This window comes from Papilio xuthus, unplaced genomic scaffold (assembly GCF_000836235.2).
Source record: "Papilio xuthus unplaced genomic scaffold, Pxut_1.1 DF828258.1, whole genome shotgun sequence".
Taxonomy (NCBI): Eukaryota; Metazoa; Arthropoda; class Insecta; order Lepidoptera; family Papilionidae; genus Papilio; species Papilio xuthus.
The window spans coordinates 2,740,128-2,884,306 of NW_013530391.1; the positions used below are offsets into that span (position 1 = coordinate 2,740,128).

The following is a 144,179-nucleotide window of genomic DNA, read 5'->3' on the forward strand; positions in this document are numbered from 1 at the left end:
TCAGAATCAACTTGGAGAAGCTAGACGACATAGACGAGGCCGTGAACCTGGTGCAGGAGACGAAGTCGATACAGGGCGCCAAGATGGTCGCCGACTACTTCCAGAACAACGACGATCCCACGTCCGCGATAAAGTTCCTCGTAATGTCGCTCTGCTACGACGAGGCGTTCCAGCTCGCGAGGAAGAACGGGAAGCTGCAGTTGTACGGAGAGATATTGATACAGACCTCGCAGGCGAGGCCGGAGGACTTTAGAAGTCTGGCCCTGCACTTTGAGGGAGAGAAGAATCATCTGTTAGCGGGCAAGTTCTACTTCCACGCGGGCGAGTACGGCAAGGCGATGGCGCACCTATTGAAGACCGGAGGGACTGATCAAGAAGAAAGCGAAGGCATCAGTATCGCTATAGACGCGGCCGCAGCCAGCGACGACGAGAGATTGACCAGAAGGTAATATAATATGTAGGAATGTATTAGTTAATATCTCCAGGAATTACTAAATGGAAGCTCTCATTTCATAAGTACAAAACATTTAAATGTTACTTTTGCTAGTTAATCTTGAGTTTCTAAGTTTATTTTACTCTGTTTTCCTCATAGATTGATAGAATTTCTACTGGGAGAGACGGACGGTACGCCGCGAGATCCGCGCCATTTGTTCCGACTGTACATGGCCAAACGACAGTTTACCGAAGCGGCTAAAACTGCTGTAAGATCTTTTGTTTACTCCACCTCCATATAGTTATAATTTAGTCAGTCAACCTTTAATTCATTAATTACGTCAGTTGTTGCTTAATCACCAATAGTTACTTCTTTCAGTAATGAATGAATGAATGTGTCTGTGTGTGTGTCAGGTAATAATATCGGGCGCGGAGTGTCGCGCGGGGCGGTACCGCGAGGCGCGCGACGTGGCGCGGGGCGTGTGCGGCGCGCTGCGGGCACGCGGGGCCGCCGTGCCGCGCGACCTGCGCACCGCTCTCGCCATACTGCACTCCTACATACTGGTGATGTGTTACACCCTCTCACTCGTTTACATACACTCATGATACAATAATACAACTAACTCTTTCAAACATCATTTACGTAACTTAAAGCTACTGAAATAATCGAAATATCCCAAAAAAAAATATAAATCAATAAACTTGTTAAATTCTAGGTCCGTACGCACGTAAAGCGCGGCCGGCACGAGCTAGCGGCGCGGCTTCTGCTTCGTACCGCCAACGATGTCGCATTCTTCCCCACGCACCAACGTCAGTATTTAGTTTACTATTACGTTTATATCACGTGTGTTAACCATTATTGTTCGGCTGATTTTATATGAATTTTCAGATCAAGTGTCGATTTTGACATCAACTGTGATCGAGTGCAGTCGAGCGGGGCTCAAGCACCAGGCGCATCACTGGGCGCGCGTTCTCATGCAGCCTGAATACCGTTCCCAGGTTACCTGCTTGTATATACATAACAAATAAAAAAATCTTAGATATTTTCCACATTTCCTAATAATATTGTTTAACGTTTTATACAGATAGATCCGAAGTACGCAAAGAAGATAGAGTCAGCGGTGCGCCACGCCCCGCGCGAGGCCGCGCCCCCCGAGCCGGCGGCTGCGTGCGCGCAGTGCGGGGCCGCGCTCCCCGCCGCGGAGCTGCACTGCGCGCGCTGCGAGGCCGAGCTGCCCTTCTGCATCGCCACAGTATACTTCATTCTAATTTCAACCATTTTTTGTCCTCTATATAATTAAAATAATATTCGTATCGATATAAAACATCGATTACTGGCGAAACAGTATAAAATTAAATGTAAAATTGGTGGTCTCTTGTAAATTTTTTGCGTTGTCATTTTCGTAAAGTCTTTGTAATTGTTTGTCGCATAAATTATGAAAATGAAATAATTACGTAGTCGTGTTTCATTTCAGGGCATGCATATCGTGAAAGGAGACCTGACCGCGTGCCCCGAGTGCGACTTCCCGGCTATACATTCCGAGTTTGTTGAGTAAGTTGCTCTTGTTTAAATTAAATATTTATAACATTGATTATTTATATTTCCATCCTTATGTTTTCATAAAATTTCTAGATTGCTCCAAGAAGAGGGGAAATGTCCGATGTGCGGGGAAAGTGTTGACTTCAGACGACTTGTTAAAATCGACGACGTGTCTTTGTATCTCGATACAAAGGAATAAAATGGGAAACATTTCTGCCGTTTCACTAATATTGCTGTCTCTCTTTTGTCAAAGAGAAAGTATGAGATAACAATATGAAGAACTTCGACATATAAGTGTGCAGTCGCTGTCACCTCAACGTATCAACCGTCCATTAGTTGTTAAGAATGTTGCAGTTTAACTGTAGTTTAAATATGTGAAATTTGTATGTAATAAAGGTATATGTTGAACATGGTTTATTTTTGACAGATGTTATTGCTATTCCGACAGTTAGGCGCTTTAGTTTATCATTTTATCATGCTTTATTTGTTTGAATGTTATAGAAAACTTTATTACCAGTCTATGATTGCAGGAGAATAAATAAACAAAATTGAATTTTATTCTTTATTGTGACAGAAATATTATAATTACGTATAAGTTATAAAACATACTACTGTTTTTGTATTTTTTTACCATTTTATTATTAAACTACACATTTAGAGTATATAAAGGTTAAAAGTAAGTATATGAATACATCGAATTACTACAAAGTTGATTAATATTTGGGAAAAATAGGTATATTTTTAAGACGATCCATTCAACTCTATTAGAACGCGTCGACAAAATTATACAAAGATATGAGATACATTTAAATTCAGATAGAAAAAAATTTAAAGCCAAATTCGTCACTTCGCCGACGCTTGTTGTTTACTCAAGTCACATCAGTACAAAATCGTAACAGCTCTTTTACATCCTCTCCTCTCTTACCCTGAAGTGGTATTGACCTACTGAAGTGAACACCGATAATACGTTGAGAAAAATGGACATGTTACCCTATAGCTTATAGTTAACTGTTGAAGGGCTACATCGAGTGAGTGCGCACAGATTATGTGGGATACGCGTCTATAATAACATCCATATACGTATAGAAATGTAAGAAAGTATTCATATTCATCCACATATCCAGACTGTTAACTGCAGAAAAAGCAAATCAGCCCCGTCGAAAAAAAATCGATCTCCTTACAGACTCCCCCCTGCAAGAAGGAAAATATTATAATTAATTAATATTAAAAAATACCTTTGCACGGACAATCGAGGATATTCCTAACAAAAAACGGCGGGACGACGAAGTTGTCAATTCATACAAAAAAACGTCCTCGATCTCCGGATAACGCGGGCTTGAGTGTTTCAATATTCAAGTATTTTTGTAAGATTGAAGTTGCTGGCAATCGTATTTGTACTTATGTACAAATAAAGCGGGACAAGTTTGGAGTAAATTAATAATCCCCATCGTAAATGAATCAAATGTAAATAGATCGATAGAATAAAGTATGTGTATACTGACTGTTGCGGCGCACTTTGCGCACGAGGCCGGGCGTGGGCAGCGGCAGACAGATGGGGCACTGCGGGTTCTCGCAGTTCTTCCAGTGCCCGATGATCTGCCGCGAAGACACGCAGTACGTCTTCTTGCAGCTGGTACGGTTCTAAAATAATACAAGTCGGCGTAAACATTTCTCCTTCACGACTATGTTTGAAACCTGCATTTAGCTGAAGCTCTAGACTATGACTAGCCGCTAGGATGACAACTACAGGAAATCAAACTATTTGTAATCAAATAACTATGAAATATCGCACCTGGCAGACCGTGAGATGTCTGAGGATGTACTTGATCTCTTGGCAGCTGGGCACGTTGCAGTACCAGATGGCGTGTCGCAGGCGCGTCTCGTCGGCGCGGCACTCGTGCGCGTGGAGCAGCGTCGCCAGCTGCGCGCGGATCAGCCGCCGCCGCTCCTCCTCCTCCGCGCGCGTGCGCACCACCGCGTTCTGCATCGACTCATAGCATCAAGCCACCTCGAATACTGCGAGGCCGCACAATACCACATTAAGTACAGAATGAGTGGGTATCATCTTACAACGGGTGCGGGCTGCAGGCGGCGCGGACCGGGCGCGCCGGGCGGCGGGGACTCCTGCATGTCGCGGGGTGGCTCGCCCTCGCCCGCGAACAAGAACTCGTACTCCACAATATCGATGTCTTCGTAGTCGGCCGCCTCGGGCACGGAGCGATGCGCAGCCACCGCTGCAACTCGCGCCGCCTCGCGTGCCACGTCGCGGGCGCGCATCGTGGGCCGCAAGGTCCTGCGCGCCCTCCCCGGGTACCGCGGCATCGCGCCCGCCCGCGATGGCAGGGCCGCGAAGCGAATGGATGCCGCCACATCCTCATCCGACCGGCTGTCGTCGCTCTCCTCCGCCACGCCACCCTTCGCCATGCGCATCCGCTGTGACCATATCGTGTTTCGTTTTCATAACTTTTAAATAATTTAACTTAAAAGTAAATGTGGATTCAAACGCAAGTATATACGACATCCGCATAGCCAGCGAGCTCGACCCCGAAACATATTTTAACATTCGCTCAGCTTTAAAAACGCAAAAATGTCGAACAAATATTTCTATGTAGCATTGCTATTAATAATTCAAAGGTAAAACATACAAAAAAGAGCGCTCCCAGTTCATTGTAAGGTGAACACGCATTGTTACCATCGTAATTTTAATTTTAAATTAACCTTAACCGGCGAAAATCCGGTATCTATATAATTTACAACACAAATGTTTGCCTTCGCCACGGATTGCAGCGCCATGCCGGGGCGCGGGCGGGAACGCGAGTTGGAGCGCGAAGATCCGGGCAGCGCAGCCTCAAGCGCTTCTTCGATCTCCATTTTCTCCCGGCGCCCGATGCGCCACCTGCCGCCACCTCCACCTACGTAGTTCTGCATCATCTGTGAAAACAATTTACCACTATAATAATTGTGATCCATGTAAAATTATTTAAACTTTCGGAAGTAAAACATTTTTCTCGTCTGTTATAAAAATCACCAATATCTTAAAATCTCATTCAGATATAGATTAATAAAACTAAATTCCCGATCACTGTACTAGTCTCAAGAAGCAACAAATAACTAGATTGTCTTTGTCATGTAATTCATCAAATATTTACCAATTATTTTCGGAAGCTTCTCTGCGCAGGATTTTAGAAGCGCCCTGGGCGGTCAGGATGCGGGGAGGGAGCGGATTAATGAATCGATACCAAGCGTTAGCAAAACTCGTAATAAGAACAAACAAGAAACATTTACACAACAAAAATATCATTTCAACTGTAAGCACTAGATAAACAAAATATTGACAATATTATTCTTATTTTCTTTATTAGAGCATATCAATTTTCTATTCAAATGCAAATTGCACCTCTGCTCTTACAAAACATCTAGAATGCAATACGAAGGTAAAGCAAAGGTATTGAATTTTAGTGTTTACACTGGCTTAATTGAAATATCGATGTTATTGTAAAATTGCACTTAACATCGATATGTGCGACCACAAAGTTCGATTGTTTTATGTAATATTTTTTGATGAAACATTTCTGTCTTGTTTTAGAAAATATAGGAATGTTCATAAATTAAGCAACAACCCAATTGTTCACTTTCAATAAAGATACAAGTAGCATTTCGTAATTTAGTGTTACCATGTTTCTGTTAAAGATTTCCCTAGAATTCTGTTTTAATATTTATATATATCTACATTATTTATAAAAAAAAGTCACTGGTCATGAACGACTAAATCTAAAAAAAACACTAAAGTTTTAAGAAATTATTAGCTCTAAACTTCTCTGAGCTTAAATTTTACGAAAAATGGTTTGCCTGCCAACACGATATTTTAATTCTAGTCATGATTAAAGCACGAAAAATCAGGACGTCATAACCTAAAAATTTAAATTTATTTTCAATCTTTGACTTGCAACACATATCGTAACTCAATTCTCAAAGACACTTTGTATTGGCTACTTACAATTTGATGAATTGGAGTAGTTTATGGTAGAAGCGAAACACATCACTAGTGATGGACATCGACATGTTGAGTCGCGAGGTAAATCGATATTTCTAGCAGAAAGCGCCCGTCATTCCTGTGTTTTAGTGCGTATTGATCGGATTCTAATTGTAAATAATGTTGTCTCTCTTCCTCACGCGTGGTATAACATGTTGTATACTTATTTAAAAAGAAAATAGACGGCGCAAAAGTGATTTGTTCTTATGATTGTTTTTTTATTTAAGAAATTTTATGAGAACTTGAACGATTAGTAATTATTATACATATTCTACTCAGTTAACGTTCATTTTTATTAATGAATTTACGAGGGGATCATAAGATTACGTATGGTCTTAGGTTGACGAGCCACGGTAAAACGTAAATTAACGCCTTTCCCGTAGGCGCAGTTTCTAACTTTTACCGAATAATTGCGTTTATAATTTCTGAATTAATTCTTAGGGGTCACAAGCGTAGTCTCGCTTGTCCGGAGAACGGCGGCCTGTACTTGAAAACGTGAAAAAATTTGAATGATTTTTATTTGTTACGAGACTTACCACGCATATTTTTCCTAACTTTATCTGACAGTTATTGCTTTAATGTAAGGATTTGGGTATCGCAGTGGCAGTTTAAAAATAAAACATTAGAGTGATGAAACATTTATTTTTTCATTTGAAAGTATACCAAGTTGTAGTTACACGCCGATACTGAGATTCAAATGAAATATGAAACACAATAATTGTTTGTACAACACAAGAAAGCAGCTGCTCGCGTGTCGCTTGATTGCTTAATTTACATATCAAAATCGACGATTTAAAAACATACCAACAAAAATACATGCCATATTTGTTTTTACAATTTATACAGACATAATAAAAATAAATAAACACAATATAAATGCAGAGATAACAGTTATACATAATTGATCAAGCTAAATACAAAGCTGGAAATATTTTTGTAATATATATAATAATAAAATGAAAATTCAGCAATCAACACAACACTATAACGGCTCCAGTGTTGCCAGTAACCCTAAAGTCGTCGAATATTGCGCTAATATATTTACCACTACCTATCTATGCCTTAATTAGACAATACATTTATACAACTTAATTTAATGACAAGAAGATAACGTAATCGTAATACATCAATCATTGATAATAATAAAAATATTAAATTGTGCTAAGGAAACAGTGCGGGCGAGGGGCGAGGGGTGAGGGGCGAAGGTCGAGGAGGGCGTGGTTAAGTGCGGGCGAGGGGTGGGGGTAGGGGATGAACATCCATCCTCAACACAACGGATCGACTCGTGTTACACAAGATACACTTTGTAACATCATAGAATACTAATCGTAAAATTGTTAATTAGGATGTGCGTGGGAACATCGTTTTTAAACAACAAGTTTTCGTCAATTTTTAATCAATTTTATATCAGTAAATACTGTCCAACGAAATATAGGATAGAAGCTATTAAAATTGCATTAATATCAAACGGTTTCACAGATCTACCAAACATACCTTCTTAATAAATAATAAAATTCGATCCAATCCTTATGCATTTTATTCTGTTTATGTGTTTCTCAAAACATGAACTGCTATGTCAGTAGACAAAGTTTCACCTGGTACAAACAAATTATTCAATAAAATAATACAAATTGTGACACGCTTAATTACTTCAAATAGATAATTCTAACTTAATTTTAATTGCTATATCCCGAATGTATAAGCAGCTTTGTTTCATACTACGCGAGCATACAGAATGAAAAGAAAAAGTTTTCCTATTAGAATCTATTTTTTTGACCGAATACTAGACTACTGTCCATGAATTTACATGTCATATAAAAAAATGTTATTTCTAGACTTAGAATAAAATTTTGCAACTTCAAAATGCTTTAAAAATTCAATTACAAAATCTTCGAGCTTTTTTGAGCAAAAAAGCAATAAGATTTATTCTATGCTACAATTTCTTTTAAATATTGTTTTGCTACATTTTTTATAAATTAAGGTTTTAATAGAAAAACTTTTTAATTGAATATAAATGAAAATTATGCAATAACAATCAAATAGAACACCAATTATTTTTATAGCATTAAAATGATGAGAAAAAAAATCGACAATTCAATTCATTGTTGCACAACCCTATGACATTCAGATAAAAAAATATATATATTTATTTATGACTTGCCAGCTGCAACAACAAAGATATTTTTTCATCAAGAAATAATTACGAATCTTTTGAATTTAAAGAAATGTATTTTAATAAAAGGTTTGTGGAACAATAAATTGACCTGATGAAAATTACAATGTAATGGAACGGATGAAATATTTAAGCATTGCAACGTGAAGCGAGTCTGCCTTTACAAGGTTCCAACGAAGTGCGCGGGTCAAAAGAGTGGACCGACCACACATCGCATTGGACGAATTAAATAAACTAACTTAAGTTATTTCATTTCAACACATTTTAAAGATATATTTTATAAATACTGTGTTTATATCTTCATAAATAATATTTTTATAATATCGTTTCAGCTGGCCGGATGTATTTTTGTTTGCTCGCCTCTGGCCCACTCTTTTAACCTCTTCTCAAATAGCTCTCAAATATTTACAAATAGTATATTATATATAAAAATACTTTAAATTAATAGACACGATGGCACTCGGTTGCGTCGTAAAGTAATAGAAAAATCTAAAAATTGATTTCACAATGAAATCGATAATATTATATAAAATTTACGTTTGACACATCGGAGAAGATTCCATACACGAAACATAAAAAAAAAACAATCGATTATACAAGTACAGGGCGATGGGTTATCATGCATTGAAATAATTATTACCACTAGTCAGTAAGGGAATGTATAAAAATTACTTTCAACTATATCAAAATGTTAAATCCTCAACAATAAATACTATAAATCTTTGGTTTCATTTAGTCGATTGAATACAAAAAGTTCTCGATTATACAATTATTCGTTTCGCAAGAGAACGCGTGCGCAGCGCGCTCGTGTGAGGTCACGTAACACTACGGCTCGTAACAATAACATCTATCGGAACGCTCACGAGACGTCGGAGAAGTGCGATACTTTTACATTAGTGACGATAAATTTGGAATTGTTTTGGCACAACACACGACGTGAGCTCGACCGCGTGCCTTGCCTTCTGATATACACCACACTCTACTCTGTACAAGCTGTAGGTGAAAGGAAAAGCAAAGCTGATCGATTGTTGTACGCGAACCAGAAGATATTATTTATGTTCGGCATCAACATATTACATTTTAACAGTTTGTTGCTAATTTATGTCGTTGCAAAATAACAGGCCCATTTTGACAGCCGTGGCTATGAATGTATATTTTTTATTTTTTCCAAGCGGTTAAAATAGGTCTATCAAGTTTGGTTAAAGTTAAGGCTTCACATGGGGCTCTCAAACAGAGAGTTCTAGTTCAAGTAAGATTTCCGTATTTTATCGGAAAAACCAGTAGAACGTGCAGTTTAGACAGTTTATGCACAGGTAAAGAAAAAAGCAAAAATAATTCTGGCAATGGCGAGTTACAGAGAGTACCATGATAAAAAGAAAGACAGCTCGTCAGAGTACTGTGGTAACGTGGTGGAGGCCGAGGTCGCGCTCACCTCGCGTCACCTCATGCACAGAGTAGTTTATACAGAGAGAAACGATGTGATGAGTTAATGTAAATGTGCAAGCTTGGGCAGCGCGGCCACCACGCGCACGCGGTCGCTGAACTGCGGCGGCGGCGCGATCAGCGGCGCGGCGTCCGGCGCTCCCGCCGGCTCCTCGGGCGGCGGCGGCAGCTCCGCCAGCGACACCGCAGCCCGCGCCCGCCGCCCCGGCGCCTTGCCCACGTCCACGCCCAGCCGCTCGGCGGCGGACCGGCCCCGCCCCGCGCCTCCCGCTCCGCCCCCACCCACGCCTACACCGCCGCGGAGCAGCGCCGTGGCGCGCTTCCTCGTCAGCGAGTTATGTCGCTGCATGGGTGCGAGGCTCTCGGAGGAGCTGTGCACGGGCTCGGTGCTGATGACGTCGTTGGAGGACTTGACGGTGACGGAGGTGCAGAAGGAGACCTTGTCGCGGCGCGGGCGCGCCTGGGCCTCCTGGTCGGAGGACACGCCGGAGGAGGAGTTGTCACCGTCGTCGCGCTCGCCCACCTCGTCGCCGCACGACCGCGACGACTTCAGCCGCGTGCGGATCTTCTGGATCTCGTCCACGGAGAACGAGTGCTGCATCGAGCCCGAGCCGGAGCTGCTGCCGCTGAAACGGTCGATACGAAAATAAGTTCTAAGAAGAAAGAATAAGATCGGTGTTCAATTCGAAACAAACACAAAGCTACAAAACGAAAGACTCAAAAGATTTGCAGATGTGGGTGAAATTGCTATATCGAAGTAAAAACGACACAAGTTTATAATGGATGATTAGGTCCCCGAAGCGGATGCTCCCACACTCAACAAGACGGTCACGTTATCGCTCGCAGCTGACTGTACCTTGCGAATGTCATCCCTATTACTCTAACAGTACACCTCTCCCTCCGTCTCAAAGATAGTCACGTATTCTGTCAGCCTGGAAGTGAAATTATGACTATTTGTACCGCCTATTGCAATTTTGTTAAAGTAAAATTTATGGTAGTGTTTAAAGGGCGATGCAGCCGCAACACTGCGTGGTATGTATACCTGGCGTTGCTGTTGGCGCTGGTCTCTGCTCCGGTCTCCGCCGGCTTATCCGCGCCCTCCTCCTCCTCCTCCGATTCCGACATGCTGTAGTCTGGCTCGGGAATGGGAGGCGCGGGCGTTGAATTCTACGGACAAAAATTTGCCTATTATATCGACCAGTGTGATACTACCAAAACTGTAGAATAAAAGATATTGTATTATAATAGTCGAAAATCAGAATTTTTTAATGCAGTACTTGGTGTTGTCAAGACTCAATGAATCGGAGAAGCACAGAATATTATAAGACGAGAGGCAATACCTGTCGCACGAAGGGCTTGTGCAGGTTGAAAGGCTGCGCGTACTGGTGGGAGGCGTCGTCGGCGGACTGCGCGCGCCCCGCCCACGACCGCAGCGTGCCCTTGCGCGACTACACCATACATACTATGTTAGTAATGCCTAGCTTATTACTATTGTTCCAATTCTAAATTATGTGAGCTTATCTGCATTAAGAACGGTTTAATTTCTGTAACGATTATAATGCATGTGCTAACCTGCGTGTCTGTAGGCACGGCGGGGCGGTATGCGACGCGCGCCAGCTCCTGCGGCGAGGCGTAGAGCTTGGCGGCGGCGCTGGGCCGGAACGAGGAGGCGGGCGCTCCCGGGGGCGGGGGCGGGGCCTCCGCGGGGGGCGGCGCACGGCCCACTGCTGCGGGCAAGGTGTTTACTGGTTACTATGTTAACTGAATTCGGGGGCCCGTATGACGCTTAGGTGTCGTCCATTACTCATGAGCGGTTTTTGACTTCCAGACTTTTAACCTACCCCTTCCAAAGTAATATTACGTTTTTTAGCCAGCCCTATTCGTGACACGTCGTTTCGTAAATTTTTGCAATTTTGCTCTCCCTATTCAAACCTCACTTGATTAATGGATTACTAGAATTAGATATAAGAATATGGTGGAGCGGTTACCGTGCACGTCGTCACTGGAGCGCGTGCGCGCCGGCCGCGCCGCCAGCTCGGCCGCCAGATCCGGCGTCGAGTGAAAGTCTCGTCGTAGCGATCCAGACTTGCTCCACAGCTGTGGATGAAAAAAACACTTTTTTTATTATCACCTAAGAAACATCTGCGAATTATATGAAAATCCGCAAATTCATTAGAACGCTAGGAGTATTGTGAGGTGTACCTTAGCCCGACTTCTCTTCATGTCGGCGACGGAGGTGTAGACGCGCTGCGGGCGCGCGGGCGAGCCCTGCGGGGACGCGGTGCCGCCCTGGAACGCCGAGCGCGTCATCATGCCGCACCCCGCGTCGCTACACATATTAATCGCTTATTTATTAGTTGTTGAAGAGAAAAGAGATTACAATGTTATAACTAGATGTCAACGGTGTACACTAACGTGGTGTCGAGGTCTACGTCGGCGTCCGCTTGCCGCTGGAATAGCTCCTCGAGCTCGGCGGCGGTGATGCGGCCGGAGGCGGGGCGAGCGCGGATGGAGGCGGTGCGAGCCCCGCCCCCGGCCCCGCCTCCCGCCCCGCCCCCCACGGTGCTCGACATGCCCAGCACTGGAGTTCCGTCTGCACAAACATTAAATATTTAAAATCATTCTCTAATAGAAAAGCTTACTTTTTTGTTATTGATCTAGATGTAGTACTGATTGAGGTTATTTACTATTGCTGTTGGAGTGCAGCTGCACGGACTCCGCCGAGGAGGACTTGGCGGCGGCGCTGAGCGGCTCACACGTCTCTTCTTTCTCTCCACCATTTTCTATAAAAAGTGAGAAATCTATTACAAGATGTGTGCTATACAGTACATTGAAGTCGTCACTTGATTTTTCTGGCCTTCTATCCAGCTGACAAAGTAGGTAAAGTTACCTAATCCCGCCACCATGGACTTGGCGCGCGCGCGGCCCACACTGAGCGTGGTGCGCGGGTCGCGGCGCGGCGGGGCGGGCGCGGGGCTGCGACCTGCGCACACAATACACGTTATCAGTTAACTATAAGCAAGTTTAGACATTGAATAGGCATGAACAGTAGTTGTGACATAAGACGCACCCCCGGCGGCCTTGCGCGGCAGTGTGGCGGCGTAGGGGCGTGCGGCCGCGCTGAGCTGCGACTGCGAGCGACTGGTCGGCACCGCACACGCCCCGCCCTCCGCGCCCGCACCCCCGCCCCCTGCACCCGCACCTGACGACAACTCTATGTATACACAACTCCTTTACTGATACTACTTTAACAATATTTACTTAAACTTGTAACATGTTACGAGCTTGTTATTGTATGAAGGTAGGTAGGAAGGTTACCGTTGTTAGCGAGCGAGACGACGGTCATGGAGACGAGCGCGCCGGAGCTGCGGATGAGCTCCACCACGTGTTCGTGCGACGCCGCGGACACATCCTCGCCGTTTATCTGCAGTCATAAAATGTGATCACTTGTTCATTTGTTTACAATTGTTAGTAAAAGCGTCCACTTTCATGGCACGAATGTGCTGCAGTTTATGAATTTTGTATAAAAGTATATATATATATCGTTATATTATAAGAACAGGAAGATGATGATATGAGTGCGTTGTAATGTATTACCGCGATAAGGAAGTCGCCCTTGCGCAGTCCGGCGCGGTCAGCCACTCCGCCGGCGTCGACGTCGTCGAGGTACTGCAGCGCGGGGCAGCGCGCGGAGGGGCGCAGCTCCATGAGCGGCGAGCTGGCCTTGGCGCCGCGCAGCACGAACCCGAAGCCCCGCCGCGCGCGGTGCAGCACCACCGTGCGCGTCTCCATGTTGCCGTAACTAATAAACAATCATTACACGTGTTTCAATATTACCCCTTTGTGATCATTAATAAAACAACAATAGGTGTCAGGCAACAATCTTTTTTTATATTTTTACACAATTGAAACAATAAAACTGACGGCTTTCGATATACAGGTTGCGTGCAGAGCCATGTGGTGGTCCCGAGGGCGCAGTGCTGCGCGCAGTTGTATAGAAAGCCACGGAACGAGCTCGTCGCCACGCACATTGGTCGCGAATGCTCGCGCGGGCGACTACTTCGCGCGAATCGTGTTTGTAAACTACGTTATGTTTACAACATCGCATAATAATATTAACGTGAATCATTCACGAAATGTGTAACATTGTATCAAAATACGACTGTCGTAAGAGGCTAAGATTGTTGTTTGACTACCGAATAACAAACTCTCTCAGTAATGTATTCTGGTTCGACTCAATCGTCGACTTGTGTTTAAGTGAACTTTCAAAAGAAGATATCATTCGATTCTGTGTTCCAAATGACAAACGTTCAAAGTTGTTATTTCATTTACCCTGTTGGCCGCAAACAGACGTGAAAGCGAGTTATATTTTATTAATTTAATATTATTAATACTTCTTCTTTATCCGTGGTGCGGTGGCGCTGTAAGTCTTGCTGAGCGCCATATCGCGGCGCCCCGACACTCGCGAGTGGTGCATGGGCCCCGACGACAGCACCTGGAAAGTCAATATTATTTTAAATGCAGATAACCTTGTCATCGTTATGTATATATTTAACTCTTATCACCTAACTTAGTACGAGGCTATAAACATCCCTAAAGAATGTAAATATACTTATCATAAGACCCTCAAAACAATTTAAATTTTGCTCCATGCAAAAATACACATGAACAAAACGGCAAAAGGACACCTTGAACCCAAAATGATTCTACAATAACATACACGGCCCAGTTCAGAAAGACCTCATTAGAGTTTGTTGATTGATTTTCAAAAACAAAGTGACATAAAAGAAAGTGTTACCTGATGTAAATGCGCCGTATTCTGGCGCAAGCGCACCTCCTGGACGCAATGCGCGGGAAACATGCCGCTCGCGCCAGACCCTCGCACTGTGCCCTCCAGCATGCCGTCCTCTGTACACCCCGTTACTGTGGAAGTTATTTTGACCCTTAATAATGCACTTAGGACGAATACAAAATATCATACAATAGGCAAAAAAAGACATCAAACTATGGTGGGATTATTTTTGCACTTACATTAGATGCATCTGTAAATTCATTAGTTCTCTCCAGACAGTTAGTGACGTTATGTTACCACAAAATGATAACTTATGCAGTTAGGTGCTGAAGTATAGTCAAAAACGTTTGGAGGAATATCAATTAAATAGAAAAAAAAATACAACGTTTCTAATATTCCACCCAATTTTTTGACATCGACAGTGCCATGCATGATTATGTCTGTTAAGCGTTATAATGTTACACTCTGTTTATCTTTTACAGCTTTGTTTCATATATATTTTGTTTGCGCTATTACACCGTGTACTTTAGTTAGGTCAATCGAACCTTTTTGTTATATAATACGTTGCGTAGATCTATGTCGATGTGACAGGGGCTGGGGCAGGTGAGGCTGTGGCCGGGCTTTGCCTGATATGTTGGTATCGCGTTACCTTCGACGATGTCTCCCTGCGCGAGACGCAAATGTCCGGGCGCGGCGGGGTCGTGCGGCCGCAGACAGACGGCGGTGGCGCCGGGCGGCGGCGGCGGCGGCGCGCTGCCTGTGTCGGACGCGCTGGTGCCCACGCCACTCGACTCCGAGACCACGTCGCTGGCCTCCCCGCCGCTTTTATCTGCCGACAGCGCTACCCATCCTTCACCGCCCATCGGATCAACACTAACGACGACTACACGTCATAAAAGTGCTGATTTGTACCCTCCATTGTTTTAACGACTTAAAAATATTAGGATCATTTATTCGAATCCTTATTAATTTTACAAGTATACCGACATATAAAACCGATTTCATAAATTGAAGATCACTTCTTACCTTTGTATTAGAAGTAATTACAACAAAATATCGTTATTCTTGAGCTTTGAATAGAATAATAATACAAACTAACAATACCATTATAAATGTTTTATAGAGCTCAAAAGTGCTTGTGGTTTTGTAGGATAACACGACAATGGGAGTGGACTGGGTCGTAGCGTGTCACGTGAGCGTAACACAGTCGGAACTGAATGGTACTAGTACAATTCACAGTTCTAAGTAATCTTATCATGACAACATAATTCTAAGAATTCATTCAGGTTGGCGGGAAACTTAACAGTTTAGTATCGAAACGCATCCGAAAGGTATGGAAGCGATGAAGCGGATCGTGATAAACATGAAAACATCTAATCGAAACAAAACATAGAACATGCAACGGTATGACCTTGGGATGTATGAGAGTGCATGGTGATGGTTGTCACAGTGTCACCAAGAGGTCGCGCGGGTCCGGTCGTCCCGAGAGGTTACCTGTGAGGATACTGGCATCGTCCTCGTGACTGGGGTGGCTGGCGTCACTGATGCTGGAGGAGGCGGATGAGAAGGGTCTGTCAAGACTGCAGGGCGAGCTGGTCGAGATGGGCGGCCGCCGCAGCAGCGCGTCCAGCTCTGCGGGGATCCTGGTGGAGGAGGCCAGCGAGGTCCTGTCCCCCGCGCTCCACCAGCCGCCCCACGCCGCAGACCGCCGCTTCGGGTTGTAGCGCGGCGGACCGCGGAACGGCACTGAAAGAGTTTCGTTAGCCACCGAAAAACTAATAAAGTGCGATAACCAATCGTAACCTCATGTAAATTAAAATCGGGGTAAATTATCGAAATAAAATGATTGGAATTCGAATCAATTGTTAAGGAATCAACCAAGGGAAATCAGATAACCGTGCGACGAACAAAAACTTAAACCAAACCGTAACGTCAAAACATTAAACAATATTGAAATTAATTAATTTGTAATAAAATAAAACTGAATAATACAACACAGTATATGTGTGAGTTTGGTATTCGATGATTTTAACAATGTTTATTTGTGTTATTTATATCATAAACTTAATGTAGTAATATATATACAACCATCACCATTGTAGAAAACGATGGAATTAAGAGAGTCAGCTAAAAGTTAAGATATAGATAATGAATGAAGACATGCGATGTATGTTATGAATGTATGCTTTTAATAACATATATAAGATCTAATAAACATAAATATAATAGTAAATAATACTATTTCACTTTAAACATACTGTAATGCAAAAGCAGCTGCGTATACAAATAAAAATCTAGTATTGTAATACAATCTGTAGTAAAAACAATTAAATTTTATTTATATAAAGCGGCAGCAAAGCCATGCAGAATAATATGATAAGTAAAACTCACCGATTTCTTCGGTTTTGTAGTTCTTTATCACTTCTGCCAATTCTAAATTTCCAGCTATTACGGCTACCTGAAATTTAACAGAAAAATCGTTAATTTCACTTAATAATACTGTTTTGTTAGATTATAATATGAAAAAGTTTTTAATAAATGTAAGTACATGCAATCTACAAAATTTTACTAATCAAAACTCCCGACACTATGGGAAGTCTTAGTACTTTTGTCTTGCTTGACAACTAAAATTTTTGCAAAAAAATACAAAAGTGAGTAAGTAGCTTGCTTTAGAGCCAGACCTGATAAGGAGTTTGGTTGGCAAAGTTGAGGGACTCCTTGTCGCAGCCGCGGAAGAGCAGCTGCCGTGCGCAGGAGTCCTGTGCGTTGACGGCGCACACGTGGAGCGGCGTGTTGCCGGACGCGTTACGGCCGTTCATATCCGCGCCGTAGAACAGAAGGTGGTCGAGGTGTTGCACAAGACCGTTGCGACAAGCCTGTAAATATATTGCAGTATTATAAGATCCAAGTTTTTGGTAGTTTGTTTGTTTGTATGACGGGGTCAAATGGGCGGGAAAAGAAAACTTATCTACCTCTACTGCATTCCGTCGATAAATAATTAATGTTATGCGCATCGTCTCATACCAAAATACGAGCCATAAAAGTTGGTTGGTATTATACTGCTTTACATGGAATAGATATGGAAATCATGTGTTTAAGTACTTATTTTTTAATTTATGACTAGCCAGCTTTCCGCCGCTAATAGAGCTAGTGGAAAAGAGATCTTAAAATATATAATTTACCTGATGTACTTCTTGCCATCCTTGTAAATCCGTTGCCCCAATTGTTGCGTGATCATGCAGCAATGTTTCGCATAGTAAAGGATCCGTTTTATTCGTAACAGACAAATATAGTGGCGTTAGTCCCTTGCTATCTTTGTAATTAGGCGAAGCTCCGAGTTCGAGCAGGGTTTTGACTGCTTCTAGAGAGTTCTTCTCGACTGCCCGGTGCATAGCGGTGCTGCCATCTTTTGTTCGGTAGTCCAAAAGGGCTCCGCCATTGACGAGTGCTATAAGAACTTTGGCAGGAGACTTGATACCCGCTGCTACGGTTAGAGGCGTTTCTGTAATAAATGTAAAGATTTTTATGTTTTTATTTCCTGTATTATAATGAAATCAAATGTAAAGTTTCAATAGGCTAAAAAAGAAATAATAATTCTCTATGTTTATGAATGTTACCGTAACTAAGGTGTTTATTATTCCGCTTAATTTCAAGGTCCGCTCTACATTTATCGACAATTATCCACGGTCTTCTTACAACAGCGAGACGTTACAATACCGTACTTTGTGTATAATTTTTAATTTTTAACTGATTATAAACTGTTTGTGTTTAAAAATACGAACCATATTGCCTTGCAGAATAGCTTTGTTTAATGCGTAGCAGGTTGGTAATATCAAAACACATAGAACAATGGAAGATAAGCTATTGGTACATACATAATGGTACTTTATTAAAGCTACTATACCAAAACGGGCTGATAATGCTTTTAGTGTAATATTACGATATACTAAACAACAAACGTAACATCACGCTATTTGATAAATTAATTTTTTTTTCTTGTAATAATTGACTGTTCCTAGAGACGTATATTGGTAGCTAAACAAGGGAGTGAAGGGCTCTTAGTGTAGATTTAGTTGAAAATCGACACTTAAGGAAATACGGGAACCTCTTATCTATATATATATAGTCTAAGTGCGGCAGTTAGTCCTAGGCGGCTGAAACTATACCAGCTAATGCTTTGTTGGCGGAAAGTGTCGTAGAATTTCTTGTTTTTTTTTATATGTAAGAATTGTAGTACGACATACCTCCGGTATCCTGACAGTGGAAGTTGGGGTCTAGTCCCTTGGCGCAGGCTTTGGTGATTTTGTCGAGCTGCGCGTGCGCAACATGCTCGAGGAAGCGGCGCAGGTTGGCGCGCGAGTGCACCGTCTTCAGAGTCTTCTCGTCCAACTTCAACATCTTGTACACGCGACGTTTGTACTTTAACTGAAAATTTTAAACATTTTGTTGATTAATATGGTTATATTATAACAGCTGAATTATTTCGCCTTAAAGTGACCTTGAAAACGAAATGTGTTTGTAACGAATAAACTCAAAAACTAATTAGCCGATTACAAGAATTCAATTACGATGAAAGTTCTATATTATCCTTAAGTAACATAGTCTATATTTAATATTGTTATACAACGAATAAAACAAAAATGCTTATCTTTAGGATAGTGCGCTAGTTTTAAATTATGTAAGTATGATTAATGACCAAGAGACATATCATTAAATAACTACATCGTAATTAATGAATGCGATTTAAATTAAGTGGGTTTATTGTTTTTTTTATTTCAAGTCAGACGTTACCTCAAGATATCCAACAGGGCCGTTAAAGGGGTAATCGCCGAGGCGCCTCTCCTCGTCCAGGAACTTGCCCGCCTTGCCATTGACCGGCGGGCAGAACAGACCATAGTTGAAGCTCTCCTTTAGCTCCTGCAACAATTACACATTACAATTATAAAAACATTCCAAAAAAAGGTTTAATTAAACAGATAGTTTATAGAAAATGCATTATAATAATACACTAAAGATTGCAAGATTTACAAGTTATTGATGCTAAAGGTTTCAGAATTTTGGTACACTGCAATAAAAGACGTATAACCATTTATTACATAGAAGGCATGTGTCGTGAAGCACAATGAAGACCGGTACATATTACTTAGCTACTTATTTAAGAAAAAAAAACTATTACTTTTAATACACTATACTCGATCATAAACAATAGATTGCATCTGTAAGTTGTAGTAACCTTGAGACCTGCATCCCGCCGTCGTCTTCAATACCGCTGTAAATCTATCTGCTGTCTAGCCTCATTAAAATCACCGCTGATTCATCTATCAGTCTAGCAATTGATGGCTTTTGCCCGACTGACAAGAAGGATGTTTTTCACGGGTATGTACGAGTATGTCCATTTGTAATCTTGTAAAATCTTGACTGATTTATTAAAATGAAAAATCATTCGATTCGTATTCTTTTCCGGAACTTAATTAACATCAGTTTATGAATGCTTTTAGTAACATATTTCATGTCACACCGTGATAGGTATCGAAAAAGCATGTTTATTAACTTGTGATTACGTCTAATATTAAGTACAGGAATTTGTATAATTTTTATATATCCTAATAAATGATGGAATTTTAACGTTGTGATAATTGTGAAATAACGATCGTGTTATACTTGTAACAAATAATCAATATCGCACATGAATCAATGTAAAAACTACATTGTTGCTAAATGACAACGTATCAATCATTAAGCCATTGTTGGACTTGTGATGCGTGCCCCGTTTGAATTATTAAACAGTAAGTAAGCAAGTTAGTTAATCATTTATTTGTTTTGATTGAATTGTGTTGTATTGTGTGTGAATACAAGATTTATTAGTAACAAAGTTTTAACTAAGAAATATAGAAGTTGACGAATACGTTTAAGACGTTTAATTTGAGACATCAACGAAGATACGTTCATTTTTTTAATCAATCGATTATGTGGCAAATTTCTGCCAACAAGGCAAAACAAAGCGAAGTCTGTCTTGACGAACTAGGACATACCGCTTACCATTACCGCCATTTTCAAATAAAAATAGTAGGTACATACACACCCTCAGAGCAAGTAAACTTGCCCGTTCAAAAGCGGCATAAGCTCGGACTCATCGGGTCTTCAAGAAACGTACATCAATTAAACATTTGAGCTCTATCAAACGAATTCTTCCCAGTAGTTTGAAATGCTCTCGTTACTTTTAAAACTCGTTCCAACCGCATTCTTGTTCTGTTGCCGTATTTAATTTAACGGTACTTTGCGTAAAATTCATTTGTATTACAAACAGATTAAACAGATTTGGGTCAGTTTCCTTTTATGTAATTATAATCATTGTTGTCACATTAATTTGTTCCTAGAGCTCGATTTTAACAAGGCTATAAGGTGAATTTAAAGGTATAGAGTCGACTTTTTAATTCATTTTATAATAGAAATATGTTTAAATTAGCTACGCAAGTAGTTTTTTTTATATTTGCATACAAACTCGATTCACACAGAAATACATGAATATTTCAAACGATCTGATTCCTTTTATTTGTACCGATTCTGTCAAACTGGAAATGTCACATAGAAACATAATCCGTGACGATAATTATAATAAGAAGCGATTCGAACCGGTGACCCAATAATACGTCAGTCGCGTCGACGGCTCCATTGTATGCTAACACGTCGACTTTATCATTATTATGTTCTCCAGTGGAAACAAGAATGCCCACGTATGGCAACACTCTTGTATTATAATTACATTCCGAATCAATGCATCATACTATTGAACAGTTAATAGAACGTTGCCCCTTTGTGTCGTTTAATTTGAAGAAGGAAATCGAAAGTAATCGGACTGGCAACTTTCGTAGCGGTTCATTGATAGATTTGTAATTTTATATGGTCTTTATAATGTTTGTTTTAATTTAATAACTAGTTTGTAGCTGCGGTTGTGGGGACATTGAATTTATCATAACGACATTAAGAGCTTTTTATAGTTTTCATTTCTTAAACCAAAATAAGATAGACTTTACTTTTGATTATTGTATGACCAAAAAGAATAAGAATTCAATGTCACCTCACTCATTAGTCAAACTGTTTACGTTACATGAGATAGTAATGGACCACACGAAATAAAATACTTTTCTTCACATCAGCCAAAAAGATCGTAAGTGCGACAATGACAAACACGTCAGTAATTTGATTTGCAGCAATAGTTAACTGTTAACGGATAGGTTATAGGCCGGTCACCCATCCATCATTGTGGAGAAAGCGCGAGGCTTGTATTGAAAAATCTGTTTGTCACGCCGTACTGCTGGGCGACGGCGACGGCGTCCTACAATAATGTGAGCCGTGAAATTCGATACAAGTCAATCGAACATAACAATCATGTGTACGGTACTTTTATTTTGTATAAACTTAAAAAGACTTGTTATTATTATGTTTTTTTTTCTTGAATCCATGTATCAAGTTTAAAACATTTGCTTATATTATTTATGCGGTTATCTGAAATAACAAAATGTGTTATTTAGTTATAATACATATTTAAAATTCTTTTCAAAAATGTCTATAAAGATAGTTGTGTGCGAATGTTAGTATCCTTTGCGGTTTCGTAGAAAGTATGAGTCAAGTCCATTCTCTTTACTCTTTAATAAACAACAACTGGATTCCCAGACAATATCAGAGTATTTTTCTAAACTAGCGTGTTAGGCACTTTTATATTTGAGTCTTTGTGTTTTAATATGATATTGTTGAATTCTTCTATCGTTTACAATGAAAAGCAAAGAAACTGTCAAGGTTTTAGCAGTTACCTACACTAATGATGTAGCTATATCAAGGAGTATATTTGCGGGATTGTGTAATACAAAATCGCGGGTCGTTGATTCATTTATAAAATTCCTTAATCTGTATCAGTGTTAGGCAAGGTGAAGGATGACCGTAATCGGTAAGTATTGATAGATGTTAGATCGGATCGATTCGACATTGACAAACTGCCCCGGCTGTGAGAGATTCAACTCAATTTGGTTGTTGCAAACACTCCAGAGAATTCATTGACAAATTGTTGAATACAAAAAGTTTTTTGCAAATGTATTAGTGTTGGTATACATTTGCATAGTGTTGTTTTTTTTTTAAATATTAGCAGAATTTTTTTGTAAATTTACTAATATTTCTTTTACCATTCCAACTAAGCTTTTGGCTTGTGCTAGTTTGCCGACCCGTGGTCTCCACTCAAGAACTCGTCTACTCCAACGGTTATCGGTTCTTCGGGTTACATGGCCGGCCCATTGCCACTATAATTCATGAAGCTCAATTTAATGTACCTTTATATTCAGCATTTTGTGCATTTATAAAGTTATTTAAAAATAACACTATTAATCAACTATGCAGAATTCATCATACATGTACGTGACATATTAATACATAGAGTATATGCCACCGCCAGTAACGCGCACATCCTTATTTGCCAAGTTACCGGGAGACGGCCGATATTCAGCGTTAGGTTGTGGTACAAGTTAAAAGAGGCTAGTTGAAAAAGTATACTTATATTAAAATCAATACATCTGAGAGAGAGGTGAAACAGGGGGAAGTGAAAGAAAAAATTACAGTCTTGCAACTTATTAAGTATTTATTTGAAAAATTATTGCTATAAAAGTGATACTGGCTTCATTAGTTTTGGATAATATTTTTATGTGTATTTTATAAAATATGCTAACATCTTATATCTTGTTCCTCTCGACCTCGGAGGTTGGCTAATTAACTTTGAACGTCCCGCTCTCCAGGCGCGTCGCGATGGAAACTTTTAACTAAGCTATGTACTATGTTATCATGTATTTATATACAGAGTCGGTCCCTGTGAGCCTCTGAGGACGAAGTTTATACTATCCATTTACTGGGCTAGATTGATTACACGAAAAGTTAGGTTAACTTTGGTTATTGAAGCTTTAAATTATTATTGGTATTCATGGTCTTCATAAGTAAGTGCCTAATTGGGACTGGTCGAAGATATTTTTAGAAAAGTCTTTATCGATAATATTTCATTAAGTTTTTAAATTTGGAATCTGTTTTTACACATGAAATATAATAAAATCTTTGATAACCCATAGATGATTCCCTTTGAACGCATATCTTATAGGAAAAAATAGTAAAAAGTAAAGAATTAAAGTCTTTACAAATCCAAAACAGATATTAAATATTAAATTTCTATAATCTGTCATGCTGGATAGACATCATTAGTATTAAATGCGAGTATACAGGGTGGTCAAGAATGATTAAAAGCAAGTCGACATCTCCACAGGATTTAGCTGAATGATTGATGTGCCGATGTTGGTCAGTGCAGGCGCGGTGCGGTATCGTAATTTTGTGCTTTGATTTGTGAGAGTTGGGACATGGCTGTGGGTGGGCGATTACTTAATACACAGGTGTGGTGTTATGAAGACATTGAACATTGCTCTCTAATTAAAATTTCAATTGCAATGTAATTATTTTAATATTTACCGAATATTTAACAAGATTTTTTATGTTTTTGGTCCTGTCGATCGATGATTATGCCACTGTTTGACTACTTTCAAATTACTTTTCCAATCAAACATAATATTGCGTTATCTGTTAAAAAATGTACAAATATTTAAAAAAAATTAAGATTGTACGCGATTTTCTTTAAACTATTAGCTAAACTTTGCTGCTTGCGTGCGTTGTGCTGCTGTAAAGGTGGAAGTTAGCATTGTCGATCTGAACGCGCTGCACTAGGTCACAATGTCCGTAAGCGTGTAACAGTTACGATTTAAACAGCACGATATCTTGACCTCTATTTAGACAGCGTAATGCAATCACGACACTTATAGTTTCATAATTATATTTATTGGATTTCCAAAAGATAAATAAAAGACCTGCTGTGGCTTATTCATAGTCATAGACTTTTGGGTTATTTTACGACATAAATATAAAATTGTATGAACGGCAGCTACTGACATATTTATATAATAGCTCTTCCTCTATCTCAATTAGTTGAAGTGTAGGGTTGTTTATGGAATATTATACGAGTACACGTAAGAGGTAAAAATGTATCGATCGAGCGATAGTTCTATGCGTGGGTATATTAGGATGGTATTAGGTTTATAAAAGTACGCATGAGGAGGGATGAATGTTGCTTCAGGCGAGAGTATGCTGGACGGTAATTGGCAAGATGTATTGCGGAGCTTCGGTAATAAACGATAATCGGACCCCGGGGACACTCGTCCTCGTGTCGAGCGCCGCGCTTGTCGCACAGGGCTGTCGATATAAATATAACCATCCCACGAAAAGAATTCTATCTCTTATTACCTTTTCATCGGATCTCATTAGATGTGTTACTCTTTTTTCGTGTCTTATTGTTAATTTAGCTTTGTATGGGACAAATGCGGTTGGTATAAATTTATGCTTCACATTACGTTATAATATAGTACATGGAAATAAAAATTATTCAAGGTCTTGTATATACTGTATTATAACAATCCTATCATTTTATTAAGATAAATAACTTTCAAGTGTGACAACCCTGATTAAAAATGACTGCAATAAGTGCACTTAAATCGTGTAGTTGTGGAAATTTACTGACATATTCTTGGTGCATTTTATCATAAGGTGGTCTGTCTATTAACCACTTTTAGAAGATTGAATATTTCACAAGTAACCATTTATTGATAGTAAAAATACATACTACTGTATTTACGTATACTTACGTTGATGATAACGTAGAGGAATAACAAATCATTGTTGCTACACACGCGTACGCACACACGGGTGCCGACAGCCGATCCTGTGTTTAATCCCCGTACTCATTGTTACTGCAATACGGCATTGCGTAAGGTTCCAACCATTCATTCATTAGGATATAACATTTTCATGTGTAAAAGTATAAACCGGAAAAATTTTAAAGAATTTCGTTTGAAAAAAAAATGGATTATAACAATTTTAAAAACTTATTGTAACTTTACTATAGCCAATTTAGTATAGTGTTACTTTGTTATTATAAATATTGGAAAATATTATATATCTGTTCATTGAATGGATCCGGTTGTTTTAAACTGACTTAGACAGATGTAATGTGAGCCTGAGTGAGCCGTGGGAGGTTGGCAGAGGTAATACAAGCTGACAGGAGCCCCTCACCTCGCCGTCTATCGTCACGCTCTCGCTACACATGAGCCAATATCAAGCACACGAATATCGATATTAAATAATGAAATTACAACTAATATACTTCTGTTAACAAGAGATAGAAATTATTATCTATATCTACCTATATCCCTTCAAAGATATGGTCCAATCAGGACTGATCATCGTGACGATCTTTGCATTGAGCGACATGTGTGAGATGATGAAGATATAATAAGATAATGGATGTTCTATTGCAATTTCTTGTACTATCTGAAGCAGGATTTAACTTTATATATAAATATCATAAGTTAAAACACAAAGGGCACGTGAATAAAGAACACAGAAAACAGTATATCGTTATTTGAATTTATTTCAATGATAATCAATTACAATGTATTAAAGTAAAGATGCGCATCGTAAGTACGGCTTACTAGTGGCGATACAGTGCTCTGTTTGGCGATTAGCGAGGCTTAAATCGTGGCTTATCGCCAACTGCCTTATAAGACTCGGGTAAGATACACGAAAGGAGCTAGATAATTAATCACCTAATTTTAAAATCACTAGTCTGAACTAAGAAGTGAATTATATTGAAATTATCAGGGATTTATCTTTTAACTCTATAGCATTTTAAGTAGCATCTAAAACATAGCTTTTCATAACGAGATTAATAGTAAAAGTTGCAAAAGAAACACATTTATTGATTTAATTTTGATACTATCTTGGAACATTTCTATAACAGGCGCAACAAGAGAAACAAAACAAGGTTAGAAGTATGCAGACATAGAAGTAGGAAGTGTTCGTTCGACAAAAGGACAATCTAACGAAACGCCGGCGCCGGACGCGCTCGGATACATATCTTGCACTTACCATCGGCAACACGACGTATACAAAGCCACAATTAACTAATTAACATTTTATAAGAATAAATCAGACAAAATAATGACATTAATAAAAAATGATTGCAAATAAAACGTGGAATAAAATTTCTATGTGTGCTTGGAGTATGTATGTTTTACAATAAAATAAAGTTTGTATAAGTAATAATAATAAATGTAATAAAATTTATGCACGAAAAGCTTTCGAGTTCATTCGGTAGGGGCGCTGATATGGCTCGAGATTAGCTTGATTTGTGTCCAGTTGCTCCCGCCGATGTACTGCGCGCGGACTAAAAAGTAGGACCCTGGTAAACTACGATATTGCGAGCCGTCCAATAAAGTTCCAATCTTGATCGCTTGAACATCGTACTCGCGATCGTCTCTATATTCTAATCTTGGATTTAACTCTGCGGTTTATTTAATAGCATTCTATTGTAACGGACCATGTCTTGGATTGTTCTGCAATACATTCACTGCCTTATTGGTATGCTAATGTGCTGTGTTTATTGATTTTTTTGTTAAATAAAATATATTTCCTACCAATATAGTGGATCTTTAAATTATACTTGGGAAATTTAAGTTTTTGTATTTTATTAAAAAATACTGGTCGCCCGCAACTCCGTCCGCGCGGAATTAAAAAAAAACATAATTAGTAGCATATATGTTCTTCCAGAGTATGTTCTATATGTATGCCAAATTTCACCAAGATCCATTCAGCCGTTCTGAAGATACCTTCAAACAAACATCCATCCATCTAAACATTCGCTTGATTTTAAGTTACTGCTACCTTTTCACGTAGATTATTTTAACAAATAAGATAACAATTCTCTTAACACGCAGACAACAATGGAACATTTAATCGATTAATTGATTAAGAGGAATCGATAATGGACATGAGAATAAAAATCGATGTTTCCCAATACAGTCGCAGCACAAACGAAATATTACAACAGACGTGCTGAGATCATGGGACATCAATTATTCCATCAAGACCCATCAGACAGATCGAATTTTATTAACATCGATGAATGGTATAAATAAAAGAATCATGTTAGGCAACTGCTAATAAAAGTTTGTTGTCTACGTAGTTACTTAAAGCTTTGGCAAATCTACTCTTCCATATAGCAATAGAAAATTAAAATACTAATGAACTTATTACCAAAATAATTCATTTCTACTTTACGCTTTGTATACAAACATATCTTAGAAACCTTGTCTAATAAGAATTCGACCTAATCGAATGACTAATACCACAGTCATATGAAATATTCCGCGTCCAATAACTGGCCACTTTCTTCTTCGTTTATTGTTTCTGAGAAGTAATAAAGCCATTCCATTGCCGAATACGTGGGGATCAAGAATTACGATAAAGTTGGGGCTATTGATTTAATCACTAAACAGTGTATCGAGAAAGTCGAAACCTTTTGATATCCTATCTTTTATAGGTCAATAGTATTAGGTAAAAAAGATAATTAAATATAATTACTAACGTCAGTATACTTGACATCATTCTCAAGACTTGTTAATTTTAAAATATCAATGTTATTAGAAACACAGTAAACTGCTAGAGTTAATATAAAAATAATCTCGAGTAATCAAGTATAAAGGAACCACTCCAAAAATTTATATTTTTCTTAGTCAGTGTTAGTACTTAGTAAATATTTTGGTAAGTAAATTAAAATCAGTGTTTTTAAAAATCTCATCAAAATTGATTCGCAGTTATATCAACATTAATGTAAGACGCTAACTTAATATAATTATTACGAATAAATTCCTAATGAGGAAGTCTTTTACTATGCAATAAAATGGATAAGAACCAAATAGATGCTGTTGTATGGAAGACAAACTGCCTGTGCGATGTGTTGGAGTGCCGCCAAATGATAGATACATGACTAGAGGCGCTGATACATTTTAGTCTTGAAGCTTATTTATTGATTGCCGCATACTTCAAATGCCGACTTTATTGTGTAAAACAAATGATGATATAAAAAGAAAAGTATAGATGAATTGTGATTGATTTAAAAACCGTTGATTTATAATGAATATTAATTTACATATTTGCTAATGTCATGTGAATTGTATGGCCTGTTTTAAAATCTATACGAAAGATTTTTTTTTGTTAAAGATCAAGAATAGAATCAAATAGTTCTCAGATTTTGTTATGGAATTATACGTTTATGGTTCCCTTACTAAATAAATATGAGGTTTAAAACAACTAAAAGAGTTTAAATACAAAAGTACTATTACTTCTTTTCTAACATAAATAATTAAATGCTACCAATTTAAAATGGTACAAAATAGTTTAGAAAAGATATGGCCATAAAAGGTTAATTCTAATTTTGTCATAATTTTTGTTGATTCAAATGTGTTTCTAGCTTTAATGCAATCTGCATTAAAGGTATGCATATCAATTCAAGGACAATTTGGTTGCTTCATATTCGCAATACTAATGGAGGTGTCAATGTTTAGATTTATGTGTTTACTGTCTTCAGTAATAAATATCTCGTGCTAAAGCGAAATATCTTTATTCGTCTCAGTGTTGTATATCAAAAGTAATTGCTTTTCGTTGCGAAATAGATGAGTCTTAGCCTTAAGCTGTTGTTACTGGTTTTTATTTCTTATTATTACTTCTCCTTTGTGGAATGTTGGATATTTTTGTATGAATATAAACGAATTGTTTAGTGTGGAACCTAAATTACAATTTGAATGATGTAAAATATGAACCTAAGATTTTGTTTTTAGTTTATTTATTTATTTATTTTTATTTATTTATTTATTTAAAAACTGCATAGCATCATTACAGTATACAACCAATTTGACACTATACACACTTTACATAACAGTTTACACGATAACATATTTTATAATAACAGTAAATAACATATAACAATGATAAATAAAAAGAAAAAAAATACATATAATACAGTGCAAGAATATATAAACGCGTAACTAAACATCAATATTCAAACGGCTTCCACACATCTGTACGCAGCCTCTGTGAATTTCGACTCGCTGCAACTAAATAAATCTATATCTCTAGATATGATATTGAGAAGCCGTATAGCCCGCACTATAGAAGCATTTTCCAATAACTTCGTCCTAGCGGTGGGCTCGAGAAACAATGGCGGGCGGCGGCGCACCTGAACCACGCAGTCAGGGACACGCAGCCGCAGCGCTGCAAGCACGGCTGGCTGGCACACCGCGCCGCGCAGGACGCGCCATACGCCGCGCACGAGGGCCACGTCCCTACGCACTCGCAACGTGCTGTATCCGACCATGCCATTCACAAATAAACTCGGGTACATTAACGGGAAGCAAGGATAAACTCCGTACTGTTTGTAATACAGGAAACGCGTAAACTTATTTTGAATTCTTTCTACCATCAGTTATTTTTACAGTAAAGTAATTTGCCTCCGTCGGTAGCTCAGGGGTCAAGTACTTGACTTGCAATCTGCAGATCCTGGGTTCGAATCCCGCTTTGTACCAATGTGTTTTTCCATTTACGATTTACATATGTACATTTATCCGACGTTCTTACGGTGAAGGAAAACATCTTGACGCAACCTGCACATATCTGAGAAGAAATTCAAAGATATGTGTGAAATCAACCAACCCCCACTTTGCCAGCGTGGTTGACTATGGCCTAGTCACCCTTAACTTAGGGTAGGCTCCGAGCCCCTCGGTGGAGACGTATAGTAAGCTGATGATGATGAATTTGCCTCCAATTTATTTCTAGATTAGTACTTATAAAACGTAAAATTTATTACTACAAAAGATTTTTGAATGTGCTCGTATTATTATATTATTCACACTTATATTATCATGAAGATCCATCATGTCCTAAATGTGATAATGGATGTAAACCTGCGTACCCTGGGGATCGGATGGGAACGCGCGGGGCCGAATTCATCGCGTCTTCCTTCCGCTAGGGGGCGACACAGCGGCTCGATGTGGGGGCCATTTGTCACGCGAATATTTGTTGACGTCGTTCAAAGTGGCAGCATTCTACCCTTGAAATGTTCTTGTTTATTTACTAATTTTGACTTTGGTAACTTTCATTTTAGAGTAATGCATGAAATTCTATTAGAGTTACGACTTTGTTTTGTTGAAAATGTAGACGAATGGCGCCAACCTTCTATTTAAAAGGAAATTTATAATTAAGATCTGACATACAACTTCATGAATTAGTTAACTGTGAAATAAATTTAAGTAGTTTATTTTAAAAGACTAATTCCATAAAACTAGACACTAAAAATGTAATTGGCCTTTACTATTCAAACTGTTTGTATTATTATAAGTATAATTTACTTTTATAGGTTTCAAATCGCGGTACTTAAAAAAACATTTGCGTGGCTGAATATGCAACTGTCAATCTTAGTTAATATTTGCACAATCACGTACAAGTAGTTTTTAATTTGCAATCGTATTTTATTTGCGCAGTCGATCTGTCATCGCGCTGTGCAGTGCCGTGCTGGCTGACCGTGTTGGGACATCATTAATTACATTCTATCATCGCTATTTCAACACTTGGCTAGATAAAATCAATCATTCTAATACCTCAAGATGATTAATAAAAAATCTAGATAACTTTTGACTGCAATACGACCGAAAATTATTACTTATTCAGCTGGATGACAAACAGTGGGTCTTTGCCTCTGATACAAAAAAAATATTAAATTCAGATTCATTAACGCGGAATAAGCTATCACATACACGATTATATAGAAAAAAAATGACATCTTTGCCAGAATTAAATCTTTTTTATTTTATTTTAGTGTATACTTTTACGTGCATACGTTAAGTTACTGTAACATTTAAAATTAAATCTGCAAAATTAAACATTGATTTTCACGCAGAGCTCTTGTTAACTTAGGTTGCGTGAAAATTAAATGTAAGCGGCAGGATAAGTCAGGATAGTAGAACTGTATTACAACCCGACCTCGATGGCTAATGCGTGTAATATTTTAATTACGTTTAACATGAAAAATACTTTCCCAGTTTTAACAAAAATCATACCTACGTATATAATATATAGAAAACGGTATGGCATTTGTGGTGTTAACACGTTTTTCTTGACCTATTGCTGCTGATCTCGTTATGGGCAAATGCTTTTAATTATCTTTTTCATTGCTTTTACTTATAAATGAACTAATTTCAAGAAAAGTTCAATTTAAAGATTTAACACAAATTACCTGCAGAAAATTAATATCCGACATTAATATTAATAAACGGTAAATTTAATTTCACTCGCATTAGAATTAAAATGTTTTTTTTTTAGATCTCATTAGTGCCATGAAACTTAGGCCTAGATATTTGTAATGGGCGCCTCGATCGCAAATTAATTGTTTGTCCGCTTTACAACGCGGCCTAGATATGCTATCGGTATGCGAGGTGATGAATTAACACGGCAGTGTATCGCGCCACTGTCTTATCTGTCAATGTTTGTAGCTTAACGATAATTTATCGATTCAAAGCTCGATGTTAGTCGTTGCCATGGTGAAATAAAAACAAACATAATCAATTAATTCAAGTATGAAAGTGTATGACAGTATTTACATTTTTGATAAATTTATTACGTTAAGATTTATTTTATGTCAATTTATTTTAGTGGAGACCCACCTTTATAATTCCGTGTTAGGCACGATAAGGTTGTCCTAGCTTTCAATACAGCGCGTTTGTTCTATCAGAAGTATTAATAAGAGCGAATGGACTGAGATAAATTGGGCTAGCGTTGTGCCAGCCCTGACTTTCGTTCCAGCAACCGTTAACAATGGCTTATGTAAATTCATCATTACCATACGCGGCTTATCGCCCGCCGATACCATCTCATAGTGTTCCCGGTATTTATGTATTTGACACTTCAGGTGTAGAGTAAACCACTTACAGAAGCGACGTTAACACTCAGATAGTTTCTTGAATTTAAATAGGCTTTTGTGCGTTTTGGTTTCTGTAAGGAAGCTAGCAAATCTAGTAAAGAATCCACATGTGGTGTCTGTGTAGTAAATACGTTTCTGTAGGATAAAAAACTAAATATATGTATATATTTCAATCTTTTTATTTAGATTTTTGCAATTCATGAAAATTTCGTTGTATTCAGCGTTCAATTCCATATAAAGCGCACAATAAAATTATGCAAGCTCTCGCGATTATGAATGCCCAGGAAAATCCAGCTCCCATCTAAAATCTAGGGCTCAATCTCGACGACCTATTACGCCAGTTGTATCATCGGGCTGTAACCACTTTCACCTTTCTGCTTGTAAGTAGGTTTTAATGCTGCGCGCTCGATTCTAGCGTTGCTAATAACTGGATATACTGGCCGGTAAGAGTTGTATTTCGAGAATTTAAAAGTAAAACGATTTATACCTTGTTTAAATATAGAATGAGAATTGAAGTAACACTTTTTAGTTGTAATTTCACCACAGTTAAGTAGTGTAATTTACATGTAATTATTGAGACCGAATATTTGGAATAAAAGCTACCAAAGACGCTTGTGTGTGTTTCCTAATTCCCTCTAGAGTTGACTTAATCAAAGCTTTTTCAAACAGAAAGTTCGAAGTCAAATTCCAATTTGCAAAGCGCGGCAAACGTCAATCTGGCGATATTCGGTTTAATTGCGTCAAAATACGACTTAAAAGCGGTACTAAATTCCGAAGCTTAAAACAATGTTTCGCAGCTGAGTTACGAGGCCGGTCATTAGGCAGGAATAACGTAATAACAATAAAGCATTACACAGCCGCTGTAGGACTGTCCGGCTATACGTTTGTCCCCGCCGGCTGCTCAAAATATCCGAGTTGGATTACATGGCGGTACAACGAAACTGCAGATATTAATTACGCTAATCGCATCGATAGTTCTTTTGAAGTTCAATTTTCGTAATTACGACCTTTTTGCGAAGTGTCACTTGACGGTTGCTAGAATGAACTGTTTCGTTATAATTGAAAAATAAACCATTATCATGTAATTAAAGAACAATTTGTTGCAGTAAATTACGCGAACAAACAATTTTTTACGAACGAATTCGTCATTGTTACTCTCCAGTGAATTCGGAAGCTGATAAATTATACAACTATATTGCTTGTGATCGGATAAAATTATAGTTTCTGTTTAATTTTCTTTATGAAAATGTATATTTTGGAAACATAATTTAATTCTTTAAAAAATTAAAAATAAACGGAGACTGGGGCCTGGGATTGGTAGACAAACACGTTGTCATTTTTGAGACTTAATAACTTCTACTTTAGATGTCTTATTTTTTAGTAATATTGTAAATGCGTATGTTTAGGTGGATGGATGGATGTTTGTATGAAGGTATCTCCAGAACAGCTGAGCGGATTCTACAAAAATGCAGAAGATAGTCTGGAAGAACACATAGGCTTCTAATTAAGTTTCTTTTTTAATTCCGCGCGTATGGAGTCGCGGGCGATAGCTAGTTTTACGTACGATGCTACGATATTAGATTTTTCTCTAAAATCGTAGCTATATGAAACTAAATTCTTGAACAAAAGTTGCGGACAACAAAGTCTATTGATAGCATCAACCTATTGACCTGAAGCGTTCGAAGAATTCCTCCAATGCAACTTCGCAATACGTGATTCCATCAAAATAACTGATACGAACTGATTCGAACATATAAAAAAATCTAAATTTTTTTAAGAATGGGGTATCAAGCGATTATTTAAAAGAAATATGTCGATCTACGGTATTTGTTAGAAAGAAATTAATCGGTTGACTGAGTTCGGTATTACTGTAGCTGTTTTAATATCAATTTTCCGCCCCGGGGCTTGGATTTTCTTTGGAATTGACTTTATGACAATCGATTGCAGATTATTGACTGAATCGGAAATATTTCTTTAGCAAATAGATTATTTTGTTGGCACAATGTTAGTATAGCTAAAGCAATGATAGTCAAATAATCTGTGGTTATAAATAGTCAACATTTCTGGACAAAATTTATGTTCCATTCACTCTTAGAGTTTGTTTAGACAGACCAGGGTAGAGAGCAATTTTTTTTTATCGCAAATGAAATTGAGCTTTATATTATTTCATTAACAAGGTTTCATTTTACTTTGCATGTTTTTATTGCTATTGGACACTTCCAAAAATACTAACTAATAGTCACTTTTAAAAATTACACGACCTAAAAAGACTCAAAAAGTAAAATTGAACTTTGTTACAATTGAATAAATTCTAATTTTATGTGATAAAAATCTGCTCTACTTTCCTAGTCTTTGTGAATCATTAATGACCCTTATGGTGATGTTTTGTCAAATAAAATAATTTAATAATTAATTTATTCCAATTTAAGTTTGTTAAATTATCACTGCTATTGTTGACATCATTGAAAATAATTTTATGATAATCCACGCAACAAGTTTTTATCATTGCCAATATCGAATGTAAACTAGATAATATGTAAATTTGAATATCTCTAACCTGATCTGAAGCCTTGATTTTCTTTATATCTAGCATTCAGATAAAAATTTAATAAAGTTATATCATTTTTTGACAGTAATTTTAGACATAAAAATAAATATTAGTATTATTAATAAATTGTTTTAATTTTTCATGTCTTTCATTGAGACCTTAAATCTTATACCTCAAGGTCATATCCTCCTTAAAATTTAATACGAAAAATAATAAATAAATATAACGTATGTGTAATTAAAACTTACTTTCCTTGTAAACTATGATTGTAGAAGCTATCAGAGCGAACATTGATTAGAAAATCTAACTAAGGCTAATCTAAATAAGATATCACAACGGTCGACAGTTGGAGATTGCGAGTGTGGTCGCCAGAGGGCGTTCAGAGCAAACCACAGACTAACGAAGTATCATCGGAATGATAATGCCATCGGGAAGGCACGATGTCGTGACACTCGCCCAACGCTTACCTAGGTATACCATTAGACTTTTTATCTAGGATTTCTGTTAGTCGCCTTCATGTGATTTAATGAAATAACGACCACCAGAGCGTGACTGTGTTTTATTGTTTATAAATGATTAGTATTCGATATTACTTTGATAGAATTAAAAGCTAATAAAAATTAGTTTAACAGTGGTAGAGCGAGCTTTAACATCTTCGCACGCATTGACCCGGTACGCCCGGTGAAATGGCACGACCACACAGAAGAGGAAGCAATTCCGCGTTTCGTCTGATGAGTGTGCGTCTCGGAGGTCTAATTTAGTTCTGTTTCCCTCCCTACCCCTTTTTCTTATAAGGAAAGGATGGGAAGTAGAAGTGGACTTTCCGGATGAGAGGATGCATGGAAAGGGAAAATATTTTCTTTCTTTGCATCCTCTTCTCCATCGATTAAAGGTAAGCAACGCATATGCGGTTGCGTATGTCTATGGGCAACGGTCACTTCGCTATTTCAGCGATTTCGGGTGGCCTCTCGCTCGTTTGCCACCTTATGATATAAAAAAAAATAGTAATTATTAGAAAGAAATTGTGCTCATGATTCTCTTATATCACTTTACCATTATGCACTGATGATGAAAATTATTATATTGTAAACAAAGTTAAGTTCTAGGTTATCGTTATAAAAATACCTATTAATGATAGACTGATTTAATTTTATATTGAGTTGAATCTGACGAAAAAAGATTAAATTTTATTTGATCTCGTAAGATGTACGACATAAACTAGTTAACAATAGTAGGTAATGAAAGAGGGTGATATAAAAGTTTTTACAAGGGTGAGTGATGTGGGACGCGAGGCCTATTAGCCCGCGGAATTCGGGCGCTATTCAAGGTCCTCATTAGTCATACACGTGAGGCAGGATTTACAATTTCCACGTCTTATTTTCGAGCCCGTTTTCTTAGTTCTCGAGAATTATTGTAATGAATATCTTTCAATAAAGCCCATAGATTTGGCAATCTTAACTTCGTATTTTAAAGTCTGTTATACTAGACTGTCTGCTGCATTTAGATTTGTTTAGTACTTAAACTATACGTTAATGGAGATTTCTCATACTTAAACTATACTAAGGGTCGTAGTAACCCAATTAACGACTGGAACAACGAGTGCGGCAGTAAATTATAAGTAATTATTATTTCTTAATTGCAAAAGTATTTGGATTTATCAAACTGATCAAGGTTGACTGGGTTGAATGAACATAATACTTGTATGAAATATCGCAACAAAAAATGATTGACACTGATAGTAATTAAAAGTATGGAAGTTTGTAAGATGACGTGTGTTTTTTTTAAACAAGCGAATGGGAAAAAATATAACATCAGATAATAATACAATAAAAAAAACTCTTGTTCTAAGAACAAAAGTTTTTTTTGGTTTCCATACAATTATACATTATAATAACATTATTGTAAGTTGAATGATTTGATAATAGCAAGTTCTTAGTATATGGTAAGGTTCAGTGAACTTAATTTGCGACCGGGTTTTTTTTTTGAAGATTGTACTACACCAGCCTTTCATAGTTTCAAGTCAATAGTCAACCAACGTGTTTTCATTATGATGATAACGAAAAAGGAAAGAACAAAGGTTTCAAATCTATTTAAAGGCAAATATTCTTTAATTTCTACATTTTTAATCTATTTCAATTAACAATGAAATCAACAGTTTAATATGAAGTGGATTTCTTATAAGAGGCTCGCTATTTTATACAATGTAAGGTTCAGTAATAAAAATTCTCGAAACATAATAATGACGTAGGCGAAACAACAATTTGAACCGCCAAATATTATTAAAATTACTCTAGGATACTGCAAACCACTTATTACCAACATAAAAAAAATAACGTGACCATAAAAAGTTATTTTAATCTGTTACATCGTAATAAAGACAAAATTGATACGTGGGAAGTTGCTGTTAATTGGTTATAGGATTTTGACAAGCCACCTACATTATATAGGTGAATAACGTTATAAAATTACTGGCAGAAGTTGCACTTACTGCGTGTTTCTGAGACCAAAATATGAGTATAAAACATATTGTCATACCTGTCTTTGACAAAACAGACATAATAATTAAAATAATTCGTAAACCATTATGTGATAAACTTAATACCAGGAAGTTAAAGGTAATTCTTTTAAAAATAACTTAAGTTAACTCATCACAAATTTCCATTCCGAGGAAGTTTTTAATCATAAAAAATTAATAACCCCGCACTCAGTTTACATACGTCCGAATTTACTGAGCAAGATCTCGATGAAACCAATCTTTAAAATATATGTTTATGTAATAAGTTTTATTACCATTGCTGAAGGTTTAAAATAGGATGGCAATATGCAGAAAGGCGGTAAATAGATTATTGTGAAGGTCAGTTGGACCACAGAAGTTCCAAACTTGGATAGACATCCAATTAACAAGCAGTCGCTTTGTGGGCCAGCTTTGATTTATTCCGCGTCGCAATTCTGTTGGATTTGCAAATACCACTAACTATGTAATCATTTTCAATTGAATACAAAGAAGGAATTTCAATTGTCAATGCGATTAAAAAACTAATATTATATCGAAGATTTACATTTAGTACGAAAGGCTTTATCTGATCAAATAAAGTATTAGGTATTTCTAGGTCTGTTTCATCTTAGTTATGTTAAAGGATATATATGAAGTACCTCTATATCAGTATTGTTTATAGCATATTGCTTATTTTACGTTTAGGAATACGGATTTCCATCCGAACGAGCATTGTATTGTGTTTCGGAATATATACATAAATTATCTGTGAATATTTGATGCCGGAACTCGGAACATTGGGTATATTAGAGTATTCAAATATCTTCATGAAGAAATAAACTAGCAATTTTCCTTTTATTCTTTTTCTTATTAATATTTGTTTCATGTGTACGTGAAACAAACGTTAATAAATAAGTTTATGTTGGTTTTCGTGATACTTTTGTGTGAAAATATAGTTCAGTTTAAGATCCGGTTTGCTATTACTTGCTACAGTTATATTGCAGTTTGTGTACAGATCACGATTCAATAATCGATTCAGTTAGGAGTGCATGACAAATCTTTGATTCCCGTTCAATTCGCTAAAACAACACGGAAATGGATAATTAGAGCATTTATTATTTCTGATTTACGATAAAAGTGTCAGATGAACAGTTTTATACAAAACATCTGTGCTTACACAGGTTTTTATCGTCAGCTTCTATTAAAATATTCATGCTATAATTTAAGAAAGGCTTTAACTTTCGTGGGAAATAATAAACTAATTAATCAATAAAGTATGTTATAGATAAAAAAATATCAATAGAATTAGATTGTATTTATTGTTATTTCACAACTAAAAAGTAATTAATAGAAGTCGTATAACGCACATATATAAATTATAAAGGCACGTACACACACGCTCGCCACTCACAAATCACCAAGTGGTGTTTAAGACAAGAAGACGTGACGAAATGAAAAGCACGCGAGGGTTGTTACAGCCCCACTGAGCCCTACACACTGAGGGCCACTCGACAACCTCGCCAGTGCTTGCGGTGAATCCTGAAGATTGTGCGAGCTTTTTGGGCGTACCAGCAACTTGTCATATGAATCTGACATCTGAGAATTACAAGAGTCCGACACAATAGTGTCGGAGATAAAACACGTCTGTATAAAGTTATTTTTGTTTTTATTTTGTAGACTATAAAAATTGTGTTTCCTTGTAAAATAAAAAAAAATATTCTTTTAAATTTTTATATCAAGTCAATAGATAAAAAATACGACATTAACATTTAAACCTAAAAATAACTAGATTTGTTTTACCTTTATTTAAAGAGTTTCCTTTTTATGAACTTGAATTGAAACACAACTCGAATAAAACTGACTACGCGCACTGGAATTAACTCGTGTAATATACAAAAAATCTAGACGTACGGTCTAGGTCCCCACTAGCTGCATTGCACATGCCGTGCAGTGAATTTGTCCGTTGCAAAACCGTTGCGACTTCGATTAAAGCACGTCACTATAAAATGTAAATTGTCGGAGCGGCTCTTTTCCTGTTCTCAATTGATTCAAATCAATTCGCCGAAAGAGGCCACCATTGCTAACCATGTTGTAACTACGTTAATAAGATAATCTATACTAAGTTTAATCATTAGAGATTAACTGTCGTTTAATGATTGCTTGATTATCTTAGTGTAGATATTTCATAATTAATGTTCTGTTAAATTTTTAATATGGCTTTAATTTTTTAAATAACAATTCACAACAACAGTTTTTTGACGGAAAATAAATTCTCTGATACAACATAAAATGTCACAAACCGTGTCAAGGTCTACGTGAAATTTAAATGAAGTTGCGCGCTCTTAATTTATAATCGAATGAAATTATATCCAATAATTCTTTTAAATATATTTAAAAAAGGTTAATTTACTAGTTGTAAATCACAGGATTACATGGTGTAAAACGATAAACAAGTAAATCGTCAACTGCTTTCAGGGCTAACTATCAAAATCTACAACAATCAGCAGTTACTATGGGCTTAACAAGGGTGAGATGGTAAAGAGGGAAAAAAGTAGATGTCGAGTTTATACTCTGCATTCAATTTTAAATTGGATGATATTCGATAACATATTTTTTTACGTCCCGCAAGGATTTCTGATATTTCTTTCATATTGAAAATTCCCTTGTTTATGCGCATTTTATTTAAATTAAAAATGATAAGTAAGTGCTGTAAGTTAAATGTAGCTAATATGAAATAAAATGACATAATAAAGATGAGTTTACATTGTTGCGAGCAAGGTCACAGCTTACCTGAATAACAATGGAGGTGATGTCTTCCGCTCATTATCATACCAAGGTGAAGATCGTCATATTATCTCCAATTTGTATATTATTTATATGAGTTTTATAAGACACTGTATTTGTAATTTACATAAATTTATAAATATTTAATGCACTTTATGCTTATGATTAAAAAAGAGCACAAAAACTAGAATTTCGCGATTCATATTTTTTCACTTTTATATTTACAATATTTTTATTAAGTTTTTGCTGGCAATATGCAAATATTAAGGAAGACTGTTCTGAATTATTTTTAACTCTTCATTGTCTATTATTATTGTGAATTAGATCTTTTGCGTCATAGATTAGTTCTACTTTAAGTAAAAAAAAGTTTAATAAAAAAATCCTTTCGTAAGCGATTAAATCAAAAGAGCCAATCGTAGTGCGCAATGAAACGAAACTTTTTAAATTTTGATCAAATCTCGTTGCGTAAAGCTTAAAACCTGAGATAGATATCCGTAGATAGGTTATATAAAGTGCCGTGAGCAATGCGCATATGTCTTCGTGCCGTGAGACTCGACCGTGTGACTGCCAACTTGCATTCGTTTACTTATATCTAGGTTAGAACACGGTTTGTTCCTCGGTTTGTCCACACAGTAGCCACAGGCTTGGGTTGATATCAAAAGACCTTGAATCTGATTTCATATTTCGTGAAGAAAGTCTTCTTCTTCTTCGTCTTCCTTTCCAAAGGCAAAAATATAATATTAGTATAGACCAAAAGTGTCATTGAATATTTACAAAAGCATAGTAGGATATATATATGAACTTGTTTAAAACTGTTTTGAAATATTTAGTTTCATTCATAAAAGGCGTAAAAGTAAAAGGGCCAGGTGGCATTGTGAATGAGTCGCGCGTTGTGCAACGCGCACGTGTGCCCGTCGCGCGAGCTGACGTGTGCGGTAATCTCACATTGATATTCAGACTACATGTTTAAATAACTTACAATTTGAAAGCAATCCTGATCGCCTTAAGGTAAAGAGTGCTTGCAGAATCCGCATTCTTGATAACGTGTACTTATAGCGCTGATCAACGGTTGACTAGTTCAGAGATGCAATGTGTTTGTCAGTCATGCGCAGGCGCATATCTATTGACGTAACTAATATTTGACAAAAATTACGAAATAAGACTAAAATCTACTAATTTATTACTCATTAGCTGTTGCCCACGGCTGCGTACCCGCGGGTTAAAAAAAATCTTAATTCTGTGCCAAATTTCATCAAGATCCGTTGAGTCGTTCCTTGTGATGCTTCTAACAAACATCCATCCATCTATCGCATTTATAATATTAGTAAGATTCATTGTAAAATACATAATTGTACTTTCATTTTTTCTCGTATTATAATGATGGTCTTCTTTAGCAAGACAACTTTGTTTGCAAAGTTAAATCTACAACGTATTAATAACTACTACATCCTATTGCTATGCAATAAATTTATCTTGGATCTATCCAAGTTTCTATGCAGCTGTTACTGATGTACGTTTTAAGATTGTTTATTTTATGATTCCGTCAGCTTTAAAAGCTATCACAATGTGTCTAGGCCATAAATTATTTAGCTTGTTACGAAGCTGTTCATATATTATTTAAAGCTATGATTAACTGAAATGTAAAATATATATTTCTGTATTTATTTATAGCTCATTCCATCTTTGCTAGCGACGAAATATAAATAAAAATTAAATGTAGTTCAAACTACTGACTGATAAAAACTATTTTATTGAAAAAATAGTTTAGTAGTTTCTTAGTTACCAACTACTGCTATAAGTAAATTGTAATTAGGAATTTTTACATTTGGCTTATGTATTATATAATTTTATGAAGAAATAAATATTGTTAACAGGGCTCTTTAAACTCTTAAATGTCTCTTAAATTACAAACTCAATTTTTTTTACCAATTTTCTGCTGATGACAAAAGTTCCTCCTCGATTCATTAATTAGTTCGAAACAAAGTAAAGTACGATTCAGGCGATTTTGCGCCTCAAATTTTTAATAAAGCAAAACTAATTAATATCTGAAGTTGTTGAGCAGACCGTGAATTTTCCAAACAAATAATATCAAAGCGGAGAGTTTAATTTAAAATGTTTGCCTAAAAAAAGGAATCTACGTAGTTACAATTGTTATCTTAGATATACGTAGTACAGTTTGTTCCTAATAGGTTTCTGAACCACTAAACAGATTGTGCTGAAATAGAACTAGACAATACTAGTGGTCACCCGCGACTTCGTCCGCGCGGAATTAAATAAAAACATCACTAACCTATGTGTTCTTCCAGACTACGTTCTATATGTATGCCAAATTTCGCAGAGATCCGTTCATCCGTTCTGGAGATTCCTTCAAACAATCATCCATCTATCCATCTAAATATTCGGATTTACAATATTAGTAAGAAGTAAGATTAATAATATTTATAATGTTATTGCGTTTTAAATCTAACAATCGTTAAATGAACTTTGTCCGTAGGTCATTTGTCGTTCCAATAAAGATTTGTATGTATTTTGAAGTATTACCTTTTGTTCAGGAATAGTAAACACAGTTCGAAGTCCCGGACGACCTGATTCGCCTTGTTCAGTATGCATTAAATGCAAATAGAATTTCGCCGAGCTCAACGTAAATATTTGAGCCTTCAGTTAAAATATGGAAAACTTGTTATCAAACTGCGGTTAGCGTTCGAATGTTGAATTTAAAGTTTAGTGAAAAACTCCAACTAGCAATTTAATATTTGAAATCCTCAGATAGGTAACATACAGTATAATTTATCTAGTTTTAAGTTAATCTGTCAGACAACCCAATAAAAAATAAATACTAAAATTCTTTCCCTCAATATTACTTAAAAATTAACGTAAATCATATTAAGTTAGGTTCAATAATAATAACAGCCAATATTAAATTTTTTAAGTAAATTATAATATTTTCACTTAAACTTTGCAACAGAGTTGGAGGCTGCGGCGCTGAGATAATGAACGTAGACGTACAGCCTGTCTTCTAAGTTACCAGTACCGTCCTCAACGACTCAATGTTCATGAATTAATTATTTACATTAGTCACTTATTCACTTTAAATTGGTGAAATACTAAAGAAGCATTAGCTTTTGACTTACAACTATTCTGAGATGTTTTAAAGCAAACAAAAAGAAAAGAAAGGAGAAAAAGGGCAAACGAGTATAATGTACTTAGGTCATTCCTTTCGCTACTCTTTCTAGATACTGAATACTTTATGTATTGTTTTTATAAGAAGTCCCATACATTTTTAAAATTCAAAGCGCCAATATCCTAATGCTTAAAGAGTACAGGCTACCGTACTTGCGGTCGTGAGTTCGAATTCAGTCATGAAAGTAACATGTTGAACCTTATTCAAGTCAATTTGATATGATTACAAAAATATAAGTACTTATATTACTTTTAATAGTTAGCTAATCATAAAAAAAGTTTGAATATAAACATTGTTTGGACACAATCCTTCATACAAACCTAGTTTTGTGAAGTCTTCTTAAACACAATAGCATTGTTACTTATGCAACCGTCTTAAATGTATCACGTGTACTGTACGGACATTTGCTACCTCATTAGTATGAATTTCAACCTTGAATGAATTCTTTGTGCCGTACCAAGTATTGTTAAAAGAAATCTTGAAGCGTGTTAAATTTATTGAATAAGACATTTGTTAATAAATATGTAACGCCTATTTGTAAAGTTATTTATTAAAAGTTTTGTAATTCATTTAATATGAATGGTTAGGAAACGAATTTCAGTCTTTTTGGTTTGCGCAAGAAACACTATTTCGAAAATCATGACGTTTACAATTGGCGGGAACTTGAACTTGAATTAGAAAATACCAGACTTCGTGTAAGCAAATATAATTTAAAGGTTCGTATGAAATGAACATGTACACATAAAAGTAATTTATTTTTATATATAAAATACACAATGGGTATTGCGCAAACTGTATTCAAACTTCCCAAGAGACTGATGCAATCTTGTAAATTAAAATCTCATTGTACAACGCCCTAGTATCAAGGTATTCTTATAAAGCGCACTTATAGACGCATTCGCTAATCTTATTTAAATCAAAGGTAAGCTTCATACGCGTGACATGTAGCAGGGATGATTAGAATACGAAGTTAAACGAGCGTTGTCTATTATTTATAGAAACTCCTTGTGTATTATTTAAAGTTATTAAATCTTACTAATATTATAAATGCGATTGTTTGGCTAAGATGTTTGTTAGAAGGTATCTCCAACAGAGCTGCATGAATCTTGTTGAAATTTGGCGTAGATGTAGAACACAGACTGGAAGAAGACAACGGCTACTAATTAAGACTTTAATTCCGCGCGGACGGAATCGCGGGCGATAGCTAGTGGTGGAAAGATACATTTCATATAATAACGAGGGATATAAAAATTCTGAATTAGTAATTATAAAATGAAAAGAAAAGAATGTCATCAAATAAAATGCGTGAGCTTTTACCAATGTGTTTAGTTACTTAAAGCTCTTGTGGGAATTCGAGCCGTATTACATTATCATTGCGGTCGTGTGGACTCAGCCTTATGTGGGTCATGTCGCATTAAGCCTCGTATGAAATTACCCTTATTTAGGACATGCTATTTAACGATTAACAAGCTTGTTCAGTTATGTTTAATTTAAGTAGTGTATTATGAAATTTTCTAAATTAATATATGTAGTAAATAGAAAACAATTGACAGTGGAAGCATCTAGTGCAACGAGCCACGGCACTTACTTGATGACCACGACCAGTCTGGCAAGACTACAAGGATTGATAAGACACCAAATAACATTGCAATGGAATTAAATACAAAACTATTTAGTAACTACAGTAATACAACTAGGATCTGTAAGAAAATAACGAAAACATTACAAAATTCTTGATCAATATAAAGTTACAAACAAACAATGAAAATAAACCTACAAAAACTACTAACGGTTTACGCTTATTAAATTCCTTTGGTAATTATTTTCGCTCAGAACATTAGGTACGGATAGGGCCGGTGTTTTCCGCTCTTTGTTGGTCGACACGAAGACAATAAGTAGCCATTGTAGAAATCCCAGTGGCACAAACGCGACAGCGGGTGAGTCTCACAAATTGACATAATCTCGTGTATCTCTCGGATAAGGAGTATAGTTTGTTCCCGATTGTTTACTCTGTGGTCACGGTTGCTTGGACATGCGTAACAATGGTGTACGCAACAACATAATACTGCAATAACTTTTTTAATTGCAATCATATTGAGTAGGTCTGAGAATCGGCCAACATCTATTTTTAATCCCGCGCGGACGGAGTGGCGGGCGACAGCTAGTAATAAATTAAAAAGCTATGTGTTAAATTAAGTTAGATGAATAAAAATAAAATGTTTTTATGTAATCGTTAAAATCTTGTAATTTATATGCTTGTATGAAAATAAAACTAAATTAGTAGCATACGTATTCTTCCTGACTATGTTCTGCATGTATGGTTCATTTCAGCAAGATCCATACAGCATTTCTGGAGATAAATTCAAACAAACATCCATCCAAATATTCGTATTTATAATATTAGTATGATAATAGCTAAAAATAACTTAAGTTTCGGAAACATAAATGTGAGTCAATTCAAGACCTTCTTAAAACAGGTTGTATATAGGTAAATGATAAGTAATTACTTTCCAACTATGTACATATGTATATCAGTAGACGAAAACGTTTATCTTATACGCTTAAGAAATAAGCAAGAGTTTCAAGTTAATCCACTTAAGTAATTAAGTGACTATACTAATATAACTAATTGCTTAATACTTTATAGTAGATTTTAGCGCGTCCTACTTTCCGTTTCCGATCACATTTATTTTAGTAAGCTTAACAAGAGATACAAAATTTAGATCTGGCGACATAAATATCAAAATTTCGTTACATCAAATTAATGTAACAAAATAAGGGCTTAATAAAAATTTGCCTTAAAAATAATTTTCCTGTACTAATTATAACAATAGTTTAGTCAAACAGCTTATTTAAATTAGTTGAACTACAGACTCACATTAACTAAATGTCGCCCGCGATTCCATTCGCGTGGAATTAAAAAAAAACTTAATTAGTAGCCTATATGTTCTTCCATGCTATAATCTACATGTTTTTGCCTAATCAATAATTAACAAACAAATTTGCAATCATAAACAATATTAACCATTTCCATATCCATTTCCCGATTAAATTATATTTTCAATACCAATTAATTTGATTAAAAGCAAACAGTTAATATTAAACGCTTCGACAATTGTAGCGCATTATCTGGAAACTCATTAAAAATTGTCGCAACAAAATGGCGGCTTGTAATAAAGCATAAAGTTTGTTCGGCCAGTTAGCGCATTGCTTCGATGATTGCTCGATCAATTAAAAGTTGCTTATTTGGACCCTTAGTCGCACCAGTTCTTTAACGAGATCCAGTTATTTAAGCGCCTTAAGATTTCATAACATTGTTGTTCTTAATAAAGATCATAAGATATGTTTGAATGTTATTCGAACATTTAGTGAGTAAGCTAAGGAAAATGTATTATTCATTAAACAAGTTTGATTCAAGTTTTATCTGTTGTATAAAGTAATAAATACGATTGGATTAGCGGAGCTTTGAAATATATTTACATGTTAACTGTCGCTCGCGACTCTGTCCGCGCGGAATTAAAAAAAAAACTTAATAGGTAGCCTATGTATTCTTCCAGACTATGGTCTATATGAGTGCCAAATTTCATAAAAATCAGTTGAGTCTTTCCGCAGATACCTTCAAACAAACATCCATCTATATAAACTTTCGCATTTATAATTTCAATATATTATAAATATTCTGGTCTATGTCCAAATAAAGACATTTTGTGATGATGATTAGTATTTTATTTTACATTTAACTTATTTCATTTGCATTTTTTTTTCATTAATATAAATATGATCAGTTTTTTAAATAATATTTTCCAATTTATATCCTTTTAGTATTTTCTTTTAAAAGGGAAATAAGCAATTTATGTGAAACGTAGAACAATATCCGATCCGATACGAGCACGCGAATGGTGTCCCCGGGGAATAATAGAAAATATTTTTAAAGAACGCAACAAGTGGAGAGATTCAATCGAGCGATATGAAGAATGGCTTCCACTGCGACAGAATTGCAGAAGGAAATATTAAATTGTAAATAATGTGAGTTATATTAAAAACTGAAAAATCAAATATATTTACAGTATCACATTTTAATTGTGATGCAAAACCACTTGGGATATATATCCTTCCTTTTACATAGTAGCTTATCTTACTAATATTACAAATACGTATGTTTGGATGGATCGATAGATGGGTGAATGGATAGAGGGATGTTAGAAGGTATCTCAAGAACGGCTAGTATTATAAAATATCTCACTGAAAATTGCTCACATGTAAATTATTCTGCAAGAACACATAGGCTACTAATTATATTTTATTTTGCGCGGTCGGAGTCGAGTGTAGATAAATGACGTTAATAACCACGCAACTAGAATACAGTCATTTTAGCTGTTTAGAGCTTTTAAAGAAACGTGTGAGCAATGTTTGTTGAGATTAAGCTTTATCGATAATAGTGTTTAACAAAGATTAAAAGTAAAGACGTAATGCTCTTACATTAAGTAAAACATATATTTGCCAAAAATATTACACTTTTATATTTATACAGTAAGAGGTTAAAAGGTACATACATACATACATCCACGAATAGATTTTAAATATTATACCTAAAGACACACAAAACTATCATCAACCCTTCAAAGTGTCAGGCATAAACAAGAAATAATAATATAGAAATTAACTTTAAAACTGAATGGAAATATGCTAATTGGGTGTAGTGAAATATTTCTTGGAAATGTCATAAGAGGTCTACTTTCAGGCATAATGTTAGCTGTTGTCCTTGTGTACCTGATTTAAGCGATTGTACGATTTATATTTTTCTGATAAGTATTGTGTTTACAATCGGACTTCGATATTCCCGTCAAGAGAATGAATACATCAAAAATAAAATATAGTCAAATTGCAGCCTATTGTTGTTACCAAATGAAACTTCACCTTGATAATCGATATTTGCGATGGCTCTTGTACTACATACACGATTTTACACTTGAAAATTGCCAGTAGAAAGATAGGCTGCAAGAATAACTGTTTACTACGTAACTATATAGTTTTATTATAAGTTCGTTAATAAAATGAAATAATATTAGATTAAAACGATAATTCTAATATAGTCTGTGTCGATATCAGGAGAGAACTGTTAAATTTGACAAATTATCGCTTCAAGAGGGTTATGAACGAGAGATACTGGTCCCAGTAGATCAGCCCGCCGGCGGCTTGTGGCGTGAGCTTTCGTCATAAATATTTCGGTTTCTATGTCGTAATTACGTCGTGCGGCTCACTTCACAGACCACTTTACTGTTACTGATGTGTTAATATCCAACAAAAAGTAAATTTAATTATATTTTAAATGTTATCAGAACTATTGAGTACAGGGTAAATCATTTTCTTATCAAATTAAGTCAGGGTTTCTCATATATTTAGATAGTTGAGACCTTATGTTTTTAATGATTCATCATCGTCGTCAGCTCACTATACGTCCCCACCGAGGGGCTCGGAGCCTACCCTAAGTTAAGGGTGATTAGGCCATAGTCAACCACGCTGGCCAAGTGCGGGTTGGTTGACTTCACACATATCTTTGAATTTCTTCTCAGATATGTGCAGGTTGCATCACGATGTTTTCCTTCACCGTAAGAACGTCGGATAAATGTACATATGTAAATCGGAAATCGAAAAACACATTGGTACATGGCGGGATTCGAACTCAGGACCTGCAGATTGCAAGTCAAGTGCTTAACCACTGAGCCACCGACGCTCTCGGCTCGCGACGATTTAAATGATTGCAATTAATAAAAGATAATTTAACTAAAACTTTATTGAATTAATTTTAAAACTCTCACAGAGTCATTGTTCTTGGTACTTACTGTTTCCGACTATTATACTTTTGTAGTTAATTTATTCGTGTCACAATAAATAAAGCTTGCTATGTTTTATCATTAGATCTACTATATTCAAAGTTTAATTTCAATTCAAATGCGTTGGTAGGTAATGTTTCAAGTAATAAATCCTACCAAATATGTACTAAGAGTGGGCGACAATGATAACGTTTGGTGAATTTTGTTCTAATATTTACTTAGCATGTATAATCCACGTTGACCTAAACGTTGGACTACTTATCTATGTATAGTGAATCTTTTAATCCAATAAAGTGGTGGTGAAGTCATGTCAGACAAATATTGACAAAGTCCACCTAACAAGGTCACCGCGCCCAACACAAATGGCACAGATAAAAATAATCAAATTGATTACTTCTTAATTCAAGGTATTATAATATTTTTGCATAGTATGTCTGAATGGTTATGTTTTTCGAGGGTTTGTAACAAATACATTTTTGTTATTACTGCTTGCACCCTGAGTGGTTTTATCGATTTTGAAAGTTCAAGTGAGATGGCGTTAGGTGACAACATGGCCGTAAACGAAATGGCCGCTAAAAATTCTCCTTGTTTTTGTAAGAAGGCCGACCCTAAGTAAATGGGACAAGGTCAAGGACTGAAGAGGTAGATTATAGGTATATCACGTAATAATTATGTTAAATAATATAATAAATATAAGTAATTTTAGACAATATTAGTAAGAATCATTTGTAGCTAATGGCGCGCTTTCGTTACTAAGTCAAGTAGATAGATTAGTGAGGGATCAAAAACGTTGCGCCGATACACCGACGCAGTGTCGGATTTTCTTTCTATCAGTTATAAGTACATATTAGATGTGTTTGATTACATTTTGTTTGTAAAAACAAGACAAGCCATTGTTTTTAGGTACGTATAATATAACGAATGCTTTAGGGTGAATAAATAACACCGCCATCATTCCGGGTCGGCGTCCAAACTAATTGTAATACCGGATCATGTAATTACATCACAGCCGGTGTAATTACACTCAATTTTGTCACTTTACACAATACTCAACAATCCGACTAACTTTAGTCTCACATTAAAATAAATATTGTTAATTTGAAAGACTAAATTAGGCCTCTTTTCCTTCCCTTCCCACCCATTTTCTTATAAGGAAAGGATGGAAAGTGGAAGTGGACTTTCCGGATGAAAGAATGCATGGAAAGGGAAAATATTTTCTTTCTGTGCATCCTCTCCTCAGTCGTTTAAAGGTAGGCAACGCATACGCAATTGCGTATGTCTATGGGCAACGGTCGCTTCGCTATTTCAGTGATTTCAGGTGGCCGCTCGTTTGCCACCTCATGATATAAAAAAATGTAGTCAACAAGTCACGTTACAGGGACAGCTAATTTTAATTATACGCTGTGGTTTGAATTCTGTGTTCCAAGTTAAGAATTAATACTTAATCCAATCATCAACGAAAAGCTGTGGCCAGGGAGTTATAGAAAAAAAAATTGCTATATTAACTTTAGAAACATACTTTTGGATAGAACAATCAAAATTGAACACAATTATCACTGAATAGAGATTGATCTTCAATGACTATTAGAAATTTATGTTATCTCCGTTATGTTTGTTGTAACGGAACGCTCCATTGCGCTATGATTTGAACAAACATTTTTTTGCTATCAAATCAGTCAAATTTAAGCTGTAGCTTACAAATAATAGAGTTTAATTTTGAAAGCAATAGTTGTTAAGCATATAGAATTGTTTCGGAAGAAGCTTTGTAATGGTTTTCCAGTTACAAATATCTTCAATAGTTACTTTTGGTAGTTTGACAGCTGGTTATTGCCTTACGGTTTTAGTTTTTATTACAGTTTTTGTTAGTTTTTTTTTTAAAGTAAGTGCACGTAGGTTGTTTACACAGTTTCAATTGGTTTTCATTTTTATGCTTAATTCCTGATATGATCTTTCTTTACGAGTTTAAGATAAATTTAGTACAGGATACTCCTAATATCTCTCCGATATAATTGATTTCAGAGAACTTAATTAAATATCAATGCAAAAGACAATTTTCTTAAACTTTCGTTTCATTAAAATACTATAACTGTCTAAAATGAATTATTAATACATTAAAATACTATATAAAACTCTTATGAAAATATAAAAAAAATAGAGAACTTTAAAATTCTGAAAAAACAAAGACAATTTTTTTTAGAAACCTAACCAACATAAAAACTTCAAGGAGTCACCTAAATTAATGTAATGCTCTTAATCCATGTAAGTGTACCTTGACTTCAATAGATTAGAGAGTAATTCGTTTTAATTTAATGACTCAACCTTATATTATCTGCAGAAAAAAAATATCACTAGACCACAGTGCAAAAACTATGGAGAATCCCAATAAAATTTATTTGAAGATGTTAACAATAAGAAAACAAACTTTAAATCAACTGTGAATGATTGCAATTCGGAAGCAATGTTCTGTTACACGCATGCGCAAAGCACGCGATCTGATAACTGTGACGTTTCAATTAATAAGAGATAAGGATAAAATACCGGATATGGAACTGGTTCCAACACAACATGATACTGACCACCTGAGAATAATCCGCGGCTACCCTCAGGATTGAAATACACGCTGTACATCGACATCTCGATATGAATATTCATGATTGTGGCTATTCCGAGCACGACATGTACATTAAAATTGTGACAGACGATCAAAGTTAACGAACGGTTGTAATAAAGTCGCTCCCGGGCTTTAGCTGCCGAGATTATGCGTGTGTTATCATAGCTCTAGTTTATAATGGTTATAATATGTTTTGTAGTAATAACCATTCAAGTATGGTCTGTACACCTTCATAGCTTCCTTTTGATTGACATAAAACAATGTTCATGCAGATATTTAATAAGCAGTAGGCGTACTTGTGGTTATAAATACCCTCAGGAGTCTGTCGAGATGTTCTCTGTGTGCTTTTATTAGAATCCTTCATTTACATGGATTTGTTTATTTTTTTTTTATAAAATATTAGCAGGTTTTTATAAATTTACTAAAATTTCTTGTACCATTCCAACTAAGCTCTAAGCTTGTGCTTGGACATGGTTTACGACAATAGTCGAATGGCGGGATTCGAAGCCCCGACCTCGTGATCGGGAATCCTCACCCTTAACCGTTAGGCTATTGACGCTTTCTACACTATTAGTTTTATAAAATTTCTGATGGAAAGTAGTACAAAAAGTTAGCGTGTCTTTTGCAATGTATCACGTCGTTATATCAGGTATGATTTGATATATTGTGTCAGAACAAGTAACATTACGTGTTGGACAGCGCAGGTTACTAACACACGAATCAGATTAAAAATCTATGACAGGTTGCGTTAGTTCTGAATTATATGAGATTAATGTGAGAAACGGCAGCTAGCGCGGCTTCGTCGAAAGCAGACATGCGAGCTTTAACTCTTATAATCATTAGTTTGTACTTTTTGATATTTGTAAAAGTTTTTGATTACAGCATATTCTATAAATACTAATAGAATTTAATATTGAGAAAGCAGAATGGTTTATTGCAAGAAAAGCATATTTTAAGGAGTTCTTAGGTTTAGATAGATTCCATGAAAGTGACATAAAGAAAGACAGGAATATAAGATAAGATAGAAAAGACTATTGCTAAACTGATACATATTATTCTATTAAAACATTACCGAATCAATCAGGGTTACTCAATAGAGGACGAAAATAAAAATGGCGTGTTGTAAATTTATCGTGGATATAAAAGATTTTAATATTTATATCAGGACGTAATATAATATTACAAAGATCGTTAAAAAGCCAACATTGTGTACAAATTTCATGTCAGATATTTACTGCCTGATGTTAAAGAGGAAATTTAGGGTTGTTGTATAACAGCGATAAAGAAATCAAAATCAATTTTAATAACTTCCTTTTTAAATATTTGTAACACATTGCATTCAGGAAACTTCTGTAACTAGATATTATCAATATTGAGTTGCATGTTTTAAACATTATTAGTTAGAATCCTTTGGCGCGAATGTCGCGCTTTCATTACATAGTGAAGTGTCTGAATGATTAGTGAGGGGACATAAACGTCGACATTTTAGTAAGGCTAGTGTTGTGCCAGTATATTGGCACAGTATCGGATTTTCTTCCTAACAAATGTAAGATTTTTAATCGTGTTAAACCCATGATGACTATCTCTAACAATTATCTATATAAATCATGATAAATATTAATTATCTATTTAAATGCGGGCGTGATATCAGTTTTTACAATGTTACGTTTATACTTTGCTACTTGGAGACGATTTTTTTTTAATTTTTAGTTACAGGCCAGGGATGACAAACTTTTACGTATCAGCGTACAATTTTTGTAAATAAATCTTCAATAAGATCTGAGACGAGCCATCGAATAATTTTGACTTTGTTATTATTGGCAACATTCCGTACAGGATCATTTGTGTTCACTTCTCATAAAAAGTAATACCATCTTCATACTTTATATTATAATTTTGTGGTCAGTAATGTACTCAAAATATTGTGTCTGTGCCAATGGTTCGCCATCCCTGATATAGATGATATAAATACATACATTAGTGTAAAATGTTGACTATCCATTGAATAGCAAAAAGCATGGATTTAATAATATTCCAAAGCAAGTTTGCAAACATGCACTTACAAAAAAATTCCGATTGCATCATAATTTGCATAGTCCCCGACACCTCAGAGATGAAGTCATCTCCTATTTACAGCTTGTGTCTATAAATTGTATTTTAATAGTCATATTATCTTTTATGTGTAAGCGATTACTTGTCTTACTATTTCCTAGAAATTTGATGAATTTTGTGACTGACCAAATTATGTGACGAAAAATACGGCAATCAGTCATCAAAGATTTTAATTGCTTGTTATATGGAAATATATAAAAGCCAAGCATTGTATTAAAAAGGTTATTTAACAAAATTTTATTTTTTATCATTACAATATACTTGAAGCCATTTAAAATTATACGACAAAAATAAATCAAGGTTCGTAAAGAATTCGCTTTCGGAGTATTTCCTTCTACAGATTAATTTCATCGGAAAGCGGGGCAAGTAGAAAAATTCTCATTTCAACGTTTACCTTAAGCATTTCCACGTGAAATCTTTGATGCCGTCGAAATTAGTTTCAAGACCCCGAGTCGGCTACTTCATTTTTCTCAAGGCAAGAAAATTTTATTCACTTGGAGTATACGTCTAACGAATCGCTATTTATTTCATAAATTTATTTTAGCATCAGAAATCATAGGTTCTTAAAGATTGACAAAAAAAAAAAGATTGTAAGAAAAACCAAATGCTATATTACAATGTTAAAGTGCTTTTTGTTCAAATTTCATAGTTTATTTTATAGTTATATAATATATCGTTATAAAAAGTATATGAAATATACATATATCCTGGCGAAGCTTTTATGGACCGTTGGTACATAAGCGTGAATAAATAATGCAACTAATGTACATTATCGTATATGAATTAAACATTGCATCACCTTGCAGTGTCAATGCATGGATTCTATAATCGCAAACGTTTTACATCTATTAGATTACTATTCTAGCTATTCCTCCCACGGATGAGGCTGCTGTGTTTGCCAACTAATTAACGAATATCTAATATATGAAACATAACATAAATTAAATAATAAGAAATATAAATAGACGGAGATTTAAAAGAGTATTTTATACTGCGCGGAACCTCTATAGTGACAATTAGTCGAAGTGTAAATTGTAACCGTAAGTTTCCACTGCCGAATAAAAGCATAATGTTATGTCTGTTATTATCAAGGATAATAAAAACGTGTCTGTGTGGATTCATCAATGGAAACCCACGTTAATGGTGTACTGATTAGTGTTTTTTATTCCATAATTACAGCGCTACTTTAATGTCACTTCAATCATTCGGATGTCTTTGTAAGTTCGACTACGAATAAAAAAAACAATGGCATTAATTAATGATTGAATTCGCTAAAGTTTTTCCTGTAACGTGTACACCTTTAAGGTGGGTCCGAACAATTGTATCTTCGCATAATGTCAACTGGACGGGTCTCCGCGCTTCACATTTCCGTAGAACTGGTCTTAGTTAATGAAGAAATCCTGAGACTTTTAGAAATACATCGCTTAGTTGTATCGATGGAGATTTGTCAGAAGGTATCTCTAGAACGGATGCATGGATCTCTGAAATTTTGTATAAATGTAGGAGGCAGTCTGGACGAACACATAGGCTACTAATTATTTTTTTTTTACTTCCGCGCTGACCGAGTCGAAGGCGACGGCTAGTAAATTTATATATTTCGATGCAAAGTTATAAAAAAAATCAATTGAACTTCTAAATGACACTGCTTAAATATGACAAAAAATTGTTTTTTTTGGTAGATTTTTATACAGGGTAGGAAAGGAATTCTTACCGAGAATTGTAGGTACTCGTACATTAAGTAACTGTGTTCGGAACTTTGAACCTGGAACAGTTATGTATCATAGCGCTATTAGACCAACGGGGCTGGTAATAAAAGCAAGGTCAGCTATGGCGCCAATTACTCATGAAGCAAACTCTCATTACGTGCAGATTGTTGGCAAGTTATAGCTCATAAATTACGTCTTTAATATTTATTAATAGTGTATTCATTTTAACACCTTTTAATAATAGTTTGAACTGAAATGATAATTGAAACATCCTTTGTACGTTAATAATCAAGATCAAATTGTGGCAAGTTCTTTTTCTTATAAGAGAAGGCGGCAAACGAGCAACGAATCGCCTAAAATTATTTGGTCCGACATCCATGGACATTTGAAACGCCAGAGGAACCGCAGATGCGTTGCCGCCCTTTAAGGAAGGTGAACGCTCTTTTCTTGAAGGCCCCTAAGTCGTAACTGTTTGGAAATACCGCTGAGGACAGGGTATTCCACAACGTGGCTGTGTCTTTCCGTTACTGTAATTCAATAATATTTAAAAACCTCCGTCATTTGTTACCTTATTTTTTATAATTAACAGTAACCATCGATATTTGCAAATGAAAATGCAACGATATAATAAATAGATATAGATAGGCAACATCCAAATTGAGACAAAAGTCTATCAAAGTAAAACTGTCCTGTATTAAGTTAGATAACTTTATCACTGAGCTGTTTGAATTAAAGTTATATTTTCTTTTTCTTGTCTGAATAAACTCAATATATTTAATATTCTGATCAAATTTCGTATAACGTTCGTTAAGGCAATCGGCCTTCGAATTAAATAAATCGGGCCGTGAGAAGAAATTTCGATTCTAAGAATCAATCAGTAGGAATAAAGAGAAAGGTTGACGCAGTGGAGTTATAAAATTGCAATGTATTTTTACTTTAAATGTGAACGTATTAAAGAAATATTCGAAGCTTATTGAGCAAATTAAAATTATAACTAAAGATTAGTTCAGAAATTCAAATAGTTCCCTTGAATGCGGCAAAATTAAATTATGCCAACGAATCATAGAGTACATAGACTATAATTAGTCTATGTTTGGAACAAGAACTTATAATTAGTCTGTGCTTCCTTGCGAAATAGTTGAGATTCCTTGATAGCTGCATAAATTTATAGTCACAAAGTAACTGTAAATAGATGTTATTTGCAGTCACTGCTATGTAACATTAAATACTCTGTGCTTCCAACTTTTCTATTTTAAAAATAATATTTAATCTGTGCTCTCGCTTGACATTTCGATTCACGGCGCATCGTTAATAAAGACGCGGAAAAACGTCGCGTAGCTTTCGTATGCAAATAAATAGAATTATTTATCTCACTGATTTTGATTTTAACTTTGGTATTCTGGATTTGTAGGTTTTTAAATATATTCAATGTGAATGCTGGAATTCCGTTTGTAACGGGTTATTTTCAATTTCAAAGTATTTTTGTTCAAATACCGCTTTATACGGATTACTGAAAATTACGCAAAAAACCCCCTAGTGTTGTTTCTTTTGAGTAATAAAGTTATCACAGAAAATCAAAGAAGATAATTAAATTCTTCTAATTTATTCCATCGAAGATGTATCTTTTTATAAAAATGAATGAAACCATAAATAAAAAGTCAAAGTATGTAACAATCAAAGACAAGAATTATTTTTAGTCTATGCAATAGACAGTTCCATTTTCAATTCCATTTGCGGAGCCCAGAGAAGTATTCGCTTTGAAAATATGAAAACTAGGGAAATAGTAAAGAGCACAAAAGAATAGTTCCATGTTAGTAAAGCGGGAAAAAGTATGGAGTAAGGCTTCCCATATCTAGGCCATCAGTGGGCCGCGCGCGGATGGCTTGATGTTTTGTCATGCCAGACTAATGTATAATGAGTCATTTCTACGTTACTTTGGTTACTACGTTACTGGATTTTCCCCTTTAAAATTGAATCATTAAAAGTAAATAATAATAATAAAACCTAATAATAATAAATTATAAAGTACTGTAACTACAGAAGGTGAGTGTGTTCATTTTATTTCAACTTGATCAACTGTTGTTTCTAAAACCGAATTCGATATTACCATCCCTCTCATTTTCCTTTTAAGAAATGAGACAACAAATATGTTGGTTAATGTGGTGTGTATGGAAAATTACTTTCAAATAAAACCTTGTGTCATTACTATGAGTTGGTTTGAGTCACCATGTCATTACTACGTTGAACTTTAGATAACATTATGGAAAATCATTCTCAGTGTAATATTTAGCCTATTTGTTATGCAAGTACACTGATTACATGCATACATTATTTAATTTAACAACTTTTAAGTAAATATTAAACTAAAAATAATTTCTCAATAATCAAAATTACAGATCTTTGGTTTTTGTAGCGGAATTTAATTAGCGGAAAATAATACAATTGGAGTGTCTGTATGTACATAAATCAATAAATCATGTTTCGTACAAAAAGCCAATTTTTAAAATTTTCGTCTGTTTGTCCGTATGCCGAGTTTGTTCCGTGTAATCTCCGAAACGTGTCGTGGTTGACAGCTAGAATTACATAAAGTAAAAATATACAAGGGGTATAATTGGAAAGTGACTAACATCGAACATACAAAAGTAGCCGAGCGTTTCAACTGCCGAAACAAATGTATAAAAACATATCGTCTTCTCTCTCATTCATATCGGAAATAGAGATGACAAAATGTTTCGAGAGTGGAAACCCACAGCGAAGCTAAGACACTGCATTTGCAAGGGAACATTTCTATTTGAATTTGTTGTGATACGTCAATGCCACAGATTATATATTCATGCCATGGCCCAGCTTTAAGTAGGTTTTTATCGATGGAGTGATTATTACAGCCAACCGGTCGTATAAAGTTGGTTCCAAATCGACTAACAGACCATGCAGTTAACATAATCATGCTTTAAACATGAGAGGTCCCAGCTGATTTTATATTTGAATCATGGTTGATTCATGCAGGTATTAAGGTAATACTCAAGCGTATACACAATATTGCAGTAAAAATTACACGTACCCTGTACCAAGTGGCCACCTGTGGTTGGCGCCGCACCACCGAAAACAATATACATACATATTATATTAGGTACTACATTATATACAACTTACATAACTAAATACAATATTTACATTTAAAATATAAACGAATAAATAAATTAATTCATTATTATAAAGGTCGGTTTTCATACAAATATTATTTTACATTCTTAACATTAAAATGTTTTATTCTTAGGTCACATATCAAAGTACAATTGATAACAAAATGTGTAATATTACTAGGAAGAATTTCTGATAGTATACAGATAGTAAATATTAGTCATATTTTGTTGACAATTAAAAAAAGCACAAATTACTCATTAGTAGTAATATGTCGCGGGATTGAAAATTAGTAGACCATTCGATAAAAGAGTAAAATGAGGTTGTTAAGTTATGATTTGAACTCGCTTTTATTAAAAGTTTAATGAAAACAAGAGTAACTTTTTTGTAAGATTCCTTACCTTGAGAACTTTTTAAATCCGCTGGATAAGTTCATAAAATGCTCAAGGGAAATAAAATATATTTAAATTATTAAAGTACGAGGAATGCCGAGCTTCTAAGCTTTAAAACTTTTTTTAAATACATAACTTCAGATTTACTAACCGTGGGTTTCTCAGACCAAATACTCGTTTAAATCATACTGTTATATCTATTTTGTTAAAGATAATGACATGTTTACAAAATTTTTCATCTCAAAAACCAACGGTAAGTTATATAAAAGTTAACATGATTATTCTTAACGTTAGTAATGTTGTATTCATCGAATGCAGTACCTTATAGTAGTTAGTAGTACGAGTACATCCAGCATATGTCGATGTATTTAAGAAACTAAGTTAACGGTATGTAAGAACTGGTTTTTATTGTGACCGACGGAAGATTTTTCCGAGATCTACAGGGATAGATCGACGCAGATGAGTACACTTTTGACATTTAAATATGGAACCTTGATAGCTGTTATTCAACTTTATAAAGGCAGAGATTTTGACATTATCATTATTATTAGAGATATTCAGATGTAATACTAATTATTTCTGTTTTATGAGAGTCTCGTTGCATTTGTTGAATCACGCAGATCTTTAGCACAATTTATTTTATAAATTATTGCTATTAACTTAAAAACACGTTAAATATAAAGATGGAAACATTTTTATTACCTTGCAATAGATGCTTAGTGGGCTATTATTTTTTACGAAACACGATTAATATTTAAAAGTCACGCCTGTCATGTGTGCATATAACTGAAGTCTATTAATTATTAGTTCGGTGTCACGAATATTCACGGCAAACGTCTACGTATCGTTATCGTCATTTTGTCAAAATTAGTATGACGTTTTTGGTGTATATTACGTTCGATAGGGGTCGCTGCACAAATTTAAATACAAATTTTGTCGATGATACGATAGCGCTGGTCACAAATATTCGTTCTAGGACCACTGGCCGAAAAATGCAATTTCAATAATTATATTAACTTTTAGCGGTCATTTTCCAGTTTAATTTATACAGTTTTATGAATTTATATGTATAATATCTTTTGAATTTCGATTGTCCCACAATTATGTCATCATCCAAAATGTAACCTTACATTAAAACCCACACAGATGTTAATCGTATTCCTAAATAAGGTAGCAAGTACCTTTTCATTGTCTTACTACATGACTTAACTTACTACGAAAATAAAATTAGCATGTAAATTTTTTTTAAAATATTCGTCTTAAAATAATATCTTATTTTCAAGTGAAACAAAACATTAATGCAGTTTACAGTAATTTAAAAAAAAACAGACATACTAATTAAGAACCTCCTGCTTTTTGAAGACAAAAATTTACTAGAACACATATGAGATTCCTTTATCCATATTATCTTTCGTAACTTTTCAATTTCCATTCAATGCCAGTAGCACACAGAGTAGAAGTCATAATATGTTAGACAGCTAAAAATAACTAAAACATTCGTATGCTTTATCGCCTACTGTTGTTCTGCAGACAGGTGATGGTTTAATGTAGCCTTTATTGCGATTTACGTGTCCCAGCGTGTCGCGCACGCCCACGCACCGTGGGCGAGCTCCGACAACGGAAGCATGTCATAATGAAATGCTGGTTCTCTTAGGAAATCATAACTTTATTATTTACGTTGTGCCTTTGCTTCATTACAAAGGTACACACTTTTGCATTAGAATCAATTCTTTATTACCATTTTCAAATATTATGCAATTTCTATTCTTCCATTTTAATATCTTGGTAAAGTAAAATAAAATGCGAAATAAATAATATATTCACGAAATTATAAACGTTATTTTGTAGTTCTAGAACAATCCGGGATTGTATTTTCCCGATAAGAATTCAAAAAATTTAATTACAAACGTTTTAAACTTAATTGTTTGCAAGCATGATTTCCACATGGAATTTAATCTGGTGACAAATATTGTTGAGTCGTCGTCGCTTACGTTTCCGATATTTGCATTGCGATGTCGAGATCCATTGGGATTGAAAATCAACTCGGTGTATAATGGATTGCTTTATTTCAATGGAATCGATTTTGAAGCAGGTTTATATGAATTTAGGCAATTCTTTAATGTTGTACATGGCAAAGCTAATGGAATTTTAGCTAAGTAAAAACATAAATGGTAAAGTAATAGTATTAATATGCGATTTATCGTAATATGAAAGGCATTGTAGTAAATTTTTGTTAAAATAAAACTTCAACTAGGTTCCAGAAATGAAAGGAAATATTGCAGGCGACATTTCGTCGGTAAGAATTCTTTACGTATATAAGAAAAGTGGTCAAGGAAGCGAAAACAGATTAATTCTTAACATTCTTTCAAGTTTATAAACAACTGCCCTTAAAGCTGTACTCGCTTATAAATCGAAAGTAAACTTACGAGCAAAAGTTTCATCATGCAACATATCCTTATTTTCACAGCGTCAAGGTCGATGATATATGATTAATTGAATGAGCTCTTATACATTTATTTCATGAAGTAATCTCAGTCTTCTTTACATTACTATAAAGTGTATAATGTTCAAATTCAGGCGTACATGCTTGAATCTATAGAATTTGAATGTAGTGATCAGAAGTGACGAGAGTCTAAAACCATTGCTTCCATTCTACTTATCATAAAATATAATTCTTCACCAAAAAGGTTGACAAAGGGCATCTTTATTTACATTTACACTTTAAAGCGACAGTTTCATATCTGGCTTTTTACCATTTTAAACTGGCAATCAATTTCTTTAACCAGGTAAGGTTGAACTCTCAATTTCCATAATGTATTTTTCACGAGACATCGAAGACAATAAATATATAAATTTTATGGTGAGTTTATTTTCAACTTTACGGAGATGGTGCAAATTTATGGGTTTTAAAGTGTACGGGTGTTTCGCTTAAACCGTCTTTTATACAACCGTAAATTTCTGTATAAGGTAAAGTCAGACGTTTGTAACTCATGAATCTGGTCGATCTCTTCTCCAATAGCGTTCATATTATGATCGCTTGATTTCTTGTCTCATATTATATAATTTGTTTATGTCATTCACTCAATTTATGATTAATTTATAATAAATTCATTTACTAGTTCAGGAGGCAGACCCCCAAAATTTTTGTGAAAATGTTTTTTTTTTGGTCAATAAAGGATTTTTATTTTTTTTTATTTTTTAATTCAATGATAACATTCAGACTACAGCCAGATTTCTCGATCTACATAGAATGATTTTCGACAGATTCTTTATAAATTTTCAATAGGTCCAATCACACAATTTCCATCAAACAAATAAGCAAGTTGGAGATGAAACAAAGCGTCATAATCATATCTAAAAGTATTAATAAGCCAAAGATATTTTATTATAATATTCAATTTCGATCTTAAGATTTGAAAATTGAATATCACGAGTTTTCTAAGACTGTTTTATTAAATTAAAAACTTATAAATAGCCTTGTATTATTAATAATGTACAAGTAAATAACCACTTCTTGTTGTTAAGCAGTGCGTAGGCTTTGTTAGTCTTCGTCTATTAATAGACTAAGCGCCTGCGCCTTGGCTATTGCCTAGATTATGTCTAGAAATAGTGCTCGGCTGCCGGTCGCCCGCGGGAACTCGCTATGAGCGGGATTTATTGCTTACACAGCGCCAGGACTTTAATAACTTATGACGGAAATGTTATGACCTACGTCTGTTGTTTTCTATCAAGGTAAATATTTGTAAAAGCTCTCATGTAATATTGTAACCTTGACATTGTGGTCTTGACTTGATTTTTAAATGTATTAGAGATTTTATTCGTATGTTTTTTCTTAACTACTCATCTGATAATCAGCATGCTCTGTGATATCACAACATCAGATAACACAAGGTAAGGCAGGGTAAAGAGTACAGACCTTGGGCAAAGCGGCGAGGCACTGCTGCTTAACGTCCCAGACGAGCTGGTCCCTTGGGAACTGCAGGCTCTTCTGCACGTTGAGCTCGGGGACGTGCACGCGCACCAGCAGCCACCCCTCCCCGCCCTCCGAGCACTCCCCCTCCATTACGCTACGCCATCTGGTGACAAACAAAGAAAGCAAATCAGCATATTTATTTTTGTACCATCTATCTATGTTGCTTAATTATCAATAAAGCGCGAACATAAATTAGAAATATTGAATTTCATTAGATGACATTGGAAATTTAATAAAATGTATACCATTATAGCAAGTAAAAGATGAACGATCAGGAGGAATTTATTTCATAAATTCATGAAATCATTCATTTATTTATGGTCAGGACAGTTGTCTATGGACAAAAAGTTATATATTCTGTTGATACAGCTCGGAGTCATGTCGACATCCGGCTACACTTCTCTGAAGTTTGAATTACGAATTCAACATCGAATGGCGCCAAACGTTTATCACATCGCGCCTTCGGGAAACAGACGCGCGAGTCCGCAAATTAAAGATGGCTGCCATACCTTATTGGGAAAGGAATAGAAAATATTCAGTACGAAATACCAAATAAGGCAATGTTAGTGTGTGGCGCTAATCAACTCTAATTCGACTTAAAAGAGGTGATTGACTTAACACAATGGAACTGTTGATTTACATAAGTATCATTGGAATTTAAATGATGTAAAATTACTTTAAATAATTTTGAAACAATACGAAATTCTCACGAGCGTTTTCTAAGGACGTGGCAGAAAAATGTACCCAAGCTACAGAACATGATTCAAAATATGAAAAAGGTTCAAAACATATTAGACATAATAAAAATGATCTTCAAAGTTTCCTATCAGTTTGAACTCCAGCATTCCAAGCTGTTATCTAGCAAACAGGTAACGTAATCTTCGAGAGATAACGTATCATCATAACACGAGGAACACCTGAGCTTGTGCCCGTCATAAAGAAGTGAGTGTCTAAAGCTTTTTAACTACGTTCATATTTAGTGTAAGATATAAACTTATATATTCTGTGCTATAAACTTTATGGCGTTTTAAGGAAGTAAGAAAATTATTTAGCTGTAAGAATAACTACTGCAATGTTTCTAACTACACAAGTACGTAGTTTGATAAAATCAAGTAAGAAGTCAATTTGGTCGTAAAGATAAAGTAATCGAAATTATTAATTAAGTAGGTTATCGTTTAGATAGTGATGCAAATTGACAAACACAGCAATAAACAAGTACACCGCAAAACAATTAGGGTCAAATAATGTTTGCGCTTAATAACAACTGTCATAAAGATGTACGCATTGATAGTAGTTGCTTTGTTGCGGTTGTAACTTGTTTACATCATTCAGATTGACGGTGATGACGAGGATTTCTGCATTGGAACATTTAATCCAATACAGAAGATAGCTGAATTGCGCTAACACATGATGATTGAAATGCTTAAAAATGTTACTGTAAAATACACAATCATTAGTGGTTAAGTATTACAAAATCAACAAAGATTACGTCAAAAATAACTAAGCAACTGTATTCGACGGGAGATGAAAGCGGAGAGTTTAAAACAACAAGGAAATAGCACAAATCTTTTATCACTTAATGTAAACGAAATTGGAAATAACGCTAAAAGATAAAGCTTATTTACTAGTATAGAATCTGGTTCTCAAATAAGACATGATGCAATTTTATAACAGAAATGCACTCCACGTCTATGGAACACTCGTTCAAATATTTACCCGGTCCGGTGTGTAGGTACGCCAGATGCCGTCCCATATTGACTTATGTTGCGTTTAAATCGTTCAACATTAAGTTAACGTTTGAAATGGTATTACGAACTTACACTTAATGCATTTTAAGTAAAAAAAAACTGGGAATAATAAGATAGATGCGTATTCAAACATGAAATTCCCACTGTTCCCCGTACTGGAATGACACAAAAGGTATTAATCATGAAACGAGTAGTACATATAATAAGTTAACAGCTGCCAACGAGCGCTAATCAAAAGTATTTAAGTAGTTAAGACTGATTTTAAATAGAAATATATACCTAGCTAGATTTATGTAACTCGCAACAACTCCAGACCTACAAACGCGATTTAATGATCTGTAATTAGCAAGCGGTTCATCTTAAGCACTACGTTTAGTCATAATTTGAAACCTATTAGGTTTTTTATCGTCACGATGAAGTCACAGACTTAACATGGGCAATTAACCCGATTCTATCTATCTAGAAAAATGTCTTCTGCGACCTTGCAAACTTGTTTTTATTTTCTGACGACGAACTGTCTACGTCTTAAAATATCTTGCTTGTACTATGGTAGCTACAGCTTCATAGGATTTTATTATAGTTTTCGGATATCTTGGCGGCTGTTAACATCTCGCAAGTTGCTGCGCAGTGCGCCGCGCCGATGTCCTTGGGCCGCCAAGATATTTGAAAAGAACTATATCAGAGAAGGTATGTAATTATATTAATTCCAAGAAATACAGGTATATGTAATAAAGTTTATAGCTAAAATACGTGTTTCACATCGATTTTCCTGTTTCAATCTTATCCTTATTCATACTTATTTTTATTTCTTCGTATTGTAAATTGTATAGATCTGAACACGCCAGTCGCATGACTTATAGAATTGAATACTTGCACGCATTTAAAAAGTTAATTTAAAAACAAGTGATTTCCGCTATTAAACGTATGTCTTGCTTCCTTAAATTGTTGATTACAAGACTTCCTAATATGTTTTGATTATCATAATCCTATTATTCCGTGTTATTAATAAAACAATTGTCAGTTTATTATTCCAAATAATGATTCTGAAATTGAAATGGACTTTATTTGTACTGCGTGTGATGTGCTATTGACATCCATTGACTTTTTACATGAAAATAAAAAAGTAACCATAATAAGAAAGGTTACATTAAATATCAAAAGTTAATTAAGATATATTAGTATAGAAATAAGTAAAAAAAAATATTAAGCTAGTACGAAACACTCCAATAATAATATGATGACAATCTCGAAGAATAAAGTTAATAATAAGAAAAAAAAATCATTAATGTTACACTTTTACATTCAGGTCACTTCAAAGTAATTCAATTATTCTTGACATTGGTATCAGTCTAGTATTTCCATTTTTCTAAATGAAATTTGTCCTAGGTACGACCTAATACCCGCTAGGTCCGACCTCGTCTGAAAAGTTCAAGTGCAAACAAAATTGTATTATGTTAACCTACGATTGAAATTTAAATGGGCATTTTAATATAAATTACAGAATGAAATGATACTGTGTTATTTGTTACTAGCTGTCGCCCGCGATTCCGTCTGCGAGGAATTAAAAATATCTATGTGTTTTTCCAAACTATGTTCTATACGTGTTCCAAATTTCATCAAAATCAGTTGAGCCATTCTGGAGATACTTTCAAACAAGCATCCATCCATGTAAACTTTCGCATTTATAATATTCCGCCAAAGGCAAAATAATGTCAAAACAAAGAAAATATTTTCCATTTTGATATCAACAACAGATAAAGAAAAATTCACAGATTATAGGTCGTACACTCTCTTTGTAAACTTAGAATAGGACATTTAGGTCACTTGTATAAAATATATTCTCAATACTGTCACAGACACAAATGGGACAATTCGTTATCAAAAGATTTTTTGGGTCATCGTATGACGTGCGCTGTTCTATTTTTTGGGGGATTGGCAACATATAGATGTAGTTTTGTTGGTATATAACAGATAGTTTCAGAGGTATTGCTTTTTTCCCATATTTTGTCATTTTTACTCTTTTGAATTTGTTGATGCAGGCTGTCTTAAGCGTGATACTTTCGGGAGTGTCCCGGATACTTCGTGAGGGGCGCTAGTGCGCCGCGCCTTTGGGACGTTCGGGTCCCGAGGGTTAGTAAGTAATGGACCTACTATTATTTAGGGGCGCCAGACTGATTTTCGCTTCCGATCGCCCAAAATAATTTAGATGGGTCAGTGATAATGTATGAGAGATAAGTTTTAATTGTTTTATTACATTTATTCACTTAGTATATTTAGTTGTAAAATTGTTTTCGTTAATTTTCCAGCACTTTGTACTGTCGTGCAGCTTATCGTTTCGCCGTAAACCAGTTACAATTACCTTAGATTATAAGTGTTTTGAACCCGCGTTTAAGATAACAAAAAGTCGTTTATTTTGTATTTGGGTTAATTAATTGCTGTATAAAGGTCGCTTGCAATTTATTATTGTGCACGGAATTTCCACTGCGATGCATCTTTGAATTTCTAGAAAACTGTTCCATGTTAATGGGGAATAGAATTATGCAACTTTTTGCGTAGAATAATCATTGGTTATTAGAATTGTAGCATACAGGATTCTCTCTTTAGCCAACGAGGCTTTACAGATATGAAAATTGCAATAATACAGTTATAATATGCTAGCTGTTGCCCGCGACTCCGTCCGCGCGGAATTCAAGAAAAAACTATTGGTCGCAGAGAGCCTTCCTCTATAAATGGACTATCCAACGCGCGTAGATTAGCGCGTTTAAGCAAACAAACTTTTCCGCTTTACAATAATAGTATAGATATTGTTACTTGTCTTCCTCTCACTTAGTTACAGTTTAATGATACAATACATTCAACTTTGTAAAACGTCATTGACATCTCTACAAACCTATCTTAAATCCAATTTCCTTAACGATTCGCGAAATGGCTCGCCATTTGAGCCTCTTAGCAAGAGCGAACATAATTAAACTGTTAATTGCGTTGAAAAATAACAAAGAACCTGTTCGCTATACAATTTATTTCCATTGTTGCACGAACGAGTGTGTCTAATGGTCAGGGCGCAAGGTCCCAACCTTTCTCACTTCTCACGTTTCTATATCGAATATAATTTTACGTCGTATACTTAACAAAATTCGCATCTAAATTATGTTAAATAACCATTTTCTTATCTTTAGAATTGAGATGTTGAAAAATATCAAAGACGGGGTAGAAAAAGTAATATGTAAAAATTATATTTTTAAGGGTTTTTTTTTCATTCAAATATTTAAATAAATTCTACTCAATTTTAGACTTAATTTCAGCTTAGTTTACTATTAATACATTAAGGATAATTTAGAAAAGGAATAAGCGTTAGTTTCTGTAGCTCGTAGGTTTAAAACTTCTTAGAATCTCCTCGCTCTTTAAACGTCGTTTTATTTGAAAATAAATAAAACTTAATGTGAATCTCTGAACAGAAACAAAAAAAATATCAACATCGCCGCTTTTGATTGCCACACAGGAGTTGATTTGTTACAATGTATAAAATAGTTTACCTTTTATGAAACTTTAGTTGTGCCACTAGTCTATTTGTGAAGTAAATTTTCGATGTGCTGCATAAAAGATATAAATATATTCAAGTATTTCAGCATAATGTATAGGAATTGTTATTTATAAATACGTACATACTTAGTAAAGTACTATTACGGATTGTTATGAATTATTAAACATTAAGAGCCTTTTGTAAATTTACACTTGAGTTGGCTACGTTTTTATTGCAGATTATCTTTTGTTTTTATTAAAACTTGATATGTCAATGTGTGTATTGTTGAATAAAATAAAATAAATAACCATAACCTCAGTCTGGCTGACTACGTTTAATAATAAACAATAGTTAACTATAATATAATTATCTTTATCGTCAAATGAGTTTAAAACGAAAAAAACTATTATTATTTTTTTACAAAGTAACGTTATGTTGTTAATCAAGCATGTAAAATTTTCATGTTCAAACTTTAATAAAAAAACATCTCAAGCCGTCGCCACTATAAAAGCAAATAAACCAGATAAGAGCTAGAATTATACTTTTTTACGGCGCAGAGAGTTAAAATTGTTACGTCAACAAACAGCCCAGTGCGGTACAGTCGCTGGAAAAGTTCTTTAAAACAATCTTTCAAAAGGCGTCCGAGTGGCGAGTAATTATTTTGAGTCTTTATGTTGTAAAACGTCAAATATGTTTGAGAAATATTGTTGTTTTTGTTTCTCTTTTTGTTAGAATATTCAGGACAAAAAACCATAATGACTGTTCAACAGTTTCGTCCATGAGTTTCGCGAAAATACTATGGAAAATAACTGAAAAGGAAACCGAGTTTATATGAAATTATTCACAAAAAATTCCAAGATTACTGAACTTTAGCATACTGGGAAAAGACAACAAAACCAATTGTCATTATCAGTATATAGGCATAGACATTTTGCTTTATACTTTATTTTAATTGTGGTAAATCGAATGATGTGACAGTAGAAAACTGTAAGAAGTTCAGGAGATTAGATTTTAACATATTGGTTAGGTTCAACAATAATTTAAACGCTCTTAAAGGCTCACAAAAAACTACAACAGAAGCCTGAAGTAAGTTCCACAAAACAGATATATGATTTTTTTTATCAAGCAAAGTGAGGCATCAGAAATTTTCAAAGCAGCCACTTATCGGCGTCAGTATCGTTGAATAAAAAACCGTGTCCGTTGTCCGAAGATTTCGTATACTTGTGACGCCCCATCTAGAGTTCGATACTCTCCTGGTACCTAACCGCCTTGACTGAGGTTATCGGGTCAACAAAAAATTATTAAAAATCAATTCCATTACATTGTTTCAACTATGTAGACACATAGCAAAATGCTACTGATATTCGATGCTGCCGAAACCACTCGCCGTAACGAGTTAAAGAAAATTTTACTTAGAAATGTTACGTTTTTTAAAAAAAAAGGTTCCGACAATTCACATGCGTTGATAACAATTTAATAGAAAGACTAACACATTGTACTGATTACGTAGCGTATTACGAAGTTTTAACATTTAAAAGACGTTATTGTTTCATAAGAATACGCTAATTTAGTGGTACAGCATTCCCGCCCGTACGGCGTGGGTGGGACAGGGCCCGATCGCACTGCAGGAAGTACGACCTACAAGTTAATTTGGAAACAAACGAAAACAGCCAGTTTTGTTTCTTATGAAAGTATCAAGTAGCATGCATATTTTAATGTTACTACAAACGCTTACTTAATTGTTTAAATAAATTAATTTGCGTAATATTATGATTAGTCTATGTTCAAGTTGCGTAGATTTAATCTGTTTTGCATCATACAAAGAATTGTGCTAAAGCGTAGTCTGATGTTAAGTAGAGATGTGCTCTAAGATATAAAAACACTTGAACTAATGACAATAGTCAGTATCAAAATTATTACTACACACGAGTCGACTAGATAAGAACGCATATCTCATGGGTTTACTAAGGGTGGAGTAAACAAGCGTACGGGTGTACCTCGTCCCGTTGCGATGCCTAAAATTGCGCGCAGACTTTCGTGGGGAATTACGAGCCGCTATAAAGATTGGATCTCATTGGCCTTTTTCTTATATTTTAATCATGGAAATATCATGTTGACTGATAGTTTATAGTATTTTTGCAACATAGAATAACTTGACTAAACTATGTACTATTTAAGTTACAATAGTATTATATTATAAATGAATTTTACCCTACTTTTATGACCTACAAAACCATAATTAAGTAAGAATTAAGATAATTACGATTGACCAATTAAAGTTATATGCCGTTACAAGAGAAATCATTATTGATTTTACCGTAAACTAACCCATTGAGCTTGTTATATAAAAATGTGTGACAAAATAAAAACATTATTATAATGTATTTAAAAGTGCTGCGTAAACAGTAGCAAGATAAGTATAAGTTATAGTAAGTTATAACGGGACATGGAGTTACTATAGCTTAATTTACAAATATGTTTTTTTACTTTCAGTTATGAACCAACTAGCTGTCGCCCGAGACTGCTCGCGCGGAATTAGATTACAAAAAACTCTATTATTAGTTTATATGTTCTTCCAGACTATGGTCTACATCTATATCAAATTTCAGCGTAATCCATACAGCCGTTGCAGGAGATACTTTCCAAACATTCGCATTTATAATATTAGTAACAAACGTTATTGTTCGCCTACTTTATTAAATGTTCCAAATTTAATCGTGGAAGAATCATGTTTCGGCAGTGGAAACTCACACTCAAAGTATATTATCAAACAGCTTAAATGAAATCCCACAAACGATTGCCGCGTAAATACTAGCACCGCATTGCAATCTGAATCAATAATAGATTTATCTTAATTTCCATCTGAGTGTTGCAGTTCCACGAACAATAGAGTTAGTTCAGAAGATTAACTATGTTTTACTTGTGATTTTTATCTTTATGATGAATGTTTTTGTAGATTGAACTATGATAAAAATAAAAGAAAATAGATCAAAGATTTATAACTAAAATAAATGCACATCGACCTTCAGTATTTAAACCCTTTTATAATTCCGTCACTTATCTTGCATTTTCTTAGATCTTTAACTTAATTGTAAGAAGTGTTCTACATAGTTGTGTAATTTGTATCCACTGACTATAATAAATTGTTAAGAGAACTTTAATCAAGCATATGCCCTTCGATTTCGTATTTTTTCTATGTATATTTGGAAAGATATTCTATGTTCATTCGTAACATTCAAATAGAGACCTTATCGTTATGACATATGATAGAAATACGTTTAACACGACATCGGTGATATTGTGCGGATCAAAATATATTCCGGTTTTTACAAGGTTGTCCCGTTTTTTGTAGTGATTTGTTGTATGATTTCTTATATGTTATTAGTTCTTTGCCTCTTTCGTTTTTTTATATCAGTCACGCTATCAAAGAGCATCATAATCATATTTTTAACGTCATACACAAGTTTTATTGACACGACTTTTCGCATTTTAAATAACAAATTGCTTTTAATTCCAACTAACAATTGAAAGTCACGAATAAACAATAAAATATTATTATTTGAATAGGTTGTACGTTAGTATAAGTATGGTATTGGATATGTTTACAGTCCTAATATTTCCGGTAAATATAATAATAATAGGGTTACCAGAACAATTAAGTAGGAAGACATCTATGGGTCATCTTGAGGTAGAATTAGTTCAAATAGAAATACGATGATTGTTTATCGAACCATGTTTATTCAATATTTTTCAATGTCGATTGAATAATATTAAATAAATAAGGTTCGTGAATGCACCACTATAAGCACGTCACGATGCTCTCGTGCGCGGTACAGTCGCCGACAAAACTGTAATCCAATCTGCACGCTAATGCGATGCTAATAAACGGTTCTGGGAGTTGAATTACATGTCGGTCTGTCCAGTCCGCGGGGACAGTCGCGAAGAAAGTGGAACACGTCTATAAAGGGAGGTGGGGTTTAATGTTAACCTGGACCGCATTTTGCGGTTTGACAGGTAAAATGGCGTACGGTTTCGGATCATTAACTGGATGTTGTTACGAGAGCTTTCATTTTGAGATGCAAAAGTTAAAATGTATAACGGTCGTTGTTTTTAATTCGCGGTTTAGAGAATGTACTATAGTGTGCTAATGTTTTGTCCTTTTACGCCTTTTATATCATAAAGACATACAATATCGTAAAGTATGGTACTTTCTTTCCATTTTCACAAGGCATAGATAAAATTCAAACCAATGTTTGTAACATGTACTAGCGAATAACTAAAATAATTTCAAAAACAAATAAATTAATAATATAAGAATACTAACTTCTTGCCGAATAGCATCAAACAACTCATTTAAATAATTAAAATTCATACCAGTTCAAAAATTTTAACACTTTTGTCGGCGACTGTACTTTATACCTAAGATGCACGTACAACGGTTTCCGAGTATCGATTTGCAAACACTTCCGTTAAAGGGTTTGTTTAACGGAGCTAGTGTTCTGTTTTATTGGTTTTGGTCATTTTAATGTCACGCTAATTTAAATTAAACGAATCACACTATCTCAAGTTCATTATAACTTAAATTTCTTACTTGAATCTATCAATTCAATTTATTTAAAGCTTGTTTACGCTAGCAAATAACCTATGATTTTAGTACATACACGTAAACGGTACGCAACCCTAAATAATCGTTAGAAATCCCCAAGGCTGATTTGATCTTAGGGGAAGTATCGGCACCCTCTTGCGATCAGGAGTGGTTAAGGGTTCCCTTTACCAGACGAAACATTACGAGGGTGACACCGCATTTATCAGTTTCATTGCACATTTTAGTTAGCAATAAAAAACGAACATTGCACATGAAAGAATTCAAATAAATAAAACGTGTAATATTGACGTTTGTTTTCTTATATGAGAATGATACTGCATTCTCAATACAAGAATAGAAAAATATGCATATGAGCCCGCGTTTCACGCGAAATGCTCATTTCATTAAGCACGTGCGCAAATTCAATGTGAAAAGTAACTAACGTTATTTCTCTGAATAAACTTTCAATTGAATACTCTACGGAAGGAATTAATTTAAAATTCCAATAATCACTATATATTACTATAATATTTACAGTATTAGATATTAACCACTGCCAAATATGACTACTAAAAAGGATGTAATCATGAAAATAGAAAGATTAACAGCATACGTTAACAACTAGCTTTTGCCCTCGAATCCGTCCGCGTTGTGCTATGTTCTTCCAGAGTATGTTCCACATCTTTACCAAATAATAGTGAGATTCATGCAGCCGTTCTGTTCAAACAAAAATCGATCTATCCAAACGCATTTATAATATTAGTAAAATTTTAACACCGGACAATCTTTTCATTTAACCGGTTTAATTTCACACGAATTGTAAAGGCATTTTGCATATAACCTGTAATTTATTGCGGATAAGATCGAATGTATAATTTGGCAAGGTAATGTCGAAATATCGACTGCTCGCATGGCGTAATCCTTATAAAAACTATGGCACCGAAGCCAAAGGTAACTCGTAAGCCAAGTGAGGTCGTAAGGTTTGACAGCTTGCCGTATTGAGTTATTACTGACATTCAAAGACGAATTAGTTTTTACGTAAGTAAATATCTAATTGGCCATGTTCATTTTTAAGAGAAACTGATAATTTTAAGACCTATCAAGACATAAGTTGCTACAGTTTTTGTAATGAGACCTAACAAAATGTAATAAAATTTGTATGTGAGATTGTGGATGGATTAATTGATTTATACTGTTCCAAGGAATCCGAGAATGGTTTTTCATAGTACGTTTAAATTACTAATGATCTCCAGATATTCAAATTATTATTAGAAATAATAATAAAAGATTACAAAGGAAGAGGAAGACCAAAGAAATTATGGATGGATTGTGTGAAAGAGGATATGCATAAGGAGGTGGTAAATTAAGATATCACAGCTGATAGAGATGTATGGAGGTGTACATATTGTGGCGACCCACCGTAGGGATAAGGGCAGGTTGATGATGATAAAAGTAATGTACTTTTGTCGGAAATTTATCAAAACATCAATAACGTAAATTGCTGTACTAACCATTAAAACGTATTTAAAACATGTTAAATGGATTACTAGAATAAGCTACTAATATATAACGATAACAAAAGCCTATTGCGAAAAAGATAATTCTATTCTACATTCCTACTAGAGAAGTTAGTGATAAATGTTTTAATCATAAATAGATAAAAATTGGTATCGGCAGCTACAAAGTAGTGGCGCAAAATATAATTGTCTAGTTATAAATATTTTAAGGCCTATTGTAACCATTAAATAACAGTAAAATAATTCGTTTTTCTTTGTACGTCAAATCTATATAGATTAATAACCTCATAAAACATATGAAGTCATTGTAAAAAATGGAACGCAGGAGACATAATAAATAGCAATGAATAGATGACACGACAAATAATTTCAAAAACTTCATTGTCTGATCACTTATTCCGAAAAAGGTGGATAATTTTCCTAGGAAACAATGCCGGGAAAAATGACGGTACGATCGTACTCTAGTTTGCCAGAGAAGCCATCCCGCGGCAGCGCAGACGGCTGTATGTAGGTTGAACACAAACCAGGTCAACATGCACTCACTACGGCTTACAGATTTTTTTATAAGCATATCATTAAATTTTTTCATTTTTTCCACTAATAAAATAGAGTGCTAACCGAGTGTTGCAGGAATTTTGCACATCTTTAAAAACTCTCGTCATTCAACAGGTTAAAGTGAGGTTATAATGTTCCATTTGCTCAACAATGTAACTGACGGTATGCAAAAGGTTTTTGTGTACTACATTTGGATTCAAAAATATTTTTTAGTAATCTATCATGTTTTTGTTAAGACTCACCAGTTACAAAAACAAAGTTTGACCTAAAAAAAAAAAGTTTGACCTATCATTTTGGTATTTCAATTTTAGTGTATTGTATACATAATTATTTGGTATTGTCTTTTGTAATGTTTATATAGTTTAGCCATTTCCTTAGTAATTTAATAAATACTATGCTCTTAGCGGTATTTTCAAATAATTACGACTTATAAATACGGCCCTTCATGAAAAGTGCGTACAACTCCCTGCCGCAAAAGGTTGCATCTGCGGTTTCTCTGGTGTTCCGGATGTCTATGGGCGTTCGATGAACTGATATTAGATACGCTGGTCTTTTAATATCTCCTTAGAAAAAATGCATCACTTTGTAACACTTATCTCTTTTTATCGTAATTACATTTCTTAACTTATATCCACATATTTTGCAATCAAGACAAACACTTTTGATAGCTACATTTCTTGTGATAACTTACTAATATTAAACAAGAATACTAATTACGAGACTCAAGGAGTAAATTAAATAACAAGCCCATAATTTTTTTTTATTTATAGTAGCGCAAATAAAAATTCATTGATGCTGATAAGTATTCGGTTAGTGATAACCTGATAACAGTGCATTGATAAGGAAGACGCTAATCGATTGTGTGAATATTTGTTACATATGCATTATTAAAAGTAAACTTTGCATGTGGCTGTTATATTTTCTTTGTAAAATTAGTACTGGCAACTATGATTTTTTTCTTTTTTGATTTCTTATCAGCCAGTAACAAAAAAAAACGATTAAATTCAAGATTTTTTTTAAACTTGTTTCCCTCGTTCCGTATTGTAAGTAGGTTCGCAAGTGAAATAAGGGCACAGACACACTGGCACGAACAATGTCGCTTGTGTGACACGACCTAGATTTGAGGCGCGTGTGCAGATCAAAGGTATCCTATTACTGAGACAATCTACAACTTCATTATGTAACTTCACGTAGTTTGTATAAAGCGTTAGAACTTAAATGACTGTCAGCGGTTGATATTATAATGAATAGCGTTAAACTATGTTAAAAGCGATTAGATTTAGCCCAACATACCTACGAAGTATTACGTCTTTATGTAACTTATTAGTCAGAAATTAAACTAAAATACAATCGGTTTACGATAATATTTTACATTAAACTATATAAAACACGTTTAAAAATCTTACTAATATTATAAATGCAAATGTTTGTCTAGATGGGTGTTTGAAGGTATCTCCAGAACGGCTTAACGGGTCTCGATGAAATTTGGTATACATATAGAACATAGTCTGGACCCACACATAGGCTACTAGTGTTTTTCTACGGAGTCGCGGGCGACGGCTAGTCTCTAATAAAAATGAAGTCTTCACGTAATTAAGACTTATTTGTTTTCACTTTGTATTTTGAATTATTAAGTTTTGAATATAAAAACTTAGCATAAAGCTTGAATCTAATATTTTAAAAACAGTCTTTCGTTTGCGCAGTCTATTCTAACCCGGGACTAATAATCCAGGCAGACTCCGTCATTGTATATAATGGTTATATAATAGTAAAAAAAGTTTTGCAAAACAACTTTGCAAATAATACATTAACGTAATAGCATTGTCTAACCAACATTACTGTCAAGAGGTCATCGCGATCATACATCGAACGGAACACGCGATCAAGTTACCCATAGCCTTACAAAGTTGTGGACATATGATATTGTTAGTGACTGTACCGTTTCAAGGTACAATCGAGGTGAATGGTGTTATTCCCATCGGTATTCTATATTATCATATAGGATGTAGGATAAAAGGCAAAAAAGAAGGGTGTTTATTTTTAATTTGATTTTCATAGACAACAGCAACACGAAAGGAACTGCAGATTGGCTATCGATTGCAAAAATATTGAAAACAACAATTTTAATTGTTCAGCAAGCATCTTACGTAACAGCGACAAAGATATGAAGATAAGGTTTTATTGCCTAGTTTTTAATCACACTGATATTTACTATAACGGACTGGTCTTATATCGTGATTGGTTTACGAATATTTTTTCTATAATATTATATTAAAAGTATATTTATTTAATGTCCACTAATGTAGTTTCAATTTCCAATTCAAACGAGGCTGAGCCGAATTAAATTAAAGCATTGATAAGTTACTCGATTATTATTTTATTAACCGTAGGGTTTTAAAACCAAAATCCCTATTAAAACATATTGTTACCTCGATTTTGTCAAAGACATAGGGATCCGCATTCGCATCATATGTTTTATATAGTGATTTCCCTCAGGAACCAATGATAAGTTATAATATTAGTTAAATTATAGTCTACAAGACAATATAATCAAACCTGTATCACTTTCCTCTTCATAATACAAGAAAACATTCCTACAAGTGTTCCGATAATTCTATATTAATGATTTCCATAACGCCCTTGAGTAAACGCAACTAGGGGACAGGTAACTAACTGTAAGTGCGCAGGCACACTTGTCGGAATCTAGATATGGCCGTTCACGTGGGGCCTGGCTGCACCCAATCGTAATAAACTCCTTTTTTAGTCACACCACTCAGGTCGGGTTTAGAACATTCGCAAAACGACACTGTAAGCTGTTGACTAAATTAATAAGAAAAGAGCCTAACTAGCATAATTAAAACACAATAAAATAATACGTGGGTAAATCAGTAGGATAGGAAATTCTTTATGCCTACCTCTCTGGATCATCAACCCATTTTAAACACCTTAATGCAAGAGGTAATAATACCTAAACATTTAATTCGTAATAGGATTCGATCTACATGTAAGAGTAAGCTTAAAGATTGTTATATTTCTTTTGAGTGAAACGTAACTTAATTAATAATTACAAAATCTAAAACGGCTTAGAATTAATTTTAATTTAAATCTCAACGAAAGTTATACTATAAAATATAATAAATATAATTTTCAATTTGAATTTAATAAACACATAATGGGATCTCTAAAGGGCACTTCCTACTTAGCAATAATTCTACACTGTCCCTTCAGAATGGATTGCTGTTGTTCTGTACCATGTACTATGTGCAATCATACTAACACATATCAAATAGGTATATATGTAGATGACTAAGTACGTACACTGATACCTTATAAAAACTAATTTTATTTCGCTGTCCCGGTAATGCTTAGGATGTCCCGTTAACAATGTTTTAGTCTAAATAATTTATTTTTCTAAAGAATCTCCACATAATTCATTGATAATTAAAGATTGAAAATGCACACATACCACCATCGATATTATAAAGGAGTATCGAATTCGAATCACCTCAATTTTTGTAAGGTGACATTATCTAAATTAATCTTAATGATGTTTGATTTGAGAATAAAACGGGCTGCATTTTCTAGACATTTTAAGTATCATATGTAGTTGTATAAATATTAACGCAAAATGTCTACAAATCTGAACGAATCGGCGAATCTAATCAGATTTTAATCAACTACAAGCTATAAATCTCAACACGACTGAGACTAACATTTTTTTAACTAGTTCTTAATAACTGTGATAAGATCGGTAGGCACAACAAGATCGATTATTTTATGACACCATTTAAGCCATTTTAATTTGAAAAAAAAAAAACGGTACATCGAGTAAATATTAATGTTTACTACTCACCACAAACTGACCGACGAAAGAAAATATCCAAAGCTAGCTCACAGAAAAACAACTTCTTTTCACACAAACATATGTTACACATAAAATTCCACTTATGTTTTACACTAAACAATTATCGAATGGTTTTTTTAATCACACGAAATCCAATTAAACTTCGAAATTGTATTGACGCGGGAGAGAGCAAGACGTACGCACACCCACCTCGCCGCGCTTATCAACTGGGACTGGCGAATGAGCGAGTGAATGAACGGAACGCACGCTCGACGAATGACACCGAACAAATACGATTGAAGTTAATTACAATAAATAGGATTAAAATGATGCGTTAAAAAACCTTAATATAGACTTTTTTACATGTAAAGTAAAATAAAAATTGAAGGTTATGTGAGAATTGAAAAAGCAAGTCACCTACTTTCTTTTACACCTACTTTATGATATATGTATGTAGTGTAGTGTATGTAGTTGGCAATGCCGCGAGAAAAGTAAACATTGCGTTGTATATTTCAGTTTTGGAATAATTGTTCTTATTGCATGTAACATTAAGATTTATTTTTATTTGTGGAATGTAGATATTTTCTGATTAGTTAACTGTTGGTCGGTGAATAAGTTCGTTTGTGTGAGATACTTGATAATCATTCAAGCAATTCGAGGTATGTATATATATATGTTTGTATTAGTGTATATACATTATGGAAAAGCTTGCATCAAATACTTTAACGATTAATTGACTTGTAGTACTTGTAAAATAGACGTATTTGTGAAAGACATTGGAATATATTTTTTTCAAAAGCAAAATAATTTAAAGTGAAAAAAAAACAATTTTATTTAAAAAGGATTTTATAAAATATGCCACTTGGCGTTCTTTTTCCGTACACATTCTCCAATACAACCTAATCCTTTGCAAGAATTCTCCCATGGAATTGAATATTAATTTCTGTATGTATCATATAATTTCTGTCAGCTGTCAATCTGTTCGCACACGGCTCCGTCATGGATGTCAGACAACACGCACTAGTAATTGAATAAGCCTACAGCGGCCATGGCGACTACTTCCAATGGATAGAAACGATAATATAAACAAAAATAATACAAAGTCGAAGCCCAGGGGGATAGACTTGGATTACAAGGATTTTATTTCGCATTATCTCGTTTAATAAAAGAAAAGGTGTGTACATTTTTTACAAATTTAACTTATAGTTTAGGTTACTTCGTAATTTGTTATTTACGTAAGACACATACGACAAAAGTTTGGCAAGATTTCGGTAATACGTGCAGTATTTTTTAATATTTTGAATAGTACTTTAAATATTGTTTCCTAGCGTGACAAAACTTGCAAAAAGCCGCCGCTAACAACGTTTTGGAGCGCTAAATAATTAAGCATTCGATCACGCAATGCGAAAACATAATAATTAGTTGTAATGAGCTTGTTGACACAAATGCGGACGTCAATTCGAGTGCCGCTGTTCGCTTTTTACGCATGCGGAATTGTATGCGTAAAAAGCGCGCATATGCGCATCCTACATTCGTTTTTCATAACTACTACAATTAACAATTGTAACTATTTAAACTAAATTGAAAACATCTATTTGACTAATAAAAATAGTCTACTTTTTACTTATTTCTACAATACCTTGACTTTAATACCTATTTCCTGAAAATCTGTAAAGAATTCACACAATATTTTTAATTGTTTCTCGTAGTTACGGGGGGAAACAAATCCAAAGACAAATTATTCACATACTCGATCACCCCAAGTAACACGCAGCCTCCGACCACTTCACTTTAAAATACGAGCGTGTGTTTGATTTTTTTTACTTGTAGTTCAAGTTTTTGTGACAACCCTAAGTGCACGCATAGAGCATATATGTACGCATAATGCACGAGCTACTCGGAATCCAACCGTAATAAAAAATTCCGTCCACGTCCCGTAATAGCACATACTTGCGTCAGTCTAGGCACGACATAGTGCATCACATGCCATCACTTTATTCCTTTGGACTGTTAAAAAAAATTAAAAATCTGCCATGTACCAGCAATTCTTAGACCAAATATGGGAAAATTATTCATTGTAATTATTCCACGTTTTCAAAGAATTCTGTGTTGTGTTCTTCGTCACATTTTTCCATCTTAATTTGAAATAAACGTGTTTTCAATTTGAACAATATATGGTTTATGGAATAAGATCTTAAATAAATTGTCAATCTACTAATTACAAGCATGCTTTAATTTTGTTGGATAGGTTACTATACTAGTTGGCTAGATTTCGGCGAAACCCGTATGTTTTGATATTAATCCATACCAATGGCATGCTTAAATAAGCTTTTATCAGAATAACGCGCCCGACACAGATTGACTGGATTAAGTAAGGGTTGGCAGTAAATCTAATTTATTTATGTTTCCGCGTGAAGCATGACCATGTGGATTAGCGAGTTGATTCTGGTTAATAGCAGTAGTAAATTATATGAGACATGGCATTTATTTTTTCCTAGTATATAATTACTCAAATGAGGTAATTTTTAAACATTTTACCATATTTTATCCAAATCTTGTGCCATATGCCTAATTTCTGGCAAATTAATACTTTAATCGGATGCCGCAATTCATTTATCTAACGTGCGTAAAATGCGTTTAACTTGATTAATATTTGCTAAGCCTTTATATTGAATAGCAATCGCAAATTAATGTTGACCTGACAATATTCGTCCGTCCGTCGTCCTAACTGTTCCGAAGCAATGTCCGCGTTGTTGGAGCCGGAGTCTACAAGTCTCAGGATCGGTCCAGTCCTCTCAGTACTCGATAGTTATTCGACTTCTCTGACTAAGGACACGAGCCTTGCGTGCTTAGAACTCTTTGCTGCTATGTAAACGTTTTGTATTGCTTTAATGTTCGACGAACATAGTTTAACCAAAGTTTATTTCATACACTAGATAAAAAACATACATTTAATTCTTGCCTATGATACGTTGAATTAAGCAAATTTTTCAATTTTAAAATTTATATGTATTCATATTTATATTTAATAGCATAATAGTTGTCTTCCGCGGCTCTGTCCATGCGGAATTAAAAAAAATTCCTAGTAGCCTATGCGTTCTCTCAAAACTATGTTCTCCATCCGTGTCAAATTTCAATGAGATCCATGCAGCCGTTTCAACAAACATCCATCCGTCTATCCACCTTAACATTCGCATTTATAATATTAGTAAGAAGTAAGATAGTAAATAATACAATTTACATTTTTAATATTTATTTTTATGTAAAACAATATTGCACAAGAAGCATTATTATTTATTCCACTTTAAAAGTAATCGCTAAAAAACCAATTGTAGTTTTTCATTTGTTTCTTGTTAGTTGATATAAATCTTCCTTAGGGAAGATTTATATCAACTTTTTTTCATTTCATGTTAACCGATTGGGTCACATCTGATTTCGTTTACCTGTAGGTACCGTTATGTCTGATCACTCAACCGCAACATTGGTATTGGAAGATGCAAGATTATCGAATCGACCGACAGAATCGAAGGTTGTGTGAGGTAACATTCATTGGTTACTCTGCGGTTTCAAGACGCAGTGCTTTTTAACAAACTAAACTAATGTAACGGAGCTCTGACTTCTCAATCGTGACTATCAACTCATTATAGACTTTGGATTGATACAAAAAAAAAGTACTTACCTTAATGAAAAAAAACAGCGATTTGTCGCCCCCATTTCCAGCGTATCCAAAATGCTTGGGTATTCCAGAATAACTAATGGATACGGTTGCTCTATTGACTTTGTTTGACTACTAGTTAGAAATACAAGTGTGAGACGTCCATTCTAACATCTGTTTTTTATATGTCACTATTGACCATACCTTTCTTGCAAATGATGCGTTACTATTATAATTATACTTCGGTATAGTGAGTATAGTATAAAGTCAAAGTATCGCACTGCTACAAACGGTAAGGTTCTTGAATTTTATAAAAAAAAATAAGAATCACAGTCGAAGTAATTTATAAGATTTTGTACACAACAATAATATCTATTAAAATACGCTCAAGCATCGCTTAACCAATGTGTTTATTCACATTTTATAAAGCTTAACATAAATCTATGTCTTTACTTTTATTCGTAAACAAGATTTTTAATTTACAGTCATAGGGTAGACAAAGTAACGTCCGCTAGAGAGCGTCGGAAGGTCATTGTGAGGACACGCGCGTCGACACCCACTCCACAAGCACTAGTCTGCGATGTGTCAGCTAAGCATATTGCTTAATATCCTTACATTTTGAGGACCTTTATTGAGGTAGGTTTTTTTCATTTTGTACTTGTGTTTCGCACGAAACGTTTGTGGACAAATGTTTAAGCTTGCAATTTCTCAAATTACAGTGATAGTTCTTATTATGAACTAGCATCGCAAGATTAATAGGGGCAATAAGAAATATATGTACTGAACGGGTAAGATATTTTTGGAAAAATGAAAAAAAAGACAACTACTTCGATAATGAGGTCACTAAGTTATAGGTCACAAAATTGTAACGATGTTATTTTTTATAACGATAAATATAATATAATATTGGACGTTGTTGAAAAACAGAGGGCCCTTGAGCAACACTCAAAACTGAGTCAGGACTTCGACGACTGCGTAGCCGCTGAGTGGGGCGAGGGGGGGTAATGAGAGTAAAAGGGAAGGGGGACACTCGAAGTCAACAAGTGCCCTCTAGACCACAGTTAATTACGACATTTTATAACAGATCAAAAGGATTCTTTCATTTTACTTTTGACACCAACACCAAAAGTTGAGAGGATAATTCAATATTTACAAAAGATTTTTTAAGGTCAAGGGTCGAATGAAATATTTTTAGAATTCATACTGTGACCTTTTTCTAACCCATTTGTATGGTCATGAGTAGTCGTGTGTAATCCAACTTTTAAGGTTTTATATAACCAAACACTTATACTGATATCTTGTTAACTACAATATAACTGGCCGGCAGGAAAAGCGTTCACTGAAAATGTAAACATTGAAAACGGAAGTGGGGTCGGAGCGGGCAATCAACGTTACGGAAGTGACAATTTGATGTCGTCTCTGGTGAATTAGTTCGCAGCGAGTGAGCTGCGAGCGGACTCAATATGAACAGCCAGTGCTCAATGCTTGCCATATTGCTACTTCCGGGTCCAGTCTTTAGTAGATTATTTTTAATCGAAAACTGAATGGATTTGAGTTCACTTAAGTCAATGTGTTTTTGATGTTGCAAAACATAAATTGAATTTTATTAAAAAAAATACGAAACGTATGAACATCAAAATAGAATTTAAATAGACTTGTCGTATTGATTGCTTTTTTTAATTTTCCAACTGTATTTAAAATGTTGTCCCTGTTTGTTCAAAGTTAATGAGCGGGTTGACTATATTTTATATTAGGCAGTGTTAAAGCACTTCCTTTTTTCTCTATCCGGACCGGTACAAGAGGAGCTGCAATTGCCGTTCACACACCAATATATTGAACCAATTTAGGCATAAAAATTACATAGTGAAAATCATGACAAGATAGCTACAGTACGACAAGAATTCTTCGACACGTTTTTATATGACGTTTTATGGGGCGTTAGTGAGCTATTACAATTTAGATTGACTTCTAGCCAACATGTCAAATGACTTTGTTTATCTACACGCTTTTCAAATTAGCACTTCGTGTTAGGATTAGATTTATCCATGAAAATAATATTAATCTATAGATATGCATCTTTTTCAATGAATTTTATCGCGTTGGAATTTATAAGACGGATTACACTTTGATCCAGTTTACGTTGACAGGAAATTCTATTAATATTTTATACTAATATTATTTAAATACATTCCATTTGGTATTAACAAAAGATAACTAAGATATTTTAAATACTATATCTACACGTGAAATTAGATTTTAGATAAAAAAACGAATACGAAAGTAGTCACTGATATTATTATTCGTGCTTGAATTTATTAACATTTATTTGACAAGCTTGTTCGAATTCGTAAAAGAAATGTATGTGAGAAATGCCGAGAGAACAGTGATAGAGCTCGCTTTGACATGTTCGCACGAAGCGGCCCGGCTCGCCCGGTGAAATACCACGACCATACAGAAGACAGGCGTGAAGTGGAAGCAATTCCGCGTTTCGTCTGATGAGTGTCCCGGAGGCCTAATTTAGTCCTCTTTCCCTTCCCATCCTTTTCTTTATAAGGCAAGGATGGGAAGTGAAAGTGGACTTTCCGGATGAGAGGATGCATGGAAAGGGAAGATATTTTCTTTCTGTGCATCCTCTCCTCCGTCATTAAAGGTAGGCAACGCATATGCAATTGCGTATGTCTATGGGCAACGGTCACTTCGCTGTTTCAGTGATTTCAGGTGGCCGCTCGCTCGTTTGCCACCTTTTGGTATAAAAAAAAACCTACAGTTAAATACAAAAACCTATAAGTGTATTATATTTCTATTTGTATGAACCAACTAATGTCTTACAAAAGTACCGAGTAAAAGGATACCGAAACTGGATTGTGGTTTAGAAATCCTTTGTGATATTGTCATGCGTAATTGTATTACCTACCATCAGGTGAACGACCTTTTTGTCTTATTGAAGAAAAACAAATGACTGTGTAACTTACTACTGGCTTTGTGCCAATAGACTACTAGTGTTAACTTACGTATGACCATACCTGAGGTTCTAATCCGTTGCTATTCCATTAACACAAAGTTTTATAGCTTAGTTAATAATTTTTTGTTTCACTAATCCAGCAATTAAATGTAATTAACACTAACTATCCGGTAGTTTGTTAACAATATAGAGAGCAAATGTCTCTTTTACCGTAATTAGAATATTTGGGTGAATTTATAGAGTACATGAAACTATTTTATTTTATTATCCATACAAATAGTACGATCGCGTGCGACTGAACATTACCTTAGCGTGCTCGTGTCCAATATCGTATAAGTGCAATGTAATAAATATAATATTACGTTCACCATTAGCCTTGTTGGTCGTCGATAATGACTTTGTAAAAGATAAAGTTGTTAACTATAATTATTGTAGGATAATAATCTGTTTTTGAACAAGAAACTATTCACACATCGTTGTACAAAATCTTAATGATTCTTCGATGAAATAAGAGTAGCCATAATTCTTGAGAAATGCATCAGAGAACATATTTCGTGCAGTATAGTCAAACAAGGATATCTGACCTGGTGAGAGGGGCGCTGCTGTCGCGGTTAGTTCTGTCAAAAAATATGTAAAACCTCCATGAGCATACTAAATGACATAAAAGAAAGACCTGGAATGACAGCTCCGGTACGGAAAGGATCTAGTGACACTGAAAGGAGGGCGCTAGTGAGTTGTCATCATTTAGTTTGACTTATACCCACCGGGGCAAATATCCTTGTCGGTCTACAGTTTAGTAACATTTTTAACTACCCAATCAGGAAGAAAACATTCATTTAAATTTCTTACAGTGAAATCGTGTGGTAAGATAGAGAAGAATGATTTGAAATATTAAAAAATATAACCGCAGAATTGAAAACAAAGTAGCGTCACTGACTATCAGGCGAATGTTCTGTGACTTCGTTTTAATTTTATATATTCCTCCTCCTCCGAAACGGCTTGACCGATTCTCATGCAATTTTGTTAGCATATTGAGTGGGTCTGACAACGGCCAACATCTATTTTCATCCCGCGCGGACGGAGTCGCGGGCGACAGCTAGTTAGAATCTAAAAACATGAACACTAAGCACTAGTTAAAACTGGACATCGTTAAGCTGTAAACGTAGCGCATGAGATCAAACAAGTTAAAAATGTTATGTTCATTAGGACTGGATATCGAAATGGGATGTCGCTATTAATGGTCCATACTAGGACATAATTGCGTTTGCATAAGTCGCGTAATGATCTCTAACTCGTCGGATGAGATGAGATTGGATAAATTATAAATAATTCTGATTGGACCATCACTGAGATTGCTAAGTTCCAAGTCTTACTAAGACCATATCTAATAAATTATAGTTTTTGAATATTAATTTAATTATGTATATATTTTACAGCTCTTATGGACAAGGAGAACTCTAAATCTGGAGTTGTACACCTAGGAAGAAATGGCTGGATTACGTGAAAGGTGACATGACTAAGAAGAGTAACGATCGCTGGAGGAAGAAAATCTGGTGAATAATAAGACAGGATAAGATGAGCTGTTTAAAATTGAATTTTTTTAGAAATAAAGAACTCATTTTAGAAAATCGTTTTACTATCTCGATTTAATGTAGTGGAAACTTTAAAATTTTTATTTACGATTCTAAGTAACTAGTTACCTTAACGAACGGTTCTGTAAAATGTATTAACGGAATCGCACCAAATTAACATCAGATTTAAATAAGTAGGTCTCCTAGTGTAGGTGAATGTTCATTGATATACCTATGTATCACATATATGTGATATAACCAGATTAATACATAAGTATGTGTTGCTGTTGTTTGAAACTTAACTCCTTATTTCATGGTAATTCATAAAAATATTTTAAAGTATTCATAGCTTATAGCAAAAATTATTCCTTATAAATATTGAATTTTCTTTCCTAATAATTTATATATGTATATATACACAATGCATTTGTTTACATTTGCATGTATTGCTCACCCTGGAAACTGCTACCTGTAACAATATAACATAGATTAGTCAATAAACTTAAGTTTTTCCTTCGAAAAATATTTTTCTCTAACGATTAAGCATTTAAATCACAATCTGACACTTAATGACGACGAAAGATGTTCCATTTAACATAAATTTAAAAATGTACTAGCTGTCGCCCGCGACTCCGTCCGCGCGGGCGTAATAATAGATGTTGGCCGACGCTCAGACCTACTCAATATGCTCGCAAAATTTCATGAGAATCGGTCAAGCCGTTACGGAGGAGTATGGGAACGAAAATTGTGACATGATAATTTTATAATATATATAAGATTCTAACATCACTTTTGTAATATTACGGTTTATGTTAATAAAAAAATATATAAGACTTAAAATACTAAAGAAGTTGTCTTAGAAAAGGCCGTTCAATTACCAGCAATTATGTTTAAATAATTTTTTTAACAACGCGGGATTGCTTTTGGACAAGATAACGTTCTGAGTGATATTCGTTCAATATTATTTTTAATGTTTTACGATAGTAGCAGTGACCTTTCTCTTGTATGTAAATAAGTCGAATATATTATTGTTCTTCGAGGCATGGATATAAAGTAGTATTGGCCATTATTGTCTCCCGCGACCATGTCTCATTAAAGATATTTAAAACGTTGAATACGGAACAAAAATAAACGTTGAGAGACGCGTGTCTCTTCGGAATCGTCTTTTGTTTAACATTACTAAATGTTTATTTTTATGTTCCATTTTGTTGTGAGGAAAATAGCAATGTTTTACACAACACTCATAAAAACGTTCGAGTTTAAATTCTTGAATAAACAACTCATAAAATTACTTTATTTTTTTTCTAAATATGGAAGGTAATGATAATTACTGTGCCAAAAATCGGTAATTTAAGCTTTTTTTTTACACAAAAAATTGACACAAGTCGGTTTTTCAACCTAATTAAGACGTGAATAGGAAATACTTTGCCAAACAAATAAAAAACACATTTTTTTAATTCTAAAGTTGATACAAAGTTCTGTTTAGATTTTTAGATCTCTATCAAGCTTTCGAGATGAAAATTAAACCAATTTATTTAAAAGCAAAAATAGAATAATCATTATTGCGAATATGTTACATGTGCCGTAATCAATCATTATGTTGTCTCGAAGAAAAATAGAGCGCGAAGTGATGGGCCGATCCGTCTCCTTATATGTCGACCTTGGGATATCGAATTTAAGCACGGATGGAGTCGCAGGCGACAATACGTGTATAAAATTGGAAAGCCCGTGATCAAGTGTATGCTTTAATAGTTAGAGTGCTGTTAACAACACTTTTGGATGTAAGTAGGTGGTCTCTATCGTCGGTGGTCTCCATTGTTTTGTGTTCATGTAAAGTTTAAATAAACTACGTGTCTATTACTTTAAAGTTTTAATTATTGTTCATTTTATTAACTACTCAATAGTTATTATAGTTGGGTTAAATAATTAGTTTTAATACAGTATTCATTTTTCTTTTGATGTATTAAATAGTTAACGTAAGTTTATTCAACGTTTTATATGTTGACGATGAGGATACATAGAGTCTAAAGCAACGTCTTATAACCTTGATGCCTTTAATCTAGATTGATAGGCATACATTAGGAATAAACTATTTGTCCCAATCTTGGCATCTCTTCGTTTATTACAAATCAGTTACCAAGGATCAAACTGAAAGATTATATAATGTTATACATAGTAAATGATATTAATGCCTTCAATATTTATATAAGATAGTGAGCCCTTGAAGAGACGTATTAAGAACGGATATGTCTCCATGTACGTCTATCAGGGCCAGACTACGGTCCGCCATTTTTTTTACAAACTACTACCGCCATCTGCCGGTTATGTGATGCGACTAGATCTAATTTGGAATTTTATACATATTTTAGACATTTTCATTAATATGCTAGACATTCTCGTCTTACAATCAATCTAAAATACGACCAGGAATTGTCAGACTTTCGTAAAATGGACTAAGAAATTTTCTTGAAAAGAAAAATAACAATACTTATTTATCTAAACTAATAGCAAAAATCTTTAACATTCCTTCCGCGAGCACGTGTTTGATTATAGAAACAAGTGTACTTTGATTGACCGTTACAGCATGCATCAGTTGGTCCGTCGATCTCCATCAGTGCGGAGCGAGGTAACGGTGTGATACGCAACGCACAGTCCGGCTTACATTAAGTGATTAGCTAGTTTCACACGAGGATAGAACTACGAGATAGAGCTACTCTACTGTGTACTATCCTACTGGAAAATACAAAACTGATATTGTTTGTACCCACACTTACGATCTACAGCCTCCCTAGACAAGGGTACATTCGATATCATAATAAAATACGACTAAATCTGTCAAAAATATCACAATAAATATGGACATGTATGAGACATATCGACAGTCATTCTCATTTCCTTACATTTTTGACGGACAGTTCTGTCTGTCCTACTGTTATGCCTCACTGTACGACCTTCGTGTGAAAATAGCATTAGCGATAATTATACAGATATAGCGGAATTAGTAGCCGGATGCACTAAGTAGCATTTAGTTCACGTTATGCGCTAAGTTTTATAACGAGCTTACATTACGGATCAATTTATTGAAAGTATACTTACTTAATTTCCTATTCCTGACCTAATATACTAATAACATAAGCAGTCAATATCCGCAAACAGTGATTAGGGGCATTTCCTGTTGGACCAATCGAACGGCCCAAAGGTAAAAAAAACATGCTTATAACTCGAGAGAGGAAAAAAGAGTCAAGAATGCGATGATAAAGGGAAAAAATGTTTACGTGTCTACGACTGTTAACTTTCACTGCTGAACACTTTCAAAAACATATTGCCATCCCTCTCATCCTTTATGAAAAAAATGAGATAACATGCTCTTGTTCGAATTTTCCGGCAGTGAAAACTCCTTGCAACTGGATTTTAAAAACTTCATGTCCGTTGTCACGGTGATTCGTCAATTCATGGTAACTACAAATCACTATTCTTATTGTACCTTAAGCACATATCTTAAAAGAAATAAAACGGTTCTTTACGCATAAAGTTTTAAATGTGCTGAGTCACGTTGATTTTACATTTTATTGTGTTCTGTGAAACTCTTATAAAATTTTAGTGCTAGAAAAATCTTGTTAACGTTGGGGCTACTCCTGGTAATGTAGTAAAAGAGCAGCTTTGCACTCGCCGCTCCTAACTGTCCCTTGGCCTCTTGACCGACACTCGCCAACGCTCGCCTACCTTACATATTTTCTTTCTGTGGTACAAGTTATAAGAGATTAAATCTATATCTTGAAAGCTTGTGCTGTAAATGACAACGAAATTAAAAAAATAAAAACATGACTATCATATTGGTATCACATACATATACTTTTTATATGTGTGTTATATACTTACTAGTATTATAATATTTTATTACGCAAGTAACTCTCGCAGTACTGACAGTAAAAAAAGCTAGTTTAGATTTTCTTAAGTATCATCTAATCTTGCAAATCAGGTCAGTTTATAAACGGTCAAGTCGGATTTTAAAAGAAATAATATTTTACTTTAAAAATAATAAAAAATACTCAATAGATTCGCTATACGCTTATGAATACAGCAAACTCATTACTGGTGAGTTTTTGCTTGGGTCCGAGGTACTCGAGTGTCGTTACGGGCGGGAGTTCATTGATTGACGCGCCACGATGCTGCAGCGGTCACTGAGTTACGTGCTATATCACACATTGAGGTCTAACACTACGCGTAGATACTATAATAGATATTGTGTTTTGATTGTGAGAACTTCTTTACAAAAGACTTTGACCAAGTCGACGGAGTACGTCAAATAATTCTGCATTAAGAAAGACAAAAGACTTTCGATAGAATGTCAAATAAATCCGAACAAGGATTAAATTATGTTCTGTAAAGTATAAAAATATTCGAAATTTAATTTAAAATAACCTCAAAGTTACGTAAATTGTAATATTTGTTGTATGTTGGAAATATAAACAAATATCTTTGTATAAAAGTTGTGAATACAAAAGACGCTACTATAAAAATACTGTTGAAAATAATTGTCATCGTAACAAAACACTAGAGCGGAGGCTGTGGAGTGAATCCTTGTGAAAAACCAGGACATATGTGTTGCTTAGAGTCGCGCCTCGCTGAGGACCTTTGACAAAGTAATGACGCCGCGGAGACAAAGACACCCCCCATCCACCCCTCGCTATCCCTCCCCCGAGGTGGTTCTCCCCCAGTGGAGGGAGGAACATCCTCTTTAGAAAGGGTATCTATGCCTTGAGAGGCTATTGTTTAGGCGATTCCTTCGAATATTTATTTTTAGTACAAACGACTATTTGCTGGAGCATCATAAGCGAACGTGAAACTCTTTGAACCCTTCGGTTTAGGCTTATGAGGGAATAAGACGCAAATATATCCCCCTACCTCTCACACTTGTTTGTTTTTGACGCAGTTGAAAGTGCCCTTTGTCTGTATTTATCAAGCGTTGTGCTAATAGTTGCTAATTAGGGAAGTAGTTTTCCCGGGAAAATAGAAAGTGATATTTCGCATCGTGTTTTCATTTTATCGCTTGAACTGGACAAGCTACGTTTTGCATAATATCTGTGTATTGCTTTCAAAATGTTTAACTTTTACCATCGTTTACTTTATGATTATTTAATAAATTCCTAAACGTAAATAACATCGCTTATATTTACTATAAAAATTAAAAAAAAATCATATTAGCCTTCTCTATTACAAATAAATTAATAACTCTGTGGTGTTCTTTGACGCCAGCCCCCGGCGTCGCACAGGCTGGCGCTGCGCCCCTGTCGCCTGTCGCCTGTCGCTTGAAGCTACGTATGAATAGAGGATCGCATATTGTATGTGGCATTTTAAGAGCCTTCCAGTGTTAATATGTGTAACAAAGCTTATCCCTTCCCTGTGACGTTGGATAAACTATTTTTAGACACCATTTGTACGAGCTTTTGTAAAGTGTCGCTTATTGTACGCTTAGTTTGTTTGCAAAAGGATTTTGGCTATATCTTGAGATTTAGTAGTTATTTGCATACTTTAAGTGGTTTAATTAATGCTTTCGTTAGCTTAAATTAATTTTTGTTTACGTTTAATTATTATTGTCTAGGTCTAAGCTAAAGTTTTGATGAGCTTATTTACAACTTTTGATTACGGATAAAGATGTTTTTAATTCATCATTTTCTTTCCAACTTTTATATAAAGAAAAATAATTTGCACTAAATAGAAAAATATTTTGCGGTATAAATAAAAATCAGAACAACGAAAATTACCTTTGAGATAGAACAAAAGCCTAGAAATAAGGATACAAAATGTTTAAAGATACAACGTAGAGACAATCCCTAGTACCAAGGGGAATTAAACAACGCTCCAGTTTCAAACGAGGTAGGCAGCGAGCACAAAACACGTGTTACACTTCCTCGTGATCATTAACCCTTTGTATCTTGATTAGTATATCTCGAACAGACAGACCGACTGCGCTCTCAATGTAGACCGGTTTTTTAGATGTTATCGTTGCATTATTTTAAACTGCGGTTCGTTACTATAACGGTACTGAACCGGTTACGTAAGAAAATTCCTTAAGTATTTTTGGCAGTAATTAGTATTGTAGGTTAACTTTTTAAGGGTACAAGAGTAATTCCGTGTACTGCGATGTCGATTTTAATGTGTAATGATCGCAATAATCATAAAGATCTACATTTACGGATCTAATTATAAATTACTTTTTTAATTATCATCTTTATCTTAATAATAATTTAAATGTTTGGGTGTAGACTGGATGTTTGTAAGAAGATATCCCTAAAACGGCTGCATCAAGCAGCAAAGATCTCGATGTAGAACATTGTCTGGAAGAACACTTAGTTTAATTAATTAAGTTTTTTTTTTAATTAAGCGGGCGACAGCAATTGTTTATTAAGACGAGAATTCATTAACGATATATTTTAACCATTAATCTCGACCTACCATTAGCAGAGCCACTTAACGAAATAGCAAGAGAATTAAATTCATATTAACTAAATGAACATGTTAACAACAGTAGCATCTAATTGTTTGAATTGGATTTTAGCCGAGTAACTCAATTACGTCTTGTATTTAACATCTTAACTTATTTTTAATTGATGTCACCACTGCTGTTAACAGTTATTTTTCGGAACGTTCAAGAACCAGTGGGTTTACAAACAAGTATTTAACAATGATACCCATACAAGTGTGTCTTACTATCGTAATATGTACTTTTACAAAAAATTGCTATCCCTTTGAAAAAAACTGAGAAAATAATATGTTTCTACTGTCTTCCCCTGTAACTTTCTCACTACTAATATAAAACTGAATGAAATGTTCTGACAATAAACTTATAACTATAAATTTAAGTTATTAGATTAGAAGTTTATTAAAGCTTTTGTAAGTCAATTTCGAGTACTGTTGGCACATATTAAATATATTATTGTAACAATTTGTAGCGGCATAATGGCTTTATAATATCGGTGATTGCGTGTCGCAGGCGCAGTGTGTTCTGATCGTGTTGGCCAACACCAAAACTACTGATATTATCTGATGTGTCTTGTTCTCGATTAGATAGGGATGCCACTCCTATATTGGCAGTGTTGGGAGTAAAACGTAATTACGTTTTTAACTTATAGGTTATTTAACTGTAACTTCACTACATATGATAGTTCCTTATAGAGTTTTAGTCAAGGCTTTTTAATTTTAATATCAAATTGTTACTTCTTTGTTTTCCTTTTTTTATTTCCGAATTGTTATTATACCTTTCTTGGTTTGCTAACTAATCTCTTTTTGTTGCATGCATTGCTGATTTCACTATAAACTGTACGCTATGTTTTTGATAGAGATTAATTTAGTATAAATTCTACTATATATAGTGGCAACCCTTGTCTTTGGTAAATGATAGACAGCTCTAAGCGTGGTGTTGGACATGTAACGAATTAGCAACGTTCTCGACAGACACCGCGGGAGCATATTTTCGTCTTACGATGACCGCATTTGAAACCAATTTTGATTAATACTTGAGTAAGAAACATTGTTACATTCTATTATTTTAATATATATCTTCGTAAGATTCCTTACTTTATGTAGTAAAAATATTACTTTCATCTTCTTACAACGTAAAGTAGGGACGTCTCCTTTAAGGATCATTTAATAGACTCTTACGTATATTAAATTGACAAGCTTATTGGCAATGAAATGCAGTTGAATGATTTCGTTGGAAGGCATCGCTTTGACAAGTCTTTGTCCTCAGAGTAGCTATTGCTCACAGACACTTCGCTTCACTGAACTGTTTTATTAAACTATACCAATATATCTTACTAATATTATAAATGCGAATGTTTGGACGGATGGATGGATGATTGTTTGAAGGTATCTCCTGAGCGGATGTAAGGATCTCGATGAAATTTGTCATAAATATAGAACACAATCTGGAAGAAAACATAGGCTACTAATTATGTTTTTTTTTAATCCGACCAAACGACAAGTAGTTGTGTATATAATTGATATTATTAAGTTTATATATTGCTCTGTAGACCTGCAATAATCTGCATTAAATAAAAAATAAAAATAAAAAAGCACTAATAAATATTTATTTTTTATTTTTTTCTAATGACATACTCAAAACATACTAAATAATTCAAAACGTAATGCACCATTCGTACAAGAATTTCATCTCAGTAATGCGGAAGAAGCTATTTCGCAATGAAGAGTAGAGAATGTAGCTCATTACTGATTCATTTTCATTCAACATTCTTAGAAACAAAAACAGTTTTGCGTTTTATTGCAGCCTTCTGTCACCGGAGTGAACGCCGCGTAATATCTTTGTAACGTCTTCAAAATAAAATCTTTTATGGACAGACAGACGAAACAACTAAAGTTATACGATGGTTAATTGTATGAGAAATTTTTATTAAATTATTTTTTGGTTAAAGTGTTAAAAATTCGTACAATTAAAAAATATTTAAAACACTAGCGGTCACCCGCGACTCCGTCCGCACGTAATGAAAAACATGATTAGCCTATGTGTTCTTGCAGACTATATTCTATGCGTATGCCAAATTTCATCGAGATCCGTTCAACCGTTCTAGACATACCTTCAATAATCCATCCATCCATCTAAACATTCGCATTTATAATATTAGTAATATCTACAATTTGCAGTTGAGCTGTTGAAGTATAAAGCTGAATGATTTTTCTTTACCTCATTATTTCTATATTTTGTGAGTCACTTAACCACTGAGCTATAGGAAGATATGTGAAATTTAACAAAGCAGCGATCTTATTTGATATGACTGATTAACAATGTTGGCGCCGCTCAACAAACTGCATCGTTAATCGCAAATGCAATAACTCCGCGCCACTCATTCATTATTAATTCTACCCAACTCTACATCTACATCCCGAATCATTAATCATTTTTATTATTTGTTACAAAAACTTTACATTCCACGTCAATGTTTTTTAATAGTAGTTAGAATATTTTAATGTGGGGAATTTTGGTCCTTTTTTATTAATATTATTGTGTTACAGGTTGAAGAGTTATATATCCTTCAAAAGTATAAAATTGTTTTTGTTACATTTATCCATTTTAACCAGTTTTAATCTTCTAACTGAAAAAATGAAGCTATTCTCATACTAATTCCCAACCATTTTTCAACCTCTTACAACCTTTTTATCGTGTTAAAAAGTAGTCTATATCCTTTATCAGACTCTAGGCACACAGTGTACCAAATTTCATTTAAATCGGTCTAATAGTGTTTGCGTGAATGAAGCACAAACAGACAGACAGACAGAGTTACTTTCGCGTTTATAATATTAGTAAAAATAAACTATCTAAATTATAAAAAAGAAAGTGTATAATATTGTATAAATAAAATGTGTCTAACGAAATTTGTGCATGCCTGTTATTGGCATACATATGTAAAATGTTTGTGTGTTTTTATTTTTTCTGCTATTTTTATATGTATGCTGTTGGCCTGTCTTAATAAATAAATAAATAAATTAGTAATAATTTAACTATTGTGATGTTCTTTTGACAAAAGTGTATATGAAAGTACGCGCCAATTTTGAACGTCTAATACAATTGTAGACGTGGTATGAACCAAAGCCTTCCCTTACCTGTGACAGTTCATTAGTCCAGGACATGTTGGAACCTGTTTAATAAAGTAGGTTACGTACTGACGAGGGAGGGTGTCAATAAAATGGTAATGTTGAGACAATATTGCTTTTGCCCTAATACACTACGCGCATGTTGAATGTTGTTTCGAATAATGTATTGACAAAACGAGCAATGTATAGCGTACAATGCATATGAAATTCGCCGTGTATGTGAATATTCATGCTCTTATTTTCCTTACAGTCCGTGATAATTACGAGACTAGTAGAGAACAATATTCTTTTAGACATTTCATTCATAAAAGTGTTTGTAGTGTATTCACAATAAAATGGCTTATTTCGAAATTAGTAGTGAACAAATAAAAAATATTCAACGTCTAACCAATTACCATTATGGTTCTGTTTAATAAAACCTACTTCTATTCTTATCAATCAACAATTAAAAATTATTTACAAAGACACTTCAGAAATCGGGCGTACAATTCAGCAGACTCCAAAGCCTTTCAATTTACAAATTTTAATACTTCTGTAGCTTTTAGAAAAGTTCTACTATTCAAAATTCAAAATGTTTTATTGTATCGAAACTCGATCCTTTTTTTGTCAGGATTATTTCATTCCATTGAGAAACTAACTCCGGACCTTGTAAGGGACCGCAGAGACATCGCTTTGCGATTGACTTCAGCGAGTCTCGGTGACCATTGGACCGTAGGTAATTCGAATAAATTTTGTTTTAACACTAACCTCCTAGTTGTCAAGTATATGGTAGTTGCAGAGTCATAAATTAAAACGTCGGTATTTAATATTTTTCCATGATTAAAAAGTTAAATCACCAAAAAAATCCGTGTACGTACATATATGTCTGATTGTGCAAATTATTTCAAAGAGGGCGTTGTTTTACATTGGAATGTGTTATATAGCGACAACAATCAAGTTGTAGACATTGGTCAGGCAAATAGTCGCACGCAAGCCGGCGCACGCGCACGCAATCTACAACTCTTTTACGCACGGGTAAATTATTGAAAACAAGAAAACTATATCACCTTTTATAAGTCATTGCTAATTATCTCTAGAAATCGATTCTGAATTACACTTACTCAAAATCTGACAAAGTTGACATTGAGGTATAAAGTATTTGACCAAGGCTTTATAAAGAGTAGAATTCTCGTTATAAATAATTTACAGAGACCGCAAAAACTATAAAATGTAGGGCAATTTCATATCACAATTCATCTATCAATCTTTCATTTCGATCGGTATCCAACAAAACTAGAGGGAACATGTAATCCATAGTAAAATGGTAAATCTGCGTTCACACTATCAATGACAAAAGCCGGGACATATGGAAAGGCTTCTCGGAACACCGCCGGCCGGGAACATGCCGCGAACATCCTGTGATCATTGTTGTTTCTGCCGTTCCCACGGGCTCGCTGCTAACAACTTATTGTTAGACAAATCGCTGGGGACAATACATCCATAGTAGATGATATATTCTTTTACTGTTAAATTTATTACATAATTTTATAAAAAAAATTTTAAAACTAACCCAGAGATAACGTTTTGTTTTAAACAAAAATTTTGGACTCAGAAACCCACGATTAAATATGACGTAACACAATTACTAACAGACTAATTGCGAGCTATGTGTGAGCAATAACATGGTACTTGCATAGAATGCGACACCACCCTCGCACATACTTCCCCGCATACCTCCAGTGTGCCTTCTATGATATCTGTGACGTCATCGGTCTTAGGTCTAATATTGGAAACGATTACAACTGCAGAGTGAACGCCTGATAGAGACAGGAATCGATGGTTACGCTCCTGGAGTAAATGCATATAATTTTGTATCATTGACCGGTTCAACTAGTGTTGATAAGCATTTAGAAATATTAATGTTCTTAATTAACATGTCTGCAACCAGCGCTGAGGCGAGACAATAATTACTATTGTAAGATAAAAAATATGGATTATATTATAGAACATCCTATGTAGATTCAGAAAATTAATTAATACCTTATAACATTGCGTGAAGTAAAGTAAATTTTATAATTAATAAAACCTTAGCCAATTTAACCGGCACTAAAAGCGTATTAGTCTCGTGACCTTTGACCTGCTATTGAATTGGAAAATTCCTCTTATTACAGTGGCATAAGGTCGATAAATCATTGGAAAATTAACAGATGAGGAATAGTAAAAAGGTATACAGATTGAAAGAAAGTGCGACAAAATAAATTATGTAATGACAGTCGAACCTGGATAAGCAAGAACTGGATAAGCAACAATCCTTTATAAACGATAGACATTTTCGGATACAGACGGATAACGTCTATAAGCGAGAAAGGTTTCGTGGTTCTTTAGATTCTCGCTTTTCGACCTATAGACGACTATATCTGTATTATAAAATTGAACTAATAAAATTCGTAAGGAGGTTAGTTTAATATAAGTATTAGGTAAATTTTAATAAGCTGTTCTGATCTATTTATGAAGTACCGAAAGTAACACGTCAATGTTGACTTAACAACTAGACTTTAAAGTGGTTATTTTAATAATTTAAAACAGTAGCATATAGTTTCTTCACAATAATAAATCCTTTACATCTCCTAGCTGAAGTAATGTATTTACAAATCGTAAACGTGTATTTAGATATGAAGGTACAAGTTAACCAGTTAACACATATCATGTTAAGTGATGGTAGGCTTGAAACCTATCGTGTGTTGTGCCATTATATTCCCCGCATGCATGATACACTGCGCCTGAACGCCCACCCGGCTATTAACAACTGTGAATTATCACAAAGAACAAATATAATTACCATTATGATTTAACAAGGGTTGTAGTTAGATTAAGATTAGATACAATATAATAAGTTACTTATCGTTTTGAAATAAAATAATATAACCTTTATTGAAATTTCATCTAGAAATTTAACACGAATTAAAAATAATTTCCAGCATTAATTTGAGAAAGCATCACCGAGTAACTGTTCCTAACAGCCTTGACAGATCGTAAGCCGTGCAGCGGCCTTAGAAATTGCTTTCCTTATGGCATTCTTAAGAAGGATTAAATGAAATCTTGTCATATAAATTACACCACTCACATCGCAGAAGCAATTAAAACATATAGAAAATCATAGAGTAAAACTATATTTTATTTATCTTGTAGTACATTTATAACTGTAATACAAACAGTATTCTAACAACATTTAAAGCTCTATCAAACATCTAAGGATAGCCTAAAACCTACACTATAAGAGATGGGGTAAAATCGCTCCATCTTTTCCCGGAACCTACAAAGTGCACTTATAGTACACTCCCGGGCCACCATTGTAACTGGCCCTCCGTAAGTCTGGTGTACCCCATTAGGCACGCATGAGACATGCTTCATACAAGTGCCGTCTGGTTAAGGTTATTTCGTATTGTTCTCGACAAAGTGGTGGCTTAGCACCACCTGAATAGAAATTTTGCTAAGCAGATTTCGGCACAAACAACATCGAAATGTTAGACAAGTACTTTGTAGAATACGTAGAATAACGGAAGAAATATAAATTGGATTATATTTTTACATTATCTTTTGTATCGTAAATCAACGTCTACAGCAAAACATGGTACCTGTTAAATCAGGATAATTTACGTGGCCGGTAATCGTTGCGCGTCAGACGCACCCGAGGCACCTAATGACCCTGAATTATCACCATCGACAAATAATTCAAGCTTATTTATGGTCTATGATACTAATAAAACGCCTCCTCGATACTTTAGTATAAACGCTTAACAGCTAAAATATTATATCGTGAGTTCAGTTTTATATTCTAATCCTATGAGACTAAAGATTTGTGAACATCAGCCATAGCGACATAAAATATAGTCGGTCATTTTTGCCTTAATCGACTTTCATTAAATTTACTGAAGCCTTTACAGAGCAGAAGGCTTGTAAAATCGCCTTATTTGCTAAATAATATAACAGTTAAAATATGAACGTCAAAACTGAGTAAAAACATTAGGACAGTTAAATTATTCAAACTTTCGCATTATAGGGTTAGGCATTATAATAAACTGATATAAAAAAGGCTAAACACTCACGTATATTCATCCGGCGGCTGCACCGACTAGTTTCGAGCCCATCGGGGGCCCTTCGTCGGTGCCGCCACCGGCCGAATATATGTGAGTGTTTAGCCGATTTTATGTCAGTTCATTAGGACAGTGTTAATTATTTTGTAAACAATTCGTTCAGGGGTCACGCGTATTGCGGTATGATTTAGCAGCTTGCTTATTCGTTCGCTTATTCTGCTCATTGATTGATGACAAACTGTTTTACAATTCTGTTGTATCATCCCAAGTAATTGTTTCAGGCGATTGTACTTTATTATGAGAAACCTGATGATGAGTATTTGTAGGAAATTTATTGAAATTGAAACAAAGATTATGACTTTAGTAGTATTATTTCCGTAATTACTTAACGTAAATATGCTATAGCATATATAAAGGAAGAGATTAGTAACTTCCATTTTCTGCTATCCTGGTATGAAAGGACCTTCGAAATTGTTCAAAACTTGCCATTTGCTCTTCTGCACTTCCGCCCACTGATTAAGTTACACAACACTGCGTCGCAACTACAACAATAGTAAATCTCGCGGAAATACAGACAACATTAACAATCCCTGCTTATGTAGTAAGGCTTCAGTCATTTTATGCAGCCCTTGTCCTTATACAGTTGTTACCTGCAAATCACCAACTACTTAGTAAGCAGAATACATCGTGTTGTGTCAACAGGGAAATATTTTTTGTTTCCTCAAATTATTTATATCATAAACTTATATAAAAACGGCTAAACACTCACGTATATTCGTCCGGTGGCGGCACCGACTAGTTTCGGGCCCATCGGGGGCCCTTCATCAGGGTGAGTGGGACTGGTATTATTTCGCGGACACGGCTCGTCGCTCTCGAATACCAGTCTCATAATTATTATAATGTCTCACCAAAGTTTGAATAATTTATTTATAACAATATTTTGGTGCCGATTTGAGATTTTTGATCCCATAATTAGTTCTATAACAAGGAAATTAGAAATTGCAGCCTCATGAAATAATTATTGCTTTACTTTATCCTTATGTTATGCCAAATCAAATTGTATATCTATTCGTGTAAATACTATTCGTAATTCTAATGCGGATATAAATTGCTCGTCGAACTCAAGATTAAGAACAAACTGAGTTGTAAATTATTCTATTGATGCCGTTTACATTCTTAAGGAATTAAACAACTTATTTATATTCCTCGACAATCAGTCAGAAACAAGAGCGTGCTTACAATTTCTTATGTCTCGACTTAATAATACAAAGACCTAAGGTTTACCATAAAAGCCTGGGGCTATTAGGTTCTTTGATGTGGTCGCATCGATTCCTAAAATAGCTTCATCGTATCGTAATAAACATGGCCTGTAATAAAGATATTTTATGCTATCCGTTCACGTGAAAAACCTTATTCAATCTGATATCGAATATTGAACGCTATTGAATAGTTTGATGGTTCAAAATCAATTGATACATGACAACAATCAATGCATAATATGTGGCAACATTGCTTGTAAGGACGCTGTATGCCATTTTGTTTTTATTTTTACTTTTTTTCCAGTTGTAACTGCTCCAGAAAATATCTTGTGCTTTATGCGGCTCTATGTTTTGCGAATAAAATCTATATTACAAATGCTATACTTATATTTATTCATTTATATTTTTTCTTACATTTTTACACGACGAAGACCATAATTTAAAAGCCAAACTATTATTTACAGTCATTCCTAGCCTGTGATACTAGGTATAAGTTGTAAAAAAAATCATACCTTTCCTTTTTCGAACTGTTAAGTCGAAAATAATGAGCATTGCAAACAAGATATTAAAGGTATCTCCTAGAGAACAGTTCAGGTGGGTTCGACCTTTGCTTAGATTATCTGGGTCCGATTAAATACGACCCGGTCCAAAACGGAAACATCAAAAAACCCAACAGAGCGATCCAGCGAGCCGCAAGCTAAATACAGGGACGCGTTATTGAAGTTTTTATGGCTTCGGTAACATTAAGGTTGTCAAGCGTTAAACTAGACGATAATTAAATGTGCATTTATTTTTATTTATTTAAAATATTAAATTTTAGTATAAAAAAATTATAAATTACTACTATAAATTGACTTCCTAATTACGCATGGCAAAAGGATAGCAAAGGCATAAGAATTGTGGGTACGAAAGATTGTACAATTTTAATCTATAAGAGCTCAGATTGAAATTATATATTTCTATATTTATAAGTAAAATTACAATATCAAAGTTTGTAATATTTTCTATCAAATATGGTCGCCCTAATGAAATATATCGGAAACGTGTTTTCGCTCCATTTCTCCGATCAAGCTTCCAATTGACCCAAAAAATATGTTGCAAGGCAATAAAAACTTCTTCAGATATTAAAAATGTGCTTAATATATACTCGTATACCCAGTATACCTGTACATTAACATATTTTATAATAATTCATCATACGTACTTACCTCTGAAAGATCTTACTATATCTTACTTCTTACTATACATTATATAATATTATAAATGCGAATGTTTAGACGGATGTATGTTTTGTTTTAAAGTATCTCGAGATCGGCTGAACGGATCTCGATGAAATTTGGAAATATAGAATATAGTCTGGAAGAACATACAGGCTACTTATTAAGTTTTTTTTAAATTCCTGGGGGACGGGGTCACGGGCAACAGCTAGTGTAGTACAAACATTTTACTTAAAAGACGTTATTTTATAAATGATGTATATCTCTTTACCTTTACTAAGACAGCTTTGTTAGCTGAAAGTAAGGAACATAATGGGCAATTATTGGAACAACTGTAACGGAACAAAACGATCCACCTGAGCTGTGTGTTAACATTTACTCGCATTGTACTGCGCAATACGTGCACACTGTTTGTGTACACAATTTGCGTCTATACGCAAAGCTTCTGCACAGCTTTCCACATTCCAAAGTTGTACTTATATCAGAGTATGCTTTTAGATTAGTTTTCTAAACTCAAAGTCAAAAGTAAGTTGTAAGTATGGTTTTAAAATTGTTGTAAAAGTGTAGGACTTATTTTTATATTGTGGGCTATTTATAGAAAAAATCCTTTACCTTTTAATTCAAGGGTATTTCTATATAACATCAATAAAAAAAGATATAAATAAGCATACGTTCATTTTTCTGACACATGCCGAATAGTTTATCATAATTTTCACACTCCATTTACTTGTAGCGCTGGATTCTGTTGTGATTTTGCGAATGTAGAAATTCGTTGGATTAACATTCTTATTCTGTTAGCGATAGGTATGAATTTCCAATGTAATAGTTGTTATATGTAAAGGATTGGGATGTGTAATTTGCCACTGATATCGTATTTCTATATCAGAATTAAGACATGGCGGAGAAAACAAGGCATCGATATTGTAGCCTATACCAACTCAATGTGCATATTCTACAATATCTTATGTCTTTATCTTTACTCTGACTCTAGCTCTAGAATATTTTTAACTTTAAGATTGTATTTGAACTATTTTTTATCACAGACCGCTATTTCTGTATGATCACATTTAGACATCAATGTCTCTGCTTTTAAAATAGTTTTTAAATGTCACATACTTCATGAGTCTGGTACAGTCAGGGTCATCCGCGGTGTATTACTTACATAAAAATTTTCTTGTTTTTTGCACCGAGACAAACTTCGTTATTTTTTACAAAATACGAAATAGGTAGCAAAGAGTTGCGTTAACGATGGCATAAAAATAAAAAAAATATTAGTCGTGTTTTTAGGTCCACAAACATTTAAACATGAAGACATAGGACAGCAAAATGAGGCCTAGTCATACTATTAACTACATCGAATAACACGGTCGCAGTTTTTACTTATCTCTATTATTATTTGTTATTTATTTCTCAACAATTATACAGGACTATTATTTATTTAGTGACTGTTAAATGTAATTAGTTTTTGTGCAGAATCGTTTGTCTCGCCGCGGTCGGCGCGCCGCACTGCGCTGAGCATGGAACAGTAATTCATTGAAATGCGCTGCAGTCATTTCAAAATAAAATATTTCTGTCTCTAATGATACACCTGTTTGCAGTATAAACTAATAACTAAGTGCCACAAATTATTATATTTTGAGCATATTTATTTGTTAAAAAAAACACATTGTGAGAAAAATACAATTCATAACCGTATTTTGTGTCGTATTTTTTTTAAGATCGTTGATTCACCATATAAAGGATAAGGAAGTTTGAAAGCTTAATAAAAAGCTGTACAAGCAATAAAACCTTCGCAACTTTAATGCGAGTACGTGATGAACAATGGGTGTACTGTTAGAGTAGTTGGATGTGTAAACAATACGTATGCTATGCAGCAAGCGGAAGAGTTCCCGTGGGACGAATACCATCCCAAGCCAATGGGATGTGGAAATTAACTGACAATGTTCATGCCTAGCAATTACTTCCAATTACCTTTAAAGGTCAACCTGAATGACATTAATTATATCAACAAATCGGAAAACTGTTCTATAGAAAACTTTAAGTATTAAAGAGAATGAAAGGAAACCAAACATCTGAAACACGTAGACTGACCGAAACTTTAAAATTAAGTTTGTTTTTAACTGATCGAAAATGGATATCGGTACCTTATACTAAGTTTAAGCTCAAAGTTATCGCTAAGTTAGCTTACGTTAAAAAAAATTGATAGTTTTTGTGAGATATTTTATTTACCAGCTAACGTGTGAGGGTTTTTGATATTAAAAAACATTTTTTTCTGTGCAAAATTATATAAAGTATAAAATATTGGACAAAAAGAGATCTTACTTCATTGTTTTAACTTTATTTTCCACAGCTTTAAGTATTCCTCCACAATAACTTAAGGTACATATAGCCAATACATTCTTAAAGACATAAAACCTTAAACATTTGAGGAGCTTAAACACGGATGACAATAGAAAACAGTTGACCAAACAACGTCTCATTCCATTCAGGTTTATGAACTTTACTAAAACACTAAGCAGAGTTGCGCGGCATGCGGGGTCACGTGCCGTGCGACGCCGTACATAATTGCGATTTGTTAAAAAATTCACGGACAAGTGATACTTGACCTTCGTGCATTACTTAACAAGGGTTGCTTAACAAATGAGAGGTCAACTTTTCACCCTAGTTTTTGAAAAAGTTGCTTTGAAGCATACGTAGTTTTAAGTTTAGGTAAAATTTAAAAAGTAATATTACGTTTAGATTTCTATCCCTTTTTTATATAATAATGCCTACCTAGACTTGCATGCGTTGATCTTTAGATGTTATAATAATCATGTTTGAAATGTTGGAATGGGAAAGCTCAAAAACACAATTAATTGGTAAACTATAAAGATGTTATACAAAAGTACAATTTATCGACTGATTGCTGTTACAATTAAATAAACAATAAAGAAACACATTTTTACACGAATTCTAGTTTGACATCAGCTACGTTTACTCATTGCTTAGTAATAAGGAAATAACTTTGCTTAGCAATAAGGAATATAAAGGAAAGATAGTATAAATATTTTTTTATAAAATTGACATGTAATCTATTGAAGTGCAAGTGGCATCCTGCTTTCCATTCCAGGCCACGTCACATTTATAAGGGAATAGAAAAAAAAACTCGAATATTCTGTAGAAATGAAAAAAGCATGTTCATTTTTTTAATTTCAGATGCGCTACATAAACAATGATGCCATACAATTTTAACTCTTTACATTTCTACATATGCATATTAAAAACAAAAATTATCATTTTACGATTTTTTTTTAAGATTAAATACTTTGAAATTTGCTTTACAATGAAAAGGGAGCTTATAAGATTTGATATTAGAAAATATCAACTTAAATTTAACATTTAAAAAAAAGTATTAAACTTCAGGCTTCAAAATTGGTAATTACTTTTCAAGCAGGATGCTGCAAGTTCATTTTAAACTTAATTGGCATAATATTGCTCAAATAACATCAAATATAATATTATAATTTCGTTTATAGATTCCATATAAATGATGGTATTTATTCAGTTGCGACCTCATTGTCACACCCGGGTTGAACGCATCAGGCCGTGTGTGCCCGGAAAAAGGTTCGGAAATTTATTCATGAATATTTTACATCGGGGTATCTTTTTTAACAATATTATTCTATTTCATATTGTAACAACAGAAAGTATAATTTTGTTTTCTTGGTGAAAATTGATTTTGAAAAGTCTAAATAATAAATTTTTTACATCTTATTAAATAAAAATATTAAATTATAAAACTTAATGTGAACGTAACTCAGCTCGTTACGTATAGATAAGATGTCAACTGCTATTATAAAACAATCTGAAAGTTACATCGATATAAACACAAGACTTTCTTTGAAGGTGAATTAACAACTTCGAAACTAAACATAATTAACAAAAAGTATTAAGCACTCCTGCATTTCGAGAAAGTCGTTTCAAGACTTACAAGTTAGTTACCTGACTAAAAATATTGATAATTAAACTAACATCTGATCCAAACACCATTAGATGTAACAATCTATACGTAAGGATCTCAAGTTACCACATAAAAACTACCAAAGCACTCAACACGTCAGTCAATGATTGTTGGAATCAAGCTCTGTTTGTTTTCAGTATTCTGTAATTCTCGGACATGAGGCCATTGTCAGTTCAAATTACAGACAGCAGTTTGTGCAATTGGTGAATGCTTCTACGAAAACGTCACAAGAGAGTGTCGTTAGGTTTTTGTTACTCTGCATACAATGTGTGTTGATACAACACGATTAAAACAAGCAAGCAGAGACGGAACAAAAGCTCGAAAATTAACCAAATATACAATTTTGTGTCGTATCATTTAAATTAAGTAAAAAGTGACTTCGAACGAGTTCCCAGTGTATACTTATAAAACATTTCTTCAAGCAAACTTTCGTAGTTTCTCAGATTATTATTCTAATAAAGCATTATAATAAATCCGAATCACGTATCCGACGAGCTACCTGGAACACGTCTACATGGACCCTGTATCAGCCGTGTGCGAGCCGCCTTATCAGCATGCAGCGTGCACAATCGCCCTTAGCACTGCGTTTATCATCAACATATAACATGCACTATTATCTATGCACCTTTTATAGTGAACAGATTTCAGTACGCATTGGAATTCATGATAATAATTAACATAGACAAAACTTTCAGCCATCTTGGATACTATCGGAAGCTCAAAAAGCCCTACGAATTCTCAATTTTTTTGTTTGGAAATTTTTCTATATCAGTGATAGTCGATAAATCTTTCCCGAAAGCAACTTCAAACCATAAAAACCTTCTATGAAACTTATAACAAGATCTGAAGACATTTCCTCTTAATATCATTTTTATTTAATTACCGTGTGTGTAAATTGTTTTATAAATACGAAGGGTCAGTTATCCCTTTCCCTTGACTTATTAAAATTTCAAGCCCAAGATTAATTTACAACCCCTGCCCTTACCACACTTATTACAAGAGGCTTTTACTCACATTTATACTATGTACTTACTTACTTCAAGTTTATGTAATTAAGTTCAACTTGAAATAAATTAATTGGAAGGAATTATTTAATTTATTTAAAGTGTTAAATTATGTTTAAATCAACGTATTTTATTAATATTTGACTATTAATTTACATAAAAGCAATCCCTAAATTCCAGCTACAAAATTCAAAACAAATACTTTTATTACCCTAATAAAAAATACATAAACCCACGAACATTTGTAAAGTGTGTCCTGTAGGAGAATTGCAGGCGTTTTATGGCCCCACACGAATTTACATAGTTTTAATATGCAATAGGTCGGGTAATCAGGATGCGCGGCGGCGTGTCTCCAGCCAATCAGCGGCCATTCGTCCCCGGAGGGCTATTGTCCGACGCGTGAGCGCAGCATGCTAAATTGCAGGTGAGTCCACTCTTAGATTTTTATCTCCTCGAGTCTCTTGCGCTCCTGGTATCATGAGACAATACATATTACAATTTTCCTTATAGTCTTGTGTCTAGGACTTATCTAATATACCTTTCGAAAGAAGTGAGAGTAAAAAGAAAAAAAAATGATGCATCAAGTATACAAGACATCTTTTCGCTCTGGACTAATCCACGTTTTCATTTCCGCGTCTCAAGATTGAGAGGGGAGGGTCGCCTTTGAAAATTGGTTCTGATAGTGTTGAGGACGTAGGAAATTGCTTGTAAATCTAAGCTGCGATCGACATTTATATAAAAAGCAATCAAAACTGATTCATTCGTTTAAAATGGAAATGTACCAAAGTCGGCAGAGGTACAAATCTACTATGGCTTATTTTGGCTTCTTAATATGACAGAGGTTGATTTTACAAAATTTTATTTTCTGTATAAATGAAATGCAAATGAAAAAGGATACAGCGGGGCTAGACACCAAAACGTATTTCAAAAATGTACAGAACTGACAATAACTTTCGATAAATCACGTGATTGACGTACGTCAGTTCCATACGATTTTAAACATCGCTATGGAATCTCTTCGGAGCGAATGCACTTTGTCTAGCCTCGTAGAAAACTGTTAATTTATAATCTCTCTGATTGATTGAACATGTTTGTTTATGTTATTAATGAACATGAAAAGTTTGCTATACATGACGTAGTTCGCCTAAGGACTCGCACTTTAATTACAGAGGCCAGGTAAAGCAAATATTCTCACGTGAAATAATTTCCTTAACGAGTTTATAATGAGCTGTATAATCGTTATTTAATTGTAACTGATTAACAAGTCAAAGATAATGTTACAAGTGTAATACGTTATAACTACGGGCACATTAAAATATACTGATTTTGTTTTGAAACAAGCAATTGAAAATTTTATTCCAATTTTACAAGAAATTATTTAAAGTAACTTTATGGTTATGTATATCCAATCCATAAAAATACTGTAATAGAAATAATCGTTAATTCAAAGTTATATCTAAGGTGCTCTACGCACGAAGTCGTCGAAGACTTGATAAATTATGAGATAAGTGGGTACGGATCCGAGCGTGGTAAATGGTAATGCACTGAACGACTATTAAACTGCAGGGCGTCTGCGAAACATGCGCCACGAAAACATGATAAAAACAAATTAATGTTTCCCAGTTATGCATAAAAACAACACAGAGATAGGCTTTCAAGAGTAAGTAAACTAAGAAAATATCTTTAATATTAACTAAATAAAATTAAATTTTGTTTTATAAATCTAATGATATTATCAGAATGTATAGACGGATCTGCCAAAATGTATCAAAAACACAATAATAAAAATACAATTCTTTTTTTTTATTCTTCCATGAATTTAAGGGTATTTAATCATAGTGGCCTAAAGCTAATCTGTAGATCATGTTAGAGTCTTAAAAGTACTGGATTGGTCGAACTTTACAGAGAGAGCTGCATTCCTTTTCCAAGAACTCTAGGTAGATAGGGATTGTACCTGTTTCTTGGAAATTTGCTTTGCATTCTTTGTTATGTTTGCTTGTCGCTTTGTGTCATGCTGTTTTTCTTATCTTTTGTGTCGTTGTTGTTTTTCAATAAAATTAGATGTCCATAAAATGCAAATTCTGATATGATTTACTTAAAATGTTTAAATTATAAAAATGCGACAAAGACTTTTCTTACATATTTATTAGCGCCAATTTACGTATTATATTATCAAAGGTAAGAAAATTGTAAGAGTTATTACCAAAGCAAAAATTCTTGGTATTACACTGCGTGGAAATATTAATTATCTAAACGAGCTTCTAAAAATCCCCTCTGGGATTTCATTATATTAACTCGCTACTATCAAGGGGTTTAGCGAGAAACATTGACGGACCATTTATAACTAAGTTCTCAACGCCCTCTCTCGGATAAATTCCTCAAGATTTAATGCCTACACAAAATTGAGATTTCGTTTAACGAAAAAATTACTACCGAGAATTGATTTCGATTTTAAACATACGATACGAGTTTTAGTTCCTTTATTTTGAAGTGAACTTAAGACTTGGACTTTTTAGATAAATTTTTACATGTAAACAAAATTTAGGTACCGTGTCGCGCTAAAATCTGTACATTGAATGCTAAAATACAATGAAAATAAAGCTTTTGTACTAAAACACGTAACATATTTTATAACAGACCAACTTCTATTTTTCCCCAAAGTCATGAGCAAAAATATCAGTCGGGTCACTGCAAAAGGCAGCAAAATAATTAAAATGAAATTTAAAAGGAGTCATCCAAATGGAATAAAAATATAACATTATTTCTCATATGATTGTTATAGTTAAATTAGCCATGTTGGGGATACAAAGAGAACAAAATTCGAGGATATTAACCGAACCCTTTTCGGAATTATCTAACGACAGCCTTATTAGCTTCTCGACCACACGCAAAGGATGGAGTATGAATAATTTGGCTACGATTATGTTCCATTATAATATTGTGTTTGTAAATAAATACAAAATGCTATCTTACTAAGTACAATTATTTAAATGGATGGATGGATGTTTCTTTGAAGGTATCTCTGGAAAGGGTCACCGAATCTTGCAGAAATATTGGCATTGGCACATAGGCTACTTATTAAGATTTTTCGAAATTCCGCAACGACGGAGTCACCGGCGACGTCTAGTATTTTATAACTTATAAACATACATCTTAATGATAAAGTAGTCTTAGTATAAGAAATCTACACTAAGTTACTGTTAAAGTGATAAATGATTTACCGTTGGTTTCTGAGACGAAAATCTGCGCGTAAAACATATCTTCATCCCTATAACAATATGTTTTCACCGGTGGTTTTGGTGTAAGAAGTCCTCGGTAAGACTTAAACCATTAAAAGGAAACCATCCAAAATACATACATATTAAATAAGTAGTGTCCTTTTGTATAAGTCGTCTCCCGAATCGCATTGTAATTGAGTCGTGTCGTCATCGTTTCCAAGTCGTGTCATCGTCGTCCCGCGCCGTCCATTACCAGTAATGACATGGTGCTGTCAACTCAATAACAGCCTATTGCCGACGCATTTTCCGCTATTATTATAATGACAAGAAAATTATTTCATTAAATAGTTATGCAGTTTTCATTAAGCGTTGTATATTAATTATTTAAAATATTCTATACATATTATTTAAATTAGAGTGTCTGTTTGTGAAGAGAAAAAATATATACATATGTATACGTGATATACAAATTTGCGAAGCATATAAATGAATTTTGTCTGTCTGTTTGAATGTAAGTTTGTCCGCAAGGCCGCGTTTGTTCCGAGTAATCTCCGGAAGGGCGGGACCGATTTTGGCGGGACTTTGACGAGAAGGTAGCTAATGTACGCGGGCATGTTATTAGCTATTTTATTTCAAGTCTGCGCTAACGAAGTCACGGGCGACCGCTAGTGTTTCATAAACTTATTTATGAGATTTATTGAAGATAGTGATTTAATTAAAATAATAATAGTTATAATATTTATAGCGTGAATAGCCAAAAAACTAATCGGTTTATTCGTAATACATTCTTGATCCCTGTTACATAACGTCTTTAACAATGGTATGATAATGTTATATAACATTACACATTCAATACGTATAGTTGATATAACAGAGAAACTGTTGCCAAAAACTGCACACATTCGGTCCTCGCATTTGAATAGAGACGGATCAAAACAGCGAGCACGCATGCGCCTCGCCACCCCTGTCTGACTGGACGTTAACCCCGCCCCTAGGGTTGTCGACTCACAGAAAATAAAATGAATTCTAATTAAATAAAAAGTATCTAACTTATTTTTTCGTTTTCTCTATCGTCCTTTCAGTTCTTTTATTCTTAAGGAAAATTAATTAAATAACTCACTTATATAAGGGTTCATTCTCTATTGTTCATTTTTCATCTAAAGATCTTTCGTATTTTCATATTTTTATTGAACATTGTGAATTAATTGATCTATACCTATAAGGCAACTTTTTATAGTGGCAAAAATTATTTTGTTTATAACAGGTTAGTTCTTGTTAGAAAAACAAATTCTATGACACTTCTATGTGTACTATTATAAAACTCGCATACTACTATGATTCTAATTTGTATTTCCATGAGGCCATCCAATAATATTTTATACTTTACTATCCGTGGGGACTAAAAAATAAATAGTAGCCGATACTCAGACTTACTGAAAAATCATAAAAAAGATAAACGGTCAACTCGTTTTGATGACGTATGGTAACTAATATTGTGACATTAAAATTTTATAAGATTAAAAAAAAATGATGATACAATCAAGCATTTTATTCCACTCCTTCATAAATAAGCAACTCCGTGTTTATTAAGTTATTATATAAAAGAATATAAACAAAAAAGAGATAATATTACATATCGCCAACCCTACAAACTCTGCGACTCTATAGAGCGATCCGGGGAAGGTATTTATCCCTTGCCCCACAAGGTCACTCTCCAATAAGATCGCAAAACGAATTTAACCAAGAACACAATCTGTAGCTATATTGTACTCCGCTCTTTTTATATTTCAGTTGGAAGAAATCTTATACAAAATATTCAAAAATAAAATAAATATTGCATCCAAGAATGTTATTATACAAAACTTAAATATAATAGAACACATTTAAATTATTCTTAGGTTTATAAACAACTAACTGTCCCCCGTTACTCCATCCACATTAAAAACAACATAATTATTAGCCTATATGTTCTTCCAGACTATGTTCTATATGTATGCCAAATTTCATCTAGATCTGTTCAGTAGTTCCAGAGATAAGGTAATCCATACGGTATGGTATATGGTATTCCATCCATCTAAATATTCGCATTTATATTAGTAGTAAGATAATTCGCCACTTTGTGACGTCAATATTTTATAAAGTAGTTTCTAGTATCTATGTTATAAAATAGAAGAAAATATTAGCAAAAACATATAAAGAAGCCTCTTTATTTTCATACAGTAGACCAATAAAATGTCATATGAAACTATTACATACAAGAAGGTTCATTATTCAAAGCAATATAAAATTAATGGTAGACACCACTCTAACATGTTTGCACCAGTATCTTGGTTTATCATATCCTTAGCGCCACAGAAGTGCTTAGCAAATCTACTACATTGTAGGCTTTATTTATGACGTCCATCTACCACTATTGAACCCGTTCTAAGCTACAAAGTAAGGCTTTCAAGCGATAAGCCACATTCACCGCCAAATAGAAATGGATAGTCAAAGAATTAAATTCGTTTCCCACTAAGTATGGTATTATATTGTATAGAAAAAAGGTCAATATATGTACTACCGCTTAAAGAATATATCGCTACAATTTTTCAACGTTTTTTTTAACATTTCGTCGTCATTGGGTAGGAAATAAATTTCCTCGACTGTACCAGTAAAATAGCCTGAGACAGAACGTGCGGGGGTCAAAGTCTCTCGCAGTTGGCAAAAGCGCCAGGAGCGCTTCAGCAAATTGCGGGGACACGTAGGGTTGGTACAAGATATATCATTTTTGTTCCGATTTTGCTGGAAAAATGTGACAACCCTGAACTTTGCAATATTATCAAAAATGTTAATTAATTTTTATATGCTTAACTGCATTTTGTAAATAAACCCAAAATTCTTTTTCGTTCATTGTAAATAATTCTCAATACTTTAAAATAATCAAAATATGCCGGAAATAAAATAGAATTTTTAAAATGTTGGCCACTGGAACGTCGATGACATTAAAAAATGGTAAATAAAATCCGGCAATATTCAACAAAATTGAATGGTCAATATCGGCCCAGTTCCAACTAACGAAGTACCAATTAATCCCTAATAAAATTTGTGTTAATAATAAAAGTTTTAAATTTCGCAGAAATATTAAATTCGCTACAAGAACCATACTACGAAACATTCTAGGTATTAATGTTAAATAATTCCAAAGAAACAACTTTAAATAGCCATCGCTGGAGAAACAATTACCTAAGTTTAGCATTTCATTTAAATTAAAATATTATTTGTTTTTAAAAACGTTGATTATTGGTTGCCGCATCGGGAAAAAGATCTAATTAATCTATAGCGCTCTACCTAATCTTATTTTATTCAACATTACCAGTAATTCTTTAAAATGTTACGTAACAGATTTTTGCAACTACAAAGGAATCTTTAGTTACAAAGGCTCGGCGCAGTATTTTACATCCCCTCTCAATGGGCTCGACAATCAATTTGTTTATAAAGGGTTGAAGAATCAATTTAGCACCCGATGATAAAGGAAAGCTTTTCGCGGCCATCTTTGATCAGCGTCTCAAGGAAGATTGGAATTAATGAAGCCGGGGAAAGACAGAAACACATTTACTTTATACACGTTGTAGATATATTTAGTCCTGAGTTTTAATTAATAGGTAAGGTCCTAAAAGATAGAGACTATCTTTATATACTCTACCGTTTTTATTTTTAATTTTATTGATACGACGTCATGTATTTATCTGTGTTTATAAAAATTCCCATGTGTCTATGCTATTGTGACCTTCCGTAGATTTAAACAGTATTACATTTTTCATAAAAGAAAAAAGAATTTCCAGATGCCTTGCCAGCCTTTGAGAAAGTTGTACGTACATTTTTTGAAGAATCCATAAATGATATTTTGAATAGTAATGTCTCCTTTTATAGGTATCGTTCCTCGGAGAGTAATATTAAATGATAGCGCGGAATTAAAAAAAAAATTGTAGCTTATAATTCTTCCATACTATGTCTTACATCTATACAAGATTTCTGGATATACCTTCTAATAAACATCCATCCATCCAAACATTCGCAGTTATATCAGTAAGATTTATCTGTATTGTTCATCTTTTAAAGTAATTTGATAAAAAAAAAACTGCTTTATCTTATCAATTCAATTTACATAGTTCGTCGCATTTGCAATCAAGCGTGAAATCTAGCTCAGACATCTCACGCTAAAGTATGGAAAAAATATGCAGCGACTGAACCAGTTGGCTGAAGATATTAAAAATGACAGTAGCTTAGAATGAAGAATCAATTAATTTTACAGAATTTTTTTTATCATTAACTTAACGAAAGTTAATTTATAATTATTAAGTTTTATGAAAATGAAAACAAAGTTCAAGAATTTTCACCTTTAAAATGAAAAACAAATTTTATAATATTGGTGGCAGGAAATAATGCTAAATACATATATCTGAACAACAGAAAATATGGAAATGAACCTACGATTTTATTTATCATATAATAAATTGACAAAGTTTTAGTTACACAATATGGAAATGTGCTAAAATAAATAGAAGAAGAAATCTGAAATTTTTTCACGCGTTTTGTTTATTTTCGTTTCATTTGGAAAATTCGGCGTTTGTTTTTCAATTTTCTTCACTTTACTTACTTAATTGTTAATAATAAAATACCAAATTGAGTACAAATGATTTTAAATTCTTATAAGAAGAAAACGGACATCTTATTATTTGAGTCTGCATGTTTTCCAGGTGAACATACTTTTAGGATTTAGATAGTTAATTAAATAATTCAACTCACTACTCACCTTCTCCAAGAGAGCCACCTCCCGTGTTAGTCCCACAAACAATCCAATAACACTAGATAAAAAAATAGAAAAGCACAAAACACAGGCGTTGGACACTCGAGTACAACACTAAACATCGATAGTTCGTTCAATAGGTGGTTGCCATCCGGCACGTCACTAGGCCGGCGAACGCTCGGGGGTCAGAATCGCTACTAGCCGTATCGAGCGAGAGCCGCTGCTCCCCCGCGCCGCTCTAAACCAATTTATAATACATACTGAGACGCAGCATCCCCGATAGGAACATGACAAAGCAATTTCAGCTTTATCCCATTGCTTTAAAGTTTAAATTCGTAACACACAAGAATTGCCGCAGAGGCAAAAACGGCGTTAGTTTTTGCAATACGGCGAAGGGTGCGAAACGCGCACATATTCGGTTATCGTTGCTTATAATTGAAATCAGCGGATGCAAAGTCGGGGAGTATCTTGTACGATGCAGAGAACCTGGATGTGATTAGTTTTTGGACGATGCGAATTATAATTGAACTGCAAGGCCCGAAAGCGACATCTAGCGAAGAGGTAATTTTAATAAATTATTTGTTTTGATTCATGAACCTTCGTTACAATATATGTAGGTTTCAGTACTTTTTCAAACGCTTTGGTTATCTTTAAATATTTTTAGCCATAACGTAAGAATATCCATTAGTTATGACTTAAACTTTGATATCTAATTTCAAATAAAATCTTAAGCCGTGGAAATAAATTACGTTTGCGACAAGCTCGTCTCTGTGAAAAGGGAAGGCAAGACATAATACACCAATCTCAAGGTAAAACTCATTTACTCCCTCCGCCTTCTTTTATATTTTATTTTTATTCTCACTTAATATAATGGTGGTTGTACACTAGATTCGAGATTAGTTTTCATTTTATTAATAATCTAGAAGAAATTTCCAACATAAACTATTCCTATTCAATAACGTAGACTATTAAGAATAAACATTATAAGCTATAGCAATAAGCAAAAGAAAAAGCTTTAGTTAGATTAAACATATACTTAAAGTAGCGGTTGCCCGCGACTCTATCCGCGATTAATTAAAAAAACATAATTAGTTGCCTATGTTTTCCAGACTATGTTCTATATGTATGCCAAATTTCATCGACATTTATTCAGCCGTTCCGGTGATACCTTTAAACAAACATCCATCAATCTATCGAAACATTCGCATTTATAATATTAGTAAGATTACTAAGAAATAAGATTTAAAGTCTTAGGGAAAGAAGAGATTGGCACCTTTAGGTTGGTACGTAAAAAGTTCTTTTACTTGCTTGCTTTAACCTTGATGATTAAAATAAAGATTTATCTACAACCATCAATATTTACTATTACATACTTACCATTGGTAATATAAAGCGACAAATCAAGATGATAAAGATTCAACTCAGCTCCTAAGATCTTAATCTGATGCAAGCAACCTGTATGCATATTACGAGCAACAACTATTTCTATAGGGTTGTCTATTAATCAGTTTTATCAATAAGTAAAATGAAAATTCTGTAATGCCTAAATCAGGACACAAATTAACTTAAGATCATTTTAACTTAACTTTGACTTCATTTCCATAGAAAAACATGAATATTATTTTTAATATATTAATCTAGTTCTAGAATAATCCAAAAAATAGAGGTATTTACTGAAAGTGTCTTAATATACTGAAAGTATTCGGCATATTTCCGTTTAGGCAATCATTGTTTTTGTATTTTTAAAATTTAATTACTTTTAATATATAGTTTGTGACATCCCTGCAAAGAACGCGATGTCCATTTCTTTCATTGGCAACAATACTCGGCAGCATTATAGAAAAGGACAAAAGTCTCTCCCGTGCCGCTGCAACGAACAATAAAATGTTTATTTTGTTCAATTGTACTATTAAACCGCTTCTCGTTATAAACCCTGGAGTCGCGGTTGAGGCCAAATAAATTGACCATAAAATGTTTATCTGCTATTTATTATCTTTAAAGGGACTTTTATACGCAGTTCTAGTTACACTATGCTCTTTATATAACAGAAATTCAACAATACATCAATGAGTCCTTTTGACTAAAGTTTTTTATCGATTAGAGACAAAAATGTTGTAATCAATTTTAATCTCTTAAAATAAGTTGTCAAGATTGTTTCAAAAAGGAGAGAAAATATTAGTTATAGGTAAAGTTATAGGGAGCGTCGGTGGCTCAGTGGTCAAGCACTTGACTTGCAATCTGCAGGTCCTGGGTTAGAATCCTGCCATGTACCAATGTGTTTTTCGATTTCCGATTTACATATGTACATTTATCCGACGTTCTTACGGTGAAGGAAAACATCGTGATGCAACCTGCACATATCTGAGAAGAAATTCAAAGATATGTGTGAAGTCAACCAACCCGCACTTGGCCAGCGTGGTTGACTATGGCCTAATCACCCTTAACTTAGGGGAGGCTCCGAGCCCCTCGGTGGGGACGTATAGTGAGCTGATGATGATGAGGTAAAGTTTACTTTAATTTATAATAAAAAAAACAAGAAAGCCATTTGAAATAGTTTAAACAGTGTATACTTACACAAAGGAAAATCAACTATGCATTTTATAATCAATAGTCGCCATCTCGCCGAGAGTCGGTGACTCCTCCGCGTCTTAGGTCCCAAACACATGAATTATTGAATGCAAGCCTTTTCTCACAATTGAAAAGACCTTATACCGCATCGCACTCGTAAAGTAATGCTATCTACACTATTGTTCAACAAATACGAATAAGTTATGTTCTATAGAGAATTAAAAATAAAAATATACATAAGTTCGGAATCTGAAGTCAAAATTTAATTTAAAAACGTCCTACTAATTGTACCTTTATGATACTTCATACTACTAATTAATGATTCTTATTCACTGACAAAACTTCCCCGATTTTGTCTGTCTTACAAATCCTCAAAAGCTCTCATAACCGTTTTCACTGCACGTGCAAAAACATAGCTATTTGTTTTCTACGCGTCGGCACTAAAATAAACTCAAAGTAAAATTAAACATCGCATGATTGAACTTCAATTAAAATGCTTTTGTGTCAGTTTTATTGTTATAATTAATAGCTCTATCAAACATAATTTGTAATTGAAAACAGTTTTCATTAGTTCTTTTAGGTATAGGGTACTTACCCTCGGTGTCGGGAAGAGAATATTTTCCCTTCTTATGCCTCCCCACTAAATCCACTTCTTCTTCCTATTCTTTAATTATAAAAAAGAGTAGGAAGGGAAAGATGGATAAAATTAGGTTTCCGACACAAAACTTTTTTTTCCTAACTTTATTTCCATAATTAAATATCTTTATATATATAATTCTTCTGTGCGTGTGTATGTCACTGAACTTCTCTCAAACGACTGGACCGATTTTGATGAAATTTTTTGTGTGTGTTCAAGGGAATCTGGGAATGGTTTAGATTCATAATTTTGTCCGCTGGACAATGTTTTTTTAATTCATTTTTAATTTATTAGTAGTTGTTGATTTTGGAATGTTTTACATTGGATCCGACAGACGGCGCTACCATCGCAGTGTCAAATTTTCAAATTAAAGACGTGTAGACACGACAACGTTTGTCGGGTCCGCTTGTTTTACTATAAATATTAACGTATTAAAAAATTGCATTACATTATGATAACTGGAATTAAAATACTTGTCACTTTATATAGAAGGTAACAAAAGCAGTATATGTCCAAAGAAGCGTTATGTAAAAGATTTTTTGGCTCACTTCCAACCGTTGGTAAATTCGCTCGTAAATTATTGTCACGAATACGGAAAAGTTTTTAATATTTTACATGAAAAAAGAACTACTGTATTGGAATTATAACCATTGTAAAGGTTAATACGAGCATTGCATTTAGTACCATAGCAAAAATATATGAAAATATATGTTAAAAACAGATATACAACATTGTTATACTTCTGTGATTGCTTTGTGTCACTTGAAAGAACCTCGTCACAGCAAACTAAAGAAAGGCGTCCAGACGCGTCGTGCGATGAAAAGCCTTTCATTTATTCTTTTATCTTCATTTATTATAACTTTTATTATATTTTCGAGCCACTTTTACCAATGAAGTTTTCTTATTAAACTTTGTTAAAAGAAAACGTTTTATTAAATTGCGGTAACGAATTTTTATGAAACTGAAAAACGTAATATAAATTAACGTAAATGGAATACAAGTAAAAGTACTTAAAACAAAAAATATACTGCTAAAACATATCTCATTTGAAGATAGTCTGACTGGTCTGTAAAGTGTTTAATAGATGGCGCCACCAGTGTATTAAATGGCTGGCACATATTGGTTGTTGATTAAGACGTAATTGGGTTGAGTTTGGTTTTGTATTTTCATGTTTTAAGATGTATTTAGAGATGTTTCCTAGTATCTTTGTCTTGTTCTAGTTGTAAATTAAAATTAAAATAGCGTTGTCACCATCGGAAATTAGTAAATTTGTCTTAACAACTGGTGAAAGTTTTCTGCATATTAAATATAACAATTAAGACTAAATTAACAACTGCTAATTGTATAAGTGAGGGAAATTAGCAACGTAGTTATGTGAGTCTAGTAGTCAAGTTGTAGGAAATGACGACCATTTCCCCAATCGTCCGTAGTACGTGCTGGCGGAAATTGCTGCTAACAGCGCCCTCTACGACTCTCTGATGCTCACCTTCCGCTGATAAGCGCCGGCCTCATACTCGTTACCTTATCACATAGAAATATCTACAACATGCACTGTGTGTACTTATAGTTCCTTTCATTTTACTATAGAGATTTCCTATAAAAATTGGGCGATGTATTAGTAATCTTGATATAATTTTCTAATTAGAAAAGGAAGCAAGCAATTGTTAGACGGTAAATTAAGATATTATCTTAACGAAATAACTTTGTTTCGTGTAATTAAACAATATTTAAGTAAAAAGGTAAAAATAATTTTTACGCGAAATTAATTAATTCATATAAAATTACGTACGATTTGTGTTCTACAAATCAAAATCTATCATTTATAATATGAGAAAAGTGAGGTTAAATATTAGTTTTAATATCAACAAAATACTTTTTAATACATTGACAAAGATAGGCTTTCATACATTACACCGCCAGTGTTCGACTTTTGCACCTCGCCCCTATAGGGCAATATCGATTGGATGCGGTTGCCTAGCAACGCCTGAGGCGTCTCCACACCGACCTGTCAGCTTCACAACATACACCGCTGATAAGTGAAAGCAATTAAACTGCACATTAGATTGTTTTGTGATTAAAATAATGGAATGAAATCACTCACAATCTATTACAAACATACGATTTAATATTGTTTTGGTGGATTTATTTCAGATAATACAGGAATTAATAATTAGATCAGGATAGGTAATAATCGGCTTTCAACACTTTTTCATTTCTCTCCAAACACCTATGAATACAGATTATATCAAGCCATTCGTGCAACGCCTGACAAAGATTTAGAGCAAAAAATCATCTGCATATTTTTGCATTTTTAAATCGAATTTTAACGAAATAAACAAACCGAAATCGGTCTATAAATCTGTCAGTTTAAGTTCCGACTTTACACAGTTAAGATGTAGTTTGTAAATTACATTTACACTTCGGCTTGAAGCGTCCATCGCATAAATTTACTTAACGAGCCCATGTCAAGGGGCTAACTTCTAACTATAAGTAGAGACGGCTTACTTAAGTTTGCTCCACTTGGAAATTTGCCAGCGATGTGTATTAAATAATACATTTTAAGCAATCGAGCTTCAAATGCAGTAGTCTACTGACTGTATTTTGATAACATTTTTCTTTACCTTAAAACATTTTGTTCCATCTCGTTAAATGAAGAGGTATAGAATTTATCATTAATTACTCACATTGGCAGAGTAGCACAGAAATATAAAACTAAATTGTCGAAGCCTATATAAGTTAAAATATAAATAAAACATTTCACACATATCACCACCTCAAAGGCCGGCAACGCATCTGCGGTTCCTCTGTTATTGCTGATGTCCATGGGCGTCGTTGAACACCTCGGTGTTCCCGCTGCTCGTTTGCCCCCTTCTGTAATAAAAAAAAATACATACGCAAGTTATCCACCGGCGAGAGATACTTATGCTGTTAAATCAACGCATCATTTTTTTTACAGTACGACAAAAACAAACTTTTTGTCGCATGTCTATCTGTTGTAAATCGCCTTATAATTTTTCGTATTCATTTAAAAATAAGTAGACTGTATAAAGGCGTAGAAAATGGAATTTGATCATTTGTAATACTAGTAACAAAATAAATTTGGCATAAATCCTGACGATACCTAACTGACGCACGGCGACCAATCAATGTTACTATTCGTTCGACGCTTGTTTAAAATGCACTAAAGTCAATTTACCAACAGCCCATATAACAAGTATTGTTACAAAATGACAAGGTAATCACGTATGTTATAAAAAGTTCTATTTTGTTTTTTTTTTTCAAATTTAATTTTAATGATCTTTAGGAATTTTATCGTATGGAAAATATTATAAAGTACCAAGGTACGGTTTATAAAGAAAATCACATTTATTAGTGACTTATTTCACAAATTAATAAGAATTAAATGTAAGTATAAATAAAAATTATAGATATTTTAAAATTATAATGAAAAGTACAGGCAATTCGCTTGTAACTTGGACAATTCTTTAAGCCGATTAACTTCGTCATGCATCCCTGCAGCATCTAACATTGGCGGATTAAATGTACCTTTTTTTTATATCATAAGGTGGCAAACGAGCGAGCGACCACCTAAAATCGCTGAAGTAGCGAAGTGACCGCTGCCCACGGACATACGCAATTGCATATGCGACGGAGGAAGGGATGCACAGAAAGAAAATATTTTACTTTTTACCTTTAAAGACCTTGATTTATTTTGACGTTGGAACATATCAATATTTGTATTTATTAGGAAAAGATTCTTTCTTGCATTCAAAGTTATCTATTTTCTTTTGATTCGAATCACAGCTTACTTTGATCTCCAAGCAAAAGACATGGGTACACTTGTTTACTAGAATTTGGTTAAAATCCAATCTCAGTCTACCTTAAAAGACATTACATAAATAAACTAATTGCGTACATACTGAACAAAATATGCCAAAGCCTGTAAAAATGCTGTATTAAGGTATAGAACCTATTTATACTCGAATATTTCCTGACGGCATCATGAGACCCTTCATTAGGGGCGGGGGAGGGGGAAAATAAAAGATTAATTTCCCAAAGGCGATGTTGGCGCGGGTAACATATTTTTGGAAACTCAAAAAGTCGTGACTTGATTTGTGATTCGATGTTGGCGGTCAATTTATCAAGTTCGGTGATTTTTTGTAAAATCTAATTATAGTCGATATGAAATCGGCCGTGATTATGGATTTTATAAACGAAATATTTCTAACACTTTTTTCGGACGAAATTTTCTTTGACGAGATCATAAGGGTTGAATTAAAAGTTGTATAATAATTTTTATTTTTCTCCTTACACAAAGGGATTTAGAAGAACTAAAACTGTATGTGGGTTCAGTTGGAACTTCTTTTCATTTCTTTAGTATAATTTAACTTCGTATCCAATGTATTCAGATAAGAGAATGTAAGGGCTTTGAAATACGAGCCCGCTCTTATTAAGATTCGACATTACGCGCAACTTTTGAGGGCGCATTTAAATGAGATTTATTTCCGCTCTCTTTGTCAAACCCCCCTCCCCCAAACCCGCTACGTTTCATCCCCTCCCTGCGTTACCAGTTTTTCATTATACCACAAATTAAATGATAAATGTTTTTAAGCAAAATCCTCAATATGATAATATTCTTAATATTGGTCCTGCTTTACGCTTTTTTTACATTAATAACATAAGATGTTGTAATCAAGTATGCATTGAAATCAGTTTCACTTCCTGTCAATAGATGGCGACAGCTGCATTAATGTAAAACGAACTCGCAAACTCGTTTGATTTTATAGTATTGATTGTCAAAACAATTCAAGAGCATTGATGTTTGGCATAATATGCGTTAAAAATTGGTTATGAAAATGAAAACATACTTACATACTCTATCTGAAACTCTCGTAATTAACTGTCGGGTTTCGTTTAGTCGATAAGTGGAAACTAGATGAAAATAGTTTAATAGAAATTTACAGTGAAAACAGTCTGAAACTCCGCTTAAAAATCTCCAAAGTAATCGTTTATAGTCGATCAAAAATTACCAATACAATATTAACCAGTAATGGAGAGGCATTAGAAGAAGAAGAATACAATGAGAATACAAGAGTTTCATGTTGCTATAAACTTAAAAGTACAACAGCTTATAATATTAAAAAGTAAAAACCCGATTTATGAAATTCCCGAAATTAAATCATATCTTAAAAACAACCTCTGGGAAATTAACCTTTAATTTTCCTACGCTTCCGTATTACTGGCTTTCTAATTTCGTCGTAAAGAGATGGAATAAAACATTTTCTCGACAATTATAAAGAACGTACACAATATAAAAGATTTCAAGAGAAAGTATTCTTTTAGTAAAACTACAAAAACGTAATAGACAATGTTTGCTAAAAGAAAGCTTCAAATACATGACCTGTACATAAAAATAAATCAAACAAGCGTATTTACAAATATCAATTAAAACGCATTTCCTGCGTTGACTTGTTACTGTAAACATTCTCATCCAACTTAAGTTAAGTAGTTAAGTTATTTCTTGTCAATGCCTGTTATTATAAAGTTACGATATTTTCCATGAAGGTCAGCACTTTGCACATAACTCACGATAACATATAGTTGACTCTGTTTTATTAATGAGAAAGAAACGTACAGTGTGTTTTGGTGAAAATATTTCGACAATGAAAACTTATCGAAGAATAATGGCCCTTATAAATGTTTGAACAGGAGGACATCCCTTATCCCTTCATAATCCCTTGGTCTTAAAAAGGAGACGCATCACTTCGCTATTTTAGCGATATTTAGTGGTCGTCTTTTATATTTTATGACATAAAAAAGCGAATAATATTTTGTCATTGTGACTTAATGCATGGAGACATAGGTATTAATATCAAATAACGCTGCAGAACAAATTCGCTGCGCCGGTTGACTTGGCGAAATTATATACATTGTTGTTGGTGTTGTCTTATTACATCGTATACATTTTATATACCTAATATTTTATTATTATTAAACATTTTAGATATGTTCATATCATTATGTAAAAAATCAAATAGTTTCAAAACAAAAGACTATAATTTAATTTGGATTTTAATAATAAAACACAGTTGATAAATATTTAATTTATTTGAACAGTAGAAGTTGGCAGCGACTACGTCCGCGCGGAATTAAAAAAATCTATTTATAAATATTGCCTGTCACCCGGGTTACACAAAGCTAAGAAGAATATTATTAATATGATGATAACTAGTACTTCGTCCGTCGTTTCTGATGCCTGCATAGTCTAGATTGGAAACAACAATCACCCCACATGATCTGAAATTTGTGAGGTGAATCTTATTTCAAAACTAAACTTTGTCTAATGGGATACACACACAAATTAAACAAAACAAAATCAAACATATAGAAGCAGTTAGGCTTCACCGCTGAAGCACAATTACACATTGCTATCTCATTTTTTCTAAGAAGAGTGAGGGAGATATGTCTCTATACGTAATATGTCTCTATAAGTGTAAAGCCTTTGAGAACTTGTAGTTGGAATCTGAAGCAAGCGGTAGCAGATTTATTGTCCGTCGATTGTCCAGGTCGAAGCCACCATCACAACACATCACATGAATACAAATATCATGTGATCGCGATGTAATAGGCGATTCAACACTAAACATTACTCATCATTATCAGCTCACTGTACGTCCCCACTGAGGAGCTAGGAGGCAACCCTAAGTCAGGTGTGACTAGGCCTTAGTCAACCACGTCGGCCCAGTGCGACTTGGTTGGCTTGAATACTGGAAATAAATCATATTATAATAAAAATATGAAAACGTCTTCGAAACTGGATAAGTCCACAAAAATATACAGATTATTTTAATATAGAGTAAATAAAAAACATAAGCACAGACAACTTAAAAAAAAAATTAAATGTTATTTGGCAGTCTTGTTTTCTTTGTTTGATATTGTTGCTCTCTTTAACACCAAATAGATTATTTTTTCCTCTTTCATTATTACCGTCCGTTGACTATCCAAGCCGAAAAAGCTATCAACATCACATCACACGTTCTACTATAAAGACGTTGTGAACGCGAAGTAATAGCTATTTCAACCCAGAACTTATCGTACTGGCTGAACTGTTAACACAAAAGAAATATTATGAAAGCTAAAATTTAAGCAATCGTAGAGCGTCGTACGGATCGTGTTTAAAGTGGACTTGGTCGTAGAGGAGATGTATCTGAAACAGGCCGAAAATATATGACGATTAAATTAAAAAACAATTAAAAATCTTCGTATCGGCGATCCGTTTGCGGCTGTCCAGATATCGTTCAAATCGAAAAGGCAATTACGTCACATCACACGTTACTCAACACGACGATGTGACTGTGAGGTAAAGGCCATTTCAATCCTGAACTACTTCTCGGTAATAAAAAGAAACTTTTCAAGTAAATATCATAAAGAAATCTTCCCAGTCTTGCCAAGACGAGGTCTAAATGACAATTACATCACATCACATGTATTTGCCAATATAAACACGTGACTGTGAGGTAGTAGACATTTCCAATTTCCAAAAAAAAAAAAAATTATCCTCTCAACAAGTGGAAACAAAATAAAAAACAAAAAACATGTGAAATATTCTTGGGAACAACTCATCCGTGAATCGTTCAGATCGAAAAAGCAATTACTTCACATCACACGTAGCTCAGGAAAACGATGTGACTGTGAGGTAAAGGCCATTTCAATACCAAACTACTATATTCCAGTACAGAATTAAAAAAAAAAACTTCTAGTTCTTTTGCCTTTTGTTCGAGGATCATCCAACTCGAAACGACCGTCACACCTCATCACACGTTGGAAGAAGATCACGTGATAGAGATGTAACAGTCATCTCAAGCTGTAACTAATCTTGATGCAAGAATACATATTGAAGATCACATTTATATTTTTACGTAGTTTCTTGTTGATTTGAAGATCGAAAGGTCCCTTACTACACATCACATCACGATAAAACGACGTGACTGTGAAGTAATGGTCACTTCAATTATCAATTGCTCTTCATGCACTGAAAACACAAGTCATAGTTCTTACTAATATTATAAATATGAATGTTTGGATGGTTGATTGCTAGAACGTATCTCCATAACGGCTTAATGGATCTCGATGAAATTTGGCACAGATGTAGAACATAGTCTGTAAGAATAGATTAGCTACTAATTATTTTTATTCAATAATTCCGCGCAATGCAGTGAAGGGCGATAGCTAATAAACATATGAACGCAAAGCTTGAATTATTATTTGTTCGAAAGCTTAGCATTTAGTTTAGCATACAAATTGTGAAAATATAATAAAAGCGCAGCATTTTTTACGATAATTATCGCTGATAGAGTCTCAAAGCTTTTCTGTCCTGAATTACTAGCAGGAAATGAAAATTTAAAGCGATTAATGTCACTTTCGCCTTGCCAAATGCAGTAAACTTGGTTGACTAATTCCCTAAAGCGTCTAAAGAACAGCAAAATGGAATCTTTTGAGATTCTAAGGTCACAAAAATATTCAGTTCAAAATAAATTAAAACAAACTTGTGAGATAAGATGTAGAATATATTTAAAGACACTTTTTGACTCTCCTTATCCTAAAGTATCAATATTTCAAACAAAAATAAAATAAGTGAAAAAGTAGTATACTTACCAGACCACCGTCAGAGGGCAGTGGTGGGCGGTGTCTGCGGCAGGAGTGACCGCTGCGAACACAACTGCTCGCTTATTACTGCCTAAACTGCTGACATTGCAACTTGCAGCTTTCGTCAGGGCTTAACAAATATTATTTATTTGTTTATATCATAAATTGTACCTAATGTTTTAAGTATCTAGCTAATTAGGTAATAATTTAAATCATGTGTAACTTCTGTTTTTGAGTTCTCATTTTAATTGTTTCAGGTAACTTATTTCTCAAGGCTTCGTTAAAAAGTCAGACTCAAGTATAGGATACAGGATACAAATAATTGTTGACGTAAAAAGTATCTTAAAAAGACTTTGGTTATGCTCCCCTGATAATATTTTCAAGATGATAATAAAGTGAGCTTTTTGTAAAATGAAAATATCTTATACTTTAGTTTTAAGTTCATCGACTTAATTACATACATTATATTGTATGTAATTAAACAAAGTCACATAGGGTGTATTACTTAACTACGAGTAACAAAGCTACAAGAAGACCAAGTCGCTCTGACGACGGACAATGAAATATACATACCATTGTGTTTTCAATGGTTACTGCTGCCTGTTTGTAGTTTGCCTAGACAAATTATAAAGGATTTTAAAAAAAATGACGTGTTATACAGCGTGTCCCAAAATTCAACAAGCGTATACTGGTGTATAGAAAAGTCGATAACTACATGGGGAAAATATTAAAAAAAACCCAACTCTTTTTGTTTAAAAGTTACATTAACTTTTTTAACTTTTCTTATAATTTACCCTGCACCATATGATAAAATACTGCGGTTACTGATATGAACATTATTAGCAGTTACTGTAACCGTTGTACGAGTATAAATGAAACCCATAAGTTTTATTATAGAGAGAGGATTGCATCAGGAGGCCCACGTTGTGCGCGCCTGCCGCGGTGTCCGATACTTCATGAGAAACCTTTATCGCCAGCGCTCCCTTGTGTAAATTGAATACCTATCACGTGTAAGCTGTAATGAAATCATTTCTACCTGGCTGTTGCGACATCATTTGTTGTTAGTAGGTTTGTTGTTGTTACTATAAGGACAACATAATAGCCATTTTCTTATTTAAATATTACTTTTGAAAGATACACTCTCCTTGTAACAAAGCTTGAAAGAAGAAGAGAGAATGTAAATATCATTCTTTTTGTCAAATCCAGTTAATTATGACATGACTTCCTTAGCTTGAGTCATCAAGTGCTTAAACCACCAGGAACACGTTACTTTGGATCCTATGAAGTAAGGTATTACGTTACTTTGGTTTCCGAGACATGTATAAAACATCTGTATCGTCATCCTTGTCATTATCTTTGACAAAACAGAGATAACGATATGTTATAAACGAAGATTTTAGTCTCAGAAATCCACGATTATTTGCGTTCCTGCCGTTGTGTCGCATCCTTCATATAACATTCCTATCGTAGCCGTTCCCTTGTGTAAAGTATGTACCATCACGTGTTACGTCGTAGGGCGGCATTCAACAATAAGGATTGTGTCGTGCAGTTCCTTGAATAAGTAAATTGATGCGCTACTTTGGACAAAGTTTATAATAAACATGTCACTTTGACTTCGCCGTATTTGAGTATTATATGTATTTATTTATATTGCACTAGCTGTCGCCCGCGACTTCGTCCGCGCGGGATTATAAAATAAATAGTAGCCGATTCTCAGACATACAGAATATGCTCACAAAATTTCATGAGAATCGGTCAAGCCGTTTCGGAGGAGTATTGAAACGAAAATTGTGACACGAGAATTTTATATATAAGATATTTTATGTATTTGTGATTAAATAATATCGATAGATATTTTTGCTCATATTTTAATCTACTTACTATAAATGAAGAGTAAAACAAACAATAATTTTAAACATTATTAATCAGAATCCTTTGGCGCGAATGACGTGCTTTCGTTACAAAGTCAAGTGTAAGAATGATTAGTAAGGGGATATAAACGTCGACAATTTAATAAGGCTAGTGCTGTGCGAGTACACCGGCACAGTGTCGGGTTTTAATCCTAAAACTAGTTATATTAATAAGTAACAATCACATAACAGTAGATGCGTGGAACCCCATTCCCTCACGCTAGTGACAAAAAGACGTTTGCAGCATTTTTTGTTATGGATATCCTATAAGTAAACTAGACTTTTATTTTTAATTTACCTTCTTACCTTGATTTAAATAAATTCACTTCATATTGTCCATCTTCTTATACAAGGCTTATTCTAGAAACTTTTTGTCATCTAACAGGTTCAGTACAAAGCAAAAAATATAATTTTTATCTTACAAAAATTTTCAATTTATTTGGTTATTGGATATTTGCTACTTTCAGATTCGTTGGGACACATATTATTTATGCGTAGTAATTTTGTCTGTTTTGTATATCGAAGTCAATTTAATTTGGGGGTTTTGATATAGTCGAATAAAACTCTCAAGAATCAATCATACAATATGTATTTAATATAAGATACAATACTTGTGACATGTGGACAAACCATTTCATTATTCCAATTATTAAAAAAAAAAACTAAACAACCATTTGGTCGAACAAATTCCAATGTCCAATATATAAAATAACATTCGCTATCATTATTATGCCCAAAGTTGTGATAAATTAATTGAGGTAGATCTCCCAACCGACACCGAGCTCCGTGGGTCAAATTATAATTATTTTCGGATTTCACCATCGAGGATATAAGCAAATAAGACAACGCATAAAACATTATACTATAATATAATTAAAATATCTACAAATTGAATATAAGTAGTGCACACCACGTGGTACAACACTCACTATGTATGCTTGAACATTTACAATAAAGGAGAACATTCATATAATAAACGCATTATATAGGAAACATATTGAAAGACATCTCGAGTACACTACCATTAGCCTACCCGCGACTTCCCACGACCTCCCGCTCGCTGCGCAGGCGCAGGAGCAGGCGCGAAACACATTACAGCCACTGTAATACTTATCAATAAATACTTTAGCTATTTACACCCGGCGCTGACCTTCACCTCACAATACAACACCTAAATAAGCAAGATCGACCAACGTCGATGTTATTTACGTTCATACAAGCGTCGGATATTTATATAACGATGTATAACGCAATAGACTTTTGTAATAAAAACATCGACGCATATCGATCATCCTGTATCTAAATTAAGCTACCATTTAACTACAATCTCAATGCCGCCCGGTGCGCGGTCAGCCCGTGCTTTGTACAACGCGCGCAGTCGTAATGTGTTTCACGCCTTTACAATCAACCGTATGTCGCGGCTTCCATGCTCGATCCATATTAGTTATAAGAAAAAAAAAACAAACGTCGCCATTCGGGCGAATGAGCCGGTGGAGGGAAGGAAACAAATCTATGAGCAAGTCAACGTAAGGGCACGCCCACAACGCACGCGCACGCACTAACCACGCCCACCGTAACTGCGGCAGTGATAAAAATATATCCCGTTCTCGTCACTTACACTAACGTATCATTTAGATATAATTTAGAAGCACGTTTAGATTAGCTTTTCACAAAATATTCCTCTGGATAACCTAATCGAACCGCTTAAACTAACTTATCGGAGCTAGATTACTCTTCTGTCGTCTCGATACGTTGGCCTCTTTCGCACGTACGGCGATCGAGCGAGAGAGAAGATTAATTTGTACTCAAGCATCTAGGTCCAAACGTCTGTCACCTGCGCCTAGTGAACGATAATCAAATGACTCCTTTGATATTGAGCGAATAACATTCAAGTATCAATACAGCGTTACTTTAATTAATATAAAAAAGAAAAATTATTGCCGTTAGCATTGGAGACGAGCTCAGGCACAGTAAGGTTTCCGTCCCGCCAATACATTTGAGATCATAGAGTTAAGGTTTCAAAACGACTAATTTTTGTCTTTATAATTTTGGTGTCGAATTTGACTAAAAAATTAGTTTTAAAAGGAAACTGAGCCAATATTTATATGGCACTATAATCAGTGCTGCGAATAAGTCTACATTTTAAATTTAATAAAAAAAAAAATCAGTACATTGGAAGATATTCCAAGCGAAGTGCGTATTTTTAGTGTACGATGTGTTACCTCCCCAAGCGACGTTCAGGCACCAACTTTACTACTAAACAATTTTTCCTAATCCACTTTCTTTGGGGGCATTCCTACGACACTGTCCGCACATTTTCTAATTTTATCATTCATTTTAAATTTTATCTTAATTTTTTTATTAAATAGCATATTAATGCAAATTTCAACCGTGTGACAGTGTCGATAGGGTTCGTTATTGCAAAACGGCTTAATTTTCGCTTTAGAGACCAGTCTCGTTTGCAAGCCACGAACATTACCCAACGCGATTCCCTTTTTTATCCTAAAAGTTCGGCGAGCGCCGGACATTTACCAACATTTACCTACATAGCCAATCCTATCCCCTCCGCAACCTTCAACTTTACAATTCCGTATTAAAACTAAGGGCCGTAACACGCTACACCAAACTGATACACTCGCATCGTACGAATAAAGCGAATGTCCGAGCAATCGCTTCGGTGTGTCGACACCTTGCGCGCAATTCATCCTAACTTAAACCTAGAGGCACTAACTAAACATCCTAGCGAGATCGTGTGAGCACAGAACACAATTCTTATATTCATCACCTTATAAAGGTATGAACGAAGTCTGTATAAGGGCATCCAAAAACTCTTTAAAAACTACACTCTAAATATACTGTTATGGACAAACAGCCAACATTATTGACATTTATATTGGTGTTCATTGACATTCGGACGACATTAATAACCAAATACAGTTTACAATGTGACGATTCACAGCTCGGTACAAAAATTATTGCAATTTACAATTCTTTAAACTGTCATTTCACATTTCAAACAAATAATATTTATTTAATAGTCATCTTTTAAAAGTTGTACAAAATGTTTCATATAAAATAAAACATATAAAACCTACTTCAATTAATAAATCTTTTATTATTTCAATAATAATTTTTTGTTACACACAAAGATATAGACAAATACTGATATCTCTTTATTTTCAAAACTGTAACAAACTAGTACGCGGCATCAGACAATTAATATGTTTAAAATTTCATATATTTTGAACCTTATTACAATGACATAAGAACTAGTAAGCACATTGCCGTACTTCAGTGCGATACAAAATTGAAAATAAATTACATATAATTTGACAGTACACGTAAATACACAGATATAAAATTTTGTACTTTACCTCGCGTTGTTTCTCGTTAAAGATAAATATTCACGGAGTTGTCTTAACGTTTTATATAAAAGTACAAATTGATAAATGTCCCCTCTAGCGAGGAATCTAAGAACCGTACAAACTGGTGGTATCAGCTACAAACGTCACAACATACGCAAATACTTATAAAATTCAACATTACCAATGAAGTCATTCGCACGAACATATATCTATTGTATATCTCTATGTATGTCTGTAAACCGGTCAAAAATTGTGCGCGGCAACGAATACTAGTCGTCCTATATCACAATCAATTTATTGCTAAGATAAAGTCGCCAACGCGACACTACAGCTAGACACAACTCCCCATGGCAGTGGCCGTTCGCGACCTAAAGTCGACCCTAAACGACTTAAGTTAAAAGCTATTTTCCTCCGATACGAATGAAAATCCGATGTAAATTGAACACTAAGTCGTGAGTGTCAGGCACTTGGTGATCACGTGGGCGCGACGTACTTTGTATGATCACACTAAAACCTAACTAAACAACACCCAAACCCCGCGACCGACTCGCGCCCGACTCGCGCCGACTAACGTCGACGACGACGGCCCGGAGCACAAACTAAAAACCGACTAACTTTATGTACTATTTACAAATTACAAATTGGCAGTGATTCCTATCGCTGGTCGACACGACTTAACCTAACTTACGCCTATTCAGACTAACTTCCGAATCGAAAACTAGATTATCTTAAACTCTTCTTTTTACATTTCGCACTAGCTATGTACAACATTTGTTCGATACGACACGAATGCGACGCGACAACGCTCCGACTCGCGCGCGGCCTCGTCTCGTATAAAGTATCAGTCTTTGTAATTTAACTCTGCTATCGACAAACTAAGTGCTCGCCGCACCGCGCCCGCTCCGCGAATCTTTGGCGAATTATTCTAAGGTCGGATAGCGCCGCCCCGCCCCGCCCCCCGCCCCGCTCCGACCCGCCCCGAGCCACGCCCTGCTTCGTCTCACTTTAACCCTCTGTCAATATATCTGTACATATATCCGCAGGCTGGTGCGGGGTGCAGGTTGCGGGGTGCGGGGCGAGGGGCGCGGGCGGAGAGTATCGCTAACTTATCGTCCGCAGGGCCAGAAAGAGTTCCCGCCGTATCTCCTGCCCATCTTCCTCTTCTTGGCGCCGCTCACTTCCACCTTCTCCTTCTCTTCTTCGATGAACAGCATGGGGATGTTTGCCTCGCTGCACTCGTTTCGTGTTTCTTTCTTCTTCTTGGCAAGGAGGTTGTTGAGCAGTCGTGAGGAGGTGCAGTGTCGAGTGGGCAGCAGACGCTGCGGGGGCGGCGTTGGCGGTGGGGGTGGTGCGGGGGGCGGGGAGGGAGTCTTGCGGTAGGAGTTGCAGAACTGGTCGTAGAGCAGCACCTTGGTGTGCACGGGCAGCGTCGCGATCTCCACGCGCTTCACCCGTCGCACCTCCTTCTCCGGCACCCACTCGTCCTCGATACTGGAAATTTATTGTATTCATTAAAATCTGTATGTTTATGTGCCACACAGAGAATCTGCAAACACCTTTAAATATATACATTTTTATTTTAATTATTTTTACACGTTTTCTTAAACGTAAGTTAATGTGTTTGCAGTTTTTGTGGGTTGCAATCCCAGAGTACAAATACGATCGCTAATGGCAGTGATACGACGAGCGTATGAAACTAAAAAAAAAACTTTAATGTTATAATGATTATAATACTGTCTATTCACTACACAGTAAATGCTGGCTCACAAAACGACTCGTCATTTCACATGTAGCAAGCGACAGATCAAAAGTGCTGCTTAAAAATAATAAGCAAATCTAAAATAAATGTTATGCTCTAAGTGAATTATTAAAAATAAAATATTTGCTAATACAGGCAACACATAACGAGCTATTTGTAGGCAGACCATTGGACTGGACTGGCAACCCCAATAATTGCTAGCAATTATTCAATAAAAAATTTGCCGATACATGTCAATTTACGAAATAATTAAGACAATGGTAAATTAATATTTTTTAATATCTTTCAAAGGCTATTGGAACCAATTTATAAAATGTTGCTAGCAACGTTTAGCATCTGTGTGGCACATAATGTGGCAGCACTGAGCATGCCAAGCTAATGGTAACCCTACGTGATACAAAAGAGGATCAATAGCATGCTTTCGGCCAGTTATCTTTTAGCGGCATCTTTTTTTAAGTGTGCACATGATCCTCTGTATGCAAAGCAATAAAATGAGGATCAATGCATTCAAATAGCAAGCTTCATCGACATTTAAAAAAAAGATTTTACCAGTGTCTCAATTATATGTAATTGGTTATTTAGGTACAATGATGAAACTTTTCTTTAAAAAAAAATCGCATAACATAGTTACTTAACAACATTCTATCTTTTACACTTTGAAAGTTTTCCAATGTGTTGAAGAAATAAAAAATAATCATAATATTATGTTTTTAATTTTATAACGCAAATACGAAATCCAACATGATGAGTCAATAATGTAGTTTCATTTTTTTATGAAAATTAATAAGTGAAATTTGCTTTTAAATATTCAGAACAATATTTTATCTTAACTTATAAGTTTTACATGAAATATATTAAATTGAAAAATGATTTATTGCTTAAACAAAAACGGTAAATACTAACATTTGTGCCGGGACTTCCATTTAAGCATCCATAACGGGCTTGTGATTGGAAGTCCCGCTCTTCCGTGTCACATAAACAATATCAATGTTACCTTCTTAATCTATAGATCTATATTAAGAAAGATCTAGCACATTTATTTGTCATGCATATGATCCTCAAAAATTTTAAAATGATATGAATAAAAAAACATGAGTCATGTGCAGAAGCTTGTAACTGAATCTAGCAATACCGATATTTTCTTGTTATAATTATATCAATTTTAAATACTTAATTTGTTAATTGTTAATATTAATATGCAATATCAATAATTTCAAATATATTTATCTTAAAAAAAATCAAATGGAAATTAAAATTATATTAATGATATTAAATATCACTCGGAAAACTGTTTGATTTAAAAAATACGAGATAAAAATTTATTTGAATAATAATGTTAAAAAGTCAGTTATTAATAATCAAATTATTAAGAATGTATACTATTTCTAGTCATAACTAATCTTTTAATATTTTAAATATCATATTTGAAATATATTTTAAACAATTTTGGTATAACATATATAGAATAATAAATTTTTATAATGAAATGATGATATTGCAGATTAAGTAATATGAATGAAAGAAATGGACATCAAATCTACCTTGACCCACCTCTTGTTTACCTGTTACATTATAAACAATAACTGGGCTGCAGGATAAACTTTAAATGCTTAAATTTATATAAATACTTATCTATATTCAATTTAAGTATTATTATGTCCATTATTTGATCACAAATTGCGTCCTAATTGTTGCCTTTTTGTATAACATTTATGACACTATATCAATGTATATATACTCCAAAATCTTACCTGAAAACATATTAACATTATATCGAGAAGTTAAAATCACATACAGATATTAAATCAACCCCTAAGCGTAGATTTAGAATATCAAATCAATACTTAGTTACGCCCATAATAACTATTAGTCTCATAAGTTAGAGTAAGTTATCTAAAGTAATTGAACGGTAACTCAGACTCTAATTAAGTTAAGAATACATTGTTAATTTCGCACACCTTAAGTGTACAAGAGAAAGACATTATTTCCACCTAAAAAACGACAAGTTTCACTATAACATAAAATATCACATAAAATGATCAATTCAATTTTAACACATTAGTTTTCATACCACACGTAATCTTGTGATTTTACTTACTAGTCAATAGTTGCCTTAACCTTTTTTATAAAAATTATTTACCAAAAGCCGAGTTATTTCTTCCATCAAATGTAATCCAGCAAGCCGGAGGTTATTAAAGGAGAAGGTCACATAACATCGAGCGAACTGCTTGATAATGTCATTGTAGGAATGCACAAAATTAGGAGTTACTCTACCACTAAGGAAGGGAGAAGGTCCTAGATGATAAGTAAGAGAAGTATGTAGGATAGGAGATGGTAAGGGGAATAGATATATGTATGTAAGTACTCACACGTGTGGGGGGTAGTATGTGAGCAGGGCCTCGCGGCGGCGCTCTGCTGCGTTGTATCGTGTTGCAGCGAGCATGGCGTGCAACGTCAGCGTGTGCGCGCCAGCGGGCTCGCGCAGCGGACACGCGCCGCCCAGCCGCCAGCGCGTGCTGCGTGACAGTCGCCACGCCAGACCCTCCATCGTGCTCGCGTCGAAGAAGTCGAACATACGCGCTGGAATCACAAATCAAACCAGTTATAATCTCACTCGTTTCCTGGTCACTTTTCTTTTAGATTGAAAATGAGAATCCATAGGACCTTTTCAACGACACAACTAAAAGAAATGTCGCTCACATACAAAAAGATTAAAACTTCTTATACTATTGTAGTGTAGAAACAAAACTAGATGTATTTCACGGTCTTCGTTTACTTAAAGCATTGGAATACTAAACTTTAGCCATATGTTCCTGTTAAAAATATGGCGAAAGTATTTTCGTATAAATAATAACATAAGTATGCAAATACGCGATAAAAATGTTTCTATAATTATTGCAATTACAGCAAGTCGACATGTCCCCTGTCCTCACCTTCCCAAATCCGATGTAATGCCTGCATAATGCTAACTTATCGGTGCCGGACATCAACATGCACTGTCATTTATGGTTTTAAAAAAGTGAGTAAAGACCCTCATTGATCCTCATTAATACAACATACGTATATTTGTATGTTTCGTTGGTTCATTTATTTTTTATTGTTTTTATAAAAATTAACATTTAGTAGAATCGTATTTTGTACATCAAATACCATGTAAGGTGTTTCCGGAAAATGTACTCCAAGTTATGGTCTGTGATCTGCAGTTCACTTAATATTTGGCGAGTCAGTTGTCATTTTAAGTTGTGTCAGTATAGGAAGGTGGACTCACCAGACCACGGTTGTCGTCTATATCGCAGTTTCTTTCCATTCCGTCGTATAAGCTTGGCGGAGGTCTCGGTGGTCTTTTTGCTGCCGCTGGTGTTAGGTGACGCCTCGTTGAAGTGGTTATTCACGTGCCGCTCCAGTAATATCTGGAATTTACGATTACACTATTAATTTATAATAAAAAGACAATATTTTATATTAACAAAGCACTTAATAGCGTTATTTTGTACAAAAAATGTATTACAAATAATATCTAGGATGTAAAAAATGATCTTTAAAATTCTGTTGAAATTAAAACAGCAAATGATGTATTTCAAAATGTAACAGAAAACGATAATAACAAAATTTTGTAACATTTTGATTCTCAACTAAATAATAGACCAATTTAATAAACGATTTGAATACTGCAACAGACATAAGATAACAGAATGTTAGTAATAATAACAAGTAAATATGAGCACGTAACTACAGAGTTATCTCTTAATCCTAAAACAATACTTGATTCGTTAATCCAGACGATTACTCATACGGCATCTCTCCCCGAAGTGGGTCCCAAACAAACATAAATAATATCACACAACATGTTTATTGAGATAGCGAAAATAGATAGTGTAATATATTTAGATTAAAATATTACATTTCCTTGTAATGATCGAATCGCTTCTGTGTTAAATTGTTAAGGTTCAATAAAGTTGCTGGATGATACAAAATAAAATAAAACCGTAGATGGCTAAGTGGAGGTAGTCAAAGACAGCACTTCTTCTTCGTCCTTAGGAAAAGAAAAATAGCACAAGTTTATCGTTCGATATTATTATTGGACACGATTCATCTAACTCTAAAAATCAAGTCTACGATGTAGGCACCACAACTACAGTCAACTGATCTTGAGTAACTGCTACTCTATTATGTTTAGAATATGACAAAGAAGAACAAGTTTCCGACGAGGCGATGAAAGTGTGGTACCACATAACAAAGTGACTGAATCCCACCATAATATCATAATGCAAGACGACACCGACGAACTATTAAAGTAAATACACGGAATAAATTTTCAATTGGACGACACATTTTATAGGAAAAATCATATTAGACGAACGACTCCTATTCAACAGCACGTGTGATGCAATCACTTGCTCAGACGTGATTTGAAGAGAACGTTAACCAAAACATTAATAATTAAGACAAAGATACTATTTCAACTAACAGGTCCGTTTCCAATAATTCAAAATAGCAAATTTAACGGACAAACTTATAGCTTAATATAAATTAAAAAATGAGAAAGTAATGTAACCTAGAATTGTTAAGAAATCTTATTAACAATCCTAAAACTGCCAGCTATAAGTAGCCTGTAGGTAGATCGAATAAGTGAAAACGGGCCTCGAACTGAAGAAGTAACAATAAAAACCATCACAACAGACCGACAGAACGATATAGACAATAACTCAGTCTAAGCTGCAATAGATAGCGTTATTGTGGATACGTTTTGGCGATGCGCTCCGTGGTGGGTTCCTGCAATGTGTAGCACGAAGTCACTGGCGACAAGGAACGTAATTGTACCTGAGTGGAGAAACGGCGGTCGCAGCCGTCGACGATGCACTTGAAGGGCTTGTTGCCGCCGTGCGAGAGCGCGTGCCGCTCCAGCCATAAGCGTGAGCAGGACGGCTTGCCGCGCACCTTGCAGCGCTCCCATTCGCACACGTAGTTCTCCCGCCCCGCCTGCGACTCCACGTGCACTCGCTGCAAAACAACAACAAAACACATCACCAAAATGTATAGATGTAGCCAAATAACGAAAACTAATTGCAGATTTATATACTTCCTTTTACTTTCATTCGACTGATTAAACGGAAAATAATCTCATGATCTGATCTACAGTACACATATGAATAAAAAATCATATAAAATTATTGGCTATTCAGCTTATCTTAAACGATTAATGATTTTGTCTATTTAAACTTAATCTTACTAATATTATAAATGCAAACGTTTAGATGGATGAATGGATGGATGTTAATTACGAGGTATCTCTAAAACAAAATTTCCGTTGAACTTTGCCTTTGAAGTTACTAGCAGAAGCTAGTTTATTATAAGATATGTTAAAAAATAACTAACCTGTATATGTTCTAAGAGGTCTGTATCACTTTCCAGTTCTCTTTTGCAGTTTGTCCACAAACAGATGGTCACTGAAGACGTGGTGTCTGTACTTGATTTCCGTTTTTCATTATGCGGCTTGCTACTGCTGTTCTTTGGTGGGAACCGGAGTGTTTTGGGTTGTTTTAGAATAGGACTCTTTTGACTACTCTGCACGTCCATAGAACAAACACTAACGCTTAAAGATAAAGAGGAATCGTCGTCACATTCTTTACTCGCTTGGGAGTCACTTGGCGAATCTAAAGATTTGTCTGTTCCGATCCCAGACTCTGACGATTCCGTCGTCGCCGAACAAAAGTTCGCTTCGATCACAGCACTTTCGACGTTTGATGATACGTCTTTTAAAACTGTGATTTGTGTAAAAATAGTATCTTCCCTTTTCGCTACTTCATCTACTTTTTTCTGTTCCTTTAAAGATAATAGTTCTCTTAAGTCCGGAGGCCTTTTTTCAATATTTTTATTTTCTAACCTTATACCCGCCATTTCCTTTTGGGCTAATTCTTCTAACTTCTCAGATAAACTACTGACTTGTGCGAATGGCCTTGAAGTTATCTTGTTTGCATTCAAGGAAACAAAATTATTATTAACAGTTTTGGATAGCCAGGGAATATCACACTTTTGTTCTTTAACATTTATAAATTCGGTTTCCTTAACTGTACTGCTAGGTGGATCCGTGCCTTGGATCGGATTGTCGGGAGGTTTGACAGGCGCAATGGGTATACTACTCGAATGCAGCGTTTGCGTTGTAAAGTTGGCAACCATCGGCGGCGGGTGATGTACTATAGGATTAGAACATGTCGCTTGGGTGGACGTCGCTGGGTGCGTACTTGAACTACTCCACGTTTCCTTCACGTTGATATTTGGCACAGAAGTAACAATAAAACCGGGTTGTGGCACTAACACAGGATGACTTAAATTAACCGTGTAATTTACTTTCGGCTGAACTGTCATTCCGACAGTTGGCACACCTGTCACGTTTTTATTCATAATTGGCATCGACTGGCTGGTAACAGGGGATGACTTGTTCACACCAGGATACGCCGCGGTCATACTATTGCCGAGTTTCACAATGGTTCCGTTGAAAACAATTTGCTGGTTGGTCATATGGTCTTGTCTATGTGTCGTTAGTTGTGTAGATTGAGGAATAACAAAATTAGGCATTTTAGCCATTAAGTTAGGTATTTGTACGACTGTGCCGTTTATGTTTTGCATGAAAGGAAAAAGAAATTGTCCGTTAAGCTTCGTTGGGCTAGAGGACACATTAACGTTTGGTCGATTGAAAGAATTCATCCCATTCTGATGGTTTAAATTTTGTGCCGGTAAACCATTCGGAGGTATTCGTAACGAAGTGAGCATGACGTTATGCGGAACCGCCACGAACGATGGCAAATTTGTAGACGTCACTGTACCATTGCAAGGTTGCGGATGTTGGAGATTTATTGGATGACAATTTTGAAAGTTGGGAACGTTCAAATTGTTTAAGCCGTTGTTAACTGCCATTGTAACTTGTCGGACACCGTTTGGAATATTAATCTTTGGTGTAGGATTTGCTTCGCTGGGAATGCTTTTTGCAGCAGAGCTTTGGACTGAATTAGGGCAATTTTGTTTTTGAAGTTGTACCTGTTTCAAATTATTTGCTTTGGACCATGTTAAGTTTTTACTATTTGCAATACACGCGGAAGATTTTCGATTGGTTCTTTTCTGCGATGTTGTAGTCTTTTTTGCAGTTTCTTTCTTAACTTGCGACGGTTTAGATGGTACATTTAAACTTAAATTATTTGACCCAAACGTAACCCCGTTCATTCTCGTATCTAATTTCGTAGTCGAGCTTACGACTCCATTCATTCGTGCATTATCAGCTTTTGGAGTAGGCAATTTTTTCGGAGATTGACGCGGACATGTCGGTGCTATCCTCATTCCTGTTAGATCGTTATTGGCCGGTATCGGTATTTTGCGTTTAGCACCACAAGACGTACGGTTGCTGGTAGTGACAATTCCATTGGCGGATGGGTCTAGTGACGGTGATTTCATTTCAAAACAAGGTTTTTTGCCGTTGACAGTTCCATTGATGTGCCCTGTTGCAGATGTGTGCCTTTTACTGGCGTCGTTTCCGTGTCGAATATCAACAAAGCCGTTCATCGTCGTATGAACTATATCCTTATTGTCTTTAGGTATACAAAACTCGAGGACGCCTTTGACATGACCGCCCGTCCTAGCTTCGGTACCGCTCGTAGTATCGGCACCACCGTTAACGGATTGACAGACAGGCTTGCTAACGTCAGTTTGCTTTCCGACGTCTAATAATACTTTGGGGCTAAGGGTTTGAGACAGATAGGAGATGTATTTTTCTAGGTCGTGGGTGACACCATTTTTGGGTAGGCACTTTTTCTTGTCATCGGCCTCGCGTTTGAGTCCGTTCTGCGGTTTCATCTTGTGGTTGAAGTACTCGGTGATGCGGCGGTGCGAAGTGGGGCGGCGCGTGGGCGCGGGTTGGGCCGCGAGGCGGCGCGGGCCCGGCGCCGGCTCGCTGGCCCAGGGCGGCATGCGCGCGCTCGCGCTGTCCTCCCCCGCAGAGTCGGGGCTACGCGGCGAGCCGGGCTCGGTGATGTCACTGCTGCTGCAGCCGCCACTCTCTGTCGGACTCAGCACCGCCACACCGCTGTAACAAATGGAAACAATTTGATAAGTTTTGATGAACATTGAATCGATTAAACTAAAAAAAAAGTAGCGTGGGGCATTACGATACAGAAATATATTTTTAGTTAAGTTTTGTGTATCGCATTTGATTTGTTAATATTTATGTTAAACAGTTGTTTTATTTTTTATATTAATCAAGACAATCTAACGCAAGCCTTAATTTGCTTTTCTATATTAGATCGACTTAGAGTAGAGTTTTGTAGTAGGATGGACGACGATCTTATAGTTAAGTGGGGATCAGCTGTTTTATGATATGGGATCGATAGTACGCACATGGATAGGCGTGTAATGGAGGGACGAAGCAGGCCTCGGGAGGGGAGTGGGGCAGAGGACGGACTGTCAGAGCAGGCGAGGTGCAATGCCCCGGTGGCCGCGGCGATGACGCAACGCGACGCGCTGCACTGACCGCCTCCGCCGCCGGTACTACAATTAATATTTGGGACAGCGCGGCGCGACATTCACCACACATACTGCGACTACGGAGCGTCGGTCCGCCACTACCGATCATTTCACGTCTCTATCGCACTGAAACCTACTTTACCTCTTTTCCTGTGTTCGCTTCGTTGCCGTATACAAGTCGACGACTCTGTCGGCCTATAGACGCAAACGTTGACTTGTTTAACCGCACGCCGCGGAGAGCACGTGAAAATGTTTATTCCGTAGCGTTCTATCGGATAACTCGTTTAGGAATCTTTTGTTGGATGAAACCACAGGTAAAAGGAATGATAAAATTTTAACAGGAACTTGTTGCAGCTACAATACGAATTGGACTCTATGTAGGTCGACATGCGATAACTTTTCGCCCGTAGTGCGAGATTAACATTACCGATGGGGTAGATTCCGAGTGTTCGACTTGCACCCTCGCCCTCGTAGAGACGAGGCCCCGACCCACACAAACACGACTACATCGACCTCCTCTCTGTTTCGGAGAGAGGCTTCTTCGCTAATTGACCTAATTTCAAGATCAATTTTTTGCTTCTAAGATT

General features: G+C 34.8%; 4 protein-coding genes across 6 annotated transcripts in view; 1 reads left to right on the forward strand and 3 right to left on the reverse strand.

The window, feature by feature from the left end:
• The window catches only part of Oseg6 (intraflagellar transport protein Oseg6), an 8,356-nt gene extending 5,858 nt beyond the window's left edge, over positions 1-2,498 (forward strand). The window contains exons 15-22 of the mRNA XM_013306077.1: positions 1-445; positions 593-701; positions 847-996; positions 1,149-1,242; positions 1,322-1,431; positions 1,518-1,685; positions 1,908-1,984; positions 2,066-2,498. The exon at positions 1-445 is cut by the window's left edge and continues 440 nt beyond it. Of these exons, the coding sequence (XP_013161531.1) occupies positions 1-445; positions 593-701; positions 847-996; positions 1,149-1,242; positions 1,322-1,431; positions 1,518-1,685; positions 1,908-1,984; positions 2,066-2,171 (1,259 nt within the window). The 3' untranslated portion in view covers positions 2,172-2,498. The remainder of the gene's footprint in view (positions 446-592; positions 702-846; positions 997-1,148; positions 1,243-1,321; positions 1,432-1,517; positions 1,686-1,907; positions 1,985-2,065) is intronic.
• Positions 2,499-2,647: 149 nt separating this feature from the next.
• On the reverse strand, positions 2,648-5,490 carry LOC106113400 (uncharacterized). The gene is made up of 6 exons (XM_013306131.1): positions 5,122-5,490; positions 4,742-4,903; positions 4,043-4,405; positions 3,765-3,953; positions 3,475-3,613; positions 2,648-3,163 (listed from the first exon to the last, which is right to left on the reverse strand). Exons 2-6 carry the CDS (start codon positions 4,901-4,903, stop codon positions 3,150-3,152), a joined length of 867 nt encoding a protein of 288 aa, XP_013161585.1. The 5' UTR covers positions 5,122-5,490; the 3' UTR covers positions 2,648-3,149.
• A 4,174-nt stretch (positions 5,491-9,664) lies between these two features.
• On the reverse strand, positions 9,665-79,057 carry LOC106113354 (SH3 and multiple ankyrin repeat domains prosap). The gene is made up of 25 exons (XM_013306079.1): positions 78,852-79,057; positions 63,017-63,176; positions 58,629-58,646; positions 19,205-19,330; positions 18,658-18,838; positions 17,596-17,915; positions 17,095-17,289; positions 16,805-16,871; positions 15,908-16,159; positions 15,063-15,242; positions 14,420-14,544; positions 14,016-14,116; positions 13,219-13,423; positions 12,940-13,045; positions 12,692-12,823; positions 12,512-12,604; positions 12,309-12,404; positions 12,037-12,214; positions 11,824-11,950; positions 11,575-11,718; positions 11,483-11,543; positions 11,194-11,348; positions 10,962-11,069; positions 10,664-10,788; positions 9,665-10,247 (listed from the first exon to the last, which is right to left on the reverse strand). Exons 2-25 carry the CDS (start codon positions 63,161-63,163, stop codon positions 9,665-9,667), a joined length of 3,825 nt encoding a protein of 1,274 aa, XP_013161533.1. The 5' UTR covers positions 63,164-63,176; positions 78,852-79,057.
• Positions 79,058-130,530: 51,473 nt separating this feature from the next.
• Positions 130,531-144,179, reverse strand: part of jing (AE binding protein 2 jing) — a 119,318-nt gene continuing 105,669 nt past the window's right edge. For all 3 annotated transcript variants that reach the window (XM_013306213.1, XM_013306214.1, XM_013306215.1), the window contains exons 2-6: positions 140,458-143,155; positions 139,903-140,082; positions 138,350-138,491; positions 137,451-137,661; positions 130,531-134,813 (exon numbers count right to left, since the gene is read on the reverse strand). In XM_013306213.1, coding sequence (XP_013161667.1) covers positions 134,429-134,813; positions 137,451-137,661; positions 138,350-138,491; positions 139,903-140,082; positions 140,458-143,155 — 3,616 coding nt within the window. In that variant the 3' untranslated portion in view covers positions 130,531-134,428. The remainder of the gene's footprint in view (positions 134,814-137,450; positions 137,662-138,349; positions 138,492-139,902; positions 140,083-140,457; positions 143,156-144,179) is intronic.

Excerpts from the sequence above, each read along its gene's own strand:
- LOC106113400 (XM_013306131.1), bottom strand. The coding sequence starts at position 4,903 with ATGATGCAGAACTACGTAGGTGGAGGTGGCGGCAGGTGGCGCATCGGG. Across the intron at positions 4,406-4,741 it reads CGCTGCAATCCGTGGCGAAG|CGGATGCGCATGGCGAAGGG; the intron begins GCAAACATTTGT and ends ATATGGTCACAG. Across the intron at positions 3,954-4,042 it reads GCCTGCAGCCCGCACCCGTT|AACGCGGTGGTGCGCACGCG; the intron begins GTAAGATGATAC and ends GAGTCGATGCAG.
- LOC106113354 (XM_013306079.1), bottom strand. The coding sequence starts at position 63,163 with ATGGAGGGGGAGTGCTCGGAGGGCGGGGAGGGGTGGCTGCTGGTGCGC. Across the intron at positions 18,839-19,204 it reads GCCCTGTTGGATATCTTGAG|TTAAAGTACAAACGTCGCGT; the intron begins GTAACGTCTGAC and ends TAAAATTTTCAG. Across the intron at positions 12,405-12,511 it reads GTCCATGGTGGCGGGATTAG|AAAATGGTGGAGAGAAAGAA; the intron begins GTAACTTTACCT and ends CACTTTTTATAG.